The 114,107-nt window shown below is 42.0% G+C and overlaps 4 protein-coding genes and 1 non-coding gene across 5 annotated transcripts; 2 read left to right on the top strand and 3 right to left on the bottom strand.

Moving 5' to 3' along the window:
• Positions 1 to 6,510: 6,510 nt before the first annotated feature.
• DERL1 (derlin 1) lies at positions 6,511 to 23,449 on the bottom strand. The gene is made up of 8 exons (XM_060775837.2): positions 23,228 to 23,449; positions 14,531 to 14,642; positions 12,361 to 12,425; positions 11,829 to 11,855; positions 10,106 to 10,201; positions 9,785 to 9,837; positions 8,671 to 8,781; positions 6,511 to 6,910 (listed from the first exon to the last, which is right to left on the bottom strand). Exons 1-8 carry the CDS (start codon positions 23,447 to 23,449, stop codon positions 6,775 to 6,777), a joined length of 822 nt encoding a protein of 273 aa, XP_060631820.1. The 3' UTR covers positions 6,511 to 6,774.
• Positions 23,450 to 23,459: 10 nt separating this feature from the next.
• Positions 23,460 to 68,989, top strand: TBC1D31 (TBC1 domain family member 31). The gene is made up of 23 exons (XM_060775838.2): positions 23,460 to 23,514; positions 29,741 to 30,184; positions 34,420 to 34,566; positions 34,942 to 35,057; positions 36,047 to 36,225; positions 37,315 to 37,466; positions 38,886 to 39,045; positions 39,167 to 39,367; positions 41,030 to 41,206; positions 43,684 to 43,763; positions 43,852 to 43,998; positions 45,178 to 45,311; positions 46,083 to 46,216; positions 48,109 to 48,288; positions 55,118 to 55,350; positions 56,846 to 56,998; positions 58,791 to 58,926; positions 60,961 to 61,053; positions 61,989 to 62,129; positions 63,916 to 64,110; positions 64,589 to 64,739; positions 67,239 to 67,364; positions 68,637 to 68,989. Exons 2-23 carry the CDS (start codon positions 30,108 to 30,110, stop codon positions 68,765 to 68,767), a joined length of 3,243 nt encoding a protein of 1,080 aa, XP_060631821.2. The 5' UTR covers positions 23,460 to 23,514; positions 29,741 to 30,107; the 3' UTR covers positions 68,768 to 68,989.
• A 5,390-nt stretch (positions 68,990 to 74,379) lies between these two features.
• TRNAM-CAU (transfer RNA methionine (anticodon CAU)) lies at positions 74,380 to 74,452 on the bottom strand. The gene has a single exon. It is a non-coding gene; the product is annotated as a tRNA-Met (tRNA).
• An 11,058-nt stretch (positions 74,453 to 85,510) lies between these two features.
• FAM83A (family with sequence similarity 83 member A) lies at positions 85,511 to 98,264 on the top strand. The gene is made up of 4 exons (XM_060775840.2): positions 85,511 to 86,429; positions 89,374 to 89,541; positions 90,543 to 90,667; positions 97,396 to 98,264. The coding sequence occupies exons 1-4, from the start codon at positions 85,959 to 85,961 to the stop codon at positions 97,946 to 97,948; spliced, it is 1,317 nt and encodes a 438-aa protein (XP_060631823.2). The 5' UTR covers positions 85,511 to 85,958; the 3' UTR covers positions 97,949 to 98,264.
• Positions 98,265 to 99,209: 945 nt separating this feature from the next.
• Positions 99,210 to 110,335, bottom strand: C4H8orf76 (chromosome 4 C8orf76 homolog). Its single transcript, XM_060775841.2, has 6 exons — positions 110,154 to 110,335; positions 109,568 to 109,663; positions 107,873 to 108,016; positions 105,982 to 106,484; positions 103,422 to 103,554; positions 99,210 to 99,808 (listed from the first exon to the last, which is right to left on the bottom strand). The coding sequence occupies exons 1-6, from the start codon at positions 110,274 to 110,276 to the stop codon at positions 99,635 to 99,637; spliced, it is 1,173 nt and encodes a 390-aa protein (XP_060631824.2). The 5' UTR covers positions 110,277 to 110,335; the 3' UTR covers positions 99,210 to 99,634.
• Positions 110,336 to 114,107: the final 3,772 nt, after the last annotated feature.

The raw sequence follows: 114,107 nt of genomic DNA, 5'->3' as shown, positions 1-114,107 counted from the left end.
AACATACTTTTTAAAAATATTACTCTTAATTTTGCAGGCCTGTAATTTTCAAAGGAGTAATCATGTTAGTCTGTTGTAGAAAAAAAGTCCTGTGTCAGGTTAATAGTTACACTTACTTTGGCATAAGCCCATGACATTTCATGGCGATAATAAATTGATTCACCTTTGAAGTGCCACAAAAGAGCACTCAGAAATGCATTGACTTTTAATCTAGGCGCCCGTCCAAACATCTTTATTCCAGGAGCTCCCACAGCAAACAGGAGGGTGGCCAAATGCCATTCCCTGAAAACTTGGAAGCAATCACTACAAAACACAAGATTTTCAGGTGTAGGAATATCCCGGTTCCTAGCCAAAAATCAGCATCTTCAAATGTCTGTATGTCCCTGCATTCAGAAATCACAGGACTTTCTTATCTGGGTTGACTCCTGGGTTTTAGATGTCTGTTCCTGATTGCTCAGTTCCTAAAAAGAAGGTGACAGTTGACTAGAAGGCAAAAACTTTGTGTGCCAGAAACTTAATGAAACATGTGGAGGGCACATTTTCTCTGTCCAGGACAAAGTTGTGGCCCTCTAGTGAACGTTGTACATCTTTTCATAATAACAGCTTACTTACTTAGGTGATCCTTCATAGTCCACGGATGATGATCCTCCAAGCGTAGTGTCTTGGCAGTGAATTAGTAGGTGGCTGTGGAGCCCTATTCTTGATCCGCAAGTTCTCCTGCAGTGAGGATATTAGTTTCCAGGTGGAAGGTGGTCCTGGTCAGGGTTGGCTTGCTGCACCTTCCTCTTGGCAGGTTTCTTCCTTTTGCCCTCCATTCTTGCCCCTTTGAATTCTGCAGCACTACTGGTCACAGCTGACCTCAAGTTAGAGCAGTCAAGGGCCAGGGCTTCCCAGTTCTCGGTGTCTATGCCAGTTTTTAAGGTTGGCTTTAAGCCCATCTTTAAATCTCTTTTCCTGTCCACCAACATTACTTTTCCCATTCTTGAGTTGGGAGTATGGTAACTGCTTTGAGACACGATGATTGAGCATTCAGACAACGTGACCAATCCAGCAGTGTTGATGGCGTAGGAGCATTGCTTCAATGTTGATGTCAGTACACTGACATTTGTCCGCCTGTCTTCCCAAGAGATTTGTAGGATTTTTTGGAGGCAACACTGATGGAATTGTTCCAGGAGTTTAGTGTGATGTCTGTAGACAGTCCACGTTTCACAGGTGTAGAACTGGGTTGGGAGGACAACAGCTTTATAAATAAGCACCTTGGTCTCCCTATGGATGTCACGATCCTCCTGCTTCATTCAGAAAGATGTTGCACTCCCAGAGCTCAGGGGTGTTGTATTTCAGTGTCTATGTTGACTTTTGTGGAGAGGTGGCTGCCAAGGTAGCGCCTTCCAAGCAAAATAAAAACAATAAGAACAATCAGGAACAGACATGCATAACCCAGGAACACCCTGTCTGCACAGATGGCCCTGCAGCTTATATAACCCAGGAACAGAACTTATACTATGTTTCACATCTTTTCACAATAAGAGCTTACTTCAGTGATCCCTCATAGTCCGAGGATGATGGTCCTCCAAGTGTAGTGTCTTGGCAGTGAATTAGTAGGTGGCTGTGGAGCCCTATTCTTGATCTGTATGTTCTCCCACAGTGAGGACATTGGTTTCCAGGTGAAATGCGGTCCTGGTCAGGGTTGGCTTGCTGCACCTTCCTCTTGGCAGGCTTCTCCCTTTTGCGCTCCATTCGTGCCTCTTCAAATTCTGCAGCACTGCTGGTCACAGCTGACTTCCAGTTAAAGCACTCAAGGGCCAGGGCTTCTCAGCGGAAGTCCCATGGTAGCCATCTTGGGGGATGCAAAACCCCACAACAAAGCAGCAAGGGTGGATGACAGAGGCAGAAATCCTGGGACCAATAGGACTGTATCTGGATATCTTCCCAGGCCCCTGTCTGGGACTGTTCTAATTGTTCTTTTGATACTAATACCAGCCTTTGCTTCTCATAGATGGCACATTCCCAATATAGCTTTTCCAGTTATGGCTACAGTTCTGAGCAGCCCTGGTGGATCTGGCCAAGGATTCATCTCAGCCAGGTTGGACAGCTTCAGCAGATCCAAGGTCCTACTCCACCACCACATGTTCCCTTTAACTCCCATCACTGAAATTCAGGAGCATCTTACCAATAGAAGCTAATATTTTAACTAGTTAGGAGGAGACACACACGCTATAGCTCAGAGACTGGGTCTGAAGTTCTTTGCACATTGCAGCACACTGAAGCAAAGACCAAAACAAACCCAAAGCAATTTGCAGTTTTAACAACTTTAATTTAAAACTTTGCCAAGGACAACAAATAAAATTTGATTACAAAAAAGAGAAGTTCTCTGTACAAAAGAAAGGAAGTACTCGATTCACAATGGAATCCGCCATTGTCGGTATCAACTTGAGAAAAAGGGGGTACATCAGGTGAACCAATGAAAGCCGTGGTGAGCAGTCAGAACCAAAGGGTGAGTTTTTAACCTCCAGGAAAGGCACGTGGCAAACTACCATCACCAGACTGATGCAAATCATTGATCTGAATGCACCAACTGCACATTATGGAGAAAGTAGACCAGTAGACTCCCCACAGATCTGTTTCATGTGCAAGAGCCACATCCAGCTTTGAGAGGCATACAAGGCATAATATTCCTCCACAGAATTGAACAACTACAAAAAGAAAATCTCTAGTGCTGGTTGCATCATGGCAATCTTACGTGGGTTACTATATGCCCTTTCTCAGAGCATTTCAAGGCAATGTAATGTACAGTTCAGATAGAACCAAACAGCTTCTGATTTATTTTTTTCCTTTTACAAATGTGCATATTATGTGATTTTATATATCACCTTCCTGTAGAATGAAGAGGGTTGATACAGCAATTCTTATTGCCAAAGAACCAAATTATAGTTAATTACATCATTGAGTACAAGCCACTCATGTTCCAAGACTTAAGATCTGCCCAGCTCTTCCGATTCCTTACATTAAGGCCAAACTCAATCATTCCGAAATATTGCTATACTGGGTTGCTGTGAGTTTTCCAGGCTGTATGGCCATGTTCCAAGCTCTGAGGATGCCTGCCATAGATGTGGGTGAAACATCAGGAGAGAATGCTTCTGGAACATGGCCATACAGCCCGGAAAACTCGCATCAACCTATTGATTCCGGCCATGAAAGCCTTCAACAAAAACACATTGCCATACTTTAAAAGAACCACTGTTCCCAAGACGGAACAGAACATTACATCTTTAACTTCTACCCATTCATACACGAAAGTTAACATGTTATAATGGAAGGAATTGTTTGAATGTAGCTTTTCGTGGCTCTAGCTTTTAAAGAAATCTCATGGAACATGTTCAGCCTTATAATTCCTGCCAATATGCATTCAGAAGATTGTGGCATCTGCTTTTTCTGGATCTCCAAGTCCACTCTGACACCTTTGTATGAACGCCACATACATTGCAGTGATTAATTTATCTAGAGTTCCCAACAAGGAAAATCCAGATCATAAAAACAATCCTTCACTTCACAATGAGATCCTGTTTTAGAAAAGAAAATTGGCTTGGGTAGAATAACACTCACATCCTTGGGACGTATCCAGAGAAGGAATATCATGCACAGAAAGAATGCTGGATTAAGTCAAAGGTGTTGCCAAAGGCTTTCATGGCCAGAATCACTGGTTTGCTGTGTTTTTTGGGCTATACAGCCATGTTAGAGTAGCATTTTCTCTTGACATCTGAAGATGGAAGTCACCGGTGCAGGTGAAACGTCAGGAGAGAATGCTACTGGAACATGGCCATGGAGCCCCTGGTAGCACTATGGGTTAAACCCTTGTACCGGCAGGACTGCTGACCGATAGGTCAGCGGTTCGAATCCAGGGAGAGTGGGTTGAGCTCCGTCAGCTCCATTTCCCCACATGAGAAGCCTTCCACAAGGATGGTAAAACGTCAAACATCCAGGCGTCCCCTGGGTAACGTCCTTGCATTCTCTCACACCAGAAGTGACTTACAGTTTTCCAAATCACTCCTGACACAAAAAAATGGCCATACCTCCCCAAAAGCTCATAGCAACCCAAAAAAGGTTTTTGTAACAGTTTTGATAATGCAACTCCTAGTACTAAGAGCAAAGTTGGGAGTTCAGGTTTAAGAAATTGTTTAAGTCTATGACAATGGAAGATAGTGGTAAAGAAGACAGCAACCAAAGTTTAAAGTATAACCAATCCTTCAACTTTTTGACTTTTTGCAGCTTTGATTAAAACAGGCATCCTCACACTGCAGCCCTCCTGCTGTTTGGGCCTTCAACTCCCAGAATTCCTGACAATTGAACAAGCTTGTTAAGGCTTCTGGGTGTTGGAGGCCCAAACAGCTGGAGGGCTGCAGTTTAAGGATGCCTGGATTAAAATGTTTTCTTTATGAATCTTTACGTCTTCCAATGCGACTTTAAGATTAACTTCTACTTGCAACAAACCGTAGAGTTGTGTTGGTGGACCTAAAGATTTCTAGGGAGGTGTTCTCAGGTTTTTTAAAAGCAGTGTTTTATTCACAATTTCTCCACTTTTGCAGGAGTTCTGCACTTTGAACTTTAGTCTTTGTGGAAAGCTGACTGTATATTCACTGCCTGAACATACGTCCTCTTTTGGATACTAATCAGGTTAACTACTATTATATGTATGGAAGAATTTGAAAAAGAACAATAGCTGCCTTTTTCCAATTGGTGCCTTCCAGGTGTGTTGTGTTTACAACATAATAATCATGCTATTTGGGGATGGTGGGAGCTGTTTTCTAATATATCTGGAGGGCATTAATGAGATGCAGGAAAAGCCACATATCACTAGAATTAATGAGAAAATTCGTATTCTGGGCAGTGGGAACTTTATTAATATTTCATTAATTAATAACATAAATAAAACTTTAAAAGCAATTGCAGGGTTTATTATGATGAGGATAATTTGAACAATTCCTTTATCCCAGTGGTTCTCAACCTGTGAGTCCCCAGGTGTTTTTTGGCCTACAACTCTCAAGAAATCCCAGCCAATTTACCACCTGGGAGTTGAAGGCCAAAACATCTGGGGACCCACAAGTTGAGAACCACTGCTTTATCCCTTTCTGTTAGATTGACAAAAACAGACACTTGATTAATCTAAGACCATCACTGCAGGTTTGTTCACACTTTCATAGCAAAAAAAAACTCCCATAAGGACACCGTTCCTTATAAATTCAGAACAACAGCAACTATAGATGTATAAGAGACAGTTGTTGTAAGATCTAAAACACAATTACTTCAACTGGGCTTCCCTTTCTTGAGCAGCTACAAAACCATACCTAGTAGCACAACTGGAAGAACAGCTATTTTTAATTCCATTTTGCAGACAAAAATATTGAGAGAAGATAAAATTAACTGACCTGATTCTGAAGAAAAGGTGAATGAGATCAAGACTGCTGCAGGGTTTCTTGGCTCAACAAGTAGGCAACACTATTCAACACAGCTCAAAGGAGAGAAGAGACCAATGGCAGTAACAGAACAGGTCTCTTTCCACCGTCTGAACAGATGGAGAATAATTCTCATATAACAGTCATTAGTAACTCCACACATTTAGTGACAGCACACTTATTTCTCACCATTAAATTAAGAAATCTATCTTTCAACAATTCTTGAACATTCTTTAAGCACATAATTTCTTCAAATACGAAATATGGCCAAGGAGTGAGGAACAATGGTCAAAGAGAAGGGAGGTGTTGAAATGGCTTTATTAAGCTCAGCAGCACCTTTTTGGTTGCACTTTATTGCAAATCAAAAGAATATTTTGTGTTACCTATCCAACACATATGCAGTCACTCTGCCCTTTACACGCCTGCAGAAAAGATGTGATATTGTTCTCAAGTCTACATGAAACCCCAGAAACTTACAGGCATCGAGGAACAAAATGCATTTTATGAGAGTCATATCTATACTGTTTATTTACTCAGATGTAAGCCTCACTAGGTTCATAGAATCACAAAGTTGGAAGAGACCTCATGGGCCATCCAGTCCAACCCCCTGCCAAGTTCAATAAGACTCCCTCCCAAAGGATTGTGACACTTATTGCATCCAGTTGTTATGCCTATACTGCAAATGTATTGGAAGAAGAAGGTGCATATTTTCCAAATAGAAATTAACAGTCATACTTTCATTTCTGTTAGAGCAGTTTAAATTATTATCTCTCCTGATGGAAATATATCTGAATTAGTCAAGCAGTACTTGTTGCTCCCCCCTTTCTCCCCAAAGTCTGTGACTGCTAAAGAAAGTAGTTACATATACCTGCAGCGATTCCATTAACTTTAGGTGAACTTTAAGCCTTTTCTGAATTACATCGGGAAGGAGAATAGCAAGGCTGTGACCAAAACTGTAGGCTAGATGCCTCCGACATTGAAAAGAGGCGTACAAGATGGTTGGAGTAACATTAATTCACCTGAGGAGCTTGGTAAAAGAAAGTACACGTGCTAGGCAGTATTAAAAATGTGAGTTTTCTTTTTAATGGCAGCATTGAGTTGAGCAGTATTCAAGAGCCCACAGGAAAATCTCTCTTGTGCCTTGGAGCTGTGCTGTCTTCCACCAGGGACAAACCAGGATTCTCAATGGGTTCCACCCAACAGTACTACAGCAAACATGGACCTTGAATACACTCCACGGTAGGAATCATTCCCATGTATGATTGAAGGTGTTCCTCTCTCACACACACCAAAACGAAAAGAAAAGAAGCAGAAAGTTTTTTCATTAATCGCCCAGCCGAAAGCCCTGCCCCCAGTTGTGTCTTCCGTCACCCTGCCGGTTGTCTGCCGGTCTGCGCATGCTGGCAGGGGGAACGCCAAATCCCGACACTCCTCCTCTCCTGTTGGGCAGCCAGTGGTACCTGGTGGTCAGAGAAATGCAAAAAGAAGAAAAATTAAGATGTATGCCTGTGCACCATCACTCTGGCTTAGGACTTCTATACCTACTGAACCGTAAAGGTTAAACGGCAACCAACCAAAAGGTGAAGCTAATGATGCAACGATCTCAATGGTCACTAGAGTTCCTTGCATTCTAGTTTCAGACCTTCCAAAACAGCTAACGTTTTGAGTCAGAGAAGCATTTTAATAGCTCAATTCCAATTTAGATTCCATCAAGGATTTAAGCAAATTGCATAAATATTACACTTTCTCGCTTACTCCATTCAGTAAGTTACCACATGTTAAATCAGCAAGTTGCCCATCAATGGCAAAGAATATTTGGGCAACAAGTTCAAAAATACACAACATCTGACAAATTCTCAAGCAATTACAGATCTCAGGGAATGCTGGCAGCTCTCTGTAAATAGCAAACCAGAATTCATCCTTTGGCTTCAAAATAGATAAAACCAGGATACTGTTTTGAGAGCAAGCACATGAACTTTTGCTACCCTGCTCTCTCCTTGGATGCCTTTATTGAGTTGTGGCTTCATATGCATGTGTCTTTTTGCCCTCTCACCATCTGTTCTCCCTCTCGCTCTGATTAAACAATCATTTTATTTTTTTCTCTGTGCATTTTGCTACTGCGTTTTCAGAGTTTAAGCCTGTTCACTCCTATTCTATCCCTAGCCTTCTGTAGACTGAGTCTCCTTCCACTTTTGAGAATTGAGCTTTGAGCTGTTACTTTTTTGGAATTTTTAACTCCCAAGTCAGGATAGTCACCAGTGTGACCAGCCCACTTTTCCATGTATAGACAGAAACCCGGTCTGCATCACCTCTGTGACAAATGCAATATTTTATATCACCTCACTTTGGCATTACATTCTGTTTCTCTGGAACGAAGTTCAGGAGGCATTATTTTGGGTAATGGCCATCTAGCTGACACTGGCCCTCTACTTATATAGTAGTCAGCACCCCACATTTCCTGGTTTGACTTTTATGGGTTTGATTATTCATGGATTTGATGAACATGTTTATTCTAGGAATCTCTAATTCCTCCAGTGCAACTTAATAGTCAATCTCTACCAGAATCCAATCAAAGAATCACTTGAGTAGCTAGAGATTCCTAGAACATCACCCCAGGAATTTCTAGGTTCCTCCGAGTGACCTGATGATCAACTTCCAGTAATTTTTCATTTGCATGTTTCACTTTTGTGGGAGTCCTCTGCCTGTAATCCCAATGAATGTGAAGGGCTGCGTGCAGTAGCTAAGTTTTTAAGATTGGGCAGAGAACAACATTGACAGATGGACATTATAACAAGGGACACGAAGATGGATGTGGAGCAACTATCAGTATCATGGCAAAAGTATTGTGTACATTGGCAATGTAAAGAGGGTATATTTAAATGCTGTATTTACAAATAAGCATGCTTAGGCTGGCACTTTGCAGCAAGAAGTTCTGCCTGAAGGCAGATGGGCTCTTTCCAGTTTACCTGACAACTCTATCATTTTTTTTCCCTTTCTCGTTTTGACTAATGGTGTCTGTTTCACCTCAAAATATCTTCCTCTCTTTTGTTTCCAGTGTTCTGCTCAAACATAGCAATTTACTCATTCACAGTTTCGTCTTGCTTTGTCACCTAACTTTTCTCACTATTGCTACTGCAAGTTTTTTCCAATGAGATGATTCATCAATGTTTCCAAATGCAAAGAGATCTGAATTTTTTAAAAAGGCAAAAAGCCAACTTACAAGAACTGAGGCGTTGATAGGAAATTTCTTCCTCCCAAGTCCATTGGATATTTAAACATTAAGAAGAAATACAGATGACCGACTAGGTTGCCAATTAGCTCATTGATGATACTGTGGGGACAAAACACTGACTATTACAAAGTAGAATGATTTCTGTGACTAATCTGCAAGGATCCTAAATATGTACAGATACTTATGCATTTCCCTAGGATTAATCTACTAATCATTCTGTGTTGATTGAAGACTAGGCACTCATTTAAAAAGAAATATATCCTGGAATCTTTGCAAAAAATGTGGGAAAGGGATTACAGGAGCTAATAACTATATGCCTTAATATTACATTTGAGAACTAAAAAGAACCAAACACCAAGCTCTTGGGAAACAAATGCTTTTTACTTATTTGTGTTTTGAAAGTCACATAGTTCACCTTTATATCCTTTGGATTCCAGATGCTAATAGTTACTCATTCTCACCACTTCACACCCAGGAGGCAGAGAAAAATGTGGAAGGGTTAAGAGAATATACCAGAGATATTTTAATGCACACTATAGAAATAGTTGGACTTTAATTCCATGATTTGAATTTTTCTCAAGTCTGATACAAAAAGCTGAATCATTTTAGCAATTTTAACTAGTCCAGCATGTAGCCAACGATATTATGTAGGGACTAGATGGAATAAGCAAGTGTCATTATTCTGGCCAAAAATCAATCCCTGAAGCAATATATGTGAAAACTATAGAGGAACAAGCTGGTATGTCTGTTTTAAAAGGTTCTTTCATTCCTATGCCCACCTTTCACCTTGAAAGAGACAGGACACAGAACTATCTCACACATATCACAGCTTGTAGCAACCTAAGCAGCAGTGATCCTATACAGAAACATCATTAGTTCTCTGCAGAACCTTTTTCCATCTAGATTACTCAGAGAATAATCTACCAAGCACAACCTGAAAGCTGAGGCAATTGATGAGCCAGAGACATAAGGAATAAATGCTGCTTTCTACTACCATAATTTCTCCTTTTACAACATATTGAAATGGTTTGGATGTAATTCTGGATATGAGTACATGTTGTATGGACCCAGACATACTCTAACAGTATTCAGGAATACTTACGAGCCTCCAATGATGTAGTTGAATCCCAGAATAACCCAGGGTAAATAGCATGCCTAGGAAGGCAATAGTATACATGAGGTTTTTATGAACCAAAATGAAAAAAGTTTTAAATAAGCAGTAAGAAAATCTTAAAATTGTAGAGGTGGAAGACACTTACAAGAGCCACCCAGTCTAACCCCCTGCCATGCAAGACATACAATCAAAGCACGCCTGATAGATGGTCATCCAGTTTCCACTAGAAAGCCTCCAGAGAAAAGGGCTTTAAAGGAATTCAGAAAAAGACATTTCAGAAGACTCTGCTTATTCAATCTTGGAACTTACCTTAAACCGTGTTCCAAACCAAAATGACACCATCATGTCTCTATTCAGCTGGGCCCAAACATAAAGAACAGACATGATAAGAGGGATCATCAGCAACTGCAGGAGAATGAAGAAACAGAAGGGTTGTTGATGGCTACTGAAAACTCACACAACCAAAGAAAATCTGACCATCGTAGTAGAAATGGGTTGTGCCATTTTAAGCCTCCTTATTCAGAACTATCATTTTGGTGCTTGCATAAGCAGACCCTCAACAAAACAGGGGTGTTTATTTATTTATTTATTTTATTTGCTTTATTTTTATACCGCATTTTTCAGCCTAAATCGGCGACTTAATGCGGTTTACAATGCAATTTATATAACAATAACAATTAGATTAAAACACAACATACACAACAGACAATACAAGACAAACAACGTGGTCATCAACGCCTCAGTAAAATCAGATTCCGTTCTCATAATCCTTCTACCATTCCTTTGTTCATTTATACCGTCTTCATGAGTTCAGTTGCCTTGTTGACCGAACGCCTGTTCATAGAGCCACGTCTTGACCTTCCTCTGGAACTCCAGCAACGAAGGGGCCTGCCTGATGTCTACGGGTAGGGCATTCCATAGCCGAGGGGCTACCACCGAGAAGGCCCTGTCCCTCGTCCCCGCCAGCCGCACCTGCGACGCAGGCGGGACCGAGAGCAGGGCCTCCCCGGACGATCTTAACGTCCTCATCGGTTCATAGGTGGAGATGCGTTCGGAGAGGTAAGCAGGGCCAGAACCGTTTAGGGCTTTATAGGCTAAAGCCAGCACCTTGAATTGTGCCCGGTAGCGGATTTGCTTTCAACAAAATCTTTAAAAATAAGTGAATGTGACATATAGAAGTGATGCTGTGAAAGGAGAGTGTTTTTCCTCCACAGAAGAATCAACAGTAGGACCTTAAATTAAAGGACCACGTCATACAACACATTTCGTTAGCCATGCCTTGAACCTAACTTTTAATATTTTTGCAAAAAAGTGAACAGATCTCCTTCTGATTCTTCTTGCTTCAGTTTATAGCAATCCTAATCATAGGATTTCCTAGTACTCATTTATCTAAGACTGAGAGAGTGTGACTTCTGCAAAGTAACCCAATGAATCTTCAGGTTTAGGGTGTTTGTGTGTGTACTGTGTGGTCCCCACATTCTGTTCTATTGTTGTAAAATATTTAGGAAAATTGATTATGAGAAAGATCTATACATAGAGGTTTGTGGTGAAAGACAGGCAGGCCTTACCTAGAGTGGACTGAGGACAGGCCAAGTGCTGCTCTCAGATTGGGGATTCGAAATAAAGCCATTCCCTGTGACCAAAAGAGACTCTTTCTCTAAGCACTATGACAGGAAAAAAAACTCCTCTCCAAAATGCTACTAATTTATTTTATTTGGGGCGGGGGAGAGATTTCTTTTCTCACTCTGGAAATTCAGAAAGGAGAAAGTGCCAGGGTTAAGAGAAGCTTGGGTGGTTATATGTTAAATTCTCATGGCTCATATAGGGCACCCCCTTCTCTGAGCTAGAGAACCACACATTAGTCCCTGCTGATGCTCTTATAAACTTCCAGTCAAGATCTTGGCCCCAAGTACCTCAATACAGCAGCAAATGTGTGTGTGCATGCATATATGTGTCTGTCAATCTCAAGAAGCCAACCATTATAGGAAAAAGCAGGGGGAGGGGGGAAGACATACGGTGAACGTACACTTACCTGCATATTCATTGCCAAGCCAGTAATCTTTCATTGTTTTAAGGAAAACCATCAATAGTGCTGTGAAAAAGATTTGATACTTAAAACCTTTTGAGCTAGACAAAATCAGAAATAACTTTGGCATAACCTGTTCCATTGAGTACTGTCTTTTTAGCTCAGATCAACACACAAGGATACCAAAATCTGTAGATGCTCAAGTCCCATTATATCCAATATTTTGAATATGAATATTTTCAAGCCATGGATAATTAAATCTGCTGATATGGAGGGTCAACTGTGTTTATAAACATTTTTCTCAATTCTAATGTTTACAGCTATCCCTACCCAACCTCACCAAACAAAGGAGGCTGCTATTATTACATAAGGTGGGGGAAATGACAGTGGCTTCCTAAGGTGACTCAGTGGATTAGTGAGTGAACCAAGGTTTGATCAGGACACTTTGTGTCTCCCACGCAAGACTCACACCACCTCCACAGCTGCTCTCCATGAGTTCAAATATATTCAAGATGTTGGTAGCAAAAATAAAGGATACAACTATGCAAATCCAGTTGAAGAGAAGCATGAACACATAGTCGGCAGGCCTTCCATCAAAAGCACCTGTGAACAAAAAAAGGGTTTTGTGTGAGATAAGCAGGTGTTCTGCTTTAATTCCCCAAGACAAGAGGCACAATTTGGCTCTTCAGGGCTATGATTATACTGCAACTTTTGTTTCAAGGAAGAAAAAAGTGGCTGCTGTGATGAAAAACCTGCAGGAAAATTCAGCAAGACTTTATTCAAAATCATACTGAAAAGTATGATTTGAATAGACTCCTCAATATGATCCCTTTGATTCTGATGGATTGTGTTGTCAGGTGTAGAATGAAAATGATAAATTATCTTCCTTTTAAAAATGGACAGATTTATATTTTCATTTTTCAGGCAAAACTAAGGGTTTTGCAAACAAAAAGTTTATTGTACATTAAACTGATGATTGGTCATTGTTTAAGTAAACGGAAACCTGTACATTAATTTTACTTAGTATCATACACTGAATGAGTTATGTAATATAGAAATAAAGCTTTGCAGTGAGCCTTTTGCTAGCATGAGACTTGCTCAGGTACGGGACTTGTCAGGCCACTCTGTATGCACTGTATGTATCAGTGTGCTAAGCTTAGTAGGCCAGGTTTGGGTGTGCTTATTTGCACAGCTGTAACTAATCAGAATCAACATTTAATACAGCAAGCTAACATTCTGCAAAGTCAAAGGCTACACAGAACCAAACATACTTACTAGACCCTAGCCCTAAAATTATAGCCACAGAAGTCAGTCTAAGGCAGTGGTTCTCACCCTGTAAGTCCCCAGGTGTTTTGGACTACAAATCCCAGAAATTCCAGTCAGTTTACCAGATATTAGGATTTCTGGGAGTTGAAAGCCAAGATATCTGGGGACCCACAGGTTGATAACTACTGGTCTAAGGCGAGTAGCTACCGGAGCTTAGTACATAGTTTGTCATTCAGACTTTTGCTGAAATGCAGCTGCCGATATGAATACCAAAAGCTAGTCGCTAACTTCTATCACCTGTGCAGGGCCAAAGAAACTAATATAAATCTTAAGTTTCTTAACTACTTGCCAGTCAAGAGAACTCTTTCATACACATTAAATGGATGTCCTTTGGTCCTCCAACCTGACATGGGACTCAACTAAAACATGTGGAAACAAACTAACAGAGATAATGCAAAGGACATGCAACAGAAGAACAAATAGCTCTTTCCTCCTGTTTTACAGAATTGATTTCAAGCAGTTTTCACTTACATTGCAAAATGGCCAATTTGCTAGATAAATTTGGGCCTTCTGGTGTTTTGGACTTCGACTCCCAGAAATCTCAGCCAGTTTAGCATCTGTTAGGAATTGTGGGAGCTGAAGTCCAAAATAACCAAAGATTGTGAACCACTCTTACAGAGCCTGAAACCGTAATCTGACAAGCCACTTGGCCATGTCCAAAATTCTGTTTAATTCCGTGTCTGTTGGTATTAAAAGGCTGATAACTTATTTTCTTCCTTTCAAGTATATAAGCTTTTTTATTCCTGAAAATGTTCCAATATTACTTTTTATATCTTGTTTTTCAGGTGTTATGGCTAAAAGATCATAGAATGCACTATTATTTTAAGTAAACAAGTAACAATAACCCAAATTCCTGCCCTATCATGGTTTTCTGTGAATAAGCAGCCTGCTTGTGCATATAAAATATTGGTTACTGCACCAGAAAGTAGTTTGAGAAAAGGTATCATGTTTACCAACAACCAAGAATGCATAAGACAACAATAAATACAGATACAGTTTCTCTATACGGTTGATCATCTCTTATCCAGAAATCCAAAATCTGAAATTTTCCACATGGATGGCTATGTTGGTGACAACTTTGATTTCGATGCTTCAATGTACACAAATTTTGTTTCATACAGAAAATTATTAAAAATACTGAATATAAAATTGACTTATGCAAATACAGGAAGCAAAAAATGAGAAAACTCAAAATCCAAAACACTTCTGGTCCCAAGCATTTCTGATAAGGGATACTCAACCTGTACTCTTTCATAAAACTAGCCAAATTAGTGTCACAAGATATATTCAGACACTTAGAAAAGCAAGTGTATGGGAACTTGTATCCCTTAATGTTATTTCAACAGACTCTACAAACAGCTACATATTTAAAGATAAAGTACCTGTTTCCAGCCGAGATGAATACTGATATAAAAAGTATAAATTCACCAAATAAAGAAACCCTGTTCCTGGGCCAACAGGGAAATAGAAGGTTGCCGTTATTGGCCTCCAGATCTAGTGAAAAAGAATGATAGGAGTTCAGATTAGTAACACTCTAAGATTATACAGTCAAGTAGGACAACCAGTAGTCAGGAAAATTACCCAGCTCAGACATTATGATAAAAGCATGGTTTATCATGATGAGAATGAGAGAGACAGGTTCTCATGTTCCTCAAACCTCTTCTGGTTTGGCTCCATGGGGATCTGAAGCTTTCACATCCATGTATTAATGTGACCCAGTTATTATTTTCTTCAATAAAACCATGACAATTTATGATGATTTGGGTAGTACAGGTAGTTTGCTTTAAACAAGCCCCAGGTTAAACAAAAATGAAGTAAAATGGAGGGATCATAACAACTAGAGCAGTGGTTTCTAACCTTTTTTTAAAATCAGGTACCACTTGACTAGGGACCACTCTCCAACATTAGTACCAAAAGAGTTATGAATCAGTTTTTAGTCAACTTTAAATTTGGTTTGGTTATTTGGGGTGCTGATTCAGAAAACTGCATTGGATAGACCACATCAGCTCTAGTTTCTGTTACAGAACATATGCCATCCAGTAGCCGCCATCTGCTCACTCACAGAAAACAATTTTTAATAATCGAGAGCTGATGCGGTCTATCCAATGCCATTTTCTGAATCCCAAAAAACTCCAGGAACAGGCCTAAAACGAAGACAGCAAGATGCCTCCACTTCCCGGTGCCTCCTCCTTCCCGGCTCAGGAGGAGGGAGGAAGAGGAAAAGCAGCAATCACAAGAGTTGTTGTCAGGCCTTTCATAGGTAGTCAGCAACTCCCCTCCCGACATCCCCGCTGCCTGGGTACTATAAGAGACCAGTCGCTCTCACTGCAATGGTGTAGTAATGGTGAGGCCACAGACCATATTTTAGTTCTTAGGGACCACAGGTTGGGAACCACTGATATAGAGGAACTCCAAAGTATCTGGACATTCACAAAATATTTAGGAAAAACTCAAGTAGTGCAATGAGTATGCTCACTATATTACCCTTGAATTACTGGCTGGTATTTCAGGGGAGAAATGAAAAACTGGAGAGTGAAGCTGAATGGAGTACCCTGGAAAAGACCAGGGTTGGCTACAGTATGAACAGAAGCACTCCATACGGTAACATTTTGCTTAAAGTCATATTGTTTTAGACTAGTTGCACTTAATTTGTCACAGGTACAGATTTGTTTTTTTCTTTATGCTGAATCAGAATGGCTGATGCAGGAATTTTAATTTCATACATTGTCTTTTAGAAGTCTTATGGTAGAACACTATCTCAAATATAAGTCATCAAGATATTTGCCTGCACAGCTGTTTTCAACAGTTTCCGCACCTTGCCCATGTCGTTCCACAGAAGAAAATGTAAACAAAATACAACTGACAAACACCTTCAGAGTGATTTCAATTAGGATTAAATTATTTCTAATCCATATCTTTATATTCAATCTATAATCAGTCGTCTTAAGTAATTTTTCCAGTTTGGCTTGTTAGCTATTTTTAGCCCAGTCTTGGTGAAAAGCAAACAGGCTACTTGCATAATTAACACACTCGGGAGACAACCTCCTTTGAGGATTCAATTTGCCCATGCCATAGAAATTACAAGCAGCAGCATATCACTCTGGGATTGCTTGCCTTCCACGTGCTGTTTTGCATGAGCTGCATCAACAGTCTGCCGTGCTCATGAACTTTAGTATATCTCCACCTGTTTCACGGAAGTCCCTGTCTATCACAAGAATAACCCTACTAAGTGAGCAACCAGCAGCAGCCAGATAAATGGCAAGGGCCTGGCCATTTGCTACATTTTAGAAAATGGGTTATTATCTCCAGCACTTGATGGACTCTTGCCTTCATGGATACTGTCTCCTTCCATGCATAACTCAGTTTAAAGCCCTTCTGATCCGATTTGTGAGGCTCTTCGCAAAAACGTATTACTTGCCAGAAGTCCCATCGTCATGAAACCACAGATCATGTCCCAAGAAACCAAAACATTCCCAGTGGCACAATCTGTGGAGCCAGTTGTTCAACTTGAGTATACTATTTCTCTCCCTTCCTGTGCCATGTCCTTCAACTCAGAGAAGAAACAGCAACTTGCACATCAAAGTCCTCAGCTTCTTATCCAAAGCCTTGCAATCCGACTGATGGTTATGTGAACCAAAAGGAAGGGTAAAGGGGTCTTAATTAGCCTCTCTGCTATATCATGTATTTTTGCCCCAGGGAGACAGCACATCTCTCAAAATGCAGGGAGAGACAGTTAATTAATTATTCATCCTCCTCCTCCTCTTCTTGTAAGGTTCACAAATCACTACCTCTGTTCCCTTCAGCAGAAGACCCCTACCACTACTACATGTCTCCTCTGGGGACTGGCATGGGCCATTTCATGTACTGAACCTTCCAAGGTCACCTGTGTTATGGAAATTCACCCAAAAACTGCAAAAAAAACCCCCCAAAAAACCAAAAATCAGCAGTTTGGCTTTCTTGCGGCACAGTAGAAAGCTATTAGTGTAGCCAAAAGAGATTCTTGAGCTTAAAGAAACATGAAATGCACTTTGCCCAAGAAAATCCCATTCTCCCTAGTATGCTGAAGAGTAGATAACCAGGTCGCAGGTTGCTGGACCTTCTCTTACACCAGGGCCATCAAACTTGCACTTACTTCAGGTGTACAGCAATCTGCATCCACTTTGACAAGAAGACAAACATACCACAGATGTTGCAGGTGGGCTCTTTCACCACCTATATCCAGTAAACTTAGGATGGATCTACACTGCTATATAATCCATATTATCAAAGCAGATAATCCAGATTTTATATGGCAGTGTAGATTAAGCCTTATGTAGGTACTGAAAGAGAACTCTAGACAGCCACCTTCAAAGCCTCTTTGCTAAACACCTTTGTAGTTTAGCCAAAGTCCTGTTCACCAAGCTCCAGAGACAGGGGCTGCAGCTATATAGAGCTAATGGCAACTAGACTGCCAACCTCAGCCTTCACTCAATTCCTCCCAGCGCATTTTCCTCCCCTAGATCATGTGCTAAGTAAGAGGACCTTGGCGACAGAAAATAGGACACTAACAATAGAAAACTAGCAAAAGCTTGTCTTGACACATTATCAGCAGCAATGCACTCAACATAGTCTTACATCTCAGTGAAATATCCAATCCCATCATCACAAAAAAGACAGTATCAAGGTGAAACTTATAAGGTTCAAGTATGAGTGGCTGGCCACTCTAGCCCTCCAAACATAAACAGGATATAAGTCCTCCAAAATGCACACTGATATTATAGTCCAAATCTTGAACTCCAGCCTTTGCTTCTCACATTATCAACTGAACTAGAAATGGATGAAAACTTCACATTCAGGAAAGCAATGCACATTTATCACTGTTATCATGACGTTGCAGAAGGTCATCAAATCTAATTGCCATAGAAAAATTTTTCCACTTAATGGGGCTTGAGCATCCACAAGAGATCCTGGAAGCCAACCCCAGTGGATACAGGGGACCCACTGTAGCATTGCTTAGTAAAGTCAGTGGATACCAACTTTAGCTGATAGACTAGAAATAGAATCATGGAATCATCAAGTCGGACGAGATCATAAAGGTCATCCAGTCCAACCTCCTGCTATGCAGGAACACACAATCAAAGCACCCCTGACAGATGGCAATCCAACCTCTGCTTAAAAATCTCCAAAGAAGGAGATTCAACACAATTCCACATGATCTCACTATTTTTTTTAAATCAAAATTCCAATACAAAAGACATGACTCACTGGAAAGGATAATGCTTGATATAATGGCATGCTCTTGGAAAAGAGGGGGATCACATGACAAGTGTCTTGATTACATTTAGGAAGCCATGGCCCTAAAACAGGGCAGGTGATGACCAGGGAATTTGGATATCTACCTTTCAAGATTTGATGCAGCCTTAGACTCGAGTAAATATGGGTTATTTATTCTGCTTTTTGTTATTTTGCTTGCAAAGGAGTAGAGGTAGGAGCTACACAGAGAGCCAAAATGTACTTCTCAAACAAAGATTGAATTCAGCTACATTAACGTCCTTTCCAAACACCACCAACATATATTTGAGCACTTCACTTCTGCAGAAGACAGAAGAAATACATTTCTTCTGAGTGACAGAAAGAAGTTGAGGCTCTCAGGAAGATGGGTTTACAATCAACATAAAATTATTTGTACGTTCTCCAGTACATCTAGAGGTCTCATTGCAAATAGAACAGATGAGAATATGAATCTATAAGTCACCCAGTCCTGTACTGTGTTACTGCACTGGTTTACACACACCTTCTCCTAATATTCCCAATCTATTTATTTATACATATACTCTTCTTCAAAGTGATCAAAGTCCCAGAATCTTAGTCTCAAAATTATATTGAAAAGCCTATTGAAACTATCAAGCTGATGTCACCCAAGGAGCTGTATGACCAGGCCATGGCCCAAGGGCACATGATGCAATCATTCTGCCTTAGCTCACAAATCTGGATCTTGTCAGTTGCATGGAAAGATATCATGAGAAGTGCCACTGAAAGAAACACATAATATAAATGTTGTTGTTAACTGCTATCAAGTCAACAACTTATGGCAACCCTGTGAATAAGAGACATCTTGTTCTCAACAGCACTGCTCGAGTATTGCAGGCTCAGATCTGTGTCTTCCTTGACTGAATCTATCCATCTGGAATACAATCTTCCTCTTTTCCTACTGCCATCTACTTTATCAAACATTATTGTATTTTTCCAGTGAGTAATGTCTTCTCATGATATAGCCAAGACATGTCAGTCTCTTGGCTTCTAGGAGATTCAATGTGCTTGATCATTTGTTTCCTTTTAAAACAGGCATGGACAAACTTCGAGCCTCCAGGTGTTTTGGACTTCAAGTCCCACAATACCTATTGGCTGGGGAATTGTGGGAGTTGAAGTCCAAAACACCTGGAGGGCCAAAGTTTGCCAATGCCTGTTTTAGAAAAATGATTTCAGCTGGTTTTTCTTAATAAAGTGTTTTGTTCTTTTACTTGAGGTTCAGCATTGTTTTGCTAGAAAAAGGCAAAATATGATAGTGATAAAGTGAATCATGGCCTAAGGGCACGTGATGGTACCATCCTGCCTTAGCTAGTCAGTTGCATGGAAAGGATATCTGAAGATACCACTGACAGAAAAGGAGAATATAAACATAGATTTTAACTGCCATCAAGTCAAATTCAATTTATGGTAACCCTATGAATAGGAGACGTTATCAACATCACTTCTCAGTTCTTGCAAACTCAAAGCTTTCTTGACAATCCAACTGGAATATGATCTTCCCCTCTTCCTATTGCTTTTGATGTTACCAAGCATTATGGTAGTCATATCTTATCAAGATAGGATGAAAGTATGACAGCCTCAGTTTAGTCAACTTTACTTCCAGGAAGAGTTTGGGCTTGTTTAGCTGTAGGACCCATTAATCTGGCATTTTAGCAATACATAGTAACCGTAGAACCCCTGTCCAGAACCACATTTCAAATGAGTTGAGTATAAATGAGTTGGATATAAAGAAGTTAAAGCTCTGAATAAGTAAACGATTAAGTATGCATTTGAAGAACAAACCTAAACTTCAGAACCCAAATGCCAAGTGTCTCTTTCAAAATTAATTGTAAAAATAGAAATACTTCATATAGTTTTAAGATGTGATTGAAGGTTGACAGGGTACATGATACCCATGTTGGTTCTCCTGAACCTCTCAGCAGCTTTTGATAACATTGACCATGGTATCCTTTTGGGTCGTGTCACTGGCATGGGACTGACAGGCAATGTCTTACAGTGGCTTTGGTCCTTCCTGGAGGGCCATATCCAGAAGGTGATGCTGGGGGTCTCCTGTTCGATCCCCTGGCCATTGACCTGTGGGGTTCCTCAGGGTTCCATTCTGTCCCTCATTCTGTTCAACATATAAATGAAACCGCTGGGAGATGTCATCCGGAGTTTTGGTGTGCAGTGCCACCTATATGCGAATGACACCCAACTCTACTACTCCTTTCCACCTACAGCCAAGGGAGCTGTCCTGACCCTAAACCAGTGCCTGTTATCAGTAACGGTCTGGATGAGGGCAAACAAATTGAAGCTTAAACTAGACAAGACATAGATACTCCTGATCAATCGTAAGGCAGACCAGGGAATGGGGATCCAGCCTGTGATGGATGGGATCACAGTCCCCATGAAGACACGGGTTCACAGTCTGGGGGTCCTCCTGGACTTGGTATTGAACCTGGAGGCCCAGGTGTCAGCGGTGGCCAGGAGGGCCTTTGCACAATTAAAACTTGTGCGGCAATTGTGCCTGTCCCTTGGGAAGCCAGATCTCGCCACGGCAGTACATGCCTTAGTTACATCCCATCTGGATTACTGTAATGCAATCTATGTGGGGCTGCCTCTGAAGAGTGCTCAGAAACTTCAGCTAGTACAAAGAGCTGCAGCCAGGTTGCTAACTGGGACTGGCTACAGGGGCGGGCCAACTCCCCTGCTATAGCAGCTCCACTGACTGCTAGACTGTTTCCGGGCACAATTCAAAGTACTGGTTATTATCTTTAAAGTCCTAGACGGTTCAGGTCCAGGCTATTTGGCTGACCACATGCCTTGTATAAACTTGCTCGAGCCCTCAGATCTTCAGGAGAGGCCCTTCTCGGTCCCACCTCCATCTCAAGCTCAGTTGGTGGGAATGAGAGTGAGCCTTACTTCTCGGTGACTGCCCCTCAACTTTGGAACTCCCTTCTTCTTCTTCTTCTTCTTCTCAGGGAAGCCAGAATGGCCACCTCCCTGCTGTCCCTCTGTTCATACAGGCTTTTAAAGATGAAGGTGGTTAAGATCTAATCAGGGAATGCTATCGTTTTTAACTTTGAATATGTTTGATGGATTTTAACTGTGATTTTTAATACTGTTTGTCTTATTCTGTTTTAATGTTGGTATGTTTTAAATTGTGTACTAATGCTTTTATGTCTCTTTGAGTCTCTTTGGGAGAGATAAAGTGAGGTATAAATATAATAAGAGTAATAATGTTTAAATATTTGAAAAGATGTCACACTGAGGAGGGGGCAAGTTTGTTTTCTGTTATTTTAAAACAAGCATTGGCAAATTTGGGCCCTCCGGGTGTTTTGGACTTCAAAACATGTTCAGCTTGTGGGCTGCTAAAACACCCAGATCCCTTTTCTACCTACTAGTGCAATTAAAACCTACTTTCGTCTCTCCATTCCCCTGTCCAAATACAATACATGGCCTTCTCACCCAGTGTTTTTAAACTTTTAATCCTTGCTATCGGCCCTGCCCACTGTGGTTTATTCTCTGTGTTTAAATTATTGTGATTTTACATTGTTTATGTTTATTTATTTTGTTTCTTGATTTTATTTTATATTTTACTGTCGCTGTATGTTGTTTATTTGCATTGCTGTGCTGTTGGGCCTGGCCTCATGGAAGCCACCCCGAGTCCTCTTGGGGAGATGGTGGTGGGGTATAAATAAAGCTTATTATTATTATTATTATTATTATTATTATTATTAATTCAAATTAGAATCATAGAATCATAGAATCAAAGAGTTGGAAGAGACCTCATGGGCCATCCAGTCCAACCCCCTGCCAAGAAGCAGGAATATTGCATTCAAATCACCCCTGACAGATGGCCATCCAGCCTCTGCTTAAAAGCTTCCAAAGAAGGAGCCTCCACCACACTCCGGGGCAGAGAGTTCCACTGCTGAACGGCTCTCACAGTCAGGAAGTTCTTCCTCATGTTCAGATGGAATCTCCTCTCTTGTAGTTTGAAGCCATTGTTCCGCGTCCTAGTCTCCAAGGAAGCAGAAAACAAGCTTGCTCCCTCCTCCCTGTGGCTTCCTCTCACATATTTATACATGGCTATCATATCCCCTCTCAGCCTTCTCTTCTTCAGGCTAAACATGCCCAGCTCCTTAAGCCGCTCCTCATAGGGCTTGTTCTCCAGACCTTTTATCATTTTAGTCGCTCTCTCTGGACACATTCCAGCTTGTCAATATCTCTTTTGAATTGTGGTGCCCAGAATTGGACACAATATTCCAGATGTGGTCTAACCAAAACAGAATAGAGGGGTAGCATTACTTCCTTAGATCTAAACACTATGCTCCTATTGATGCAGGCCAAAATCCCATTGGCTTTTTTTGCCGCCACATCACATCACAAATTACAAGAAAATAAATTCCAGGTAAACATTAGGAAGAATTTAGGGAGATAGCTTGGCAGTGGAATATGTTGCCATGGAATGTGGTGAAGTCTCCTCCTCTGAAGGGGTTTCAATCAGAGACTGGCTGGTCATCTGTTGGGGGTGCTCTGATTGTGCCTTCCTGAGTGGCAAAATAGGGTTGAACTGGATGGCCTTTGGGGTCTCTCCCAACTCTGTGATTCTGTGGCAAAGTCTAATCATGTTCCTCTCCTGACACCATTCTGACACTCAGAAAAGAAAGAAACACCCCTCCAACTACGATTCCCAACGTGCAGGTGTCACAGACTACACTTCCCAAGACGCAACGCGCCAAGCCTCTATGTGTTTCTATGATCCAGGGCGCGCAATGCATGCCGGGACACGTAGTCCGGCGCGACCCTACCTGGAAGCGGTTGAGGAAAGCGTCGGGCCACAGGAAGAGATAGACGGGGCTGATGAGGCCTAGCTTGCCGAACAGGGGGACCGCGATGGAGCCGGCAAACCAGTAGCGGGTGATCAGCGGGATGCTCCGGAACCACTCGCCGAGATCCGACATCTCGCCGTCGCTGAGGCGAGGCCTTTCCTCCTGCCGCTGACACCGGGGCTGTCTCTTTCTATTGCGCATGCGCGATGTGTGGACAAGCCGTGGGATCCGCCTTCCTCCGAGGTGGCTGCACTGGATTCGGCCGGGTGAGGGCCACTTCCTGTTTCCGCCCTGCCATTGCTGGGCAACACAAACAAAAGTGAAAGGAGGCGGAAGTGACGTTTCGCCCAGGTCCATTTCTTAAAGGGACCAAGTAACTTTTTTTTTTTTGCTGCCAACCAACAGCAAACAAATAATGACAAAACAAAGTCATTAAAAATAAATAAAACATATCCCAATAAAGGTTGCAACCCTACTTATACATTAAAAGTTTGCTTACTTTTTCACTCCTGGAAGGCAATAAATTACAGAAGAAGGAAATTTAGGAAGCATTTAGTCTCCTTGTTGCAACTTTTATGTTTCACTTTATATTCTTATTTTACATTTTATATATATATATATATATATATATATATATATAATGTGTTATATTATTTTTATTTTATATTATATTTCATGTTAGACTTTTAAAGATAATTTTAGATATTATATATTTTAGATTATATTGCATATATATTATATTATATTCTTTTAGATTATATCTCATGTTACATTTTTTCTATGTATTTTAGATTGTATGTTATATTACTTTATTTTATTTTAATTGCATTTCATGTTAGATTATTTTAGAATATATATATTTATTTTATATTGTATGTGTTGTATTATTTTCTTTTTCTTTCAGATTATATTATTTTATTTTATTTTTTGAAAAGATTTTATTAAGTTTTAATAATAACACAACGAAAAAGTGAGAACAATAAAAATATAGGAAAGAGATGGAAAAAAGAGAAATAGGAGAGATATAAGAAAAAAAGAAAAAGGAAAAAAGAAAAAAAGTAGAAAAATAATAATAATAATGAAAAAAAATACAAAAACAAACAAAAAGTACTACCAAAAATTAAAAATACTACAAAAAATTTTAAAATGACTTCCTTTGCATCTTCTTGGTTAAAGTCTTTCTTTTATCAAAATCTGCTAATAAAAATATCTATTGTAGTCTCAATTTTTTGATGCTCTCCAGATATTGAAGAGGTCCCAATTTGTTCTTTTTAAAGTATTCCCGGTATTCTTTTTCAGCAAAAAAGTAAATTCATCCATATCTTTTATCTCTCTCATTTTATCTAACCACCCATCAATGGGCGGATTTAATTCTTGTTTCCATTCTCTCGCGAAAACAATTCTGGCGGCAGTCGTAATATATTTAAAGAGTTTGTCTTCTTCTGCATTTAGATTATATTATTCATGTCAGATTAATTTAAAATACTTTACATATATTTTATTTTAGATTATATTGTATGCTATATGATTATTATAGATTATATTTCATGTTAGATTATTTTTGATATACATATTCATTTTAGATTATATTGTATATTACATTATTTTCTTTTAGAATATTTTATATTTCATGTTAGATTATTATATATTTTATGTATATATAAAATGTTACATTATATATATATTAGATTACATCATATTTTATTTTTTCCCTTTAGATATTATTTCATATTATATTATTTTAGAGATATACTTTTATTTTAGATTATATTGTATGTTATATTATTATAGATTATATTTCATGTTAGATTATTTTTGATATACATATTCATTTTAGATTGTATTGTATATTACATTATTTTCTTTTAGAATATTTTATATTTCATGTTAGATTATTTTACATGTGTATATAAAATGTTACATTATATATATATATATATATATATATATATATATGATTACAACATATTTTTTCCTTTAGATATTATTTCATATTAGATTTTAGATATATGCTTTTATTTTAGATTATATTGTATATGCTATATTATTTTATTAGTTTAGATTATATTTCATTTCATGTTAGATTGTTAGATATTATATATTTTATTTCAAGTTTTATACGTTATATTATTTTTAGATTATATTTCCTTCTATATTTAGATATTAAATATTTTAGATTATATTGTATGTATGTATTTATTTATTTGTTGTGTCAGGGCAACCAGTCAATTATATGACATTTCTAACAGAACAAAGCAAACAAACAGACAAAATACAAAATTTGTGAGTTTGGTAGTTGGTTAAATGTCCTTTGACCAGTATCTGGCCACTTGGAGTGCTTCCGGTGTTGCTGCAAGAAGGTCCTCCATCGTGCATGTGGCAGGGCTCAGGTTGCATTGCACCAGGTGGTCAGTGGTTTGCTCCTCTCCACATTCGCATGTCAAGGATTCCACTTTGTAGCTCCATTTCTGAAGGTTGGTTCTGCATCTCGTGGTGCCAGAGTGCAGTCTGTTCAGCGCCTTCCAAGTCGCCCAGTCCTCTGTGTGCCCAGGGGGAAGTCTCCCATTTGGTATCAGCCATTGGTTGAGGTTCTGGGTTTGAGCCTGCCACTTTTGGACTCTTGCTTGCTGAGGTGTTCCAGTGAGTGTCTCTGTAGATCTTAGAAAACTATTTCTTGATTTAAGTCGTTGACGTGCTGCCTGATATCCAAACAAGGGATGAGCTGGAGATGTCTCTGCCTTGGTCCTTTCACTATTGGCTGCTACTTCCCGGCGGATATCAGGAGGTGCAATACCGGCTAAGCAGTGTAATTTCTCCAGTGGTGTAGGGCGCAAACACCCCGTGATAATGCGGCATGTCTCATTAAGAGCCACATCCACTGTTTTAGTGTAGTGAGATGTGTTCCACACTGGGCATGCGTACTCAGCAGCAGAGTAGTACAGCGCAAGGGCAGATGTCTTCACTGTATCTGGTTGTGATCCCTAGGTTGTGCCAGTCAGCTTCCTTATGATATTGTTTCTAGCACCCACTTTTTGCTTCATGTTCAGGCAGTGCTTCTTGTAGGTCAGAGCACGGTTCAGAGTGACTCGCAGGTATTTGGGTGTGTTGCAATACTCCAGTGGGATTTCTTCCCAGGTGATCTCAGAGCTCAGGATGCTTGTCTGTTCTTGAGATGAAAAGCACATGTCTGTGTTTTGGATGGGTTGGAGATCAGCTGGTTTTCCCTGTAATAGGCAGTAAGAGCACCCAGAGCTTCAGAAAGCTTCTGTTCTACCATCTCAAAGCTCCCTGCTTGAGCAGTAATGGCTCAAGCCATTACTGTATGTTATATTATTGTATTACTTTACCCATAATGTCTGGGAATCGCCAGAAGGCTAAACGGAGGGCTGCACAAACACAACAAGGACCAAGTACCAAAAGCACAATAATCCCAATTAAACAGCTCAAGGGAAGATCCCAGGGGCTCACATGTCTTTACACTAATGCACAGAGCATGGGAAATAAACAAGACGAACTCCAACTTCTAACACAACACCACAAATATGATATCATAGCCATCACTGAAACCTGGTGGGATGACTCCTATCACTGGAATGTAGATATCGAGGGGTATAACCTCTTTCACAGAAACCGAACAAAGGGGAGAGGAGGCGGAGTAGCCTTATATGTCAAAAACTCTTATGCTGCAGAAGAAATTCAAGACAGCAATCTAGGAAACCAGCTTGAAATCATCTGGATAAGAATCAAGGGAACTGGGACTCAAAAAGATGTCGTTGTAGGCGTCTACTACAGACCCCCAAGCCAGGAGGAAGATCTTGATGAAGTCTTCTGCCAACAGTTGACCAAACAGGCACAGAAAAGAGATGTAGTAGTCATGGGCGATTTCAACTATCCCGATATTTGCTGGAAAACAAACTCGGCCAAGAGTACAAGGTCCAACAAATTCCTCGCTTGCCTTGCAGACAATTTCATGGTCCAGAAGGTAGAAGAGGCAACAAGGGGATTGGCTACTCTTGATCTCATCCTAACAAATGCGGAGGACCTGATCGATGCGGTCGAAGTGGTAGGATCCTTAGGGGCAAGTGACCATGTGCTCCTGCAATTTGAGGTACAAAGGAAGGCCAAAACTAAGACAAGTCAAACCCGCATTTTGGACTTTAGGAGAGCTGATTTCCAAAAAATGAAGGAAACGCTGAGCAGCATTCCGTGGACACAGATACTAAAAGACAAGGGAGCTACGGATGGATGGGAATTTCTCAAGAGTGAAATACTCAAGGCGCAATTGCAAACCGTGCCAACAAAGAGAAAAAATAGGACAAGTGCAAAGAAGCCAGAATGGATGTCCAAAGAACTTCTAACTGTACTAAGACACAAAAGGGACATGCACAAGAAGTGGAAAAAGGGAGAAATCACCAAAGAAGAATTCAAACAAATAGCCAACACCTGTAGGGAAAAGGTCCGCAAGGCTAAAGCAAAAAACGAGCTCAGACTTGCCAGGGACATTAAAAACAATAAAAAGGGCTTCTATTCTTATGTCAGTAGAAAAAGGAAAAACAAGGAGGCGATAGGACCTCTTCGAGGAGAAGATGGGGCAATGCTGACAGGGGATAGGGAAAAGGCAGAACTACTTAATGCCTTCTTTGCCTCGGTCTTCTCACAAAAAGAGAGTCTTCAACCACAGCAAGATGGAGTGGATGAGGGATTGGAGGACATCCAACCCCAAATTGGGAAAGAAGTCGTCCAGGAATACCTGGCCGCTCTTAATGAGTTCAAGTCCCCAGGGCCAGATCAACTACACCCAAGAGTATTGAAGGAACTAGCGGAAGTCATTTCGGAACCATTGGCAACCATCTTTGAGAGTTCTTGGAGAACGGGAGAAGTTCCAGCAGATTGGAGGAGGGCCAATGTGGTCCCAATCTTCAAGAAGGGAAAAAAAGACGACCCAAACAACTACCGACCGGTCAGCCTCACGTCGATACCGGGCAAAATTCTGGAAAAGATTGTTAAGGAAGCGGTCTGCAAACACTTAGAAACAAATGCAGTCATCGCTAATAGTCAACATGGATTTATCAAAAACAAATCATGCCAGACTAATCTGATCTCTTTCTTCGATAGAGCTACAAGCTGGGTAGATGCGGGGAATGCCGTGGATGTAGCGTACCTGGATTTCAGTAAGGCCTTCGACAAGGTCCCCCATGACCTTCTGGCAAGGAAACTAGTCCAATGTGGGCTAGGCAAAACTACGGTGAGGTGGATCTGTAATTGGTTAAGTGGACGAACACAGAGAGTGCTTACTAATGCTTCCTCTTCATCTTGGAAAGAAGTGACGAGCGGAGTGCCGCAGGGGTCCGTCCTGGGCCCGGTCCTGTTCAACATCTTTATTAATGACTTAGATGAAGGGCTAGAAGGCATGATCATCAAGTTTGCAGACGACACCAAATTGGGAGGGATAGCCAATAGTCCAGAGGACAGGAGCAGAATTCAAAACGATCTTGACAGATTAGAGAGATGGGCCAAAACTAACAAAATGAAGTTCAACAGGGATAAATGCAAGATACTCCACTTTGGCAGAAAAAATGAAATGCAAAGATACAGAATGGGGGATGCCTGGCTCGAGAGCAGTACGTGTGAAAAAGATCTTGGAGTCCTCGTGGACAACAAGTTAAACATGAGCCAACAATGTGATGTGGCGGCAAAAAAAGCCAATGGGATTTTGGCCTGCATCAATAGGAGCATAGTGTCTAGATCTAAGGAAGTAATGCTACCCCTCTATTCTGCTTTGGTTAGACCACATCTGGAATATTGTGTCCAATTCTGGGCACCACAATTCAAGAGAGATATTGACAAGCTGGAATGTGTCCAGAGGAGGGCGACTAAAATGATCAAGGGTCTGGAGAACAAGCCCTATGAGGAACGGCTTAAGGAGCTGGGCATGTTTAGCCTGAAGAAGAGAAGGCTGAGAGGAGATATGATAGCCATGTATAAATATGTGAGAGGAAGCCACAGGGAGGAGGGAGCAAGCTTGTTTTCTGCTTCCCTGGAGACTAGGACGCGGAACAATGGCTTCAAACTACAAGAGAGGAGATTCCATCTGAACATTAGGAAGAACTTCCTGACTGTGAGAGCCATTCAGCAGTGGAACTCTCTGCCCCGGAGTGTGGTGGAGGCTCCTTCTTTGGAAGCTTTTAAGCAGAGGCTGGATGGCCATTTGTCAGGGGTGATTTGAATGCAATATTCCTGCTTCTTGGCAGGGGGTTGGACTGGATGGCCCATGAGGTCTCTTCCAACTCTTTGATTCTATGATTTCTTTCTTTTAGATTATATTTCCTATCTTATATTATTTCATGTTTTTTATATTATTTTATAATATTTCATATTATTTTATTTGTTACCCCTGGAAGTCAGCAAACTAACAGAAGGGACTGTAGAAAGCATGTAGTCTTCCTTGTTGTTTATGAACCAAATAACCCAAACCTCTGCTTTTCCATCCAGAATCATTGCATTCAACGATGGATGCGCGCGCATTCCAACTCCAAGTCTCCTTTGGATGCGCGCGCATTCCAACTCCAAGTCTCCTTTAGATGCGCGCGCATTCCAACTTCAAGTCTTGCCAAACCTGGTTGAACTTGCTACCAGTGGTTTGTCCCAAAGCCCAGCTAAAGCGACAGCCTGGAACGTTCCAAATCGAGAAAAGGGGGAGTCTCCTGCTCCTGACGTCATCAACGCGTTCATGAAAGGGAAAGTTTGTATCCTTCCACCCCTCCGTTCGTAGTTTGGTATCTCCCAAAGGAGGTGTATTGACTTGAGCAGCGGCGGTTAGTTGCTTGGGACATTTCGGCTTCCTCTCTTTTGAATCAAGATGCAAAGTTTGGACCTGGGCAACCGGGAGGAGGGCAAAATCTGGCATCGCAAGCCCTCCCCGTCCACACAGCAGGGGTAAACCGGTTTTATACACGTAAAGTTACCCTCCAAAAGGGATAAACCCATAATATCTCCTAATTCTGCAATTTTTTTTGCAGACTCCCTGATATGTGTGCAACCTTAACAGCTTAAAACAATGCAATTGTTTTCCTAAAAGTGTATGCAAACATAAAACAACCCATAATTCTGGACTATTTAAAAAAATTATTTCCCCCTATATATATAACTCTGAACTATTTTTGCAATATATATATTTGTATATATATTGCAAAAAATAGTCCAGAATTATATATAAGGGGAAAGAAAAAAATACAAAAAATAGTCCAGAATTATATATAAGGAGAAATAATTTTTTTACAAAAATTAGTCCAGAATTATGGGTTGTTATATATATGTGTGTGTATATATATATATATATATATATTGCAAAAATTGTCCAGAATTATATATAAGGGGAAAGAAAAAAATTACAAAAAATAGTCCAGAATTATGGGTTGTTTTATTTTTTGCAATATATTGCAAAAAATGCATACACACACATGTATATATATTGCAAAAATAGTCCAGAATTATATATAGGGGGAAAGAAAAAAAAATACAAAAAATAGTCCAGAATTATGTGTTGTTTATATATATATATATATATGCAAAAAAATTACTCACATATATATATATATATATATATTGCAAAAAATAGTCCAGAATTATATATAGGGAGAAATAAAAAATTACAAAAAATAGTCCAGAACTATGGGTTGTTTTATTTTTTACAATATATATATATATATGTTGCAAAAACAAATTGCTCACACACACACATACACATATATATATTGCAAAAAATAGTCCAGAATTATATATTGTGGGAAAGAGAAAAATGCAAAAAATAGTCCAGAATTATGGGTTGTTTTATTTTTTGATTGATATATATATATATATATATATATTGCAAAAAATATTGCACGCGCACACACACATATATATTGCAAAAATAGTCCAGAATTATAGGTTGTTTTATATTTGCATTTTTGTTGTTGTTCATTCGTTCAGTCGTCTCCAACTCTTCATGACCTCATGGACCAGCCCACGCCAGAGCTCCCTGTCGGCCGTCACCACCCCCAGCTCCTTCAAGGTCAGTCCAGTCACTTCAAGGATGCCATCAATCCATCTTGCATCTTTCATACATTTAATATATATATATATATATATATATATATATATATATATTATTTTAAGCTGTTACAGTTGCATACATATTGGGGAGTTTGCAAACAATATATATATATATATATATATAGTAAAAAAATAGTCCAGAATATATATAGAGAAAGCAATTTATAAAAAGTAGGCCAAAAGTCACAAAGATTTTGCATATAATTTTCCTTAATTTCTTATATATACTGTACATGATGCAATGGTGTTGTCAGTTCAAAAACAAAATAAAGGCGTTATTAAATGCTGAGACAACTTTGTGGCTTTTGGCCCATCATATACTTCTATGCAACCCAAACAGGATGAAAGATTCAGTTAATTAGAAAAGTGTTGCAAAATGGCAAGAGAAACCTGAAGAGAAGTTTGCAATTTCAGCGTCTACAAAGTGTAAAGAAAGAGCTATTTCAACAGGTGGTGTAACATTGTAATTTAAGGTGGAATCTGTTGCTAGGTGCATCTACACTGTAGAATTAACACAGTTTGTCACCACTTTTGTGGACATGGATCAATGCTATAGAACCCTGGAAGTTGTAGTTTGGTGAGGCACCAAACCTTTTAAAGATACAACTCCTGTAATTCCATAGCACTGAGCCATGGCTGTTAAAGTGGTGTCCAACTACATTAATTCTATAATGTAAATGCACCCAAAGCCTAACCTGCCTTCCAAGGTTATTGTGAGAATTAAATTGATGGGATGCCTTGCATCTGGGCTCTTGGAAAGCTATGTGGCGTAGAGATTCCTACTTTTTAGGAATTAGTCACATCTGGTGGGGTTAGCTTTTTCAACTGCACACAGTCATTCATGGTAGCTGGATAGATATGACTGTTTGTTGTTACCTTCAAGTAGTTTCTATGGTGACCCTAAGGCAGGAAGAAAGGAAGGAGAAAATGAAAGGAAGAAAGAAAGTTAGGAAAAAGGGAGGAGAGAATAAAAAGAAAGGGAGGAAGGGAAAAGTTGGGAAAGGACAGAGAGAGAAAAAGAAGAAAGGGAAGGAGGAAACGGAAGGAAGAAAAGTAAGTGGAAGAAAGAAAGGGAGGCAAAAGAGAGGAAAGGAAGTCAGAATTCAGAAAGCATAGTATATTGGCTCTGAACCCACTTGGTGACTTTAGGCGAGTCACGCTCTCTCACATAGCCATATAACCCGGAATATCAAGGCAGAAAATCCAACAGTATCTGCTTTGAACTATGTTAAGATCGTCTGGGGACGCCCTGCTCTCGGTCCCTCCTCTTTCGCAGGCGCAACTGGTGGGGATGAGAAACAGGGTCTTCTCAGCGGTGGCCCCCCGGCTATGGAACTTCCTAGCGAAATCAGGTTAGGTCCCTCCCTCCTGACCTCCAGAAAGCATGTAAAAACATGGCTTTGGGATCAAGCCTTTGGCCAATATTGCAGTGCAATAAGTGATGATGTAAAATTTGCAATGACAATTGGAACAGTTTTTTGACTATGATCTTGGATTGCGTGGTTGTCATAATGTGTTTTAATTTTTATATGATTTTAAATTAATATTTTAATGTATATGAGGAGCCCCCGGTGGCGCAGTGGATTAAAGTGCTGAGCTGCTGAACTTTCTGACCGAAAGGTCGCAGGTTCAAATCTGGGAAGTGGCGTGAACTCCCACGGTTATCCCCAGCTTCTGCCAAGCTAGCAGTTGAAAAACATTCAAATGTGCGTACCACTTCTGCGAGAAGGTAATAGTGCTTCATGCAGTCATGCTGGCCATATGACCTTGGAGGCGTCTATGGACAATGCCGGCTCTTCGGCTTAGAAATGGAGATGAGCAATTGTTGCCTTTGTAAGGTCGCTCTGAGTCCCCTTTGGGGTTGTGAAGGGCAGGGTTTAAATACTGTAGATAAATAAATAATATAAATATGTGAGTCCACATTGCAATATATTCCAGTTCAAAGCAGAAAATGTGGGATTTTATTCAGGTGTGTGGAAGGAGCCTCAGCCTTGGAGGAATACAAAGGCAGATCTTTTCCCTTTAAATAAATCTTGACAAGAAAACTTTGTGACAGAGTTGCCCTAAGCCTGTAACGACTTGAAGGCACACAACAACAACAACCATCCTAATTAATCATAATTTATTCCTTACTTGGAACATGAGATGCTAAAAAACCTATCTGCGGTCCCAAGAAGCTTAGCCTATTTGATTTTGGCCGCCTTCTGTTGACAAGTTGTGCAGACCTGCCATAAGGCAAACCTAGGTAAAGGTAAAGGTTTCCCTCTGACATTAAGTCCAGTCATGTCCAACTCTGGGGGTTGGTGTTCATCTCCATTTCTAAGCCAAAGAGCCAGTGTTGTTCATAGACACCTCCAAGGTCATGTGGCCAACATGACTGCATGGAGTGCCATTACCTTCCTGCCGGAGTGGTACCTATTGATCTACTCACATTTGCATGTTTTCAAACTGCTAGTTTGGCAGAAGCGGGGGCTAACAGCAGGAGCTCACCCTGCTCTTTGGATTCAAGCCACCTACCTTTCGGTCAGCAAGTTCAGCAGCTCAGCACTTTAACCCACTGCACCATTGGGCACTCCAAGGCAACCCTTCCAAAGTAAAACAAATCTTAAGAAGGCAGAAGAGGGAAGCTGCCACCTCCAGCAACCAAATATATATGTGTGTGTGCATGCAGATGTGCATATATAATCTTTGGATACCATATTAACACCCCTGTGGTGTTTGTGTTCCTATCTGTGCCCCTATCGAAAAGATTTCCCTTCACTTTCTGTTCCTGTGATTATTGGATATTGAAAAAATTGGCTTGTTGTGGAAACAAAGATTGGTGACAAAACTTCAGTGGAGACACCTTTTCCCCATGATAATAACTCTTCCAGGAGTTAATTTCCATTCTGAGGAGTAGATTTCTCTCACTTCATGTTATTTCACCCATGTTCTTAAGTATGAGTCACATGTTTGTAATTTAGGGACTGCCCATAGCCTAATTCTGTGAAAACTTAGAACCAGCTGTCTATGGCATAAGGTGCACATAACTCTCCATAATATTATTTTGTGAAGTTCTCATTGTTTGTTTCCGTCAGAGTCATCATCAATATTATCCACAGTACCACTGGATACCATTCCAAGACAATACGTTTTTTGAATGTGGCTTTCGACACCTCTGGAGACTCCCTCCTCGCTGGAGACCATCAAGGAAATATTTATGCTTTTGAATTGGTGGCCAACAAGTAGGATCATTGTTTCATTCATCGTTGCCAATATTACCTGCATGTTTGGAGAAATACACATATTAGCACTGTTTTAAACATGATATGAAAGAATCTCTTTCACTGGTTATGATATGTTCATATTCAAATATTTTCGTATCCATAACACTGAGTCTGGAGATTTATAATATTCTGAATGCCTTAAGCAATCCTCTGACTTATGAGATGGATGAGACTATCTGATATTTCGTAGGATCAATCTTTGTGAAGATATTCTAAGAAGTTCATATTGATCATATCTAGAGTGTACATCTTATTGGGAATCGCCTTCTTTGGCTTCTTGACTGCTGTGGCTTTATTATGCTCTGCAGGAATAATTCTGATTTGTACAAATAGGTTCAACCTGGTTCAACGAACAGCACAAGCTTGTACCGCTTTGGCATTTAATCTCCGCAGGAAGACAGAATTCCTTGTGGCTTTGGCTGATTATTCCATCAAATGCTTTGATACAGGTAATGAAATATGTATATATTTTGAATTGCTGATTTAGTTCTTCATTGCTGTTTCTCAACCTAGGGGTTGGGGATGTCAGAGGGGTCGCCAAAGACCATCAGAAAACACAGTATTTTCTGTCAGTCATGGGGGTTCTGTGTGGGAAGTTTGGGCCAATTTTATAGTTGGTGGGGTTCAGAATGCTCTTTGATTGTTGGTGAACTATAAATCCCAGCAACTACAATTTCCAAATGTCAAGATCTATTTCCCCAAAATTCCACCAGTGTTCACATTTGGGCATATTGAGTATTCATGCCAATTTTGATCCAGATCCATTATTGTTTGGGTTCACAGTGCTCTCTGGATGTAGGTGAACTACAACTCCAAAACTCAAGGTCAATGCCCACCAAACCATTCCAGTATTTTCTGTTGGTCATAGGAGTTCTGTGTGCCAGGTTTGGTTCAATTCCATTGTTGGTGGAGTTCAGAATACCCTTTGATTGTAGGTGAACTATAAATCCCAGCAACTACAACTCCCAAATGACAAAATCAATCCCCCACAACCCCACCAGTATTCAAATTTAGGTGTATGGGGTATTTGTGTCACATTTGGCCCAGTGAATGAAAATACATCTTGCATATCAGATATTTACATTACGATTCATGACAGTAGCAACGTTACACTTATGAAGTAGCAACGAAAAAAATATGGTTGGGGGTCACCACAATATGAGGAACTGTTTTAAGGGGTCGTGGCATTAGGAACGTTGAGAACCACTGTTCTATCCCATGTTGATATAAAACAGAAATGAGGAAATGTTTGTCTCTAACATTAGACTACAATTCCCATAATCATTGGCTTTACTGTCTTGGGCTTTTGAGAGTTGAAGTCTGAAACATCCAGAGGGCCAAAAGCTTCACCTTCCTGGTACAAAGCATCCCACATTTGTTCTGGTGATAAAAAGTTTCTACCTTCCCACCTTCTTATGGATCTATCTTATTGCTGTAGATACGAAAGAACTTGTTAGTTGGATGCGAGGGCATGAGTCTTCAGTGTCTTCAATCTCCGTTTATGGGTCTGGGAGATATGCCATCACGTCATCTGCAGATACGGCCCAGCTCTGGGATCTTGACACATTTCAGCGGAAAAGAAAATTGAATATCCGCCAGTCTGTGGGCATCCAGAAGGTGAGCTCTAAGGATGTCTGGTTTACTATCCTTGTTGAACTTTCTGGGAACGGCTGAGGGTGCTGGATATGTTTAACTTGTAGAAAAGGAGGCTGAGAGAGGACATGATAGCCATGCTTGAATATTTGAAAAGATGTCATTGAGGAGATTAGGATATGGAGCAGTTGCAGGAGAAGAGATTCCACCTGAACATTAGGAAGAACTTACTGATTGTAAGAGCTGCTTGGCAGTGGAATATGCTGCCTGGGGGCCTAGTGGAGTTGCCTTCTCTGGAGGTTTCTAGCCTGAGACTTGATGGGCATCTGTTGGGGATGCTTTGATTGTGCTGCATGACAGGGGGTTGGACTGGATGGCCATTGGGGTTTCTTCCAACTCCATGATGCTGTGATTCTTTGGAAATCTGTAGCAATTGAAACTGGGCTACCTACCTCAATACAAGCTTCTTGGGTAAGTTCTGAGCATCATGGGTCCAATTTTCCACCCCAAGGAGCCATCATGCTCAGATATTTGGAACAATGAAAAAATGTATTGAATGTTGTTTGCTGTCATCTGATTGTGAAAACACAACGCATAGAAGCAAAATCTCCCTCCCCCCTCCCAATATTTTTTTTCATTAAGAGGATGTCAGGAGGATCGAAAGGCCACAAAAATTATGGGGGGAAACACTTTTGCCATGGCTTATTACAACAATGAAGAATGTGCTGCTGGACTACAACTCCTATCTTAGCTATCTTAGCTTTGGGTTGTGTTGACTAAAGTTGATGGGAGGCATAATCCGAGAACTTCTGGAGGAATTAACTTCATATTATGTCATGGTGTGCATACAATATATATGGAATATGGATATTCCAAAATATGGGGAAAAAACTCAAAATATTTATGGTCCCAGGCTTTTTTGGATACAGGTTACTCAGCCTGTATCTGCATTATTTACAATTCATCTGAGCTTATCAGATTGTTGAAATCTAAGAGACTGCATTTAGTGGAAATTTGAACCCTGAGCTTTTAGAAGGCCAGATATAATCTTGATTATGGTGTCAAAACCTGCTAGCATTAAAAAAACATTTTTTTTCTGCCCTGTGCTTTCAGGTTTTCTTTCTGCCATTAAGCAATATTATTATAAGCTGCTTTAAAGATAACTCAGTCTTTGCCTGGGAGTTTGATACTCTTTCCTGCAAGTACCAGCTGCCATCTCCCATAGAAGGTTCTGCCTTGCGCTACAAGGTTTTTGCTGTTACGCGGTAAGTTACGATGTTCAAAGGTACAGTTGTTGCTTTACTTTGTCTTAATCTAAGCTGTAAGCTATTTTGGGCACTATACTAGGGAAACGTGTAGGATATGAAATAAATAAAAAGCCAGAGTATGGATGGTTTTTAATAATTTATTTTTATGACTACAGAATTGACTCTTGCAATTCCCCAGGTAGCATACGCATTACAGTCTCCATAAACTAACATTTCCAACTTCTGGCCTTTTGTTAGCCCTTTCACAATAAAAGGAACACTGTGGACTCATCTGCGTTGTAGGATCCATACCGTTTGGCACCACTTTACCTACCATTGCTCAATACTATGGAATCTTGGGATTTGTAGTTTTACAAAGTACCAGTATTTAGCTTTTCTGTCTAATAGTGCTGGTGCAAACTACAAATTCCATGTTATAGAGAGCCATGGCAGCTAAAATGGTGCTAAACTACATTAAGTCGGAAGTTTTTCTCTACTTTGCACCTGCCCAGTCAACACAGGGTGTTGTAGTCTCTCGAAGCAAACGATGTGAAGAGTCTTTGTAGCAGAGACATATTTTGAAACTATAAAACGCTTTCACTGTCTATTCGCTTTCAATTCTCAATTACTCTGCCATAAGTTGTTGTGAGGTTGTTTTTTTAATAGGGAGTAATTGGACAGTCACTTTCGAACTCTTAGCTAAAGGGTTTTGCTATGATTTTTAGTATGCTGGGCATGTTCTCAGCCACTCCAGTGTTTGCTCCATGGGCTGGATGCTGAATTTCGTTTTATCTCTTGGCTGCAGTCTTCTATTATAGAGTGAGCCAAATAACAGACACTACCTGTGTTTGCAGCTTGGCCATGAGACTTCAGAAGAGACATACATAAGACTGTACAGTGTATGACTTTTATTGTCATTTGTTGTAACACGACTTCTGTTCTTGAGTTATAAATGACATTTCCTAATGGGTTCTGTCATTAAAAACATGGAGAATGGTAATTAAACTGCAAAACCTTGTTTTTCTGGGACATCTTGCAGCACATTTTGCTGTAGTTTTTCAATGAATATCTTGTAGAGCCATAACCAATTCAACATAATTTGTGGCAGCCACAAAAACAAAGTTTCTGGAGTATAACAACTTCTATTAAAGTAAGTACCACATAATTAAATGGGAAATAACACTTACAAAGCAGGAACAGAATTTTGTTCCCTTTTTCTTACATACTGTTATAATTTTGGTGGGAACAGTTTTTCATATTACGCATTGTTTTGAGTACCCAATCAAATAAGTCAAATGATTACCATTTCCTGATTCAGCAAATACTATAACCTGTTTGAAAACTGTCAACATGGAAGATCAGTGAAGAAATTGAGCTTCAAATAATGCTCAGAAGCTGGTTTAGTATCAGATTTGTCTCTCTCTTTTTGTGGTCCAGAGATGGCCGTGTCCTTGCTGCCGGCGGAAAATCCAACCACCTGCATTTATGGTGTTTGGACTCCAAGCAGCTCCTAAGAATAATCCAGATGCCAACCAAAGTGCGAGCTGTTCGCCACCTGGAATTCCTCCCTGATAGCTTTGATGGTGGATCAAATCAGGTTGGTGGCACCATATGAAAAAAATAACAGAAGTGTGTTTGCTAACCTGGTGGGATGCATCCTATTTTATGTAGCAATCTATGTATGTACACAGTAATGTGTTATTGCATTTGTTCTATAGGTTCTTGGGGTGCTGAGCCAGGATAATATCCTGAGATTTATTAATATCCGGACATGTAAGCTTCTCTTTGAAGTTGGCACTCATGAAGAAGGGATCAGCATGGCTACCTTGAGTCCCAATGGGAGATATATTGCCGCAGTCATGGAGAATGGCAGTCTTAATATATACAGTATCCAGGCTCTGACCCAAGAAATAAATAAGGTAAGTGTTTTGTAGGTATATAATCATCATCATCATCATCTTTATTTATACCCCGCCACCATCTCCCCGATGGGGACTCGAAGCAGCTTACATGAGGCCAAGCCCAAACAACAAAATACAATAAAATACAACCGAAAACGCAAACCGAAAACACAAACAAAGCACAACACCATAATTGCATAAAACATATGAATAAATAACGATATAAAATTACAATAACACAATCACAATATGAAGAATAACAAGCTGTTTTAATGTTGTGGACCTGAGAATTTGTATAGATGTTGGGATGAAAGGGTGGCCCACCAATTGCTTTTGGATTTCAGCTGCCATGGCCTATCATTATTGTCTCTGCTGGGTAGGGCTGATGGGCATTGCGGTTCTGCAAAGTCTGAAAGGCCACGTATTCCATATCTTCACTATGCAGGTTATTTAGAACTCGTAACACATATTACAATTATGTTTTCATGCTTTCCACACTTGCAAAGGAGAAAGTTGACACTGAAATCAGCCTTTAGATGGTTTATGTTCTATAACATTGTCTTCTAGGTCTTTAATAAATGTACTTTGTTGTTGTTTTTTTTTAAAAAAAGATCTTTATAAGGGCTAAGACAGTGTCCAATAATACCCTATATACTTGTGTGTAAGCCTACCTGAATATAAACCAGGGCACCTAATTTTACCACAATAAACTGAGAAAACTTATTGACTCAAGTATAAGCCGAGGGTGGGAAATGCGGCAGCTACTGGTAAATTTTAAAAAATAGATATCAATAAAATTAAATTAATTCATCAGTAAGTTAAATGTTTTTTAATATTTACCGTATTTCAAAGAAAAAACAGTAACCTAGTCCTGTAAGTAGAAAAGTAGAGTCAGCAAAAACAATATGGTATCAACAATAACTTAATAATAATAATAATAATAATAACAACAACAGCAACAACAACTTCATTTGTATCCTGCCCTGTCTCCCCATGGATACTCAGGCCAGCTTCCAACATAGTAACAATCAAACATCCAATGCCTATATAAACAATGCAGAGATAGATAAAGATCTATAATTATATATACTAATTTCACCTATGCATTTATATATATACTAATATATATACTAATTTCACCTGCCAAGGGAGGTGAAGAGGAGAGATAGATATATCATAAATTGCAAGGAATGGCCTTCAGGCTCTGCTGCCCAGCCTTGATACACGGTATCCCTTAATTAGCCCATCATATATCCCAGTTGACTGGATTTGTTCTTAAAAAATAACAGAGGAAGAAGTGTTAAGTTCTGAAATACTGGTTGGTTTGCACAGGTCCAGGAGAAGACCCACTCAAGTTGCTCACCTCTGATTTAGCCCTTCTCTAACACAATGCCTTTTAATTGTGTTGGACTGTAACACTCATCATCCCCAACCAGCATGATGAGTGGGTCTAGGGAAGAGCTATATATCAGGTTGTCCATATGACATGTACAAAGCCAAAAAATCTTGTGGTTGTTGCTTGTACCTGTATTTCATGCTTGTTGGCTGTTGAGTCTGAAATTCTACCATCTGTAGCACTTAAGGCAATGGTGAAAAGTGTTGAGATATTTCCTGATATTTTATTCTTTAAGTCTTAATCGAAGAGGTATTAATGAATCCCCTGTATCTATGCTTTTTCAGCCACCTCCACCTCTGTTCAAAGTGGTCGAAGAGTCCTCCAAATCCAGGTTTGACACAGATAAGCTTACAGTCAGAGTGGCCCCTGGGCGCTTGGAGAAGCCGTGGAAATCAAAGGCAAGCAAACTCCAAACAAAGGTCTTGAGGCCTCAGAGAGATGTATCACATGAGGATAAAGAGGTAAGAGTTTGCAGAAGATCTTTGGAACCAAAAGAATCCCAAAGGATATCTGATTATGCCGCTATTGGAGCACGATTAAAACAAATACAGGCAAGTCAAAAATCCAAAATACTCCAGAATCCAAAATTGTGCACATAGTTGCCTGTGATATTATTATTTATTATCTTCTGTTCTCTGATGGTTCACTGCACATAAACTTGATTTCATGCAGCAAATTATTAAAAAATGTGGTATGGAATTACCTTCAGGCTAAGTATGTAACCATAAACAAACTTCATGTTTAAACCTGGATCCCATCTTCAAGAAATCTCGTTATGTACCTTATATGCAAATACAGGTATTCCAAAATCCACAGTCCAAAACTCTTTGGGTCCCAAGAATTTTATCTGAAGCATTTGTATGTGTTTATTTTCATATTTATATGTGTTGGCATTGAATCACTGCCTACTGTAAGGCCATTCTGAGTCCCCTTTTATGGTGAAAAGGGCAAGATACTAATATGTGAAATAAATAAATAAATAAATTTTGCATACTCAACCTATAGCACACAAGCAATTAACAGCATGCTACAATATCTTCCCCATGAATGAGGTCCTCAGTATTTATTCAGATAGTTCATTATTTGTAGGTTTATCCTGGTTTATTACTTCCTGTTGATCCTGACTGATGGATTAGAGATAGGAAAAAAAAACTTCATTAGTTGCTCCTTAAACAGGTTTTCTCAATTGCCCTAGTGTTGGTTCCTGTTCCCACTGGATGTGGGAAGGGGATATTACATTTTAAGCAATTTATTTATGTTGCTCATTAAAAAAAATATTGGAGAAGCATTAATTCACTGTATAATGAAAAGAAAATGTGAATTGAAATCACATTTCCTTCACTCAAGAACTGACATTGACTCAGTTGAGAGGCTGTTGTAATTGTCATTGTTGTTGTGAGCCTTAAAGTTGTTTGCAGCTTTTGATGTTCCTAAGGTGACCCTAGGGTTGTTTTTTCTTTGCAAGACTGGTGGGTTGCCTTTGTCTTCCTCTGAGGCTTCCTGGCCTCGAGCTTCCAATAGAGAAAGTGTGACAGATTTTTGAGTGCATCTACACTATTGAATTAATGCAATTGGACTCCATTTTCACTGAAGCCCCCAGTGGCGCAGTGGGTCAAACCCTTGTGCTGGCAGGACTGATGACCGATAGGTTGGAGGTTCAAGCTCCCTCTGTCAGCTCCAGCTCCCCATATGGGAGCATGAGAGAAGCCTCCCACAAGGATGATAAAACATCAAAAAAAATCTGGGCGTCCCCTGAGCAACATCTCTCACACCAGAAGCAACTTGCAGTTTCTCAAGTCACTTCTGACACGGAAAAAGAAAAACCCACTTTCACTTCCATTACTCAATGCTATAGCATCCTGGGAGTTGTAGTTTGCCAGAACTCTTCAGCAGAGAATGTTAGAAATATTAAATATTAACTAGGTATTTTTAATTACAAAAATGTGAGTCAAACACTGAAAGGATACAATAATTCAGCAAAAGCTGCAGTTCAATATAAGCAGGTGTGCCTGTAGCTTAGTAGCCCTCATTCTGAAGAAACCCTCAGTGTTAGCAGACCTCATTGTGAGGGAGGCCTCAGTCTGAGAGAGCCCTCAATGAGAGAAGGCTTCTGTCAGAGAAAGACCTCAGTGTGAGGTAGGCCTCTGTATTAGAAGGTGTGAGAAGCTTCAGTGAGAGAACCCCCAGGTTGACAGCCATTGATTGTGAAGGCTGCTATGTGTAAAAAGCTACTGTGTTAAGCTCCTGTGTAACTTTGGTCTGAAAGGAGGCTCTGTGAGAGCAGAGCTGGTTATCTACATAAGAAAGAAGCTCAGCGTGGAAGCAAAGAAGGAAGTGTAAAGAACTTTATTTGTGTTATGGAAACCTTGTCCTTGGAAATAGTGCAACCATATTATTTTGCTATAAAGAAAAGCCTTCTATGGAAGAGATAACATTGGTCCATGTGTTTTTGTTCTTTTTATCACTTTGGGCTACTGGTACTGGGTCAAGCTGCTGCTAATAAGTTACTCTGCTGTACATTTATGAGGAGGGTTTTTTATTAATAAGCCCACTTGCCCAAAAGAGAATGCTATAGACCTTGTAAAACTACAATTGCCATGATTCCATAAGGTTGAACCATGGCAATTAGAGTATGGTCAGACTGCTTTAGTTCTGTAGTGTAGATGCACCCAAAGAAAAAAGGCTTTTCTCTTTCTTCCCATCCCTGTTCTATGAAATTTGGAGTGGTGTTGTTTTCTTTATTCTTCCCCTCTTTTTTGCCTAAATGGCAAGGAAAAATAGTTTTAAAATAAATTTTAAAAAAGCCAACAGAATTGAGGCATGGAAATGAATTGTGCACATTGCAAAATTCAAAATACAGAGAAGAAACAAAATGGGTTAGCGAAAGAGCCTTAGAGTGCACACAACGTGAAAACTAACTTTGTTGGTCTTGTTCTAGAATGAGCTGCCAGAAGGATTGAACAAAAAGCGGCTCCAGACATTGCTGAAAGGATTTGGAGAATATCCAACAAAATACCGGTGCGTAGAGTCGTGTGTCAGAAAAAATGTCTTGCACATTTTCCCATTGAGTCGCCATTGTCCCTGTGAATCTGTGTTGTTGTTACAGGATGTTTGTGTGGCGCTCCTTGCTCCATCTTCCGGAAAACCACTTGGCCTTCAGCAGCTTGTTGAATAAAGGGACCCATTCAGCATTTGTGCACCTTCAGAATGAATATCCTATTAAAAGCAGGAAACTTTTGCGTGTCTTACAGAGGTAAATAAGGATATCACAAGTAGCTATGGAAGTTAATAGAGTGGGGAAATTACCATACCAACAGAGGGGTCTGTAAAAACTGCTCTTCCAAACTCTGGTTGAAGTCAACTTTCTGCTCTTTGACCCATCCTGAAGAAGTTGTTGTATATAGAGTTTATGTCGAGTATGAATTGCTCTACTCCAGGCATGGGCAAACTAAGGCCCAGGGGCCAGATGCGGCCTCCTGGGTCCTTACCTCAGGCCCTCCTCATTTTCCCTGTCCATTTGGCATAAGGACATGGTGGCCCGCCACTTATTTATGCAGAAAGGATGGGGGAGGAAGACACTCTCTGGAGTGCTCTCAGCCACTACATGTCTTTCTCTCCTCCTGGCATAAGAACAATGCAAGTGACTCCTTCCTTATGCTAAGAGGATGGCCCAAGAAAGGCACATAGCGGCTGAGAGCCCTCTGGAGCGCTCTTGGTAGTCACGTGTCTCGCCCTCCTCCTGGCATAATGGCCAAAGATTGGGGGAGGAGAATCGGGACAGTCACCACATTTCTCGTTTTCATCCTAAATGAAGCAGCCCCATCCTTATGCCAGGACAGCCTGAGGATGACCCGGGCCCTGCGCTGGCCCCGCCTTTTTCCAGGCACTCCCCCTCCCTCCCCCTTCCCACCCAGAACGTGCCCAGCTGCCCTCACGGCTCGGCACTCTCAGCTAGGCCCACAATGCGGCCCCAAGCAAAAATGTTTTCACATTCTACTCGGTACTCTTTTCACTGATTGTGTGCAGTTCTTCTCTCCCTTGTATTGTCTAAGCCAGGGGTCCACAAACTCTTTAAACAGAGGGCCAGGTCACAGTCCCGCAAACTGTTGGAGAGCCGGATTATAATTTGAAAAAAACATGAATGAATTGCTATGCACACAGCACATATCTTATTTGTAGTGCAAAAACCACATTAAAACAATACAATAATTAAAATGAAGAACAATGTTAACAAATATTAGTATTTCAATGGGAAGTGTGGGCCTGCTTTTGACTGATGAGATAGGATTGCTGTTGTTGTGTGCTTTCAAGTCATTTCACTTAGGTTGACCCTGAGTAAGGGCCAGGTAAATGACCTTGGAGGGCCGTATCCGGCCCCCGGGCCTTTGTTTGAGGACCCCTGATCTAAGCAGCTGTATCTTTCTGTTTACAGGACTTTGTCTGCTCTGGCTCACTGGTCCACCATCTTTGGTGAGCTGCCTTATGTCCCTTTGTTGGCCTTCCCTTTCATCAAACTCTTCCAGAACAACCAGCTCATCTGCTTTGAAGTGGTTGCTACTGTAATAGGTACGAAAGGATTTTTCAGGGAAATACAGTGTTAGGGCCTTACAGATTTCTTTAGACAAACTTTTGTGGAGTTTTGGCACCACGATTGGAAAACCGTCATCCCTTTGTCCTCTTCGAACCTTCATTAATCATATAATATAATGTAAGGTAATATATTGTATATACATATAATATTTATAATATTATAATGTAATACCATATAATAATAATTGATATTATAATTATATATTTTATATTACATGTAATATTACTAAGAATATTACAATATAATGGTATGGTACAATGTAGTAACATATAATACTGATATTGTACTATGCTAATAATATAATATATTGTATGTATGTATATATCTTGTAAGGCGCCCTGAGTCCCCTTCGGGGTGAGAAGGATGGCATTTAAATGTCGTAAATAAATAAATTAGTGGGAAGAGAACCAAAAGATGTTCTCAGGAGGATGTCGGAATGACAGTTGGCCCTCCACTTTCATGAGAACCCCAACAAAACTGGGCAAAACACCAATTTTTAAAATGCTGGGTTTTGTTTTGTTTTGTTTTTTACTTGAGAGAACACCAGGATGACTCTGTGCTTGACTTCCTTTACTTAAATCCACAAAAGGTAAACCCGCCAACATATTTTTCTCTGTGGTGTATCCATTGATATCTTTGCATGAATTCACTGTTGATGGACAAGAATGCAAGATTATGTTTCATTCTTATTCTCTTAAGTAGTGAATTTGGTGTTTTTGTTTTCTACTTTCCGTCCTTTTTTCCAGTTAATTGGTGCCAGCACTGGTTCGAGTTTTTCCCGAATCCGCCCATCAATGTCCTCAGTATGGTGGAAAATATCTTGGCACATCATGACAAAGAGTTGCTTCAGCATTTGATGAATTACAATATAACATCACAGGTAGAATGAAAGTAGTCTGACTTTGACCACATCAGAACTATAGTTCTGTAGACCCATAATAGGATTCAGTGGGCAAATTGTGCAGAGGAATTCGGGTAGAACCCAACTGGTCACTTGCATTTTCAGTCATTATTGAGGGACTTCTACAATATCTCTGACATAATTTTTTTCTTGTTCCAGAACATGGTCCAGAACATGTTACCTATAGGTCAGGAGTTAGTCTGTAATGGGGGATGTGTGTTCATGATTGCTGTTTTGGGTCAATTTTCTCAGAATAACTATGTCATATTTCCTGAACTGAAGATATGAGGCATTCTGACACCCCCAGTAACCACCTATTCCGTAGTGTGTAAATGTTAAATCTTGACTAGTTGATGGTTTAAATGTTTATCTGGATTTTCTCTGATCACATTTACTTCCTGAATGGTTGAATATCACTCTGCAATACTAGGTGGTAATCCTCAAATACCATTTCTAATTGAAGTCTAATGCATACTATAATAATAATAATAATAATAATAATAATAATAATAATAATAATAATCTTCATTTGTATTCTGCCCTATCTCCCCAAGGGGACTCAGGACGGATTCCAACATACGGCAAACATTCAGTGCCTACATAAAACAACAAACACTGACATAAAATCCCAGAAAAACTCCATATATGAAAATCACATTAAAACCTAACATCAAATTAAAGTCTATCATCAGTAAATTAAACCTAACATCAATAAATTAAACTACACATAGTCAGACAAAATTAATAACATAAATTCTAAACAAAATATCCACATTAATTTACAATAGCCAGCAAGGCTTCATAAAATGGTGTGGGTTGGTTATGTAGTCAAATAAGGTCATTGGGCTGGTGTGGACCAGGAAAGCCCAAATACAAATAGTACTGAATCAGAGGTCCAACAGTGATCTCTCAACCATCTAATCCTCCTTCTCTCCATATACTCGTGAGCAAAAGGAGGTCTCCAGTTGTTTTTTGAAGGAGAGGAGGGAGAGGGGCAGCTTGGTTTCTTTAGGGAGGGAGTTCCAGAGGTGAGGGATGACCACGGAGAAGGCCCTCTCCCTCATTCCCACCAGCCATTCTTGAAATGGAGGTGGGACTGAGAGCAGAGCCTCCTCCGGTTCAATTGTTTGGGAGTAATTGAATTTGGCAAGGTAGCAATGTCTTAACTTATTTCTTTGGTGAGATTACACTGGGAAATAGCCCATTGTTTCTTCAAACTAAATCTGTTGTGTACTGCTATTTCAGACTAATTTAGCCCAGTTGCTCAAAATGCATTGTGGAATACATTGTTTAATATTCTTTTTGCCCTCAGGGAATAGGCACGCAGGATCCCTGCAAAAAGTAGAAACACTGGAACTATATGCCTGTTATTTTTTTTAACCTGAGAGAACCCTTCTCTGCATTTCTTAGGTGCTCTAGAACAATTCTTTGGTCAACTGTCACCTTCCTCCAGCAGGACAATGACCACAGAATCGCACTGGAGGACCTAAAGATGTCTAGAGAGAGCATATATTTGGTTGCAATGGGCAGTAACAAAAGTGGCATCCAACTTATTATCTGGAGATAATCGAATCTGCAAATTCTTAACGCACAAATGTGTAGAGACAGCTATATCCTACTCTACTCCTAAAAATCAGCCCCACCACTTGAAAACAAAACAATCCTTTCTTTGCAGGCTTACAAACTAAAATGGTTGTTGTTTTAAACTGAAATACAACACAAAGGGAGACTAAGAAAATGCTGTTGCCAGTTGAAGTAGGCAGGACTGAGAACCACAAGGAGGCCATGATATAAAAGCATCTGTAGTGCTCAAGATTGTTTTTATGGTCTGGTTGCAACAAGTACTAATGGGTTTATGCTTGTTACTTTAGGTCTATGCTTGGCCTCTCCTGGAAACAATGTTCTCTGAGGTTCTGACAAGGGAGGAATGGCTGAAAATGTTTGATAACATCTTCTCCAACCACCCTTCCTACTTTCTGATGGTGGTTGCTGCTTACGTTATCTGTTCCAGGGCTCCGTTGCTGCACTGTAATCAGAAAGAAGACTTTGAGGTATATCTCTTGCTTCATATTATTGTAGTCTTCTCAGTTCTCACTTTTAGGAGACAGAGTAATTTTTGTAATTCATCCTACTCCCATCCTAAAAAGAAAACTTTAGTTGGGTATTTTTGTGTATGTTAGAACCAATGTTCTAACCAATAGATCAATAGGTACCACTCCAGCGGGAAGGTAATGGCACTCCATACAATCATTCTGACCACATGACCTTGGAGGTGTCTATGGAAAACGCCGGCGCTTCGGTTTAGAAATGGAGATGAGCACCAACCTCCAAAGTCGGGCACGACTGGACTTAATGTCAAGGGGAAACCTTTACCTTTACCTTTTACATGGAACCAATGTATTAGAACCAGCCTGAACCCATGACCCAGACATGCATACCATCAATATTGTTTTGGATTAAAAATTGATTCACTGTTTAGGAAGACCTTGGCGATGGCATAAAATCACCTAAAGTAGCAATGTTCCAATAGAACAGGGTTGTTGGGCTTTTATTTCTGCCTCCAAATTAGGAGTAAAACACAGGCTGTAGTTTCTGAGGGGTTGTGGCCCATGGCAGGTCCTGAGAGAGTATAAATTGGGCATCACATCTCCCTTGGCTCCTCATTTTATTGCATATAGGGTTTCATGATCATGGAGCATGAATGCTTCCATGGAATTAGTTGTTTACTGACAAGAAATAGATCTGTAACCTCGAATGTGTGCATTTCTCTGCCTTTCAACTTCCTCTTACAGTCGTAGTTTCTGAGTAAAGCATTCAGAACATGATTTTCATGCGTCACAGAACACTTGACAAGGATTTTGGGTGTGGGATAAAATTGGCCTATCTTTTTTTAGTTAGGTCAGTCCATTACATTTCCAGCTTAATCCCGATTTGAATGAAAGCTTCTCTGTGTGCATAATGGAACACTTATAAGGAACAGGAAATACAGCTTGCAAGTACAGTACAGACTTCTAGTATCTGAGTTTTCTAGAAATGAATAGCAAGTATTGCCTTCTTTTAACTGGAACCTATTAGTGTTTTGAATTAAGTAAACAGATAACTACTACAGCCTCACAGTATTTAGCTATATGGTGCTGATTTCTATCAGAGCTTGGAAATAGTTGTTTTTTTTAGAGTTTTTTGTGTACCTTCAAGCTGCTTCCAAGTTATGGTGACCCTAAAATGAACCTATCACCTTAGGGTCTCAATAACAATAATAACAACAACAATAGTATATTTTATTTATATTCCACGCTGTTTCCCTGAGGGGACTCAGAGCGGATTACAGAATACATATATGGCAAACATTCAACACCATTATACAATTAACAACAAAGACAGACAGTACATAGACAGAGACAAGGCTTCCCTCTTTTTCATCTCTGAGACCTGGAGGCTGTGCTTCACTCGGTCTTCAGGAGGTGCTGTTGTTCCATTTTTCTACATAGAGGAGCCTGTTGTCCATGGACGCCTTCCTGATCAAATTGCCAGCATGTTTTCAGGGGTGCCTTTTATCTCCCCAGCAAAGCAGTACCTGTTAATATATTCACACCGCTGTTTTCGAACTGCTAGGTAAGCAGAAGCTAGGGCTGATGGTAGGAGCTCACCCCGACTCGTGGCTTGAACTGCCAACCTTCCAGTTGGCAAGATTTTCTGTAGCTGGCAGTTTAACCCACTGTACTAAAAATACATACCAATATTGTTGTTATTGTTGTTATTTCAAAGTTTGCCATTGTCTTCCCCTGAGACTGAAAGTATGATTTGCTCACACCTAGTGGCCTTCCATTGTGAAGTAGGGGTTTAAAGAGTGGTATCCTACAATTCTGTGTTGTAGTCCAGCAAGTGGCAGAGGATTTTTGTTTTTTACATTTCAAAGGATAAGGGGATTGATGGGTTTCAAAGTGAAGAGTCTCTGAGTGATTGGAGAAAACTATATGCAGATGAAGCTAATGTTTTGGATTCTTGTGCTCATTCCCAGGCAATATGGGAAAGTGAGGAAAGTGAAAGTTCAAGTTCCCCTTGTGAAAAGGCCTTGGGCTGATGGGGAGTTTTCTCAGGAAACTAGATTACGCCTGAGAACAAAAAGAGTGAAAAATACAAACAAGATATTCTCAGATAATCCAAGATAAGACCGTGAAGGCCAGGGGTGTTCGGCATGATCTCATGGGCATCTGGACTGTCTTAAATTAAGTGCTTTGGGCATTACACTTCTCAGAGGAGACATAGAAGATGGGTCTCCTATCTCTGCTCACAAGTTCATGATTCACATATTCTCAGATTTCCTGTTCTGGTTCATGTCTTTGTTTCCTTGAAGAGTTTGCCTTAGAAAAGTTCCTGTTTTCATGTTTATGGATTTATGTTTGAAGTACCGCTGTGGATTTTAGTTCTCTTGACTTTATGTACTTCGTCATTTTTGGATTACTGCTATTTGTATTTCCTATTCTACTGATTCTTTTGGAATTGCTCTTTTCCCGTTTTTACTTGCTTTCTTTAATAAACATTTTAGATAGAAGTACTGGGCTCTGGTGTGGTGCTGGGTGAAAAGGTGTTTCAGTGTTTGAGTACATTCTGGTCCAATACTTAACAGCTACAGAGCTCTCACAATCTATATGGCTAGGGAATCCTTGGGTTTGTAGTCCAGAATGACATTTCCAGTCATCTTGTCGTGGTGAGGGGGCTTGCGTGTTCCGATGAACCTGTGGGCACAACAACTGGAGTCGTGCACTCCCAGGAGTGGCCGCGGGGGAGGTCCCAGACCAAGCACAGTCCGAAGACCCAAAGACCTCAACGGCGGAGCAGGCGGAGGATAACATGGCACATGTTACAACGGCTGCGAAGGCGGAAGAAGGCTGCAACAGACTGAGAAGCCATGGTCATTGTGTTAAACTACATCACCAGTGGAACCTCATCTGTGAAGACTGTGTGTTGTTCAGTTGTGCACTGACCTCCACACATTAAAAAAACCCACGCACAGGCGTCTTCCAAAGAAAATAAAAACCAAGCAACCAAAGTCCCATGGCGATCAGCGAGTGGCGACGGGGGCAGGACTGTGAAATCTGGAAGCCCCTAGTCACAGACTGGCACATGGGCGGTGGGTACGGACTCAGTCGCTCTACCTCAAGGTCCGAGGCAGTTGAGTAGTTCGGCAGCTGTATCCGCGACTGAGCAGCCCTTTTTAGGACCCACTCTGCTCACCCCACACGGGGAGGGGGCTAGAAAAGGTGCCCTAAACATAGTCTGCCTCACTTATCCCTGACTGGACTGCCGCGTCCAGTGGGGTCACCACCCTGCGGCCAAAAAAGAAAAATGAACTTCGGTACGTGGAACGTACGGACTCTGATGGACAACAGTGACAGTGAACGCCCCGAACGCAGAACTGCCATCATCGCAAGGGAGCTGGGACGCTTCAACATCGACATAGCAGCCCTTCAGGAGACCCGGAGAGCAGGAGAGGGACAGCTGAAGGAAGAAAAAGGAGGCTACACCTTCTTCTGGAAGGGACTGCCTGAAAAAGACCAAAGAATGCACGGAGTTGGCTTTGCCATCAGGAATGATCTGGTGAAACATCTGTCCGAAGCACCCACTGGCATCAACGAACGACTCTCAACCCTCCGAATCGATCTTGCCAAAAACCAACGGGCAACCATCATAAGTGCCTATGCACCAACACTAGATGCTGACGAAGACATCAAGGAGAAATTCTACTGTCAGCTGGACACCGTCCTATCAGGGATACCTAAGGAGGACAAAATCATTCTCCTGGGGGACTTCAATGCAAGAGTCGGGCGAGACTTCGACCTGTGGCCAGGGACCATCGGAAAAGACGGGGTTGGAAACAGCAACTCGAATGGCATCCTGCTTCTCACCAAATGTGCGGAGCACAACCTTGTCATCACCAACACGCTCTTCCGCCAGAAAAACAAGTTCAAGACATCATGGAAGCACCCCCGGTCAAAGCACTAGCACCTCTTAGACTATGTAATCACACGTGCCAGAGACCGGCGTGACGTACTCCTCACAAGAGCCATGACAGGTGCTGACGACTGCTGGACCGACCACAGGCTAATCCGATCCACGATGGCTATCAAGATCGCCCCCAAGCGCAGACTCCAAGGAAGAAAGACAAGGCGCAAAATGAACACCCAAGCCCTTCAGGAGCCCTCCAGGCGAGCCCATCTCCAAACAGCACTCAAGGACCATCTACCCACAGTACACCCCGAAAATGTTGAGGAACATTGGAACAAACTGAAGACCTCCATCATCCAAGCCTGCGAAGAATCTATTGGATACCAAGCCAAGAAACATCAAGACTGGTTTGACGAAAATGACATCGAGATCCAACAGCTAATCGGCAAGAAAAGGAAAGCCTTCCAAACATGGCAGAGAGACATCAACTGTGCTGCTAAGAAAAAGATCTACGCCAGTGCAAAAGCTGAGGTCCAAAGAAGGACAAGAGAACTCAAGAACATCTGGTGGACAAAGAAGGCTGAAGAAATCCAACACCTGGCAGATACCCATAATGCTCAAGGATTTTTCAAAGCCACAAAGGTCATCTATGGGCCAAGAAACCATGGCATACAGCCTCTACGCTCATCAGACGGAACCAAACTCCTGAAGGACCAAAACGCAATTGCACTACGTTGGAAAGAACACTACCAAAGCCTCCTAAACCGCAGCTCCAGTGTGGCCGAAGAGGTCCTCTCACAAATCCCGCAACAACAAACCAGGGATGAGCTTGCAGCACTGCCTAGTTTGGAAGAAGTCAGCAATGCCATCAGCCAACAAAAGAACAACAAAGCCAGCGGACCGGATGGGATCCCTGCTGAAATCTTTAAAGAGGGAGGACCTGCGCTGACACACCAACTCCACCAGCTCATAGAAAAAGTGTGGGTGACTGAGAAAATCCCAGCAGACTTCAAGGATGCCACCATCATCACCCTCTTCAAAAAAGGAGAAAGAACAGACTGCGGAAACTATCGAGGTATCTCCCTTCTAACCTCTGCTGGGAAAATCCTCGCAAGAATCCTTGCAAACCGCCTTCTGCCCCTCTCAGAAGACACCCTCCCAGAATCCCAGAACGGCTTCCGCCCCTCCAGAGGAACTGTGGACATGATCTTCACTGCACGACAGCTCCAAGAAAAATGCAGGGAACAAAACCAACCTCTGTACATGGCATTCATCGACCTTGCAAAGGCATTCGACACAGTGAATCGCAGCGCTCTCTGGACCATCCTCCAGAAAATCGGGTGCCCAAGCAAATTTGTGAACATCCTGCGGCTCCTCCATGATGACATGATGGCAACAGTCTTGGACAGCAATGGCTCCCAAAGTGACCCATTTAAGGTGGAATCGGGTGTCAAACAGGGATGTGTTATTGCCCCAACTTTATTCTCCATCTTCATCGCCATGATACTTCACCTTGTTGATGGGAAGCTTCCCACCGGAGTGGAAATCATCTATCGGACAGACGGCAAGCTATTTAACCTCAGCAGACTGAAAGCCAAAACCAAGGTCACAACAACATCTGTTATAGAACTCCAGTATGCTGATGACAATGTCGTCTGTGCGCATTCAGAAGAAGATCTACAAGCCACTCTCAACACCTTTGCAGAAGCATACACAAAGCTTGGCCTGTCACTGAACATCGAGAAAACCAAAGTGCTGTTCCAGCAGTCACCAGCCATCCCCTCTCCAATGCCAGAGATACAGCTTAATGGTGTAACATTAGAAAATGTCGACCATTTCCGCTACCTTGGCAGCCACCTCTCCACCAAAGTCAACATCGACGCCGAAATACAACACCGCCTGAGCTCTGCAAGTGCAGCATTTTCCCGAATGAAGCAGAGAGTGTTTGAGGACCGGGACATCCGTAGGGATACTAAGGTGCTTGTCTATAAAGCTATTGTCCTCCCAACCCTGCTATATGCCTGTGAGACATGGACTGTCTACAGACGTCACATGCAGCTCCTGGAACGATTCCATCAGCGCTGCCTCCGGAAAATCCTGCAAATCTCCTGGGAAGACAAACGGACAAACGTCAGCGTGCTGGAGGAAGCAAAGACCACCAGCATTGAAGTGATGGTCCTCCAACATCAACTCCGCTGGACAGGCCACGTTGTCCGGATGCCTGACCACCGTCTCCCAAAGCAGTTGCTCTACTCCGAACTCAAGAACGGAAAACGGAATGTTGGTGGACAGGAAAAGAGATTTAAAGATGGGCTCAAAGCCAACCTTAAAAACTCTGGCATAGACACTGAGAACTGGGAGGCCCTGGCCCTTGAGCGCTCCAGCTGGAGGTCAGCTGTGACCAGCAGTGCTGCAGAATTCGAGGAGGCACGAGTGGAGGGTGAAAGAGAGAAACGTGCCAGGAGGAAGGCGCGTCAAGCCAACCCCGACCGGGACCGCCTTCCACCTGGTAACCAATGCCCTCACTGCGGAAGAAGATGCAGAGCAAGAATAGGGCTCCACAGCCACATGCGGACCCACAAGGAAACCCATGATGGAAGACCATCTTACTCGTCCAACGAGGGATCGCCTAAGTAAGTAAGTAAAAGACCAACTAATCCAGGGAATAATAAAGCACTCTTAAATGTCCTTGGACTACAAATCCGGAATGGTAACATTCAATTCATGAAATCCATTTTGTCCACTCCTGCTTTTTGGGGTTGAAATCCTTTGGAACAGCTTGCTGCATTCCTACAGTAGTATCCTTAGCTAATTTCCGGCTGGGTTAATTGACAGCGTAAAACCTAGAATACTTCAGCAATTCAGAAGTCATTTCTCCTTGCCATTTCTTCCTTTCCCTTTGTCTTTTATGATCAAAATCTGCCTTCATTGCAGTACTTCTTCCATCATCGGAACAACCTGGACATCAGTGTTGTGATCAAAGAGGCCTACCACCTCATGGATTGCACCCCAGCAGACATCCATCCACAACGGATGCTGGACGACTTTGTGCCGCTGACCAAGGGACAGTACCCCATATTCAATAAATACCCCAAGTTCATTGTGGATTACCAGTCTCAGGAGCGGGAGCGAATCCGACAGGATGAAATTGAGTACTTGAGAGAGAGGTATTGAAGGCAACTGGAATTGGGGAGGGATAATAGTGTTTTTGGAAAAGCATGACCTTTCAGAGATCATAACCTTTTGGGAACCAGAAGTCTCTATAGCTTTTTGGAAGTGTGACCCTTTTGGAGATTAATTAGCATTCACACTATCTATATAAATAAAAATGTAATGTCCGTTTGTGGGATTAACAGAATTCAAAAACCACTGGACGAATTGACACCAAATTTGGACACAAGACACCCAACAACCCAATGTATGTCCTTCACTCAAAAAAAATGATTTTGTCATTTGGGAGTTGTAGTTGCTGGGATTTATAGTTCACCTACAATCAAAGAGCAGTCCAACAATCAAAGAGCATTGTGCACTCCACCAACGATGGAATTGAACCAAACTTGGCACACAGTTCTCCCATGACCAACAGAAAACACTGGAAGGGTTTTGTGGGCAGTGTCCTTTGGTTTTGGAGTTGTAGTTCACCTAAATCCAGAGATCACTGTGGACTCAAACAATGATGGATCTGGACCAAACTTTACACGAATACTCAATATGCCCAAATGTGAACACTGGTGGAGTTTGGGAAAAATAGAATCTTGACATTTGGGAGTTGTAGTTGCTGGGATTTATAGTTCACCTACAATCAAAGAGCACTCCACCAACGATGGAATTGAATCAAACCTGGCACACAGAACTCCCATGACCAACAGAAAATATTGGAAGGGTTTGGTGGGCATTGACCTTGGAGTAGCAGTTCATCTATATCCAGAGAGCACTGTGGATTCAAATAATGATGGAGCTGGACCAAACTTGGCATGAATACTCAATATGCCCAAATGTGAACACTGGTGGAGTTTAGGGAAAATAGACCTTGACATTTGGGAGTTGTAATCATTGGGATTTATAGTTCACCTACAATCAAAGAGCATTCTGAACCCTATTGCCTCGCGAATTGAGCCAAACACAGAACCCCCATGACCAAAAGAAAATACTGTGTTTTCTGATGGTCTTTGGCAACCCCTCTGACACTCCCAGGTTCCAACCCCCAGGTTGAGAAATGCTGACTTAGAAGGAGATGGAATAGTTAGTGCAAGAAATGATTAAAAATGCTACAGTGATCCATCCCCTGATCAGTTTCTATATCTTTACTACCGGGTGTCTTTGTAGTATGCTAAACCACATGTAATACTTTGTTTTCTTTTTATGCCATTGATACCTTAAAAAATACCTAGCATTTTCAGCTAATCCCCACCCCCAAAAATTCAAGCACCCTCCAGATCTGCAAGTTACAAGAAATGGGGTCAAAAACATATTTATGAAACTCTGCTTGGATTGACTGCTTTGAGCCATTAGGTTCCTTTATTGTCCAGATTCCTCTTGGGAGGCTAGGTCTAATATATGCCAAAATCAAGCTTAAATCCCCATTCTTGCTTTGAACCACAATCACAGTACTCTTGCTCAGAGTCTTCTTCAGACAGTGAGCTTCATCATTGTTCTTTGCAGACAATTGGTTCATGAGGTCGAAGCGAAAGCCATCGAGCATAGAGTGGAGGATGAGGCTTGGTATCGGAAGCAGGAGTTAATTCGCGAGGCAGAAGAGCAGAGGAGGAAGACCCTGATGAAGGAGGAAGAGAAGCTAGCAGAACAGCGGCGGAGGTATTGTCCTTCTAGCATCTTTGACCTGGATTGCGTCCATCTTTGGAAGCTAAGCCCTATGAGGAGTGGCTTAGGGAACTGAGCACATTTAGGTTGGAGAAAAGTAGCCTGAGAGGGGATACAATAGCCATATTTGGAAAGATGTCATTGAGGAGAGGCAAGCTTGTTTTCTGCCGCCCTGGACACTGGGTCATGGAACAATGAATTCAAACTCCAGAAAAAGAGATTCCACCTAAACATTAGGAAGAGCTTCCTGATCGTAAGAGCAATATCCTGCCTTGGAATATGTTGGAGTCTCTTTCTCTGGAGGTTTGCAAACAATAGCTGGATGGCCATCTGTCAGGATATGTCTATTCACTGCATTTTCTAGGACCTCCGTGATTGATTGGTTCTATAGTATGCTTTTGTCAGAGGGTCACTATTTTCTGAATATTATCTTGTGTTTTCATGATAAATCCAGGAATGCAAAAATGGGGTTCACGCTGTGTTGATGCAGGGAATGCCGTGAATGTAGCATGTCTGGATTTCAGTAAGGCCTTCAACAAGGTCCCCCATGACCTTCTGACAAACTAGTCAAATGTGGGCTAGGCAAAACTACAATTAGCTGGATCTGTAATTGGTTAAGCGAATGAACCAAAAGGATGCTCACCAATGATCCTCTTCATTGTGGAAAGAAGTGACGAGTTGAGTGCCATAAGCATGGATGTGTTCTGGGCCTGGTTCTGTTCAGCATCTTTATTAATGACTGAGATGAAGGGTTAGAAGAGATGATCATCAAGTTTGCAGACGGCACCAAATTGGGAGGGATAGCCGATCCTCCAGAGGACAAGAGCAGAATTCAAAACGCTCTTAATAATAATAATAACAACAACAACAACAACAACAACAGATTAGAGAGATGGGCCAAAACTGACAAAATGAAGTCCAACAGTGACAAATGCAAGATACTCCACTGAAGCAGGGAAAAAATGAAATGCAAGATACAGAATGGGGAGAATGCCTGGCTCTCGAGCAATACATGTGAAAAAGATCTTGGAGTCCTCATGGACAGGAAGGTGAACATGAGCCAACAATGTGACGCAGCAGCTAAAAAAAGTCAATAGGAATTTGGCCTGCATAAATAGGAGTATAATGTCTAGATCCAGAGAAGTCCTCTATTCTGCCTTGGTCAGACCATGCCTGGGATCACACTGTGTCCAGTTCTGGGCACCGCAATTGAAGGGAGGTGTTGACAAGCTGGAATGTGTCCAGAGGAGGGTGACTAAAATGATCAAGGGTCTGGAGAACAAGCCCTATGAGGAGCTGTTTAAAGACCTAGGCATGTTTAGCTTGCAGAAGAGAAAGCTGAAAGGAGACATGATGAGGGCTATGTATCAAGTCATAGGGAGGAGGGAGCAGGCTTGTTTTCTGCTCCCCTGGAGACTAGGATGCCGAACAAGGGCTTCAAACTACAGGAAAGGAGATTCCACCTGAACATTAGGAAGAACTTCCTAAAGGTGAGAGCTGTTCAGCAGTGGAACTCTCTGCCCGGGAGTGTGGTAGAGGCTCCTTCTTTGGAGGCTTTTAAACAGAGGCTGGATGGCCATCTGTTGAGGGTGCTTTGAATTTGATTTTCCTGCTTCTTAGCAGGGGTTGGACTGGATGGCTCATGAGGTCTCTTCCAACTCTGTGTTTCTAGTAGTTAACGGGTGCCCGCTGCCAAAAACATCCCGCTGTGCCTTGTCACTTTTGCCTCTTGAATGGTTCATTTCTTCTTGCGCTCCTTAATTTGTTTCATTTGGGGGCTTTGAAGGCTAGCTGCTGTAAAGAGAGAGTTGAAGGTGAAGGAACTTCAGTTACTGGAAGCCGCAAGAAGGCGTTTCCTGAAATACCAGCAGGATCAACGGGAAATGGAGCTCAAGCGGCTTGATGATGAAATTACAAGGAAGGTAATCTGCTAATGTTTGAATAACAAGTCCAATGTGAGCAGGAGAGTTGGGGTTTCTATTAGCATTTCTATCTATGTTGACATGACCTAGCGTTGTGCTTTGCTGCGTTTTCAAAAACAAGCAAAAGGCCCAAGTCTTTTCCAGTGGAGTAGTCTTGGCGCTGGCGTGGCAGTAGCGCTGCTGTGGCTTGTAGAATATCTCTACAGAATGAATGAAAATTAATGCTGTTTATTGTACCTGGAAGGGCCCCCGGTAGCACAGCAGGTTAAACACTGAGCTGCTGAACTTGCTGACCAAAAGGTCAGTAGTTCTAATCTGGGGAACAGGATAAGCTCCTGCTGTTAGCCCGGCTTCTGCCAACCTAGCAGTTCAAAAACATGCAAATGTGAGTAGATCAATAGGTACCGCTTCGACGGGAAGGTAACAGCACTCAATTCAGTCATGCTGGCCATATGACCCTGGAGGTGTCTATGGACAATACCAGCTCAACTTAGAAATGGAGATGAGCACCACCCTCCAGAGTTGGACACAACTAGACTTAATGTCAAGGCAAATCTTTTCCTTTACCTTATTGTACCTGGATGATGATGAAGATGGTGACAGGTTTAATATAAAAAAGTTTAATAACAATAGACTTGTTTAACAATAATGTCATGTATTAAACAGTTTAAAACTCATTCATTCATGCCTTCATACCATCGTTGTTACTATGGTTTGCCTTCAAGTTGTTTCCAACCTATGGCGACCCTAAGGCAAACCTGTAGTGGGTTTTGTTTTTTTGTTTTTTTGCAAGGTTTGTTCAGATGGGGCTCAACTTTGCCTTCCTCTGAGGTTGAGAGAGAAGGACCTAGCCCAAGGTCAACAATGAGTTTCCATTTCTGAGCATGGATTTGAACCTTTGTCTCCAGAGTCATAGTCTCTTGACTATGCACTACCACATTTGGGAGTCTTGTAGGCGAAACCAACTTTGTATCTTTCTAAACTGCTAAAATAGCTCATTTTGGCCACTCCTGGGCCATTTCCTATCAGCAAGCCCAGTAGAAGCTATATCAGTGGTGCAGCTGACTGAGTGTCAGCTGTATTAAGATCACTTCTGACTGAAGGTCATGAGTTCAAAGCTAGCCCACCTCAGAGTGAGCTTCCGACCAATTGTGTAGCTTGTTGACGACCTTTGCAACCCGAAAGACAGTTGCATCTGTCAAGTAGAAAAATTAGGTACCACTTTAAAGTGTGTGGGGGGGGGGGGGCTAAATTAACTAATTTATGTGGCCATAAAAAGACTCCAGCAAAGCACTCCAGCAAAAAAGCATGCGGGGAATGCGGAAGTACTTCATCAGTGTCGCAGATGGTCGATGAAAGCAACAGCTCCCCTGGCAGCCAGGGAAAAAAAAGTTAAATAGCCTCTGTGTATGTCTGTATATGTTGTATGTCAAAATTGCCATTGAATGTTTGCCATATATATGTACACTGTAATCCGCCCGGAGTCCCCTGCGGGGTGAGAAGGGCAGAATATAAATGCTGCAAATAAATAAATGCTGCAAATACTGTAGTTTGCCTTCAAGTTGTTTCCAACCTATGGCAACCTTAAGGCAAACCTGTAGTGGGTTTTTTTGGCAAGGTTTGTTCAGATGGGGCTCAGCCTTGCCTTCCTCTGAGGTTGAGAGAGAAGGACCTAGCCCAAGGCCAACAATGAGTTTCCATTTCTGAGCATGGATTCAAACCTTTGCCTCCAGAGTCATAATCTCCCGACTGTATGACACCACTACATTTGGGAGTCTTGTAGGCGAAACCAATTTTGTATCTTTCTAAACTGCTAAAATAGCTCACAGGCTGCATTTTGGCCACTCCTGGGACATTTCCTGTCAGCAAGCCCAGGAGAAGCTATATCAGTGGCAATCCCACCATCATAAAAGAGGTCAGATTGGACACATCTCCAGCATTTCCCCCTGTCCAAAACTGCATGCAAATAGAAATGCCGAAAGCAAATAAGGAATACTGTTGCTCTTTTGCAATACCAGCATATATCTATCCTAGGCATCAATGAGAGATCAAGAAACAGCTGCTACAATTCGAGATGTAGAAGTGCAGCAGATGGAGCTTCAATCACAGAGGCGGCTTTTTGAACAGGTAATGCACTTAACACAGTATGATAGTATGTTGAATGTACTAAACCTATTCATTCTCTCCATTATCAAAGAAGATGTTAGGTACAAATGGAGTGCTGAGTGTATTGAAAAGTGGATGTCAAGGTCAGGTTTGCCTCAATCAGTGAAGTGCCCATGAGCTGGTAGTTCAGTTATTATCTGTACAATACTATCCACTTACTCATTCAGCAAAAGAGATTTATGTTTGCTTGTCAGCGTTCCCAACTTTGTAGGTTTCACTTTTATATATGTGAGTAATATGTTGTCTGTATAGAGTTGCACTGGAGGACCTAGAACAGCGTTTCTCAACCTGGGGGGTTGGGACCCCTGGAGGGGAGTCGCGAGGGGGGTTAACTACAACTCCATCCTGGTGGGTCAGTCCCCCCACCCCCAAAAGAAAACCCTCCTGTATGTTCTGTGTACCAAGTGTGGTCCACATGCATCATCGGTGGGCTTCAGAGTGTTTTCTAGATGCAGAGTGAACTACAACTTCCATCATATTGGATCAATAACCCCAAGCCCCTCCAGTATTTTCTGTTGGTCCATCATCAATTGGGTGCACAGTGCTCTGTGGATGAACTATAACTCTGAACCTCTAAGGCCACCAGTAGTTGGGTCTGTCAGGTAAGCAGGCCAAGTTTGGTCCACATCCATCATTGGTTGGGTTCAAAATGCTTTTTGGATGTGGGTGAACTATAAATCCCAAACTCTAGAGTCAATTTCACCCCAAACCCTTGATGTATTTTCTGTTGTTGATGAGGGATCTGTGCCAGGTTTGATCCCGATCCATCGTTGGTGGGAATCACGGTTCTCTCTGGAAGTTGGAGCTGATAGAGAGATAGGAAGGATATAAATTGGAAACCTAAGAGTGTGTCAAACCTGTTCCTCGCCTCCAATACCTTTGTTATGTCTTAACAGAAACTAATCAAAGGGCAGGAAGCCGTGACACAAGAAGTAAAAGGGGAGCTGGACACCAGCCGGAGGAAAGCTGATCTTGAGGAACACTTGCTTCAGAGGTTGATCGAAACTGGGCAGGGCAGGGAACAGACAGGACAACGGGTAAGGACCTAGACAAAACTCTAACATCAGTCTACTGAACAGCTTATTTTTTATCTTGGACCAAAATGCTTTGATTTCCTTCTGTAACTTGTTATTTTGGAAAAGTCTGTTAAGATGAAATTCGGTGGGGTGTCATATCGACTTGGGTTGGGCTCTAGGACCCCCTGTGGATACTAAAAGCCCCATTATATATACAGTTCCTATTATATAAAATTTATTATTTATTATTTATTTATTTCTTGCATTTATTGACCGCCACTCTCAGCCCTAGGGCGACTCGTGGCGGTGAACAACAACATAGAAAAGACAGTGTACAGTAAATCACGACAATACATATCAAACTACTACTACATCACATATACTTATGCTAAAAATCCACTTCGTCAAATCCTGGGGTCATAGTCAATTACATCGTCATAGTCCATTCCAGTGTCGTTCCAATGATAACATTCAGTTGAAGGCCTGCTCGAAGAGCCACGTTTTCAGGCTCCTACGAAAGGCCATCAAGGAAGGCGCCTGTCTAACTTCAGCAGGGAGGGTGTTCCACAGATCAAATAAAATTACCTGAAGTCTCTTCTGGAATTTGTAAATTACTTTGGAATATACCATATATGCTCAAGTATACGCCAACCTGAATATAAGCCAAGCCACCTGATTTTACCACAAAAAAACTGGGAAAACTTATTGACTTGAGTATAAGCCAGCGGTCGGAAATGCAGCAGGTACTGGTAAATTTCAAAATAAAACTAGATACCAATAAAATGACATTAATTGAGGCATTGTAGGTTAAATGTTTTTAAATCTTTACATAAAACTGTAATTTAAGATAAGACTGTCCAGCTCTGATTAAACCATTACTCTAACCTCCTTCAGTGTAAATGTGCTTAAGTATCCTTCCAATAATAATAGAGTAAAATAATAAATGTAATAATAATAAGAGAGTTAAATAAAGGAAATATAATAAGAGTAATAGTACAGTAAAATAATAAACATAATAATAACAATAATAGAGTAAAATAATAAATGTAATAAAAAATAATAATAATAACAGAGTAAAATAACAAATAACATTGACTTGAGTATAAGCCAAGGGGGCTTTTTTCAACCTAAATGAAGGCTGAAAAACTCAAATATATACGGCAATTCCTACACTGGTAGCCATGGATGCTGGAAGGTTCTGGGAGTTGTAGTAATAGGCTACAATCTTCTTGGTGAAAACCTCAGTGATAAATTCTCTTATATAAGTTGTTGTATTCTTTAGAGAGCTTTGCTCAACAGTCATATTCTGGTTACAGTTTTTTGCTGGCATAACCACTTTGTGAATTGTTGTTTAAGCCATTGCATGTATGCACCCTCTAAGCCAGTGGTTCTCAACCTGTGGTTCCCCAGGTGTTTTGGCCTAAAACTCCCAGAAATCCCAGCCAGTTTACCAGCTGTTAGGATTTCTGGGAGTTAAGGCCAAAACATCTGGGGACCCATAGGTTGAGAACCACTGCTAAGCTCATTCTATTGACTTGTGCAACCAAGTGTATATTGGCATAGTGTAAGTTAAACAATAAGCTGTGCAACAGTGTGTTTCTAGTATAGGGGTGCCTTAGTGTGGCATAGCTAAATTGGTATAGATTTACACTATATAAATACTCTTTTGCATGTTTGCCCCAAAGTATAAGAACCTGGTTTTCCCCATCAAAGGCAACTGACTTTTTACAAGTCTGAGACACCAGGTGAAAAAACATACCAAGTTCTTGAAATAATTGTTTCCCTGTTGGGATTGGTATCTTTTTAGCTGGTGGAGGAATGTTTGGCCAAAGCTGACCAAGAACACCTGGATACAGACTGGCGGGCTCAGGTGTTGCGCATGCAAAGGTGCGATGACATGGATCGCGAGGGGCATTATCGGGAGGTAGCAGCACTACTCCGTGACAACAGAGCAACAGAGGCGGAGTTGCGGGATGCAATGAAAGCGGAGGAGGCTCAAAAAGTAAGTGCTGAAAAGGCCACCTAAAATAAGGCATCACCCTGCTGGTTGGTTGCATGACTTTTAACCATGGGATCTGTATTTTATTGTGATGTAATTTTTGTTGTTTTTTGTTGTATGCATTTTATATTTTATTTTGCTGTGCTGTATTTTCGGGCTTGGCCTCATGTTAGCCGCCCCGAGTCCCCCTCAGGGAGATGGTGGCGGAGTATAAATAAAGATTATTATTATTATTATTATTATTATTATTATTATTATTATTATTTTACTGACACAAACACAGCATGTCACAGCAAACGAGATCTATATGCTGGATTTCGTATCACAAAATCACAAGTCGAACACTTCCCAAGCGTCTAGGACTGTGTGATGTTTATTATTATTATTATTATTATTATTATTATTATCTGTCTCCTGCGTCTCTTCTTTTTCATTTCACTTTTAAATTGAGTTGTCCTACTCCATATTTTTCTTCTTTTAGTGGAAAGATGTTCTGGAGGAAAGAGAGCGTTTGGCAGCAGAAAAGGCAGTCACTGCAGCACAGGATGCCAACAGAAAGCAGTTTCTGGAACGCGAGATGAAAGATGCGGTAGAACTGGCTGGGAAACTCCAGGATGAAGATGGCTATTTTGGTAAGCCCTTAGGATAGTCAGTCTCTTTTTATTTATTTATTTGTTTGAGACAGTGGTCAGCAAACTGCAGCCTCACTACCTCTGTGGATGCTTGCCATAGATGCAGGCGAAATGTCATGAGAGAATGCCACTAGAAAATGGCCATATAGCCCAAAAAAACCTACAACAACCCAAACTGCAGCCTGTATGCTCTATGCAGGACCTGACAGGTGTTTATTTATTTAAAACTTTTATATCCCGATCTTCTCACCTCCGTAGAGGGACTCAGACCAGCTTACAGCAAGGATTCAATGCTACTAATACAAGTTAAAACCTCATACAACAATAAAAAATTAAAATACATATAGATAAAATACATACATACCAAATCGCCAAGGTAAAATCATGTTTAACTCAGTCCGCATATGTGGTCACTCACTTTGATCTGTAACCAGTCTCAGCCATTATTCTGGGAATGCTTCGTTCCATAACCAGGATTTCACGATCTTCCTGAAGGACAAGAGGGAGGGGGCAGATCTAATCTAGCTCGTGAGAGGGTTCCATAGCTGAGGGGCCACCACAGAGAAGGCCCTGTCTCTCGTTCCCACCAAACGTGCTTGCGAAGGTGATGGGACTGAGAGCAGGGCCTCTCCGGAAGATCTTAACATCCTCAAAAATAACACAAGCCAACAAATATTTTTCATCAAATATAATTTTAGGTCATTCTTACAGAGTTTTTCACGCTGAATCAGGTCTGTAAGAATGACGTAAAACTATGTCTGATGAAAAATACTGGTTGGCTTGTGGTTAATTATATTCTATTGATATCAGTGCATAAATGCATTAATTATTCAATTATCGTCATTGCAAAAACTACATGCAATAGAGAGAAAAATAAACACAGATCTGAATTCAGCACAAAAATTTCTGTAAGAATGACCTAACATATCTGTTGAAAAATACTTGTTGGCTTCTGTTACACTAATATGATGCAAAACATGCAGACTTTACGGTAGTCTGCTATAGTGTACCATTCATCATATTTAAACAAGTTGACGTGATGGGGGAAAAATACAGACATTTAAAATCAGCTTAAAAATTGATTTAAACTGCTACTCTCATTTCCGATGATTCCAAAAAGTTTGATTTTGTTGGCGTTTGTAATTTGAAAGGCATTTTCACTATGTTTATGGGTGATCATATGTTTAGGAGAGGCTTTTTTAAACAGGAAGTCACCACCACTCAATTCCTGTTTGGAAAAAGGCCTCTCCTTATCTCAGATGACCATGAGGAAGAGTCTTACAAAGTTTCTAGAGTGTATCTGGGGACAAACATCTTTGGAGGGAATAGCCCTTCAAGTTTGGGACTAGCAGGGACCCTTACTTCTCAAGCCCAGCAGTTTTCCACCAGATTTAAAGCATATGAAACATAGGCCTCAGTGTAGTTTTGTTGTTGTTGTTGTTTTTAATTGTCAGGCCACAAATCCCAATTTTGGGTGAAAAGAGGGATATGGAGAGAGAGAGAGAGAGAGAGAGAGAGAGAGAGAGAGAGAGAATCTGTTCATACAAAATAGGGTAAAGCAAATGCAAATACAGTTGCACAAACATGCTGCAAAACATCCAGTATTTCCCAAATGGACATCAGCTTGCATGGCAAGATTTCTGCTTCTCTCTACTCCTGCTATTTATTTATCATGTCATCAGCAACCATACCATTGTATTACATTTGTAACAGAACAAAACAAACAAACAGATAAAAAAACACAGATTTTGCAAACTTGGTAGTTGATTAAATGTCCTTTGACCAGTAGCTGGTCACTTGGAGTGCCTCTGGTGTTGTCGCAAGAAGGTCCTCCATTGTGCATGTAGCAGGGCTCAGGTTGCATTGTAGCAGGTGGTCAGTGGTTTGCTCTTCTCCCCACTCGCATGTCGTAAATTCAACTTTGTAGCCCCATTTCTTAAGATTGGCTCTGCATCTTGTGGTGCCAGAGCGCTGTCTGTTCAGCGCCTTCCAAGTCGCCCAGTCTTCTGTGTGCCCAGGGGGGAGTCTCTCATCTGGTATCACCCACGGATTGAGGTGCTGGGTTTGAGCCTGCCACTTTTGAACTCTCGCTTGCTGAGGTGTTCCAGCGAGTGTCTCTGTAGATCTAAGAAAACTATTTCTTGATTTAAGTCGTTGACGTGCTGGCTGATACCCAAACAGGGGATGAGCTGGAAATGTCTACTCCTGCTTATATCACTCAATTGGCTACAGAATGTCTCCAACCTACCAGAAAAGCTTTAGGACAGTGGTGACGAACCTATGGCATGTGTGCCAGAAGGGGCACACAGCACCTCTCTTCTGGCATGGAAAATATTCTGCTGTTGTTGTTTGTATCACTCACAAATGTGTGGCTCTTACTGTGCTCTGAATCTTAAAAAGTTCAGTATACACTTTAAAGGGGATCAAATATCTTCTTGTACGAAGCATGCCTAGTATCTGTAAACATAAACAAGCAAGGATCCTGTCTGCCTTCTACAGAGAGGTTGCGGGAGTTGAGAGCTCAACAAGGCTTAGAAACCCATCAGGCATCCAGCAAAACTCAACCACAGCCTGGCAACACCTGCTTGAACGATGATGCATCAGGAGCAGATTCTTCAGCACATTGTAAGTTGTGGTGTGAAGCCTCAGATAGCCAAACCAGCCTTTGTGTTTGTCACATAACTGCTCACCTTATTTTATTTAACAAGTAGCCTGGGTTATTTGAAAAAGTCATTTTTAATTGTACAAAATGTATCCCCCCCCCCCCCCCCCCAAATTCCAGCAGTACTTTAAGTTTGTTATGTTGGGCAAAATTGCTCTAGATGCATCATTGGTGCAGTTCAGTGTGCTCTCTGGCTGCAGGGTAAACTACAACTTCTACAATGGTGAGTTACTCTCCTCAAACCCTTCCAGTAGGTAGAGTTAGTCATGAGGGTTGTGCTTTCAAAGTTTGGTCCATGTCCGTCATCAGTGGAGGTCACGATTTGTCTGATTGTGGGTGAACTACAGCTCCCAGAAAGGAAGGTCAGTTCCCCTCAAACTCTTCTAATAATTGAATTAAGATATATCAGGTATGTGTGCCTAGTTTGGTCCAGATCCATTGGTGTTTGGGTTCACAGTGCTCTCTGGATGTAGGTGACCTACAACTCCCCAAATTAAGGTGAATTTCCCCCAAAGATCTCCAGTATTTTTGCTGGTCATGGGGGTTCTGTGTGCCAAGTTTGGTTCAATTCCATCTTTGGTAGAGTTCAGAGTGCTCATTGATTGCAGTTGAACTATAAATCCAGTACCTCCAACTCCAAAAAATTCCTCCTTTCTGTTGAAATTGTCTACATGTTTGTGGATTTCAGTGCCTTCTTTGTGTAGTCTGAGATGGTGATTGCCAGAGTGGTCCAGCATTTCTGTGTTCTCAAATAATACGCTTTGTCAAGGTTGGTTCATCAGGTGCTCTGCTATGGCTGACTTCTCTGGTTGAATGAGTCTGCAGTGCCTGTCATTTTCCTTGATTCGTGTTTGGGCAATGCTGCTGCGTTTGGTGCTCCCTATATAGACTTGTCCACAGCTGCATGGTATACGGTAGACTCCTGCAGAGGTGAGAGGATCCCTCTTGTTATTTGCTGAACGTAGCATTTGTTGGTTTTCTTATTGGGTCTGTAGATAGTTTGCATGTTGTGTTTCCTCATCAGCTTCCCTATGCGGTCAGTGGTTCCCTTGATGTATGGCAAGAACACTTTTCCTCTGGGTGGATCTTTGTCTTGACTCTCGTGGCTTGTTCTTGGCCTTGCAGCTCTTCTGATGTCTGTGGTGGAGACATCAGAAGGCCACGAAAGCCTTCGACAACAAATCATATCTTCACTTCCTTCTGCTTGTGTTTCAATTGCCATCTCTTTTTTCAAGTCTCTTTGGACCGAGGACGGCAAGAGCTGGAGACTCGGGAGCGAGAGCTGATGGCAGAGGTCCGGCAGCTGAGGCAGAGGCTGATGTCCAAGACTCAGGCCAGGCAAGCGCCATCCCCAGTGGAGACATAGTGGAACAGCTGAAGGGACCGGGATCAGCTACAGATGGACATTTTTTTACCGAGATTCTACATCGCTGCACAAAAAGGATCAAAGGAACAGATTTTGCACCATTTATTCAGTGTCTTTCATAATATGTTTTTGTATTTAAAAGCATTCTATATATATATATATATGTTGAAATTGACTTTTTAAAAAGAAATACATTAAGTAAATATACGTTTTTAAGTAAAACACTAGTGTCTATTCTATTTATTTATTTACTTTATTTGTATACCACTCTTCTCAGCCCTTAGGCGACTCAGAGCGGTTTACAACAATTTAGGTATACACAATACAAAATCATTAAGCATTTAAAAGCAATAGCATCACAAATCATTAAACATCAATATCAATACATCACTACACCAATATAACAAATCCATCAGGTCTCATCAATCCAAACTCGTTATCCGATATTCCGTGTTCCGATAGTCAATCAATCAATCACACTGCTTAGTCGAATGCCTGTTCAAACAGCCAGGTCTTTACTTTCCTCCGGAATGCCAGCAAGGAGGGGGTCGATCTATTCTACTGATGTGTATATTCACACTCTTCTAAATGGAAACCGAAATGGCTGTCTCTCGAACATAAATTGTTTTGTCCTAAATCCAATTGTTAGCCCCAGTGGGAAGAAGCTCATGGAATTAATGGAATGGGGCAGGAGAGAAATGTCAGGCATGAGCCAACTGTTGCACTCCAGAACAGGAATAACCCTCTGACTTTAAACACCACACGTTGAATAGGAAAAAACAACCCTTTTATTGAAGATAAGTAAAAAGCAGCCAAGTAAAAGGCACTTTAAAGAAATAGGTGAATCCAATTAGGTAAGAAAATAAGCAGGAACAAATTAGTTCAAGGTAGAGTTCAGCAACATCCATAAAAGCAAAGTCCATGCATCTCCAATACAATCCAAAAAAACAGGAATACATTGATCCAAGGCTTTGGGTAAGCAATCATGAAATATAAGAATCCAAACCATAAACAAGAAATACCTTAGCATGGAACTTCAAAGCAATGTTTCCGTAAAACAAGGACGAGAACTTGGCGTGATTCTAAAAAAATGCTTCATCTGACTACACATCCCAAATTTCTGACATTTATCCCCTTGTTAGCTAGATCACTAGCGGTCAGAAATTCGTTTCTCTTTAGTTGAGTCTTTGTTATTGTTTTCTGTTAAAGCCTAGAAGATCGCTGAAAAGAAGAAGGAGAGCTGAGGGATGATTTATTGTTGCCACCAATTTGGAAGGAACCAGTATTCAGGGGATTTTACCCCAGTTCCCAATTTTAAAAAGACTTAGCCGATTTGCAATGGAGGTTGCCGATTAGGAAAGAAGAATGTAGATTTGGTTACTTTTCCCTACGTTTCTGCCACCACGTGAGGTAAGTTGTAATATCGTGAGAAATGGCACGTTGTACACAGAATAGACGGAGCTGAGGCAACCTTCAAATAAAAGTTAACAATTTTATTAAGTACACAGCGTGTGGTTGCAAGACGTAACTTTTCCTTGTTGCACTTGGAATAATACTTGTAACTTTAACAGTTCATTCTTTCAAGTAACACAGTATCTTTCTGACGTAGAGCACTTGTTTCAGACAAAGTTTCCATACAGGGATGTTTCCCTTAGTTGATCCTCCCTAGATCAAATACTAAGTAAACTATTCTTTAGCCTCTCCTTAGACTAAAAGAATACCAGCTATGTTTCACCATTCGGCTGCACTAGCCTGAGAAACTTCCAATAGCCAAACCCAGCTTTTCAAAGCCTCAAAAGTTTTGCTTCACAAGTCACTCCGCCACCTTTCCTTTCTTTCTCTCCCAACTCCTAACTCCTCACTCCTCTGAACCTAACTCCTGACTGCTCACTCCTCTAAACCTAAACCCTAACTGATTTTTAACTGTCGTTTTTTCACACTCTCCCCTCTAAGCTCCTCCCACTTCCCTCTCTCCTGCATCGGTCTCCATGGCAACGCACATGGAGGACTCCTCTGACTTAGGCCGCTCCAGCATTACTGCAGCCAATCTAAACACAAATACAGTTAAAATCATACAATTTATAATCAACTCCTGTACAATCGCCTAAGCTTTTGCACAGCCCTCCTGTTTGACTGAACTCTTCTCGTCTATCTCTTGGCTCGTTATCTATTTGCTCTCTTGGCTCGTCATGTATTTGCTCATTAATTTCTGCAGGTGCATCCCCACACCCCTCAGGGACATTCTCATGGGAAACTACAGGAATCTCCTGGTCATTCTCTGCATCAGTATCACTAACCAAATCATTGCCATCTTGAAACTCATCTTGAACCTCATTAACATCATTCCCCACATCCAAAGTACCCTAATCCTGAAACACAATCACAGGCTGAACTCCAACACCAACTTTGGCCCTTCAGATGTTTTGGACTTCAACTCCCACAATTCCTAACAACCTACTGGCTGTTAGGAATTGTGGGAGTTGTAGTCCAAAATGCCTGAAAGGCCAAGGTTGGCCCATGCCCGTTTATATAGCTTCTGTTCAAGAGGCTTTGGAAAAGTTGAGCCTCTTCCTCACACATACATCCCGTCAGATGTGGAAATAATGCAGCACATTGAAGATTATAGAACTGTAGCTCCCAGCATTCCTCACGACTGGCTGTGCTGATGGGAGTTGCAGTCCAATGACTTCTAGAGGATTAGTAGTATTAACTTCGTGTTGTCAACAATCACTGGGTTGTTGTGATTTTTCCAGTCTGTATAGACATGTTTCAGAACCATTCTCTCCTGACATTTCGCCCACATAATGTCTCTCTCATTCCACACAAGCAGATTTTACACAAGCAGAACAAAGAAGTGGTTAATCTTTTGCTATACAATGACTCACTCGGCAGTGTGCACTTGGGACATCTCTCCCAAATTGCACTCTTATGTTGCATTCTCTGTGATCCCAATGGGGATCACAGAGTTGCGTGTGCTCTGTCCTTCTAGAGTCCACTGCAGAGGACAAAGTGTATCTACAAGCAGATATGATCAAAGTGAAACAACACAAAAATATCAAGAACATTATGACAATTGCAATCCCAGACATAACCATAGTTTTCAACCATTGTAAGTCAGGAATCCAAGAAACGAGCCAACTCCACCAGCCAGAGCTTTGTGGAATTTAAGGACTTCATCACATTGGAGCAGGGAAGTGTTTGGGAGAGCAGAGTTCTGTTTTGAAAAGAAATGATTTCCCTACCTAGTTTTGGAGTTGTAGTTCACCTACATCCAGGAGCACCATGGGTTCAAACAATGATAGATCCGGACCAAACCTGGCACGAATACTCAATATGCCGAGATGTGAACACTGGTGGAGTTTAGAGGGAATAGACCTTGACATTTGAGAGTTGTAGTTCTGGGATTTATAGTTCACCTACAATCAGAGCATTCTGAACCCCACCAATGATAGAATTGGGCCAAACTTCCCACACAGAACCCCCATGACCAACAGAGAATACTGTTTAGAGATGGTCTTTGACATCCAGGTTGAGAAACACTGCTATACGCTAAGGAACTCAAGAGTGCCAGGTAAATCTGGATTTTTAAAAAATCAGGTTTCAGATAGCCAGCTTAAGGACACTTGTGCATCTACGTTGTAGAATAAATGTAGTTTGATATAATATAATATTATATAGTATAATATAATATAATAATATATAATATAATAATATATAATATAGTTTAATATAATATAAAATATTGTATATACATATAAAAATTATAATATTATAATGTAATGCAATATGATACTAATAATAATATGATCTTATAATTATATATTAATATTACATGTAATATTACTAATAGTATTATAATATAATGGTATAATACAATATAGCAATATTTAATACTGTATGGTACTATGCTAATAACATAAAATATTGTATGTATATATGTGTATGTATGTATATTTGTATGCGTATGTGTGTATGTGTGTATATACATATGTGTGTGTGTGTGTGTGTATCTTGTATGCCGCTCTGAGTCCCCTTCAGGGTGAGAAAGGCAGCATATAAATGTTGTAAATAAACAAACAAACAAACAAACAAACAAATAAATAATGGTTTTACTCCAATTTTAACTGCTATGGCTAAATTGCTATGGAATCCTGGCAGCTGTAGTTTGGTAGCATTCTGTGGTTGAGAACTACAACTCCCAGGACTCTCAAAGCAGTGTCCTCCAGGGTAGATACTACTTACTTTTACTTAGGCGATCCCTCGTTGGACGAGTAAGATGGTCTTCCATTATGGATTTCCTTGTGGGTCCGTATGTGGCTGTGGAGCCCTATTCTTGCTCTGCATCTTCTTCCGCAGTGAGGGCATTGGTTTCCAGGTGGAAGGCGGTCCCGGTCGGGGTTGGCTTGACGCGCCTTCCTCCTGGCACGTTTCTCTCTTTCACCCTCCACTCGTGCCTCCTCAAATTCTGCAGCACTGCTGGTCACAGCTGTCCTCCAGCTGGAGCGCTCAAGGGCCAGGGCTTCCCAGTTCTCAGTGTCTATGCCAGAGTTTTTAAGGTTGGCTTTGAGCCCATCTTTAAATCTCTTTTCCTGTCCACCAACGTTCCGTTTTCCGTTCTTAAGTTCGGAGTAGAGCAACTGCTTTGGGAGACGGTGGTCGGGCATCCGGACAACGTGGCCGGCCCAGCGGAGTTGATGTTGGAGGACCATCGCTTCAATGCTGGTGGTCTTTGCTTCTTCCAGCACACTGACGTTTGTCCGCTTGTCTTCCCAGGAGATTTGCAGGATTTTCCGGAGGCAGCGCTGATGGAAACGTTCCAGAAGCTGCATGTGACGTCTGTAGACAGTCCACGTCTCACAGGCATAGAGCAGGGTTGGGAGGACAATAGCTTTATAAGCAAGCACCTTGGTATCCCTGCGGATGTCCCGGTCCTCAAACACTCTCTGCTTCATTCTGGAAAATGCTGCACTTGCAGAGCTCAGGCGGTGTTGTATTTCGGCGTCGATGTTGACTTTGGTGGAGAGGTGGCTGCCAAGGTAGCGGAAATGGTCCACATTTTCTAATGTTACACCATTAAGCTGTATTACTGGCATTGGAGAGAGATTGGGTGGCGACTGCTGGAACAGCACCTTGGTTTTCTCAATGTTCAGTGACAGGCCAAGCTTCTCGTATGCTTCTGCGAAGGTGTTGAGAGTGGCTTGTAGATCTTCTTCTGAATGCGCACAGACGACATTGTCATCAGCATACTCGAGTTCTATAACAGCTGTTGTTGTAACCTTGGTTTTGGCTTTCAGTCTGCTGAGGTTGAATAGCTTGCCATCTGTCCGATAGATTATTTCCACTCCGGTGGGAAGCTTCCCATCAACAAGATGAAGTATCATAGCGATGAAGATGGTAGATACACTCTTGCTTAACTGCATCACTCCAATCTGATTGCAATCACCATATTATATACATTCTTCCATGCAAACATGTCCTCATCCGCCTGAATTTTCAACCTTCTGTTTCACGAGGTTCTCTAAAACAGCAGCAGCTTTGTCCCTAAATATTACCAGGGATATACAATCAATTTGAATGTTTTTTATTAAACTGGGGGTCCAAAAAAGTCCTGTTGCCCCGTGTGAGGCTCGAACTCACGACCTTCAGATTATGAGACTGACGCGCTGCCTACTGCGCTAACGAGGCTCCTGGAGGAAACGCCTCAACAAGCCTCCATACCAAGCGGAAGAGTTTGGAAAGTGGGAGGCTTCTCTATTCTGTTTGCATGCTTTGGAGGCTGCAGAAAGTTCCCTCCTCCTTGCAGAGGAAATGATTCAAAATGTTGCTAGTAATGAGAAACTGTTAAAGGATCACTAATCCACCTGATGGGAATCAATGGAGTTTACCCTGGATCTCCCTCCTTCCAACCAACCCAGTTCTGCCTTGGAACTAAGAATAGAGCAAATAGAGTAAAGGAATGGTGTTATGTCACTACTCTAGATCTAACCAGTTACTTTGTGACTAAGGCAGAGCAAAGCTGTGTTGCCAAAAGCAATGTTGCAAGTTAAGCACATAGTTAGGAAGGAAGGACAAGGGTGGAAGGGAAGGAAGGAAGGAGGAAGAGAGGAAAGGTGGAGGAAAGAGGGAGGGAAGGAAAGACAAAAGGGAAGGAAAGAAGGGTGGAAGGGAAGGATGGAAGAAGGAAGAGAGGAAAGGTGGAGGAAAGAGGGAACTAAGGAAAGACAAAAGGGAAGGAAAGAAGGGTGGAAGGGAAGGATGGAAAGAGAAAAAGGGAGGGAAGGAAAGGGAGAGAGAAAAGAGGGAAGGAAGGAAAGACAAAAGGGAAGGAAAGAAGGTTGGAAGGGAAGGATGGAAGGAGGAAGAGAGGAAAGGTGGAGGAAAGAGGGAAGGAAGGATCATAGAATCATACAATCAAAGAGTTGGAAGAGACCTCTTGAGCCATCCAGTCCAACTCCATTCTGCCAAGAAGCAGGAATATTGCATTCAAATCACCCCTGACAGATGGCCATCCAGCCCCTGTTTAAAAGCTTCCAAAGAAGGAGCCTCCACCACACTCCAGGGCAGAGAGTTCCACTGCTGAACGGCTCTCACAGTCAGGAAGTTCTTCCTCATGTTCAGATGGAATCTCCTCTCTTGTAGTTTGAAGCCATTGCCCTGCGTCCTAGTCTCCAGGGAAGCAGAGAACAAGCTTGCTCCCTGTGGCTTCCTCTCACATATTTATACATGGTTATCATGTCTCCTCTCAGCCTTCTCTTCTGCAGGCTAAACATGCCCAGCTCCTTAAGCCGCTCCTCATAGGGCTTGTTCTCCAGACCCTTGATCATTTTAGTCCCCCTCCTCTGGAGACATTCCAGCTTGTCAATATCTCTCTTGAATTGTGGTGCCCAGAATTGGACACAATATTCCAGATGTGGTCTAACCAAAGCAGAATAGAGCATGGGTAGCATGACTTCCCTAGATCTAGACACTATGCTAGGGACTATTTAGGGACAAAAGGGAAGGAAAGAAGGGTGGAAGGGAAGGATGGAAAGAGAAAGAGGAAGGGAAGGCAAGGGAGGGAGAAAAGAGAGAAGGAAGGAAAGACAAAAGGGAAGGCAGGAAGGAAGGATGAAACGGTGGACGAGAAGGAAGGAAAAAAGGAAGGAAAGGAGGAAGGCCACACCTGGAATGCTGTCTCCTATTCTGGGCACCACAATTGAAGCGAGATGTTGACAAGCTGGAATGTGATCAGAGGAGGGCAACTAAAATGATCAAGGGTCTGGAGAACAAGCCCTATGAGGAGCGGCTTCAAGAGCTGGGCATGTTTAGCCTGCAGAAGAGAAAGCTGAGAAGAGACATGATTCCTATCTCACCCAGGGTTTTAACATTTTATCATTTTATCTTGCACATTTGGCCCGCCCTTTGTGTTTGATTTTTATTATGTTGTTTTGCACTGTTTATTTGTTTTCTGCTGCCCTGGAGACTAGGATGCGGCATAATGGCTTCAAACTACAAGAGAGGAGATTCCATCTGAACATGAGGAAGAACTTCCTGACTGTGAGAGCCGTTCAGCAGTGGAACTCTCTGCCCCGGAGTGTGGTGGAGGCTCTTTCTTTGGAAGCTTTTAAACAGAGGCTGGATGGCCATCTGTCAGGGGTGATTTGAATGCAATATTCCTGCTTCTTGGCAGGGGGTTGGACTGGATGGCCCATGAGGTCTCTTCCAACTCTTTGATTCTATGATTCTATGATTCTATTTTATTTTGTTACTTCATGTATTTTGTTGTGATGTAATTTTTTCTGTTATTTTGTGTTTAACTTTGCTGTATTATTTTGGGGCTTGGCCTCATGTTAGCTGCCCCGAGTCCCCTTTGGGGAGATGGTGGTGGGGTATAAATAAAGATGATGATGATGATGATTATTATTATTATTATTATTAAGTCCATATATAAATATATGAGGGAAAGTCATAGGGAGGAGGGAGGGAGCTTGTTTTCCGCTGCCCTGGAGACTAGGATGCGGAATAATGGCTTCAGACTACAGGAAAGGAGATTCCACTTGAACATGAGGAAGAACTTCCTGATGAGAGCTGTTCAGCAGTGGAACTCTCTGCCCCAGAGTGTGGTAGAGGCTCCTTCTTCGGAGGTTTTTAAGCAAAGGCTGGACGGTCATCTCTTGGGAGTGCTTTGAATGTGATTTTCCTGCTTTTTGGCAGGGAGTCAGACTGGATGGCCCACGAGGACTCTTCCAACTCTATGATTTTATGAATATTTCTTGAGGGCCATACAGTCTTTGTTGTTGCTGTTGTGTGCGCTGAAATCGTTTCCGATTTATGGCAAACGTACGGAGAGTGAGCAAAGATTCAAAGCCTGTTCTCCAGAGGCATTGTGCAACTCTCAAAATACTACTTACTGCACCATGCTGACTTTCTTGCTTTTGCAGAATACAGTAAAGCAATACCAATTGCCTTAAAGCAATTGTTAGATCTTACGTGGTCTTGATTCAAGCTGGCAGGCCGTTATTCACCTGTCCTTTTAATACTTCCACATGGCTCTCCTGCGGGTAATTGCACCAAGCAGGTTGCTGGCTTAATTGCTTGTTTTGCTGATCCTTTCAACGCCGCAGGCCGACGTTGAGTGCAAAACAGCTGTCTGTTAATGTCAAATAACCACACAGATCGTAAAGGCTAAAGCATGAATCAAAACAGTAAGAAAGGATCTCTCAATGCTGGGAGGTTTTTGCTCAATGCTTTACACTAGGCTGTAACAATCAAAACAAACATGTATATCGTTTTTTAAAATGTCCTGCGGCTCATCAATCACAATGTGACCCTGGCTAATAACAACAAGAAAGAAAGAAAGAAAAAGATCTACCATATATTGGCCTTAATCCAAATAGAGTTCCTGCGTAACACATCTTTTCCCCCTTGTCCTCACACCTGATGCAGAGCATCTTCCCCCCCAAGTATTTGTAGTTCACCAAGGGCCGGACAATGGATTCTGCTGCTTCCTGACCCAGCACACATAACTGGGTTCCTGTTTCCTCTCTGTGAATTCTCTGGCTTGTGCACTGGACCCTGGCCCCTGATCAGAGAAATGTAGTTTCCCAAAGGACACTGCTTCACAGATCGCAACCCGGAAGCCCCCTCCCTTTCCCTTTGTCTGAACTCTCTTGCTCGCCCTCTCCTATTGACTTTCTGCTCCACATCCCGGACTGTTTTCAGCCACACTTTTGGACTCAAAAAAAAAAAAAAACCTCTAGCCTACATGCGCCCTTGCCAAGAAGATCATACCTCAAGAACTCTGATGAATTGCTTTTATCAATTATTACTGCCTCTAATAAACTTTGCTGGGATGGGGTAGGATGGGGATCCTTATATGAAAATGTATGAAGAATGTATATGATATGAAAAATATGAAATCAATGAGATGTACCCTTTGCCCTTTTCTCCCTATTTTTCCCCCCTGAACTTTGCCCTACTAAGAAAGGATGTGACCTGAGGCCACTGCAAAGGAAATCCAATCTCCTTTGAAAACCCCATTCATATTGACATATTGCATGGAACAGGGTTGGCATTATCCTAAAGCTTGTTTTCAGAGTCAGACAAACAGGCTAAGGATTTTGTCAACCGAAACCCAGGAAAACGGACTGATTAAGTCAATCATGGTATTTGTGTACGCTCCTTTGTGACTAAGGATCCCCTTTGTCCACGAGGTTGAGATCCAAATACCACCCATAGCCCCTTCTTTATGCCCATACACATCTGCTATCAGAACTCAGGAAATCCCTTGTTTCCCCCGTCTGCCACCCTGCCGTGCATGGACAAAAGGTTATCAATCAGCTGGCGGACGCCTCCCGGGCGTTCCGCCCATCTGCGCTGTCAAACTACATCCCGCCTCCTGGCCGCTGATTGGACAATCTTCAGAGGCGCTCCGAGGGCTCTGATTGGCCCCCTGGAGGCGACAGCGGCCAGCGATTGGAGGAAAGGCGGGACCAGCGGCCAAGCCTCCTCCCAGCTGTTCCGGAGCCGGCCAATCAGGACAGAGAAAACTGACAGAAGGCGGGCGGGAGATTCAAACCGGGTTTTCTTTGTTTTACCTGTATAAATATGCCTGAAAATCACTGTAATGTGATGCTTATGGTGGAAATATCCCTGTAACGCATCCTTTTCAGCTGAATCGCAGAAATAAACGCTTCGGTCGCTGGATACCTCTTCAGCCTCTGGTGGGCTTAATATTTTGCGCTTTGGATTGGCATCCGCTGGCAGCTCACCAAGGTCAGGACCCCATTCGCGGTCCTTAGGGATCCCCCTCGCTGGGAGAACCCCCAAAAAGAGCTCGATATCATTTGGCTTTACCACGAAGGGACTCTGCTTGAGGTTCCAGACTAAATTATAGCCTAAATTTTCAAGCAGGCGCCTTGGTCTGATTCTTTGGGCCAGCAGCAAAGGAGGAACGGCTTGGGAAAAGAGGCGCCTCTCTCAATTTGGACTCTCCTTCTTGACAAAACTACAAATTCTCCCACAGCCACTTCCTCCCAAGCTCTGACCTGGGGTTTCAGCACAAAGGAGCGCCAGGGAAGCCTTGATCTAAGGACTTCCAGGAAGAGGAGCGACCGACGCGGAAAGGGGGGAAGAAAACGTCCGGACGGGTAAGAGAATCAACCGCGGGCTGCCTTGGCCGTCAGGTGGGAGGGGACTCTAGGTTTTCCGAACCAGCTTCGGAGTTGGCCCACTGGGGAGGGATTCTCTAGGTCTCGGTAACAAATTCCTGGCGGGGGGGGTAGCGAACATCCACGTTTGAGGCCCGGAATAGCAACTCAGCTCGCTTTTGCGGCCTTGGCTGGAGCTACGTGGGAAAGGGAGCCCTTCCCTTTCGGACTGCCTAGCTGCCAAGGGCTGATCGCCCCGAGCTCTCCTGCTAGGAACCGTTCAGGCTCTGGCCTGCCTTGCGGTTGGGGGGGCTACCCTGATTAGCCACTGGTTTGTGGGGCTACCAGAGAGAGATGGGCGCATGTCATTCTGGGGTCAAACGTCCTGTTCCATCAGAAACACCTTTGGGAAAGATACTGGCGGAATGGGACAGGGTTGCGTCGCCGACGCAGGCCAGTAGGGTAAAAATCGCATGGAGAGGTGGCCCTCCAGGCCCTCAGAGGGTGGAGTTTCGTGGCCCCTCATGGCAGTCGGATCGCTGTGAGAGGGCTAAGGGACCGAACTCGCCCATGCCTCATGCTTTTTGCCATGTGCCGGAGGGAGGTGGAAGGGGGGTAGTGGTGGCCAACTCCTACCATGCAAGGGGAAGGCAACAAAGCCCCAACCCCCAGGAAACCCCCTCCAGACCCTTTTTCCCTCTCCTTGGAAAAATTGCTTGTTCCCCTACCATCCCATTCCCATTTCCCTTTACCCAATCTCCCTGACTCCTTCCTTCCCTTCCCAACCCCTCCATTTCCCTATTCCCTATTTATGATATGTCTGCATTTATATGCCCCTCTGTTTGTCTTTTTTTTCTGCTCCTTGAGGAAATGATCAGGGAAATTCTTTGCTCTCCTCCTCTCCTGCTTTCTCCTGTGCCACCTTTTTCCTTCCTTCAGATGGAAAAGGGAGGCATTGCTCATTCCCTTCTTCACCAAGCTACTACATCCCTTTCTTTCTAAAGCTGAATCTTCAGTGCCTGTTTATTTATAATAAACAGTGTTTCCCCTCACCAGGAGAGACCCTGCCACTGATGTGACTCAGCTGCCTTGCAAAAAGTCTCTCTCTCTCTCTCTCTCGCCTGGTTTCCCTGACCCAAGAGCTCTCTTCCTCTCCCCTTCTCTTCTGTGCAACTACAAAACCCATTTTTCAGGGGCAGTCACCAATGTCCCTGCCTTTCCTTTGTTTTCTCTTCACTCTCCAACTCCCCCTTTTTGCTTTCAAACCCCTCCTCCCTCTCTCCTCTTGCAAACAAAGGGAGGTGTAGGGGGGGGGCCTTTTTCCTGCTCCTGTTTCCTTTTGCCAAATAAAGTTTGCTGGGTTTCTCTCTCTCTCTCTCTCGCTCTCTCTCTCTCTCTTCTCCCTCCCCTCCCATCTTCTAAGAAGCCAGCATTCTGTGAATTTTTTTTCCTCTATCCCCCAGAGAAATCCTGCTGCTCCCTCTTACCTCCTTCTCCTAAAACCTAAGGAAGGGATGTTCCAGAAGCATTCCCTCCTGACATTTCACCCACATCTATGGTTAAGTCTCTCTCTCACACACGCAGTCCCTCGGATGCTTTTTTCCTTCCTGGCCCTTCCTCCCTCCCCTTTCCCTGAGCGCATGTATGTGTATGTCTAAATTATCCCATTAACTGCCTTAAATATGAGAGGGGCGTCGAGGTCCAGGGGTCCCCTCTGCACAGTGAAGAGGCCCAGATCGAACTGTGGGACCCATAATCCACTCCTGCCGCTGAGGACAACTACCTGGGTGAGGTGAACAATGGGAGGTCTGTGGACTTTCCTGTGTGGAACCCAGATGGCACAGGAGGATCCCACAGAGAGCAGGAACAGACCCCATGCCGCCCAGAAGAGACAGCCCCTCCTAGAGGCTGATCTGAGCCCCCACGGGGGAATGCCATCGCAGGAGGAGCAACCAGGATCCCACAGCAACTGCCATGAAGGAAGGAGGCCCTGCCCATTCCAGAAGCTGTGCAGAGGAGTGGCCCAAAGGAGACCACTGACGTCCCCACTAGGTATGAAAGTTTTTTCCTTTGTTTCCCCACTAACTACCCTTGGGCTGGGAAGGGGGGGGTGGGAGGGGGCGGTAAACCTTCTTTCTGACTGTCCTAGACATTACCCCTGAGTCTCTGTGATGATGGAGAGCCGGACCTGTCTGCGGTCACCAGGAGGCGCCACGCCAGAAGGAGTAGCAAGGCTGTGCCCCATCTTCTCCCTCCCCCAAGCGCCAAGGGAGGAGCCAGCGCCCCCAGGAGGCCTGAGGACCACTGCCAGATGGGAGAATTCCACCATGTGCCATCCTTCTCCATTGGGAACTCACTCGGGACCCCTGAGTGCTCCATGCTGACTGCCATCACAGACTCCATCATCCCCTGCCTCCACCGTCTTCACCTTCTTACTTCAGTTTTTTTTTCTCTTTCCAACCCAAAGAACACTCTGCCACTGGTCTCTCCCACCCCGCTGGGTCCTGCTGTTGTTGCTTGAGTTGGGCCCCAAAATAATCAACAGAATACAATCTAATCAGTCTAGAAAGAGGCCCTGGGTGCTTGGGGGGATTGTCGAGGCTTGAGGAAATGAGTGTGACCATTTCCCAGCCTCGAAGGGAGGATTTGATGCAGAGCATCTTCCCCCCCAAGTATTTGTAGTTCACCAAGGGCCGGACAATGGATTCTGCTGCTTCCTGACCCAGCACACATAACTGGGTTCCTGTTTCCTCTCTGTGAATTCTCTGGCTTGTGCACTGGACCCTGGCCCCTGATCAGAGAAATGTAGTTTCCCAAAGGACACTGCTTCACAGATCGCAACCCGGAAGCCCCCTCCCTTTCCCTTTGTCTGAACTCTCTTGCTCGCCCTCTCCTATTGACTTTCTGCTCCACATCCCGGACTGTTTTCAGCCACACTTTTGGACTCAAAAAAAAAAAAAAACCTCTAGCCTACATGCGCCCTTGCCAAGAAGATCATACCTCAAGAACTCTGATGAATTGCTTTTATCAATTATTACTGCCTCTAATAAACTTTGCTGGGATGGGGTAGGATGGGGATCCTTATATGAAAATGTATGAAGAATGTATATGATATGAAAAATATGAAATCAATGAGATGTACCCTTTGCCCTTTTCTCCCTATTTTTCCCCCCTGAACTTTGCCCTACTAAGAAAGGATGTGACCTGAGGCCACTGCAAAGGAAATCCAATCTCCTTTGAAAACCCCATTCATATTGACATATTGCATGGAACAGGGTTGGCATTATCCTAAAGCTTGTTTTCAGAGTCAGACAAACAGGCTAAGGATTTTGTCAACCGAAACCCAGGAAAACGGACTGATTAAGTCAATCATGGTATTTGTGTACGCTCCTTTGTGACTAAGGATCCCCTTTGTCCACGAGGTTGAGATCCAAATACCACCCATAGCCCCTTCTTTATGCCTATACACATCTGCTATCAGAACTCAGGAAATCCCTTGTTTCCCCCGTCTGCCACCCTGCCGTGCATGGACAAAAGGTTATCAATCAGCTGGCGGACGCCTCCCGGGCGTTCCGCCCATCTGCGCTGTCAAACTACATCCCGCCTCCTGGCCGCTGATTGGACAATCTTCAGAGGCGCTCCGAGGGCTCTGATTGGCCCCCTGGAGGCGACAGCGGCCAGCGATTGGAGGAAAGGCGGGACCAGCGGCCAAGCCTCCTCCCAGCTGTTCCGGAGCCGGCCAATCAGGACAGAGAAAACTGACAGAAGGCGGGCGGGAGATTCAAACCGGGTTTTCTTTGTTTTACCTGTATAAATATGCCTGAAAATCACTGTAATGTGATGCTTATGGTGGAAATATCCCTGTAACGCATCCTTTTCAGCTGAATCGCAGAAATAAACGCTTCGGTCGCTGGATACCTCTTCAGCCTCTGGTGGGCTTAATATTTTGCGCTTTGGATTGGCATCCGCTGGCAGCTCACCAAGGTCAGGACCCCATTCGCGGTCCTTAGGGATCCCCCTCGCTGGGAGAACCCCCAAAAAGAGCTCGATATCACACCTGAAGCCTCAAGTGTTACCTGGATTCTCAAGGGTTTTAAAATACCTTTCATCAGAGTAAATATACCATATGACCCCTGTATCCATAGTGGATACATTCCAAAACTCTCTGTGGATACCTGAAATTGTTGATATCAGTGAACCCTATATTTTGTAAAATTGGTTGGGAAACTTTAGTCTAAATCAGTGGTTCTCAACCTTTCTAATGCTGCAACCCCTTAATACAGTTCCTCATTTGGAAGTTGTAGTTCCTGAGATTTATAGTTAATTTACAATCAAAGAACATTCTGGACTCTACCAATGATGGAATTGAACCAAACCTGGAACACTGAACTCCCATGAGCAACAGAAAATGCTGAAATGGTTTGGTGAGCATTGACCTTGTGTTTTGGAGTTGTAGTTCATCTACATCCAGAGAGCACTGTGGACTCAAACAATGATAGATTTGGACCAAACTTGGCATACTCAATGTTCTGGAACAGCTGTTCCAGGAGCTCCAGATTTATTTGCTGTGTTTGCATGTTTGTGTGCAATCCCATGCTTGGGATTTTGTAGCAGGGGGTTTCCTGTTATAATTTGCATTTATAGGGTAAGCCACCTGCCAGTTATAGTTAGGTTCCCTGATCCCGCCCCTTTTTGAGTTTTGGAGGGAACGAAGCCATTTTGAGTTAGTTCTCACAGAGAAGCCTTTCGCACAGGACATAGAACGAAGTGGCTCCTGTAGAAAAGCTTCGTCTTTTACAGCTTGGCCGGGGTTATACAACCCTACGGCTTGGCCAGGAAACATACAGCCACAGCTTGGCTGAGGGACTCCAGCCGGCCATCACAGCAACCTGAACTCCTTCTTTTTCCCTGGAGGTCTACAAAGCTCTGTTGAGGCAAGGGTCACTCGCGGAAGCCAGACGCAGTTGGTACCGGGTGCAGGGGCTCCACGTCAACAGAGGCAAGTACAGACTGCCCAGATTAGAAGCTAGGATTTCCCCATCAGTTAGTTACAGTTAAGAAGACAGTGCCTGTTCCTAGTGGACAAGATTTGAAAGAGCCTATAGACTGTTAAGAAAACTGTTAAAGTACCAGTTTGTTCCTTAATAAAAGAACTTTGTTGGACTTACTTTAAGCATTCTAAAGACTCTGTTTGGGGGAATCTAAGGGCCTTTAATCAGGAGGCAGCCCTGGCGTCCCGTTGGGCACAGAAAATTTATGTCCTGTGTACAGTCTAATGCACAGGCCCAGCGTGCGACAGCACACTCAATATGCCCAAATGTAAACACTGGTGGAGTTTGGAGAAAATAGACCTTGACATTTGGGAGTTGTAGTTGCTGGGATTTATAGTTCACCTACAATCAAAGAGCATTCTGAACCCCACCAATGATAGAATTGGGCCAAACTTCCCACACAGAACAGAAAATACTGTTTTGTGATGGTCTTTAGCGACTCCTCTGACACCCCCTTGCAACCCCCCCAGGGGTCCTGACCCCCAGGTTGAGAAACACTGGTCTAGCCCAAGAGATTCTGCTGTCTGAACATTTTGCTTTTTTCCTGGACATGGAATGGAGCAAGGATGCCATCTGGTCTTTTGCTGATGTGGCAGTCAGGTATTACTCCAGCCCTGACAATAGGATGGTATCCTTCATCAGACCTTGAGCTGTGTGTTCCTGAATAGCAAGGAGTTGGACTGGATGGCCCTTGGGATCTCTTCCAACTTTATGTTGGTATGATGACATCTTAAGGCAGCAAACTACTGTAATTTAGGGGGTGCAGGATAGAGCATGGTGCACACACAACTCTGTCATCGAGGAAAAAATAATGGCTCTGAGTCTCAGGAGGAACAGCTGGAAGTCTTCCATTGCTCCTTTCACACATCTGTCACTTGAAGCAGTTTTTTCACTCTTCCTAATGACAGGGCTGACTCGACGTGCCAATAGATCATATCAGTGAACAGAAACTTATATGGATTTCACATGCTATGCCATGAATTCCATAGGTTTCTGACTATATTCCTGAGCTGCCTTGACAGTTAAGTAATTGGACAATACTTTGCTTCTGCCCTGAGTTCCATTTTATTTGTTTACCAGCCAGATTAAAGGAAATTAAAAGGAAATTGCATTACAAAATCCAACTGGAGAGTGCTGAATGCAGCTGTATATCTTGTCCTCCCCTTTCCTGGGCCCTCGGGAGAAGGTGTAGCTTTCTTTCCGTCAAGCAAACAAATCAGCTTCAAACTTGACTGCCATCTGGAGTCTAATCGTGAGTGAAGTGCATCTGCACACCCTTACAGCAAGTTCTGAAGGAAACTAGTTACAACAGTCAGTATTAGGTATGGACGGCTGTGTGTCTTCCTTTGCTATCCGTCTCCTTGACAAAAAAAGACTTCACAACAATAGTCAAACAGGTGTTTGATATGAGTCTCAACCTCCAAGCAACTTGAAACTGGGATCTTTCCTTCTTAAACAAGAGTCACTTCAGATATCTCCTTCTACTCCTGTGTAAGGACTCCTTGAAGAACTATGAACAGATCAAGACACATGGGAAAGATCCAGAAGCGGCTGGAGGAGGTCAAGAACTTATCATTCCGACTGGCCAAACTGGATTTCAGTCACAACGAAAGTGTGCGGCTAGCTACAGATGCCCTCTTAGATGGTGGCCTCCCAGCCTACCTCAAGGCCTTGGAGGACGAGGGAGAGGTGGACTTCCTATCCACTGTGGAAGCTCAGTACATTAAGAGGAATGCAAAGGAACCCTACTATTCGAGCGACGGAGAAGTTGGGTCCAGGCAGAATAATGATGCCAGGTCCCTTCAATCAGGAACGTATTTTCCTCTTGTCTCTGAAAACAGTGAACCAGCCCTTCTTCACACTTGGAGCACATCCGAAAAGCCCTATCTGAAGGAGAAGTCAAGTGCTACTGTGTACTTCCAAACAGACAAGAACAGCAACATTAGGGACTTGATACGGCGTTGCATCAACAAGACCTCCCAGGTATGAAGATGGTGAATCTGGTGGGCAATAAGCAAAGGAGCTGCCAATGGGTTCCCCCTTAAACAGTCTGGTTACTTGGGAGGAAAAGTAGGAAAGAGTGCATGGAATAAAGCATTGAAACTTTAGTCATACAGCTGTCTTGGACTTCAGCTCCAAGCTTGGCCAACAGTTAGGAATTCTGGAAGTTGAAGTGTAAAACATCTGAAAGACCATAGTCTGGGAAACACTTGGAGAAAGGATGTTGTCTCATCTTACCTAGATTTCCTTGTACTTCAGATATTTTGCTTCTAGATTTATAACAGGGTGGGCAAAGCGCAGCACTAGAAGATTACTTTTTCAGTCTTGAGTGGCTCCAAATTCCTATTTGTGTATATGCTTTGATGTTTGTTCTATGTGTATATGCTTTCATGTTGCCTGTTGGCTTATGGTGAGCTCATGAATTTTCTTCAGCAAGAATTTCTCAGGGGTGGTTTTGCCTGTTCCTTCCTTTGAAAGATAGCCTGCAGCACCTGGTATTCGTTGGTGGCCTCCCATCCCCATATAAACTCTTTATTAGCTTCCAAGATCAGACGAACCATCACCTGGCCATTAAAAGGGGTGAGGAAACTGGCTTCCAGGAATCTGCCTTTAAGGAACTGAAATTCACATTGTAAATAGGTTTCAGCCTCTCTTCTCCATCATAATGTTTAGTATTTGGAAAAATACATAAAAGTGGATGTACTAGTCATTCTGGTTTGCTTTAGTTGCCAAGTGTTTTTCTTGGCCTTTTCGGCACCCAGTGCAGTTTACAGAGCAGTATATCTTAACCTAGGGGTCACAAGGGGGTGTCAGAGGAGTCACCAAAGACCATCAGAAAACACAGTATTTTCTATTGGTCATGGGGGTTCTGTGTGGGAACATTGGTCCAATTCCATCATTGGTGGAGTTCAGAATACTCTTTGATTGTAGGTGAACTATAAATCCCAGTAACCACAACTACTTTCTCCAAAATCTACCAATGTTCACATTTGGGCATATTGAGTATTTGTGCGAAGTTTGGTCCAGATCCATCATTGTTTGAGTCTATAGTGCTCTCTGGATGTAGGTGAACTACAACTCCAAAATTCAAGGTCAATGCCCACCAAACCCTTTCATTGTTTTCTGTTGGTCATGGGAGTTCGGGGTGCCAAGTTTGGTTCAATTCCATTTTTGGTAGAGTTCAGAATGCTCTTTGATGGTAGGCTAACTATAAATCCCAGCAACTACAACTCACAAATTAGAAAATCAATCCCCCCACCCCAACCCATGTATTTGGTGCAGTGCAGTGAATGAAAATACATCCTGCATATCAGATATTTATATTACGATACATAACATTAGGGAAATTACAGTTATGAAGTAGCCACAAAAATAATTTTATGGTTGGGGGTCACCACAACATGAGGAACTGTATTAAGGGGTCACAGCATTAGAAGGTTGAGAGACACTGCCATAGAGGGTAGTGGGTGAAAAAATAATCCCCACGATCTGTCCCAGTTGCCCACTCCTAAAATAGGGTTATTCCTCTCCTTCAAGTTAAAAACAGTAAATGCAAAACTAATTTTTGGTAACTATGTTATTGCTGTGTGCTTTCATTTCTGATTTATGCAATCCTATCATGGTGTTTTCATGACAACATTAATTAAGAGGTTTTGTTTGTTTGTTTGTCTCTACCTTTCTCTGAGGCTTGGCTGTCATTAGCAAAGCACGCACCAACACACTCATTTATAAGTCTTTTAAAACCTGTCTAACAAACAACATGTTACAATCTGATGGGTTCTTTGTCACCTGCCTTGGCATTTGTTGTTGTTTTCTTTAATAATTTGGTGACAACCCACAAGAGAAGTCAATAAATCATGCAGTAATTTTGCACTCACTGCTAAAACACTCCATAGATAGAATCTAACTCAATTTGACCTTGGTCTAATACAATTTTTACAGTCATCAAATCCTTCATTGAAAACCATGAAGCTTAGGGTATTGCTTCCAAATTTGCACTCAAACCTGAAGTTTTCATAAATTTCATGCTTTCTTCATACCTGATTTAATAACCATTACCGGGGGGCCCTGCTGGTGGCACAGTAGGTTAAACCGGTAAACTGCTGAAATTGCCCACTGAAAGGCTGGTGGTTTGAATATGGGACATAGGGTGAGCTTCTGCTCTTAGGTCCAGCATCTGCCAACATGCAAAAACATGCAAATGTGAGTAAATCAATAGGTACTGCTCTGATGGGAAGGTAACGGCGCTCCTTGCAGTCATGCCAGCCACATGACCTTGGAGGTGTCAATGGGCAACGTTGGCTCTTTGGCTTGGAAATGGAGATGAACACCAACCCCAAAGTCGGACACAACTAGACTTAACGCCAGGGGAAACCTTTACCTTCTACTACCTGCCAATGGCTGTGCTTTGGCACTACATTCTTTGGAGTATAAATACATAGAGGTAAATATTGTATATAGCAACAAGCAATATTGCCATTATTATAAATATCACAATCAACAGTTGTCTCTGCTACTAAAATCTATAATGTTAAGCTACCTTACAGGCAAAAATGACTGCAGGTGCATCTACACTGCCGAGTTAATGCAGATTGACATCTTTAAACTACCATGGCTCAATATAATGGCATCATTGGAATTGTAGTACAGTATTATGAGATCATGAGTCTTCTTTGTCAAAGAATGCTGGTGCCTCACTAAACTACAAATCCCAGTATTTGGTAATGTTGAGCTGTGGCAAAATACATCAATTCAAAGTATATATATAACCAGGGTTAAGAAATGCAAACTTTTCCAAATACTTTGCAGGTCCTGGAGTATAGCCAAGTCCACTGTTCATATATTCAACAGAGATGATGTTTTCGGATCCTTGTGATTCCTTTCTGCTTGGTCTCACTGCCTTGCCTCTTTGTGTCCCTCTTCCCAGGTATTAGCCATCCTCATGGATGTGTTCACAGATGCTGAGATATTCTGCGATATCTTGGAAGCAGCCAACAAGCGACAGGTGTTTGTCTACCTCCTGCTTGACCACAGCAACCTAAAGCTCTTCACTGAGATGTGTGACAAGCTGCATGTCAAAGAGGGACATTTTAAGGTATGGGGAAACCCCTGTCAATGTCTTGGAGCTTTTTACTCACCTTGCTCCGCAGATTTGAACCGCCAACCTTTCAGTCAGAAAGTTCGGCAGCTCAATGGTTTAACCTGCGGCACAACCACGTTATCCTCTGGACAACTTTGGCTGGAGATCCTGCATTGCATGAGAGGTTGGATTCAATGACTGAGGGAACACCTTCCAATGCTATGATTCTGTGATACTTCTTAACACTACTACTGTTGGCATAAGTCCTGCTGGATATGGGATTCTCCAGGTTGTAGTCCAAAGAGAGAGTTTTCCCAAGGTAATTTCCTAGAGATCAGAGACTTCAATTATATGGCCCACCATCTAACATTGAACTTTAGCTCCTTGCGTGGCCTACCATTGACTGTGCTGGCTAAGACTGCTGGGTGTTGCAATTTGAAAACATTGGGAGGGTTGCATAAGTCCAATCACTGCTATTGGCACAGAACATTTTTACATTATGTGATAATGCCATGCCAGATCTTTATAAGTCTAAATTTGCATAGCCTAAATTAGAAAATAAATCAAGGAGTGTTAATTACCTTCTCTTTATGTAAGCTGGCATTGACCAATATAGTGTGGAAGAAGTGAGACTCTGATGGATGGAGGACAACTCATGCAATTCAGCCATAGTAGAGGCATTTTTCTGTTTTCACCCAGGAACCTGAGAAAAGGCTCCATATTACCTGTATATATCATGTAAAAACATTATTGAGAAGTCTGTAAAAACTCAACTCATTTTGAAACAGATACAGTGGGCTCTTGATATCCATGGGGTTTGGTTCCAAGACCTCTCTGTAGACACCAAAATCTATAGATGGCTAAATCCCATTATATACAATGGGGTGGTAAAATTATAAACTTTATATAAAATGGTTAATAGTTGAGTCACATTGCTGACTAATAACACCTATGTGAGGTAAGCAACGACTGAAGACAATGACTGACAGGTTGTAATTTTTTTCTTCACTTACCAGAACATTTCTGTGCGAAGTGTTACCGGTGAAGTCTACTGTGCCAAATCGGGTCGAAAATTCTCAGGACAAATCCAAGAGAAATTCATCATCTCGGACTGGAGATACGTTCTGTCTGGATCATATAGGTAAGATCCCCTGAAATGTGTTGTCTTCTAAAGTGGTTGCATTCACACAATCACTTTCATAGCAGTCTGCCTCCTTGTTTCTGATCTGAGTGTGTTGGGAAGGATATAAAATCAGAATTGCAATTCACGCTGGGTTGTTGTAGGTTTTTCGGGCTATATGGCCATGTTCTAGAAGCATTTTCTCCTGATGTTTCACCTGCATCTATGGCAAGCATCCTCACCTCACAACCTCTGAGGATTCTTGCCATAGATGTAGGTGAAACGTCAGGAGAGAATGCTTCTAGAACATGGCGTTATAGCCTAAAAAACCTACAACAACCCAGTGATTTCGACCATGAAAGCCTTCGACAATACTATTCACACTGGTTTTGAACAGTTGGGTGATTTAGGAAGAATAGCTGCCAGACATAGTCCTGAATTCCCTAAACTAAACTCAAATGTGACGAACAATACTATTTCACTCTCTTTGGTGAGGTATGATCCAACGTGACTCATCAAGAGCTGCTACTTTTCTCTGTTGCTCGGTACACAGTTTGGGAAGGACAGATTGATTTCAAAAGGATATTCTTGTCTAGCTCTACACACAATAAGTGGCCATCATTTTGAGATGTATGGGGTTGGTATAACTTACCTCCAAGGTTTACTCATAACAGTGGGTTGCCTTTTTATGAATGGCTAGGCTACAAAGTATTAACTTTTCCATTGACACTGGTTCATGGAACATTGATGGTGAAATAGTTAAAGATTGTCCACATCTTGACTCTGGCATTAATTGGAATGGAGATTACAGTCAAGAACTCAGAAGACTTAGACTAGGGACTACATCACATTGAAGAAGGGAAGTATTTAGCAGAGCAGAGCTCTGTTTTGAAAAGAAATGGATGATTTCCTTACCTTCATCACACTGATAAATCAATCAGTGTTACTCAGTTATGCTCAGCAGTCTTTGAGTTTATTTGCCATCACACTATAAAGATTTGGCCCTGCCAACCATCCCTTTCCCATGTTCTTTGTTGGAAAAAAAACCTCCACTTTTTGAAATGCATTTATTCTGCGATGCAGATGCACCCAGGGAAGGGTGTGGACCTTGGGAAACCATAACTCCCAGGACTAGACCAGGAGGGAAGGGAAGGAAAGGAAAGGAAAAGACCTGGAAAGGCTATTTTAAAAAAGAAAAGAAAGAAATTGTTCTGGCAAAGTTAAAACTCGGAGAGCAAAAGGTAATCGTAGAACTTTCCTTAACAAGGGTACCTTTGGCTCCTCCCACAATTTCCCTTCCCACAAATTGGGGAAACGTTTCATTTTAAACCTGAGAGCAACAAAGGCCATCACATTACAGAATTGGCCAAACATCCGGATCATTACCAAAAATCCACTTCCCCACCACCTCCTGAAACATTTGTAAAGAATGCTGCCCTCCATGCTTAAAATATGCAAAGAATGCTCTAGTCTACACTTGAACCCAACCTACACTTGAACCCAACCACATTTTTACTGTAGAACTCAGTGGAATTTAGTAAATGTGATGAAGTGGTAGGACATGGAAGGGTAGCTATGAAGGAACTAAACAAGTTCTCCAAGTATCATGCTATATCCTTAAATACCAAAGGCAAGATTATCCATCTGAACATTAGGAAGAACTTCCTGACTGTGAGACCCGTTCAACAGTGGAACTCTCTGCCCCGGAGTGTAGTGGAGGCTCCTTCTTTGGAAGCTCTTAAGCAGAGGCTGGATGGCCATCTGTCAGGGGTGATTTGAATGCAATATTCCTGCTTCTTGGCTGGGGGTTGGACTGGATGGCCCATGAGGTCTCTTCCAACTCTTTGATTCTATGATTCTATGATTCTATCCATGCCATTGCATTTCCCATTTCTATGTGTGGTTTTGAAAACTAGATGGTGGAGAAAGCTGATAGGAAGGAAATAATCTCATTTAAAATGTGCTATAGGAAATCCCTGGAGATATGGTGGACTGCCAAAACAGACAAATAAATGAGTTCAAGGGCAAAGGAAATCTGAACTCTTCCTTCAAGCCAAAATGACTAAACTGAGACTGTCCTTCTTTGAATGTACAATGAAAAGATATGGAAGAAATTCAATCTCTTCCATACCTCACAATCTCTGAGGATGCCTGCCATAGATGTGGGTGAAATGTCAGGAGTGAATGCTTCTGTAACATGGCCATACAGCCTCGAAAACTCATAGCAACCCAAATCTAATCTAATTTTTAAATGCATATATCAAGAAGTAACACAGAGGGATTTTAAATTAGTATTGTCAGTTTAAGGTAGATCAGTTCTTTGCTGCTTTTCTTGTCTCCATATCATTATGTTTATTTGCCACAAAAGTCTGAAGCATGGTCAAACTAGGAAAAATTTGGACTACAATTGCTACATTCCCTTTGCCACCATGGCCAGCAATCCTCAAAAATAGTTTCTCCAGATTCTGTAGTAAATGGACGTTTAATAAACACTTTGCCAAGAATGTGATCAGCATATAATCAGAATATAATCGGGGAGGAGAATTTATAGTTTTTGGAGTATTAAAGACTGGTGTGATTTAATTCTTTCCTCCGGAAAAAGAAAACATACTTCTCCACTGAGAGAGACATTTAGCTCTTGCAATGAGTTTTGATTTGGATTAATCCCAGGAGTTAACACCTCTTCACATATTGCTTGCAGCAACTGGAACTTGACAAGTCAGAAGAATGGGGAACGTGACTGAGAATACTATGAGATGTATTATCTGAAACACCATCTTGGACTCAGTCCAGATAGGTTTTCCCCTAAGAAAGTGGCTTGAGAGAACATCACACCCCTTTTTTAAAAAATAACCTCATACTATATACATGTTTCATCTTGAAAATGCTAATGAGGTTAAGCAATAATTGGCCGCAGCTTCCAGTGGTTTAACTGTTCAAGTCTTAGTTTTGCAGAGACTTGAAAACCTTGTGCAGGACTGTTGGGTAGGGAAGAATAATAATGACAATGAGAAAATATGATGATCGGGGACTTTCCTTTTCTGGTTAAACAGGACCAGAAAAGCTATTACTGTGAGAAAAGGGATAGGAAAATAATGTCAGAAGCCCCTTGGAAGTGTCGAGATCTGTAATACCCTGAGAGCTTCTAGTCCCTTTACTTGCAGAAGTGTAAATTAAAAATGGAAGGTCATTTTCTGCTCAGTAACACTTAGAATCATAGAATCAAAGAGTTGGAAGAGACCTCATGGGCCATCCAGTCCAACCCCATTCTGCCAAGAAGCAGGAATATTGCATTCAAAGCACCCCTGACAGATGGCCATCCAGCCTCTGTTTAAAAGCTTCCAAAGAAAGAGCCTCCACCACACTCCAGGGCAGAGAGTTCCACTGCTGAACGGCTCTCACACTCAGGAAGTTCTTCCTCATGTTCAGATGGAATCTCCTGTCTTGAAGTTTGAAGCCATTGTTCCTTGCCCTAATCTCCATGGAAGCAGAAAACAAGCTTGCTCCCTCCTCCCTGGGGCTTCCTCTCACATATTTATACATGGCTATCATATCTTCTCTCAGCCTTCTCTTCTTCAGGCTAAATATGCCCAGCTCCTTAAGTCGCTCCTCATAGGGCTTGTTCTCCAGACCCTTGATCATTTTAGTTGCCCTCCTCTGGACACATTCCAGTTTGTTGATATCTCTCTTGAATTGTGGTGCCCAGAATTGGACCCAATATTCCAGGTGTGGTCTAACCAAAGCGGAATAGAGCATTACTTCCCTAGATCTAGACACTATGCTCCTATTGATGCAGGCCAAATATCCCATTGGCTTTTTTTGCTGCCACATCACATTGTTGGCTCATGTTTAACTTGTTGTCTACGGGGACTCCAAGATCTTTTTCACACGTACTGCTCTCAAGCCAAGCGTCCCCCATTCTGTATCTTTGCATTTCGTTTTTTCTGCCTAAGTGGAGTATCTTGCATTTGTCCCTGTTGAACTTCATTTTGTTAGTTTTGGCCCATCTCTCTAATCTTGCTTCAATTTGGTGGATGTTTGGCACCTCTTAATATTTATTAAAATTGTTTTCATAAATTATCTTAAAACGGCTTTTATTTAGATTGCCTGTATTTAGATTGTTTTGCTGTTTCCCATTGCCTCCATCTGATTCTTATCATTTGTGCAACTTTCATAAGATCCCCTTGATTACATCAATATTGAGAAACAATCTTGCTGAGCTTCATTCTGCACAAAGAATTACGTATTTGGATTGTACCTGGATTCCCAGGGACATCGGACAAGCATTTCTTTCTTCATACAATTTTGTTTTATTACATGCTTATTCTTGTTGTTGTTTATTCATTCAGTCGCTTCTGACTCTTAGTGACCTCATGGACCAGCCGACGCCAGGGCTCCCTGTCAGTTGTGGCCACACCCAGTTCCTTCAAGGTCAAGCCAGTCAAGGATAACATCCATCCATCTTACCCTTGGTTGGCCCCTCTTCCTTTTTCCTTCCATTTTCCCCACCATCATTATCTTCTCCAAGCTTTCCTGTCTTCTCATTATGTGGTCAAAATACTTCATCTTTGCCTCTAATATCCTTCCCTCCAGTGAGCAGCCGGGCTTTATTTCCTGGAGTACGGACTAGTTTGATCTTCTTGCGGTCCAAAGCACTCTCACAATTTTCCTCCAATGCCACCGTTCAAAAGCATCTATCTTCCTTCGCTCAGCCTTCCTTATGGTCCAGCTCTTGCAACCATAGATTACTACGGGGAATACCATTGTTTTAACTGTGCGGATCTTCGCTGCCAGTGTGATGTCTCTACTCTTCACTATTTTATCGAGATTGGTCATTGCTCTCCTCCCAAGAAGTAAACGTCTCCTGATTTCCTGGCTGCAGTCTGTGTCTGCAGTAATCTTTGCACCGAGAAATACGAAGTCTGGGTTGTTGTAGGTTTTTTCGGGCTATATGGCCATGATCTAGAGGCATTCTCTCCTGCTGTTTCACCTGCATCTCAGAGGTTCCTCTCACTTCTGCAGGAGTCTGCTGTGTGCCATGCAGCTGTGGATGGGTCTACATGGGGACCACCAGGCACAGCTCCCAAACACGAATCAAGGAACATGAAGGACACTGCAGACTATGTCAACCAGAGAAGTCAGCCATAGCAGAGCACCTGATGAACCAACCTGGACACAACATATTATTTGAGAACAGAGAAATGCTGGGCCACTCTGGCAACTGCCATGTCGGGCTACACAGAGAGGCCATTGAAATGTGGACAATTTCAACAGAAAGGAGGAAACCATGAAAATGAAGAAAACCTGGCTACCAGTATTAAAAAAAAAACTCTAAAATTACAACAGCTAAACAACAGACAGGAAACAATCTGGGACACCTTATAACCTCTCAACAAAAGATTGCCCCAGGCACTGCCAGGCCATCAAATGATAATCAAGGTGGTCAGTTGAAACATTCACACCTAGCTCCAGCAGACAAGAGTCCTTTGTCCCACCCTGGTCATTCCACAGATATATAAACCCTTTTTCCTAGTTCCAACAGACCTCAGTACCTCTGAGGATGCTTGCCACAGATGCAGGCAAAACGTCAGGAGAGAATGCCTCTAGAACATGGCCATATAGCCCGAAAAAACCTACAACAACCCAGTGATTTTGGCTATGAAAGCCTTTGACAATACAAAGTCTGTCACAGCCTCCACGTTTTCTCCCTCTATTTGCCAGTTATCAATCAGTCTGGTTGCCATAACCTTGCTTTTTTAATGTTTAACTACAACCCTTTTTTAAAGCCAGGCCTGTTTACTGCTTTTACACCAACCCTGTAAGGTAGACCAATCTGTTACTGTGTGCATTACCAAAAAAAAAAAAAAAAGGATTTGCTGTTGAATGTAATGTAAGGCAGTGGGGTCCGCAAAAAGGTTGCTCTGTCAGGTCTGGTAGGAAATTGGTAGCGGACCTGTCCGAACATATCTCCTTCTATGTCCCACCTCAGAGTTTAAGATCTTCTGGGGAGGCTCTGCTCTCGGCCCTGCCTCTATCACAAGTGAGGCTGGTAGGGACGAGGGACAGGGCCTTCTCAGTGGTGGCCCCTCGCCTGTGGAATTCACTCCCCGGGGAAATTAGGTCATCAGCATCCCTCCTCTCCTTCAGAAGGAAGCTGAAAACATGGATATGGGACCAGGCCTTTGGTTAATCTGGCAGACTAACAAGGTAATGCTGACCAGAATTTGGAAAGAACTATGGTAATGCTGAATGGACTTACGGATTTTAGAACTCGGTGAACGTTTGGCCACGAGATTGGCTTTTTAGTTGTTTTTGTATTAATTGATTGTTTTTAACTATTGCGGCTATTGCTGTTATGTATTTTATCTGTTGAATTGTTGGCATCAAATTGTGCCGGTTGGTAAGCCGCCCTGAGTCCCCCCTTGGGGGTTGAGAAGGGCGGGGTAGAAGTGCCCACAATAAATAAATAAAAATAAATAGTGGCCATGAAAAGACTGGTGGGACCCATGCCCCTCCATCTGGCTTTCCAGAAGCCTTTTCATGGCCACCACTGCCATTCCCTTCTTTATCTCCAGCTGGGATCCCTTGCCCAACAGTGCAGATGGGTTTAGGTGTGCGATTCTAACACGCCATCTAATCTAATGTGCACCTCAATTTTAGTGATGTAATTTAGCCAGAAAAGGTGAGTGTTAGACTCAATTAAATATGGTAACCCACCTTTTACAGTGTTGTGCTTTACCCCTTTCCAGCTTCACGTGGTTGTGCGGCCAGGTCCACCGGAACTTCCTCTCCAAATTTACGGGCCAAGTGGTGGAACTCTTTGACGAGGAGTTTCGGCATCTCTACGCCTCGTCCAAACCTGTGGCGGGACTGAGGCTGCCCTCCCATACCTCCCTCTTCTTCCTCAACAAGAGTACCGCAGCCACCCAAGGGAGCCTCACCAACAGCAGCAACCATGGGAGCATCCACACCCCCTCTGACCCATTCAGTAGCATATCTAACAACAGCGGTTCGGCAAGCAGGAAACCTGTGAGGACTCCAGTGTACAACATCCAGCCCACGTCACCATCGCCTCTCAGCAGAGGCAACTCTTTTCACGGCTACACCAAGTTTATGTCCACCCCACCCTCCAACGGCATCCAGGTCAACTACTACCAACGTCAATATGTTGCCGATTCACCCGCAGTCCTGTACAACAACATCAACATATACCGGCCGATAAGAATGAGGCAAGAGGAGGTCAACAGGGCACGGATGAACCCCGTCTGGAGGTGTCTTCACAAAGCCAGTTTATTAGGATGATTGCAACCAGTTTGCTAGATTTATTTTTGTTGACCTGATCATGAATGGTTTGGTATGGGAGAAGGAGACAACACAAGTCACTGACTTTTCGAAGTAATGTTTCTAGACCTTGTGGCCACTGAAAGCTTGAGAAAGCATCCCAAATGTATGTTTTATTGCCTAAGAGAAAGAATTGAAGAGGGAAGAAATTCTGTAAAGCAGGCTATGTTATATAATGCAGATTTTATTCATAATGCTGATGAGTTTATGATACAAAACCTTGTGCAAAACTCGTTCAAGTGCAAAACAGACCATTCTGTTTCCTTAATTATAAATAAAAGGCAATCTATTAGGCCTTTAGAATGCATTCAAACTCATTCTTAAACTCTACTTCATATGAATAGGTATGTAAGATGGCAGAAGAAATGCTCAAATTGGGAGGTATAAAATTTCTGGAAATTTTACAGCCATCAGGGTATAAAGAGCAATTTTCAGAAAAATTGAAAGGAGGTTATGTGAGTGGCTGAATGTCATTATGGGACTCATGTCTATGTAAGTGGACTTTTATCTGCAGGAAGTCCACTATGCCTGTTAGGAATTGTGGGAATTGAAGTCCAACACATGGGACGGCTGAAGTTGGCCCATGTCTGAGCTATAGCCTTAGAAATGGTTAAATTTAAATAAATAAATGTGTTTATTTTATTCATTTTATTTACAGTATTTATATTCTGTCCTTCTCACCCCAAAGGGGACTCAGGGCGGATCACAGAACACATACACGGCAAACATTCAATGCCATTAAACAGACAGGATAGACAACAGATAGAGGTATATGTGAGAATTTTCCCCAGTTTTGGCGTCCTGGAGGTTGTGCTCAATTCTGGTCACAGGGGTGCTGTCGCTCCATCCTCTATGACGAAGAGTCCTTAATCACAGATTTCCTCCTTCCTTTGATCATTCGCATTATCTGGTATTTACTTTGTTATGTTACCGTAAAAAACCTCCCCGCTTAAGCAGTGCCTAATTTCTCTACTTACAGCTCACAGCTGTTTTCAAATTGCTTAGGTGAACAGTGAACTGGGCTGAAAGTCAGGTGTTCAGCTGGGCTTCGAACTGCCAATCTTTCAATTGGTGTGATCTATTGCTGCAGGTGATTAACCAGCTGTGCTAAAGCCCAGCCCTCAATAAAAGAACAGAGTGAGTAAATTATTTTCACATACTTATATGAACATGACAATTTTACAAGTGAACATTTCAAGAGTGATGAAAATCCCTGAGAATGTATAGGAAGGATGAGTTTATTACCAACAAAAATAACCTTTCTGTCACCTCTCCCAAGGGACAACAGAGTCGGCTGGAAAGATCAAAAGCAAAGCAAAAAGACTGCAAGGACGGACATTCATGACCTCTTAATCCTGGGCATCTTGCCATTCATAAAAAGGCCTGTTGTGCCAGGGACAACAATCATAAATGGACACAAGTCCTAATGAGGGAAACGTTGGTCTCTTGCCAAGTTCCGTATCCAAAAAACTCCCCAGTCGCTCCCATGGCCAAGGCACTCTGGGGTGAACAGAACAGACAAATGCTGGGAAAAGGAAAATCAGGTTCAGATGGGATGAACTTAAAGTCTCCAGTCCTTCCCTGGAGAGCCTTGGAGAGCCAGGAGAAAAAGAAAATCAAAAGAAGTCTCAATGCAGCCATATGGTGTCATATGTGGCACTTCAAGTGAGAGAAGGAATCTCTGAGTTTTTGGAACCACTTTTCTTCAAATTCCATAGTCGACGGAGTCAAGAGGACCATCAAGGCCGAAGCACTCAGGCATTTCACCTCTCCCTGGGCATCCTCCTTCAGCCTTTCGGGAACAATATCCTCTCCCATCGTCTGGAAGGAACAGGGATAACAAGTTAACTAGCAAGCCAAACTTTATGTTTCACATAATAATAACAATAACTACAACAACTACAACTACAACAACAAATCCAGCATATAGATCTCATTTGCTGTGACATACTGTGTTTTTGTGTCAGAATAATAATAATAATAATAATACTTTATTTATATCCCGCCACCATCTCCCCGAAGAGACTCGGGGTGGCTAACCTGAGGCCAGGCCCAAAAAAATTACAATAGAGCAAAGTACATATAAAACAAAAGGATCCAAGTTCATCCCATGCAACTCCAAAGAATCAGATTGTAGGTGAAGGGGGGAAAAAACCCTTCTCTACATGAGATTTTGAAGAGTTGCCACTATTCACAGCAGGCAGGACTGCGTCATTAAGGGCAAACATTCAGACCTAGTAAAAGATGGCTTCCTGTGTTCCCCCAAGAGACTCAGCGAATACTTGCTGCAGAACACAAAGAACAGAGCAATATAATTCCATGATTAGGCTCTGTGGGACTGGAACTCATAGGAAGAATTGCAGGGAAGCAGATTTTGTTAAGCATATAAGCTGAAATCCTGTAATGGGAAGATTTAGGTATGGCATGTAGCTATATTTCCATAGAATCATAAAGTTGGAAACAATATCATACGAAAGCTGACTGGCACAACCTGGGGATCACAACCAGACACAGTGAAGACATCTGCTCTTGCGCTTTGCTACTCTGCTGCTGAGTACACATGCTCAGTGTGGAACACATCTCACCACGCTACAACAGTAGCTCTTAATGTGGCTCTTAATGAGACATGCCACATTATCACAGGGTGTCTGCGCCCTACACCACTGGAGAAATTACACTTTTTAGCAGATATTGCACCATCTGACATCCGCCGGGAAGTAGCAGCCAATAGTGAAAGGACAAAGATAGTGACATCTCCAGCTCATCCCGTTTGGGTATCAGCCATCACGTCAACTACTTAAATCAAGAAATAGTTTTCTAAGATCTACAGAGACACTCGTTGGAACACCTCAGCAAGCGAGAGTCCAAAAGTGGCAGGCTCAAACTCAGAACCTCAATCAATGGCTGATCCCAAATGAGAGACTCCCCCCTGGGCACACAGAAGACTGGGCGACTTGGAAGGCGCTGAACAGACTGCGCTCTGGCACCACGAGATGCAGAGCCAACCTCAAGAAATGGGGCTACAAAATGGAATCCACGACATGCGAGTGCGGAGAAGAGCAAACTACAGACCACCTGCTGTAATGCAACCTGAGCCCTGCTACATGCACAATGGAGGACCTTCTTATAGTAATACCAGAGGCACTCCAAGTGGCCAGATACTGGTCAAAGGACATTTAATCAACTACCAAACTTGTAAACTTTGTGTTTTGTTCATTTGTTTGTTTGTTTGTTTGTTAAAAATGCAATACAGCTGTTTGGCTTGCTCCTGACACAATAAATAAATAAATAAAGTTGGAAAAGATTGCAAGGGCCATCCAGTCTAACCTCATTCTGTGATGCAGGAATACACAATCAAATCACTCCCGACAGATAGCCATCCAGCCTCTGCTTAGAAGCTCCAGAGGAGACATTACCAAGTTTTATGTCTTCCATATTTGGACTCAAAATATGGAGAGAGAAAAACTAGAGAATTGCTTAAACAGGATATGGGCTACAGCTCTATTGGCAAAGTTAACCTTATAAGATGAGCCAAAAGAGAAATCAAATAAGATATTTTAGATAATGCATGTAAGACATTTATTACTACCTTCATGTGTAAAAATGGTGAATTCAAACCACTCAATGAGCTAGAAAGCTTGTGGATGAACAATTAGACAATGTATTACAATAACGATAAGGAATGGATGAAACTAGAATAAGTAGAAGTAGTAAAACTTTTCATATATGGATGATATCATGGATGGAGGGGGGATATAGACCTTGGGATAGACAACGTAACAAGGCATTAAGAGCTCATTATGAGAGCTTTAAGAACTTATTACGTTGTAAATGTGTGTGTGATATCATGTTACATTTATTTAAGCTTGCTATTTTTATAATTTTCATTGAGATTGTTTACCCACTGTTTGATTTGTTATTCATTGTTTTCGGCATTAAATGTTTGCCATAATGTTATTTCCACTGGAAACCACTTTGAGTCACCACAGGGAGATAGGGTGGATTATAAATATATTATTATTTTACTGGCACAAAAGCACAATATGACACAGCACAGTAAAATAATAATTTATTTATAATCCACCCTATCTCCCCGTGGTGACTCAGGAAATAATAATAATAATAATAATAATAATAATAATAATAATAATATAATTTGAGGTCCCTGGTGGTGCAACGAGTTAAACCGCTGAGCTCTGAACTTTTTTTTTTTCTGAACTTGCTGACAGAAAGGCCAGAAGTTCATAGAATCATAGAGTTGGAAGAGACCTCATGGGCCATCCAGTCCAACCCCCTGCCAATAAACAGGAAGTTCAAATCTGAAGAGCAGGGTGAGTACCTGCTGTCAGACCCAGCTTCTGCCAACCTAGCCGTTCGAAAACATGCAAATGTGAGTAGATCAATAGGTACCACTTCTGCAGGAAGGTAACGGCACTCCATGCAGTCATGCTGGCCACATGACCTTGGAGGTGTCTATGGACAATGCCGGCTCCTCAGCTTAGAAATGGAGATGAGCACCACCCCCCCCCCCCCAGAGGCAGTTTTGACTAGACTCAATGTCAGGGGAAACCTTTACCCTTTACTTATTATTATTTGATACACAACAAGATTAGATAAAGGTTTTCTCCTGACAGTAATGTCCGACTCTGGGGGTTGGTGCTCATCTCCATTTCAAAGCTGAAGAGCCAGCATTGTCCATAGACACCTCCAGGGTCATGTGGCCAGCATGACTGCATGGAGCGCCATTACCTTCCCACCATAGTGGTACCTATTGCCGTACTCACATTTGCATGTTTTCGAACTGCTAGGTTGGCAGAAGCTGTTGCTAACAGTGGAAGCTCACCCTGCTCCCCAGATTCGAACCAGCAACCTTTCGGTCTGCAAGTTCAACAGCTCAGTGGTTCAACCCACTGTGCTACCGAGGGCTCGCCCCACAACAAGATTAGTACACAGCAAACTAGATCACTATACTGACTTGTATTTGGACACATGTTGGACACTTCCAAAGTGTCTAGGACTGTGTGATGTATTGACGAATAATGCATGCAGATCTGAGTAGGGTGGCCTTTTGCAGTTGACAGGTGGTAATTTTGTCAGTGTCTATTGTTTTTAAGTCCAGGCCAAGGTCTTTAGGCACTGCACCCAGTGTGCCGAACACCACTGGGACCACCTTGACTGGTTTGTGCCAGAGTATTTGTGGTTCTATCTTTAAATCCTCATATTGTGTAAGCTTTTCCAGTTGCTTTTTGTCAATTCTGTTTGAGATTGCAACATCGACACTCCATACTTTGTTTTCCCCCCATCATTGTGAAGCTAGGAGTGTTGTTGTTGTTATATTATGGTAAACATTTTGAAATAAGAGTATTTTTTTAAAAATAATATACAAAAACAGTTTTTCTTTTTTCCAGAAATCAAACATTTGTGCTTCACTCACCTCAGTTATCAAGGACAAGACATCCTCCTTTAACCCAAAGGACGCTACTTTGTCTTCAATCTCCTGCTGGGCTTTTAGGTTTCTCTCTAAAGCAAAGGAAGATTGGCTCGACTGTAGGAGCTGAAACAAGAGCCTGGGGATACAATAAAGCAAAAGGAAAATGGAACATACTGTATATAACAGATTCAGGAGATCTCTGTCTCTCAAAGGCTTTAATGTTATCAAACTGCACCTCCCCAAAGACCTAGCCAAGGAAACCAGGATTCAAAAAGGCTGAGAACTGCTGTTTACTATCTGGAGGAATATACAATGTTAATTGGACTAGGATTTGGGAGGTGATATTTCTGTATTAGTGTCACCATATTAGTATCATAAGGGACCATGATGACAAAGTGGGTTAAACCGCTAAGCTGCAGAACTTGCTGACCAGAAGTTTGGTGGTTCAAAACCATGGGATGGGGTAAGCTCCCGCTGTCAGCCCCAGCTTCTGCCAACCTAGCAGGTAGAAAACATGCAAATGTAAGCCCGTACCTTGGGAAGTCAGACTTGGCCATGGTAGTCCATGTTCTGGTTACATCCCAAATAGACTACTGCAATGCGCTCTATGTGGGGCTGCCTTTGAAGACTGTTCAGAAGCTACAAATGGTCTAATGCAGGGGTCCACAAACTTTCTAAACAGAGGGCCAGGTCACAGTCCCTCAAACTATTGGAGGGCCGGATTATAAATTGAAAAAAAAACATGAATGGATTCCTATGCACACTGCACATATCTTATTTGTAGTGCAAATACACTTTAAAACAATGCAATAATTAAAAATCAATTTTAACAAATATAAGCTTATTAGTACTTCAGTGGGAAGTGTGGGCCTGTTTTTGGCCAATGAGATAGGATTGTTGTTGTTGTGTGCTTTCAAGTCATTTCAGACTAAGGTTGACCTTGAGCGAGGGCCGGGTAAATGACCTTGAAGGGCCGTATCCAGCCCTCGGGCCATAGTTTGAGGACCCCTGGTCTAATGGCTGGAAGCCTAATTGCTCACCGGAGCAGCACACAGGGAACATACAACCCCCCTATGACGTCAGCTCCACTGGCTGCCAATTGGCTAACAAGCACAACGTATCTTCCCCCATGAACCACAGAGTTTAAGATTATCTGGGGAGGCCGTGCTATCAGTCCCGCCTCCCTTGTAGGCACGATTGGCAGACTAGAGTCAGGATCTTCTCAGTGGTGGCCTCTCGGCTGTGGCACTCCCTCCGTAGGGTTTAAATCAAGGGTCCCCAAACTACGGCCCAGGGGCCGGGTACAGCCCCCCAAGGTCATTTATCTGGCCCTCGCTCAGGGTCAACCTAAGTCTGAAATGACATGAAAGCACACAACAACAACAACAACAACAATCCTATCTCATTAGCCAAAAGCAGGTCCATACTTCCCATTGAAATATTAATAAGTTTATATTTGTTGAAATTGTTCTTCCTTTTAATTATTGTATTGTTTTTAAGTGGGTTTTTTTTTGCACTACAAATAAGAAATGTGCAGTGTGCATAGGAATTCATTCATGTTTTTTTCAAATTATAATCCGGCCCTCCAACAGTTTGAGGGACTGTGACCTGGCCCTCTGTTTAAAAAGTTTGAGGACCCCTGGTTTAGATCAACGTCCTCCCTCCTAACCTACTACAAGAGAGTGAAAATGTGGCTTTGTGACCACGCCTTCATAGACTTGAGACAATGTACAATGACCGTTGGAATGGCCTGGATTATGCTCGTGGATTATGTGTTTAACTCTGAATGTATTGTTTTTAAATGTTTTAATTGTTTTAATGTACTTTTTAATTCTATTTTAATATTTATATAAGTATACATTGTGTTTTAAGGTATCAAGTTGTTGCCTGTATGTGAACCTGCTTTGAGTTCACTCTGGGATGAGAAAGGTACAAATGAATAAATAAATACTGCTTCTGAAGGAAGTTAATGGCACTCCATGCAGTCATGCTGGCCACCTGACCTTGAAGTGTCTACGGACAATGCCGGCTCTTTGGCTTAAAAATGGAGATGAGTACCACCCCGCTGACTGCTCATTGGAGGGAAAGATAGTAAAGGCAAAGATGAAGTACTTTGGTCACATCATGAGAAGAAAGGAAAGCTTAGAGAAGATAGTGATACTGGGGAAAATGGAAGGAAAAAGGAAGAGGGGCCGACCAAGGGCAAGATGGATGGATGGTATCCTTGAAGTGACTGGATTGACCTTGAAGGAGCTGGGGGTGGTGACGGCTGACAGGGAGCTCTGGCGTGGGCTGGTCCATGAGTCCACGAAGAGTCGGAAACAACTGAATGAATGAACAACAAACTACCCCCCAGAGTAGAACATAACTAGACTTAATGTTAAGGGGAAACCTTTACCTTTACTTTAAGCTGGAAATGTTTCTGAGAAACACAACAACAACACAGTTTAACTAAGAAAACTGGGAGGTGGCATGATCACTAAACAGTTTCACATCTATTTTGTCTTAAGTTGAGAAAGGAAGATTGTTTTGTACCAAAAAGTCCGATAGTATTGTTTATTACCTTGCTCTAATGAAAGCAGCACATGAATATATCGCAATGTTTTGGGAGCCTTCTTGTCCCATGGAAGAACATACAGTTTTCTTTGTTGCATGCTGTACCTCTGATTTTCCCAGATCACCCATAGATTCTTGTTCTGTTTGGCTTTCTTCACAAGATACACAGCTGCCATCTGTTTCTGGAGAAAAATGCAGAGAGGCATCCTTTCTCCAGCTGTGATTTTTGCAGTGCGGGGTGTTGGCTTCATTTGGCAAAACCTGGAGAAAGTTCCTATCTGCAGCTGAGCTGTCACATTGCAAGAAATCAGCTTCTGCCATGGATGGAGAATGCAAAAGGTTCATATAAGCCTCGGCAAGCAGCTTCCAGTGCCTCGGGTGGAAAGGGTGTAACGTAATGAGTTGCTGGAGGCACCCAATTATGCTCTCAGTGTGCTCTAGACTGCGGTAAATGGCCAGCTGCAGGCAAAGGATGGCGGCTATTTGGTCAGTATTTGTTGCTCTGATTCTCTAGAAAAAAAGAGAAACCACGAGCATTAAAGCAATGCTGTATTGACGTTATACAGACTTGCAAAAATAATGAAAGAAAGCCTTACAACATTTATAGACTAATACAGGAATGGACATTTGGAATAATTTTTAACAAAACTGAAGAGACCGTAAGGGCCATCTAGCCCAACCCCGTTCTGTTATACATTAATCTAAATATATAAAAATGTAATTTTCGTTTGTGGGAGAAACATAATTCAGAAACCACTGAACAAACTGACACGAAATTTGGACACAATACACCTAACAGTCCAACAAGTGTTCGTCATCCCTAAAAACACACACAAAAAACCCCAGCAGATGGACTTAAAAACCAGCAAAATACACCATATATACATATACACTTACACTCATATACATGTATATATACACACATACATACACACATTATATATATATATACACACACACATACATATACACAAGCATGCACATATAAACATCCACACATATTTACATATACACATGCACACATGCACACATATATGCATATATACAAGCAGACAAATATTCCTATACATGTACATACACACATATACACAGAAATATGCATATAGACAAGCACACACATATACACCATACACATATATACACATAAACACACAAATATATACACACGTATTATACACTAGGCATGGGCGACCCATGGTTCTCAATGGTTCTAAAGTACTTACAAAACTAGAGGGCGCTGGTGCTTTTGTTTCTAAAGTATTGCTAAAGTTCTGGTGGTGAAAATTTCAGAACTCTAACAAAACTTTCAAATTTTCATTATTATTTCGTTATTGGTGATTTTTATGACATAACCAATTAGGAACTGCCATTTATAATGAAATTTTGAAAGTTTTGTTAGAGTTCTGAAATTTTCACGACCAGAACTTTAGCAACACTTAACTTTAGCAACACTTAAGAAGCAAAGCACCGGCGCCCTCTAGTTAGAACCATAATATACACATATGCACACACACACACATTAAATATACACATACGCACACACGCAAACACACATATATACACAAATATATATATACACACACACCCACATATATATATATATATACACACACACACAAAACACATATATACAGACTGAGCCATACATCGAGGAGGGCTGGTTTCAGCCTTAAATGGGGCTAAAAAACTCGGCTTATACTCGAGTATATACAGTCATTTCCCTCTCCCCTGTAGTATTGGGCATAGCAAATAAAAATGTACTTTCTTCTGCAGATAACGATTGGATCAGTTGGTGGTGATGGACACTCTTTAGTAAATTAATTGGCAACATAACCTTTGCAGGAGATTTCTCTCTCTGCCAATGTTATAAATTGGAAAGGCATGGAAAAACTACTAACCAGGGTTTCTGCAACTTCCAAGGCTTCCTTGTGTCTCCCCAGAGAAGACAAGCAGCGAGCCTGGCTCTCCAATACGTCCCTTCTCATGGCAAGGTTGCTGGGAGGAAGCAGTTTCAGGCAGCCAGAATACTCACACAGAGCCTTCTGAAATCAGATTTATTATAGGAAGCCCATGAAACATTTTAGCAAACTATAATCAGGTTAGGCCAGGCATGGGCAAACTTGGGCCCTCCCTCCAGATGTTTTGGTCTTCAACTCTCACAATTCCTAACAGCCTACCGGCCGTTAGAAATTGTGGGACAATAACAATTTGGATGCCATAAAAAATCTGCCCTGTGGCTTTAAGAAAGGGCAAGAAGGAGATAAAGAAAAAGGGGGGAAGGAAGAGGAAAAGGGAAAAGAGAAGAAGAAGGGAAAGAGGTGGAAGAAGAAGGAGAAGAGGAAGAAAAAGGAGAGAAGAGAGAATGAGAAGAGGAAGAAAAGGAGCAGGAGGGAAGAAGGAGAAGAGGAAGAAAATGAAGAAGGAAGAGGAGGAAGGAGAAGAAAAGGAGGAGGGGAGAAGCAGAAGACAAAAGGAGGAGGAGCAGGAGAAGAAAAGGAGGAAGGAAGAAGGAAGATGGAGTAGAGGAAGAAAAAGAAAAAAAGGAGGAGGAGGAGAAAAGAAGGGAAGAAAGAGGAGGAAGAAGTGGAAGAGGGAGAAAAAGGAGAAAAAGAAGAGGAGGAGGGAAAAGAAGAAGGACGAGGAGGAGAAGGGAAGGAGGAAGAAGAAAGAAGAAGAGGAAGAAGGATGAGGAGAGGAGGAGGAGGAAAAGGGAGAAACAAGGAGGAGTAGAAGAAAAGGAGGAAGGAAGAAGGAAGATGGAGAAGATGAAAAGGAGAAAGAGGAGAAAAGGAGGGAAGAAAGAGGAGGAGGGAAAAGAAGAAGAACAAGGAGGAGAAGGGAATGAGGAGAAAGAGGGGGGAAAAGAAGGAGCAGGAGAAGAAAAAGGAGGAAGGAAGAAAGAAGATGGAGTAGAGGAAGAAAAGGATGGAAAGGAGAAGGGGGAGAAAAGGAGGGGAGACAGGAGGAAGAAGTGGAAGAGGATGAAAAAGGAGAGGAGGACGAGGAGGGAAAAGAAGAAGGAGGATGAGGAGAAGGGAAGGAGGAGGAGGAAAGAAGAAGAAGAGGAAGAAGGAAGAGGAGAAGAAGGAGAGGAAGAAGAGGGAGAGGGAGAAACTAGGAAGAGCAGAAGAAAATAAGGAAGAAAGAAGGAAGATGGAGAAGAGGAAGAAAAAGAAGGAAGACGAGGAGAAAAAAGGACAGAAAAAGGAAGAGATGAAGGAAAGTAGGAAGAAAATAGAGATAAGGAAGAGAAGAAGGAAGAGAAGAAAAGGATGAGGAAGGAAGAAGGAAGATGGAGTAAAGAAAAGGAGAAAGAAGAAAAAGCAGATGGAGGAGGAGAAAAAAGGAGAAGAAGGAAAGGAGGAAGAAAAAGGAGGAGATAAGGAAGAGAAGGAAGAGAAGAAAAGAGGAAGAAAGAGAATGAGGAGAAGATGAGGAAGGGAAAGAAGAGAAGGAAAAAGAAACAGAAGAAAAGGAGAAGGGAAGGAAGGAGGATGTGAAGAGGAAGAGGAGGAAGATCCCTTTGACTGCAGTACTAATCATTTGCAAGAAACTCTAGGCCTCCAGGAGGAGGACCAGCACCACCACCGTACCTTAAAGTCTTGCCGCTGATAGGCCAAATCCCCTCTGAATTTTCTTATATTGACATTTTCAGCATCATCTTCAGTGTTTGTCTCCTCGCAAAACCACTGTAGCAGATAGAAAGAAAGATATTTGGATTTTAGTTCCACACAATACAATCTAGATGTTGGATTACAACTCCCATCACTCTGAGCCAGCATCCCTACAGTGCTGGGAGTTGTAGTCCCAAACATAAAGTGTGGTCTTCCAATGTTTGGGACTACAACTCCCACCACTCTGAGCTAGCATCCCTACAGTGCTGGGAGCTGTAGTCCCAAACATTGGAAGAGCACACTTTGCAGAGCCTTGCCTTTACAAAACTAGCTACCCATCTTGCAAAACTACAACTCCCAGAATCCCCAGCCTTTCTTGACAATTGCCAGGAGTTATGGGAGCTGAAGTCCAAAGCATCCTGAGACCCAAAGGATAGGAAACATGCATGAGGAAGGGAGGAGGCTTTTCTCACCTCCTCCCTTCCAGTGTAGGCTAACTGAAGCCAAGGTAGCCTCTGACCATGTGCAGAGTGCAGCCTCCCTTTCCCAGCTAGCCATGAATTACCTCTGGCTCGCAGCACCTTGCTGAATAGTTGGAGGCAAGGGAAGAAGAGAGGAGGTCTTTCCTCTCCCGGCTGCCACCTTCGAAAACCGACTCTTCAAACTGGAAGCCCAAAGGCAGCTCCATTGTGCCTGGGAAGGGAGAGAGGGAGAGACAGACAGACAAAGGGAAAGCCCACTCCTGGAGCTATGAACATAAACCTATAGACTCACACATGGATTCAAACTTCCGGGTTAATTTTGTACAGTATATTATCATTATCAAACTGTATTTAGTATATTATATTATATTATATTATATTATATTATATTATATTATATTATATTATATTATATTATATTATATTATATTATATTATATTATATTATATTATATTATATTTATTATATTATATTATATTATTATCATATCATATCATATCATTATATTATATTATATTCATTATGTTTATCAAACTATATTATATTGTATTATATTATATTACTAGCTGTCCCCTGCCACGCATTGCTGTGGCCTAGCCTGGTGATCTGGAAAATAAAGTAATGAGAAAGTGTTGGTTTCTAATATATGTAATTCCTTTATGCTTGTGAGTAAACAGTATTTCTTGTTGTTTCTTTGTCATGTGGAGAGTGTCTGATTTGCAGACTCTGGAATATGCAACATACCATAGTCCTTCTTTAAGGGTCTCTTTCAAATCTGTGTGTGTGAGAATCATATCTATCTGTCTGTCTGTCTATCTATCTATCTATCTATCTATCTATCTATCTATCTATCTATCTATCTATCTATCTATCTATCTATCTATCTATCTATCTATCTATCTATCTATCTATCTATCTATCTATCTTTATGACTGGATGGCTCTTTGTCAGGAGGGCTCTGATTGCATTTTCTTGCCCTGGTGAAGAGAGTTGGACTGGATGGCTTTAAGTATTTTCTGTTGGTCATGGGGGTTCTGTGTGGGAAGTTTGCCCCATTTCTGTCGTTTGTGGGTTTCAGAATGCTGTCTAATTGTAGTGAACTATAAATCCCAGTAACTACAAATCCCAAATGTCAAGGTCTATTTCCCTTAAACTCCATCTGTGTTCATATTTGGGCATATGGAATATTCGTGCCAAGTTTGGTCCAGATCCATCATTGTTTGAGTCCATAGTGCTCTCTGGATGTGGGTGAACTATAATTCCCAAACTCAAGGTCAATGTCCACCAAACCCTTCCAGTTTTTTCTGTTGGTCATGGGAGCCCTGTGTGCTAAGTTTGGCCCAATTCCATCATTGGTAGAGTTCAGAATGCTCTTTGATTGTAGGTAAACTATAAATCCCAGCAACAACAATTCCCAAATGGCAAAATCAATTTTTTTGAGTGGAGGACATAAATTGGACTGTTAGGTGTCTTGTGTCCAAATTTGGTGTCAATTCCCCCAGTGGTTTTTGAGTTCTGATGATAGCACGAACTAACATTACATTTTTATTTATATAGATAATCAAATTATAGAATTAATGCAGTTTGATACATTTCCAAACAGCCATGTTTCAATGATATATAGAATCATGGAAATAGCACTATATTACTATCATTATCAAACTGTATTATATTATATTACAATCATTATGTTTATCAAACTATATTATATTATATTATCATCAAATTGTAGAATTAATGCAGTTTGATACTTCTTAAAACAACCATGGTTCAATGATATACAGAATCAAGGGAATTGTCGTTTTGCAAGTTCCTGGAATATTCTTGGAATATTATTCAAGTTCCTCAAAGTAACTTTCCTAAACTCTCCATTTTGTAACGTTCTGTTACCAAGCTCAGCCCACTATAATTGAAGTGTAGACTCGGGAAGTAACGCTGAATGGTCACTCTAATCTTTGTACCTCTATGTTAAAGGGGAAATGCTCCTATAGAGACTCAAAGCAAAGACAGCGTTTAACGTTAACCGGAAGTTTAGGTTGTCTGTGGCTGTATTTTGATCGAACTCTTTGTTGCACTTTTTGCTACTGAAATGCACAGACTGAGTTCAACTGAACTGCAGAATTAATGCAATTGGGCACCTCTTGAACTGCCATGCCTCAATGCTATGGAATCCTGGGAGTTGTAGTTTGGGGAGGCACCAGGCACAGAATGGTAATGACCTTGTGAAACTACAACTCCAAGGATTTCCATAGCATTGAGCCACTGAAGATGTAATGCAGTTTGGCACCACTTTAACTGCTATAGTTCAATGTTATGGGGTCGTGGGAGTTGTAGTTTGGCAAGGTCTTGAGTCTTGTGTGCCAGAGAGTGCTGCCGCCTCACCTAACTACAAATCCCATGATTCCAAAAGAGGCACCACAGGCAGAGAAGGCTTACGACTTTGTGAAACTACAACTCCCAGGATTTCCATTGCATTGAGCCACCGTAGAATTAATGCAGTTTGGCACCACTTTAATTGCTATGGTTCAATGTTATGGGGTCGTGGGAGTTGTAGTTTTGCAAGGTCTTAAGCCTTGTGTGCCAAATAGTGCTGCTGCCTCACCTAACTACAAATCCCATGATTCCAAAAGAGGCACCACAGGCAGAGAAGGCTTACGACTTTGTGAAACTACAACTCCCAGGATTTCCATTGCATTGAGCCACCGTAGAATTAATGCAGTTTGGCACCACTTTAATTGCTATGGTTCAATGTTATGGTGTCATGGGAGTTGTAGTTTGGTAAACTGCAAACTACACCCAACTACACATCCCATGATTCCACAGTATTGACCCAAGTCAACTAAAGTGGTACCAAACTGCATTAATTCTACAGTGTAAATGCTCAAACTTGGATTTTTCCAGTGAAATCCATTATGCTGGGAGAAGCTTACCTTTCGCATATGCAAAGTGCAATCTTCCCAAATGCATTTTAGGGGATACAGTTCTTTTACTTAGGAACATCAAGTTGGGTTTAATGCTTTTAAAGGGGAATGCATGATTCAAGCATCTACATCCCAGTCATTGTATGCTACATACTTGGCTTTGAATGTACAGCTGGGCTTATCTGAAAAGTCAGGTGTTTCAAAGGAAATGGGGTGATCAGAGAAGTACAGGGCCACAGCTTAAGCGGCTGAGGGGGAAAGGAAGGGGCCTGAGGCTGTTAGGAATTGTGGGAGTGGAGTCCAAAACACCTGGAGGGCCCAAGTTTGCCCATGCCTGATCTATATGCATAAAAGTCAAAGGATGTATGTATGTAAGTTGGTTTGTACCACAAAGACTCCTCTATGGCTTGATGGATCTGGACCACACTTGGCACACATGCCCTTCATTATCTAACTTAAAATAATTTAGGTGTTTGAATTAAAAGAAACACTCTTTTGGGGTCCAGAGCAGAGGGAAAGGAAAAAGATCAGAGTGGATTGGCTGCAACCCAAGTGAAGAGTTGGTAGGTGACATACAGTACATATAAGAATAAGGGAGAAAGGAAGGAGAAAAAGAAAGGAAGGAATAAAAACTATAAGGATGAGAGAAGGAAAGAGAAAGATGAAAGGAAAGAAGAGAAAGGAAAAAGGGAGAGTATGAGGAAAAGCAAAGGATGGGAGGGAGAAGGAAGAATGGGAGGTAAGAAAAAAGAAGGGAAGGAGGGACGACAGAAGGAAAAGAAAGGGGAAAGGTATGAAGGGAGGGAAAGGGGAAGAAAGAGAAAGAAGGGAAGAGAAAGGATGAAGGGAAGAGAAAGAAGGGAAGAGAAAGAAGGGAAGGGAAAGGATTAAGGGAAGAGAAAGAAGGGAAGAGGAAGGATGAGGAAGAAAAAAAAAGACAGTGAAGGGGTATGAAGGAAAAGAGCAACAAAGAGAGCCTGCCTACCGTGGCCAGTGTTGCCATGAAGACATTGTGAGGTAGGCATTTTCAGAGCTGGAGAAGGGAGAAAGCAGGGAGGCAACAGTCACTCTGACACTCGGCCAACACCAGGTATATATGGTAGTTGTGAATATTT

The sequence above is a fragment of the Anolis sagrei genome, chromosome 4 (genome assembly GCF_037176765.1).
Source record: "Anolis sagrei isolate rAnoSag1 chromosome 4, rAnoSag1.mat, whole genome shotgun sequence".
NCBI classification, from domain to species: Eukaryota; Metazoa; Chordata; class Lepidosauria; order Squamata; family Dactyloidae; genus Anolis; species Anolis sagrei.
Note: the sequence above shows the minus strand (reverse complement) of the source record. Positions and strands in the feature narration are given on the sequence as shown.

What these genes read in the sequence shown, in the direction of transcription:
- C4H8orf76 (XM_060775841.2), bottom strand. Translation starts at nt 110,276, where the DNA reads ATGGAGCTGCCTTTGGGCTTCCAGTTTGAAGAGTCGGTTTTCGAAGGT. An exon ending in TGGAAGTTGCAGAAACCCTG is followed by an intron (nt 106,485 to 107,872) that starts GTTAGTAGTTTT and finishes CTTTTTTTCTAG; the next exon opens with AGAATCAGAGCAACAAATAC. An exon ending in TCTTGTCCTTGATAACTGAG is followed by an intron (nt 99,809 to 103,421) that starts GTGAGTGAAGCA and finishes TGTTCCTTCCAG; the next exon opens with ACGATGGGAGAGGATATTGT.
- TBC1D31 (XM_060775838.2), top strand. Translation starts at nt 30,108, where the DNA reads ATGCAAAGTTTGGACCTGGGCAACCGGGAGGAGGGCAAAATCTGGCAT. An exon ending in TGACCCAAGAAATAAATAAG is followed by an intron (nt 39,368 to 41,029) that starts GTAAGTGTTTTG and finishes ATGCTTTTTCAG; the next exon opens with CCACCTCCACCTCTGTTCAA. An exon ending in TATCACATGAGGATAAAGAG is followed by an intron (nt 41,207 to 43,683) that starts GTAAGAGTTTGC and finishes GTCTTGTTCTAG; the next exon opens with AATGAGCTGCCAGAAGGATT.
- DERL1 (XM_060775837.2), bottom strand. Translation starts at nt 23,449, where the DNA reads ATGCGCAATAGAAAGAGACAGCCCCGGTGTCAGCGGCAGGAGGAAAGG. An exon ending in TCAACTGGATTTGCATAGTT is followed by an intron (nt 11,856 to 12,360) that starts GTATCCTTTATT and finishes AAACAATGAAAG; the next exon opens with ATTACTGGCTTGGCAATGAA. An exon ending in CTATCAACGCCTCAGTTCTT is followed by an intron (nt 6,911 to 8,670) that starts GTAAGTTGGCTT and finishes TCTGACCACCAG; the next exon opens with GTACCACTGGCTGCCCAACA.
- FAM83A (XM_060775840.2), top strand. Translation starts at nt 85,959, where the DNA reads ATGAACAGATCAAGACACATGGGAAAGATCCAGAAGCGGCTGGAGGAG. An exon ending in GCATCAACAAGACCTCCCAG is followed by an intron (nt 86,430 to 89,373) that starts GTATGAAGATGG and finishes CCCTCTTCCCAG; the next exon opens with GTATTAGCCATCCTCATGGA. An exon ending in GTTCTGTCTGGATCATATAG is followed by an intron (nt 90,668 to 97,395) that starts GTAAGATCCCCT and finishes ACCCCTTTCCAG; the next exon opens with CTTCACGTGGTTGTGCGGCC.